Below are 118,158 nucleotides of genomic sequence, written 5' to 3' on the forward strand. Positions count from 1 at the left end.
AAGGGTGACCCTAAAGAGCTAGACTCTTTAAGGCTTAACAACTATGTAGAAGTAGTAGGCAAGTAAGAAGTTGTCAAAATGAATGTTAAATAGATTTTAAACTTGTGTAATTGAGAGGATTTAATAGAAATTTGGAAACTAAAAAGAGCTGCTGATTAGGGCGGGGAAGAAATTACTAGGGGCTGAGCATAGTGTCTCATGTCTGTAATCCTAGCACTTTGGGAGGCTGAGGCAGGTGGATGGCTTGAGCTCAGGAGTTCAAGACCAGCTTGGGCAACATGGCCAAATCCCATCTCTGCAAAAAAACACAAAAATTAGTCAGGTTTGGGGGTGCATGCCCATAATTCCAGCTATTTGGTGGGGACTGAGGCAGGAGGATCACTTGAACCTGGGAGGTAGAGGCTGCAGTGAGCCGAGATCACGCCACTGCACTCCAGCCTTATGACAAAGTGATACTCTGTCTCAAACAAAACAAAACAAGAAAACCAAACCAAAGAAAGAAATTATTATGTTAAATTTCAACAGTAATTTGAAACTTAGTTTGTCTAGTTCGGTGAAGACTGGTTTAGAGGGCTGGAAAGAACGCACGTATCTTTCTTGAGAACCTACTATGGGTCCGGTACATTATCTCATTTAATCCTCATCCAAATTTTGTAAGATGGATATTACTAGCTACAATTTATCAATGAAGACACAGACTCAGGCAAAATGTACTGCCATTGACTCAGAGATACTTAGATATGGAACTGAGGAAGCAAATCTGTCTGACTTGGTGAATCATCCACCAAGAATATAACATTGAAGTCACAGAGTTGGCTGAAATATCTAAAGGGTAACAAGGAAGGTTGTGGATATATAATTAGAAACAATTTTTTTTCAAGTTAAGAGTAACAACTAGTATGGTCAGAAAAGATTTTGACAGTGTAGGAAGTGAACTAATATAATTACATATTTCAGGTCTTCATTTAAGAACACCCTTTCTTAGGCAACCTGGCTTGAATTCTACTATAGGCAAATGACTTAATTTCTCTGAGCCTACATCCTTTCTTATGGTATGGGGATAATAATCCTCCTTGTAAGGGTTTTCTCTCTCTCTTTCTCTCTCTTTTTGAGAATGAAATGATAAGCTGAATGTGAATGTGTCTGGCACAGATTTTGTTGTGACAGGTGCTCAATCCATCTGCTGAAAGGACAAAGTATACATGAAAAGGAAGTGTACAAACCCCAAAATACCGTCTGGAAGATTTTATGAAAAGAAACTGCTTACCTCTTTTAGTTTTTTTCTGATTTGTTTTTTGTTTTCTTCAAAGTTGAATTATAGCACATATTTCTGATTAAGGTTTTCAGTTAGTTATATTTGGTACTTAAATATCTGACTGCACTATACAGTCTCACTGGAACAATAAACTTTTAAAAATTTAAAACTGTAAGGTCCAGCAACAAGACAAAGAAAGAACACAATGGAGATTCATAACACTCGCTCTCCATACCCTTTGCTATCGTTAAGTAATAATAGCCAGGTTCTGATCCGGAAACCTCATTTTTGCTTTCAGGATAATGTAAGTATATACAGATATTAGAAGCTTCACTTTGTATCACTATACATAGATATAAAGGCAGCCTCACTTCTGCACGCAAAAGAAACAATCAACAAAGTGAAGAGACAACCTACAGAATGGGAGAATGTATTTTCATAGACCTGATAAGGAGTTATATCCAAAATATACAAGGAATCCAAGCAACTCAATAGCAAGAAAATAACCTCATTAAAATATGGATAAAGGGGCCGAGCGCAGCGGCTCACATCTGTAATCCCAGCACTTTGGGAGGCTGAGGCAGGTGGATCACCGGAGGTCAGGAGTTCAAAACTAACCTGGCTAACACAGTGAAACCAAGCCTCTACTAAAAATACAAAAATTAGCCGGGCATGGTGGCATGTGCCTGTAGCCTCAGCTACTCAGGAGGCTGAGGCAAAAGAAGTGCTCGAACCTGGGATGGGGAGGTTGTAGTGAGCCACAGAACTCCAGCCTGGGCAACAGAGTGAGACTCTGTCTCAAAAAAAAAAAAAAAAAAGTAAAGGACTTCAATGGATATTTCTCAAAAAAAAGACATACACATGGCCAACAGGTATATGAAAAAATGATCAACATCACTAATAATCAGGAAAATGCAAATCAAAACCACAATGAGATAACACCTCACATGTTAGAATGACTATAGTTAATAATACTATATTGCACACTTGAAATTTGCTAAGAAAGTAGATCTTTTTTTTTTTTTTTTTTTTTTTTTTTTTTTTTTTTTTGAGACGGAGTCTCGCTCTGCCGCCCAGGCTGGAGTGCAGTGGCCGGATCTCAGCTCACTGCAAGCTCCGCCTCCCGGGTTCACGCCATTCTCCTGCCTCAGCCTCCCGAGTAGCTGGGACTACAGGCGCCGCCACCTCGCCCGGCTAGTTTTTTTTTTTTTTTGTATTTTTAAAGTAGAGACGGGGTTTCACCGTGTCAGCTCACCACACACACACAAGGTAACTGGATATTACCTTGCATATGCTAATTAGCTTGATTGTGGTAATCATCTCACAGTGTATACATACATTAAAACATCATATTTTACAGCTTAAAACTGTATATTTTTTACTTGTCGATAGTATCTCAGTAAAGCTGTTGGAGGGGGAGACAATCTCAAAAGGTTACAAGATATATCCTAAACTAAGTTTCTCCAAAGGAGGGTGTGTACATTCTAAGTGGTGTGCAAGACAACACATCGGGATGTAGGAGGAAGACATAATTCACTTTCATGTTTTTAATCTAACAAATGAAGTTACCAACAATTTATAAATGGATTGACACTAATGCTCTCACACATTCAGACATTATCACAGATGGCTGTGCACAATGCGTGGGAGATACCCTGAACAGTAAGAATTCTACAGCATACAGGAAGACAGGGCCCCTAATTTGTTCATGGGCTTGTTAACTTTAAGAATAATGTGATGCAGTATATGATTCATGTATTATATTATTAAATATTTATTATGTTATTTAGTTCTAACCAGCATAACTACCACAAATGAATAAACAGCTTAAAAACACTCTTCCCAAGAAACCACAGGTTGAATATAATACCAGTAATGGAAGCACAAACCAACAAAATAAAATAATAAGCACTGGCACTTCTACTCCTTTGCCAGCTTCATTAGGAATCAAACATTATAATTTAATCAGATCTGGTAATGTCACCCCTCCCCATTAAAAATTATCAAGATTATTTGAAAAATCAATGACATCCACTATTGCCCTTAATATATTTTTGTGTCTTGAGATATCAGCTGTTGATCATGGCACTATTATAATTAGCAAAATACTTAAAAATATATTATCTTCATCACGACCTTCTAAAATTTTTTATTTACATATTAGTATTGTAGTAGTATGTTTATGAGGGAACATTTAAACTTTTTTAACAATAAGAGTTTGCAATCAAAAAAGTCTTAGATGATTTTCCAAAACACATTTACCTTTATGGTATTCTATAGATTTGTAATTTATTAATGTAATGAAAGATTTTTACATTAATATCACAGAAATAGAAATGAGAATGATAGCTGCCAGGCAATCAGGAGAGAGGGGAATGAGGAGTTCTTGTTTAATGGAGATAGTTGTAGTTTTCAGAGAAAAAGAAAAAGAGTTATGCAGATGGATGGTGGTGGTGGCTGCACAACACTGTGAATTTAATACCACTGAACTATATACTTTAAAATGGTTAAGGTGATAAATTTTATGTTATGTGTATTTTATCACAATAAAACAATTGAGGCTGGGCGCAGTAGCTCACACCTGTAATCCCAACACTTTGGGAGACCAAGGTGGGCAGATCACGAGTTCAGGAGATCGAGACCATCCTGGTTAACACGGTGAAACCCCATCTCTACTAAAAATACAACAAATTAGCCAGCGTGGAGGTGGCCACCTGTAGTCCCAGCTACTCAGGAGGCTGAGGCAGGAGAATCACTTGAACCCGGGAGGCAGAGGTTGCAGTGAGCAGAGATTGCACCACTGCACTCCAGCCTGGGCAACAGAGCGAGACTCTGTCTCAAAAACAAAACAAAACAATTGAGCCTGGGCAACATAGGAGGACCTTTTCTCTACAAAAAATTTTAGAAGTCCAGCTACTGGGGAGGTTGGATCACTTGAACCCAGGAGGTCAAGGCTGTAGTGAGCAATCATCGTGCCACTGCATCCCAGCCTGGGTGACAGAGGGAGATTGTGTCTCAAAAAAAAAAAAAAAAGAACAAATCAGAACAACAACAAAAAAAAAACCCTACAACACTGGGAGAAAAAAACTTGTTAGAACAAAGAATTTAAAATGCAGTAAATGTTATACATTCCTAACCAAAAATGCAACTATATGACAAACTTTTTCTAAAAAGGGTAATCTACTTCCTTTCTTAACATAAATTCTTTTTTTCTCCAGTAGGTCAAAATCTTTTCCAGAAAATAAATTCCCTCTTCTCCCCTCCACCCCAATCCTGTACACCACCTTCTTCAGGCAGCAATCTCTGTACTGCCTACCATGTACAATGCTGTATTTCCTGCAAGCCAGGAAACGAAGAGAGAGGCTGAATCATAAAGTTTCTTCTTCAAGCACCTTCTTACTGAACTTACGTAGTTGCAGAGTGAGGAGGTCTTTAATATTTCAATCAAATCTTCTACTCTAATCCCTAGATCATTCTAGTTCGAGTTTTTTTTTCTCTCCAAACTTTCTAAAGTTCTTTCTTAATCAGAATCGTGCAAAATATTAAATGTAAAAAGCATGGTGATTGTCTCTTGTGTTGAGCATGTGTTAATATGAACATACCTCACAGAACTATTCCATCCCAAAGGATGATTTACAAATATGAATACTCAAATGGGCATGTAGCTCTGCAAAACCTGAAGCTTTCATTTATACAACATACTGTGACTTAGGCACAACCAGAGAGTCCATCTAACTTAATTCTTTCTCCAAACATAGTCAAAAGAGAATTTCTGGACGCATTTTTTAAAGGTCTATTTGAACTTACATAATTTTGTTTGAGTTAGTCATTACTCTTGACTCATATCCAATATGAAATTACATCTATTAAGCACAGTAAAATGCTTCAGCTCACTTGACAAGGCAAACTGGTCCACTCTTCCTTAATTTCAGGCTATATCCAAATTCTGACTGTTCAAAACAAACAAGCAGAGCAAATCCATTTCTAGACAAATCAAAATCTCTCTGTCCCTCTCTCTCTCTCTCTCTCTCTCACACACACACACACACGCGCGCGCGCGCGCGTGCAAAGCAACCTAGCAACCTAGGGGTGGGAGACTTAAGAGCTGTTTAAAATTCAATCAAGGGACTTTTCTTTCACTGAAACATTTTATGTTTAATTCATCAGCTCCTTGAGTTAAAACTATGGAATATTAAGTATAGCAATTATGAAAAAAAGACTTCAGTTCCATGTTATGTGTAGTATGCGGACTTCTAAAATGGTCCCCAAAGTTTTCACCCTGTGGTGTATACCTTGTATAATCCCCTCCTCTTGACTGTGGATGAAATCCTGTGAATATGATTGTTTACCTTACACGATACAAATGATTTTGCAGATATAATTAAGGTTGACTGAGTTAATCAACTAAAAGGGAAATTATGTCAGTGGACCTAAGATATTCACTTGAGCCCTCTAAATCTGCGTCTAAAGGTCAGTGACAGAGGAAGTTAAAGAGATTCAAATGTGAAACTCTCTTGCTGGTTTTGAAGGAGCAAACTGCCATGATGTCAAAAAGCTATGTGGTAGGGCATGGCACCAGAGTTCAAGAGTCCCCGGTTGACAGCCAGAAAACAGGGGCCTCAGCCCTAGGACCACAAGAAAGTGAATTCTGACAACAAACGGAATGAGCCTCAGATGGGACAGAAGCCTGGTCAAATTCATTGATTTCAGAGGTGTGAGACTCTGAGCAGAGAACACACTAGGGCTATGCCTGGAATTCTGAGCTACTGAACTGTGAGCAAACAAATGGGTGTTGTTTTAAGTAGTTAAAATTGTAGTCTTTTGTTATGCAGCAATTACCATACATATGTTAACATATATATGTATATATACATACACACACACACAAATTGTTTTTCACACAATCTTTTTTCACTTCCTTCTTCATCTTCACCCCTTTTCCAGAAAAAAAGTGAAAAAAGAGAAAAACTAGTGAGGAAGGCCCACGAGGTTTTCATGCTGTATATTCAGTGGATTCCAAATTGATGTAGTCTCATTCAAGGTAATCCCCTAGGTATCCAAAGAAATATTAAAGTTTCTAGTTTCTAGTTAGGTATTTTTCAACCTCTTTGGGTATATTTAATAACATACACAGTGCTTTGGGAGCCAAGGCAGGTGGATCACCTGAGGTCAGGAGTTTGAGACCAGCCTGGCCAACATGGTGAAACCCCATCTCTACTAAAAATACAAAAAATAACCAGCCATGGTGGCGGGCGCCTGTAATCCCAGTTACTCGGGAGTCTGAGGCAGGAGAATCGCTTGAACCCGGGGGGCAAAGGTTGTAGTGAGCCGAAATCCTGCCACTTCATTCCAGCCTGGGTGAAAGAGCGAGACTCTGTCTCAAAAAAAAAAAAAAGAAAAAGAAAAAGAAAAACAAAAAAACGGGCCGGGCGCAGTGGCTCATGCCTGTGATCCCAGCACTTTGTGGGGCCAAGGCGGGCGGATCACAAGGTCTGGAGATCAAGACAAGACCATCCTGGCTAACACGGTGAAACCCCGTCTCTACTAAAATACAAAAAAATTAGCCTGGCGTGGTTTCGGGCGCCTGTAGTCCCAGCTACTCGGGAGGCTGAGGCAGGAGAACGGAGTGAGCCCTGGAGGCGGAGCTTGCAGTGAGCCGAGATCGCGCCACTGCACTCCAGCCTGGGCGACAGAGCGAGGCTCCGTCTCAACAAAAACAAAAACAAAACAAAACAAAAAACCAAAAACGACAACAACAAAAAACCACAACCACACACAACGTTAGTACAGGTAAGGACATACAACGTTAGTACAGGTAGATAATTCATAAAAGTTCATATATTTAGGGATGCTGGTTAGAAGTTTAGAAGGTACTCCTCCCTCAAAATATATCCTACCCCGTTTTACTCCTCCCATACGTTCTATAATAAAATTGGAATCTGTACTAAAACTCTCAAATTATTTTTTCTTTTGGCACCTTGTAATGCTCAGGACAGCATTTCTAGTTGTTTCTAGGAGCCCTAGCAAGTTAAGTCTATTGACTAAGGGAATGTTTGCCAAACTTGATTGAGAATTACTTTTGGGGCACTTGTTAAAAAAATGCCAGGCCCCTCCCCTAATGATCAAATTTCTGGAGTGACCTGAAAATCTGTTTACAATGTCTAAATCATTCTCATTCCTACTAAGTTGAGAAATTAGGTGCTCAGTGTGAGAAACATGCTCACCCATCCAAACCCAAAGAATGGACTTAGAGGCATGAAGAACAGCTCTCCTAATCACTCCCCGCTTCTCCTGTGAACAGGATATTCGTGACAGACATCATTTCAGCCCAGGTATAAAAGCTGGGTTCCAGGAATTGGTCTGCTAAATGGTGGGGATCTTGTAGGAGTGGTTTCATTTGCTTCTTGAAATTCCTAACTTCAGTTCTTGTAAGAGGAGCGTTTACAAAGCCATTTTTTTCCCTGTCCCATGGGAACTTCCCTAAGAGTGAACATGCTAGATGCCTGCTGTGTGGAAGGGATAGGTAAGCTCTCAGTATCTCTCTTACACTGTTTTAATTCTTTTCTTTAATTTGGATAAGAATTTAAAAGAGCAGTTGGTTTGGCTTCCCCATGGTCTCCAGGTCTTTCTTCCTATAACCCTCCTGTTGCCCCTTGATCTTCCTGTCCCCTATCTTATGGAGGAGTGAGCATGATAGGGGGTCCCAGGGCTTTTCCCTGGGCAGGGGCTTTTTACCAGGCTTTCTTCTTCAAGGGGGAACATGGGGGCTAATTCCTTAATCCAGCAGAGTGCAACTTATCTAATTCACACAGAGAATTAAAGCTTGGCACACCCAATCCTCATCTGAGCCAAACTGAGGCCAAAAGACCAAAGGCTTACAAATAGGGTCTTTGGGCCAGATAAAACAGCAATAATCTGTTATGTTTTGCTTTTCCTTGTCTCTGGTACAAGGGTTGTTCCTCCAAACCTGCAACATTCTCCCCAAAGGACTATCTGGGGGAATGTCACAGGGAGTCTCTTTGGCTCCCTCTTTCCTTTGTCTCCTAGGCCTAGAATTTCTGTCTCCCATTTTCAGCCAGTCTCTGTGTCTGAGTTTTTCCCTGTGTACTCAGCCCTGCTTACTGGAGGTGTCTTGCACACTCCTGTATACTCAGCCTCCCTTACTGGAGGTTTCTTCTACACCCCGGAACCTTCAAAAAGGCCCAACCACCAAGGCAATACTCTACTCATAGTCCAATTTTCCTACCTTGGCTCATGCACAAGGTGGCCTGGTTGCCACGGTGCCTGCTTTTTTCCCTGTGTCACCTCTGCTGCCTCCTGAATAACAGTCTCAGGTATGTCTATGGCTTCTGCGGGGAGCCAGGATGCCCGGACAGAGTGGGCCACCTAAATCAAGTGGGACGTGTCTCCTCTCTTGGCCAGAATCCCACTCCATGCAGGCACAGAGATCCTGGATGGGCCCCCAGGTTGTGAGAGACATCCTCACCTGTCCAAACCCAAAGAATAGACTTAGAGGTTTGAAGAACAGCAAAAGTGAGACTTTTAATAATGGTCTTTCAAGATTGGGTGTTTGATGGGCAGGCACACCTGGGGCAGTCACAACAGATAATTTATCTCCCAGCACACAAGTCCCTCCCCCAGTTCCTCACTGGTGGAGTACTATGCGGTTACAATCTTCCCAGACATCGCCTGAGTTTCATTATCCCCATTATAAGGTTATACCCCATCCCCTTCTCCACTTAAGTTTTGATTCCCCAATAACAAAACTTTCTTCCCTTTTATGGGTTGACCCCTTCTCTACATTCTGTTCACTTATTGTGGCTTTCTAGGTGCATGAGCCATGTGGTTTGTTACATTTGCAGGCTGGCTGCCAGTATTTAGATTTATCATGCCTTGAAAAATCTCCCAGGTTCATGCCATTATCCTACCTCAGCCTCCTGAGTAGCTGGGACTATAGGCACCCGCCACCACGCCTGGCTTTTTTTTTTTTTTTTTTTTTTTGTATTTTTGGTAGAGACGGGGTTTCACTGTGTTAGCCAGGATGGTCTTGATCTCTTGACCTTGTGATCCACCCGCCTTGGCCTCCCAAAATGCTGGGATTACAGGTGTGAGCCACCACACCCGGCCAATAAATCCTTTTTAAAGAGTTTTTACCAAGATGGTATTGTGGAGAGTATGTCAATTGGTAAGCAATCTTTTTACCACATGTGCGTATTCAACCAAATTTATTTTTGAACATTCAGAACACCAGATTATCACAGATTAAAAATAAAGCACCAAAAATTACTACACATTAATACCTGAGCAGAGACTGAAGGCAAATATTCATCTATTAAACCTACACCATAATGCTGAAACATAGCTAAAAACATTCACAACACATTCTACAGAGTATAGTAAGTAGTATTTTTTTTGTGAATTACAACCACATAAATGTAATAATTTTAATTATACCATATAAAAATACACACAAAATTACACATAAATGTATTTAATATACTATACATTGTACAAAGTACTAGAGGTCATGCATGTTTAAATGGAAACATCTGCAAGGTGACAATCATTTTTTATTATATACTACAGGACAAGTTCCTCTGCGCTTGTTAAGTGTTGTTGTTATGCACTGTACTTTCTGGAGGGATGAGAAAAAAATTATCAATTTGCAAATAAATGATTACTTACTGAGTCTATCTCAGCATAACACATAGGTTGTCCTCTGTAAATTTTTTAACTATAGTATAAAAATTGATGCAGGCTGAGAACCATTTATTTTATTACATACCCTTGCCCAAACTACTTTCATGTCAATATGATCATGTTTTAAGGGAAGAGGTTTTCTTTGTATGTGTCTTTAGAGAAATCTATATTTTTGTCTGGCGAGTAGGTAGTGGAGGTAAAATGGGAAAACAATGTGTTGAGCTTACGTTCAAAACTGAAATTGAAAAATATACAACTTGTGAGTACACAGAAATGTGAGCATCTTTTATCAGAGACCATGATTATCCTGTGAATAAAATAATTTGGACTTTAATATAAATTATATCCATTATTTTAAATAAGCACAGTAAAAATGCAAGTCTACATTTTTTAAAAACTGAAGTCTGTTTTCTCTTGAAACCTTAAAAACATATAGGAAGAGAGAAGGAAAAATGAGGGGAAATAATGTTTTAAAATATACTACATGAATCTGAGTTTATTAATTATTAAAAATCATTATTGTGTAAATTTACCTTATTTGATATATACAAGCCTCAGTGATTTGAGAAAGAATGAGTGCAAGTCGAAGAATTCATGTCTTTGATAGATTATTCATTAATAAGACAAAAAATTACATTTGAAGATTAGTTTTTCCAAGTATAATACGTTCAGAACAACAGTGTCACCACCTTCTCCCAGAATATTTTTTCAGAAACCTTAGCCAAACTTAATTTTCTACATCTATGTAGTGTAAGTCTATTTTAATTCAAAATGAAAACTCTGAAAATTAAGGGAGGCCTCTAGAGCAATAGTTCTGGAAATACTAAAGGAAATACCAGTCAACTTTTATTTTAAACTTTTATTTCACCAACCTCAAAGACAAGGATTTGGGGCCAATTTGAGAGGACCACCCATAATAAAATGTACAGTTATAAAATTGCAGGGCGGCCGGGTGCGGTGGCTCAAGCCTGTAATCCCAGCACTTTGGGAGGCCGAGACGGGAGGATCATGAGGTCAGGAGATCGAGACCATCCTGGCTAACACGATGAAACCCCGTCTCTACTAAAAAATACAAAAAACTAGCCGGGCGAAGTGGCGGGCGCCCGTAGTCCCAGCTACTCGGGAGGCTGAGGCAGGAGAATGGCGTAAACCCAGGAGGCGGAGCTTGCAGTGAGCTGAGATCCGGCCACAGCACTCCAGCCTGGGTGACAGAGCGAGACTCCGTCTCAAAAAAATAAATAAATAAATAAAAATAAAATTGCAGGGCACTCTTTTATCATTTTAAGGCACACTCTGTTTTATCCCAAATGACTATAAGTTCAAGGTCACAGTGATGATATATATTCAATTTTGGTCTGGTTTCTCATGGGTATGTTGTTATATTTATAGCCAGTCATTAAGTTTAAGAAACTATAATACAATCACTTCAAAATAATATATTCAGTCATTTTTATATTTTTAAAAATGTAAATATGTAACATAATTTCCTAATTTATATACACTGTAAATCGGGAGGTTTTTTTCCACTCCACAGTGGAGAAAGGGAAGGTTATTTCTACCAGTATTCCAACAAATACATATTTGATTATGTAGAAAGCATGATTATGTTAAATACAGCATCTCCTACTTAGAATAAATTATTCAACACAATAGATGGACTAATTTCAAAGAACAATGTACACTGAATTCAGGCCTTGTACATCCTCTTTTTACTAATAACACCTATGGTCCCCATTAGAATAAACTGTCACTAAATGAAGGCCAAAGATTTTGATATTTGGCTTTCTGTCCTGCCTCCTTACTTCCAAGGTTATTCATGCAAACTGCATCAACATTACTAGGCAGAGAAATAGTTAGTAATATTAAATTATGGGGAAAACTATAATATGAGGAACTGAAATTTCCTTAGAATTTTTATGGGGAGAAATTGAAGCATTTAATGCAGATAAAAAATAGTTTCTGAGCCTATTGTATTTTCTACTTTTCTTCCATGAGTACAACATATTAATGTTAACATTTTAGTATTAATATCTTGTTTTATAATATTTTCCTTTAACACACGCATGTTAAAAGGTTGTACTACGTTAGGTTCCAGTGGACAAGTTCCCCTGTGAAACATGTGACTATGTAAAGAGACTGAATGGAAATACAAAAAAACAAAAGAAATTCCACAGTCAACTTTCAACTACATAAATGAGACACCTGTACTAAAACGGCTTGTACAACAATGTACATCACAAAATAAATCTGAAGCAAGATTACTTCAAATAATTATTTCAACTAATTGCTGAAAGATCATTACTAGGCAAACTTTTACCCAATAAAATCAGAAAACATTCAAGCAATCACACAAAATAGAAGACACTAGGCTACAAATCTTGAATATTTTCAAAGAAAAATAAGGGTATGAAATGTAAGTTTTCATGGTTTAAACATTTATTGTAAGTCGTAGATGAATCATACTGAAAAGATTATTTTTGCTTTAATCCTAATATGCTAAGAAAAGTTCATTGGCACAAATATCCAGAGGTATTTTACAGTTTCATTTACCTTTGGTGGCAAAAAGTATTTTGCTAACCATATGGATACAGTCATATAGTTTCCAATGCACAGCTTTATGCTAAAGAGAATTCAAATGTGTCTCCTTTTTTCCTAAAAAAGGGATGTAAAAAGTCCAATATGAAACAGAACAAGTGCAACATGAAATACAAAATATGCCTATCATGTAGGCTTTTGAACAGTTAATAGCTCTACGTGTTGTCTATAAACATTTTTTTACTAGTAACATCACTATTGTATAAATATTAAAAACCAAAATGACATTAAAAAATAGCATATGAACTTTACAAAAATGGCTATTTTTAGACTTCCTAAACTAAAATCAGAATTCAAATATGCAAACAAATCTACACTAACTAATCAAAACACACCAATAGATACAGTTTTTCATAAGTGTTCAAGGTTACAATGCACAGAATGAGTATAGACAGATTCTGACTCATATATCAAGTCCTACACAAAGTCTTCAGAAATTAACTGATTAATTGGTATTTCAAACACAGATGTTATTGGCAGCATAACATGCCAAACACTTTAAGAAAGTACTGTACTTTATGTAAAAGTTATCAACCATAGACAATTAAGACAGCTTAGAATATCACCTAACTTCTGAAAGACATGTTATGAATTTACACTGTTAATGGAAAAACAGCTTGATTATTCTCACAATTTCCAAATTTTATTCTGTTGTTAAAACTAAGTTATTAACAGATAATAAATTCATATAAGTTCTTCTGAACTCAATACAATTTATCAAAAAATGTGAATTCTTGAGCATTTGCAGTACACATATTTGGATTTGGATTACTGACCTGACTTTTCTTTCCTATTGTTCTTATTAAAAGTAAAGAACTCGAGTAGCTTTATAGCTTTCCTATTTCCTCAGGCTATTAAACATATTGTGAAAGAATGCATGAGTAATGTGTAAACATAAAAGTTCATTACAGAGTTTAGAACCTTAGTTAAAAAAAAAACCGGGATTAAAGTTTGGCTCCTAATCAACTTACTATGTTGTAAAAGTCCTTTCTACATTTACCTTACTAGGAAAGAAAGTTTTCTGACAGGGTGTAATTTTATAATACAAACATATTACTGCTTTCTTATCCTGGCAAATGTCATGCGCTCCAAATGGATTTTCCCCAGTAAATTTTACAAAGTATCTTGTTACCTACGATATACAAGTTCACAAATCCTACACAATGAGAAAACAAAAAGCAATCATGAAAAATAATCAACAAATGCCTAGTCATAGAAGGTCCCAACACATTTTCATTTTTCCCAAATGATTAATAATAACCAGTCCCTAAAACGTCAAATGCAGCACTGTAAAGTTTCACACTGAACCCAATGATAATGCAAGACATTATGCTAATTTGGACCCAACACCTAAAATTAAAATGTGGGCCAACTGATTTATCTGGGGGTTCAGAAATCAACAGCCCTAGTTTAATTCATAGTTGTGTGTTTCCTCTATTTCCCAGAGCTTTCAAGAACTAAACTGAAAACTGAATTTTACCACCTTTTATTTCCCTTGGCCACAAAGGGTGCTAATAAACAGCAAGATGAAATGAATGCACTATACTAGATGTGAGAAGTCTGAAGAATTAAGAAAAGTATAGGAACTAGGCCAGGTGGTCATGCCTGAAATCCCACTACTTTGGGAGGCCGAGGTGGGAGGATCACTTGAAACCAGGAGTTCGAGATCAGCTTGGGCAACAAACTGAAACTTTGTCTCTACAAAAAAATTAAAAAGTCGGGCACAGTGGCATGTACCTATAGTCTCACCTGCTCTGGGAGGCTGAGAAGGGAGGATCATATGAGCCAAGGAGTTCAAGACTGCAGTGAACTATGACCACCCATTGCACTCCAGCCTGGGTGACAGAACAAGACTTTATTTCTAAAGAAAAAACATATAGGAACTATATAATGAACAAAACAAATAATCCACCTCATGTAAGTGTGTGTGTATTGTGGAAATGTGTAGTATCACATGAGTGACAAGACAACCAACAACAAACACTTACTATGCCTATTACAGTTATTTCTTCTTTTTTCCTTACTATATAATCATGTAGATAGTAGTATAGTTCACTCAAGAAGGGGTATTCCATTATATAGATCTGAATTTGTCTAGCCAAAATATGAAAAAATAAAGATTAATCAATACATGATCAATATATATTGAAAAGACTCAAAATCAATGTTAACCAGGCACGAATGGCTTTTCTAGAGTCACCACTTTAAATATTTTCATTCTGGTGATAACCAAGAAAATAAAAAAGAGTTAGTAGAACCTGTTTAATTTCTGGCATAAAAAAGATCCAGGAAAAAAATCCTGTTAGCAATCTCTACCTATTATCAGTTCCAAATTACAATCAGTAGTAACTCCAAAGGAGACTTTAGAAATACTGAATGTACCCAGTATTATTCCCTCTACAGACTACATTTGATCTGGTTATCAACAATAGGGTCTAGGAGTTAAGCACAAAACTTACTCATAACTCAACAATTGCTAAATTAGAACGCCATAACAGTTGCTATAAAAGTTGAGCTCAGAAATTTCCTGAATTAGATAATCTATAACTGCCAATAAATAATTTCATTTTTGTTAACATTGCTAATAGGGCAGTGCTGTTTTACCAGCCAATAATATAGATTGTGTGCACGATGGAAACTGTGTAATTTAAAGGCAAAGGACTTTCCTTTTCTCAAGTGACAGAAACATCCATTTTGCTAATCTTCAAAGAGCCTACCTTCGCATCTCAGGTAGCCATTTGGGTTTAAAGTGCATCAAGACTCAATGAAGATCCTGTCAAAATGTAAGTGTACACATATGTGTCTGTATATATACATATATAATGGCTAAAGACCCAACCTACTATTGATTATAAAATATTTAATTAGAATCATTTTTGTAGTCCTTAAAATGAAATTTTTTTTGGCATAAATAAGACTTTAGGACTTGGTGATAACTACACTCCCATGAAAATATTTCACTGAGAATTACTGTTCCTAGTCTGCTGCTTTAAAAAGTAAATGTACGGCCAGGCGTGGTGGCTCACGCCTGTAATCCCAGCACTCTGGGGAGGCAGAGGCGGGCAAATCACGAGGTCAGGAGTTTGAGACCAGCCTAGCCAACATGGTGAAACTCCGTCTCTACTAAAAATACAAAAATTAGCCAGGTGTGATGGCGGGTGCCTGTAGTCCCAGCTATTCGGGAGGCTGAGGCAGGGGCATCACTTGAACCTGGGAGGCGGACGTTGCAGTTAGCTGAAATCGCGCCACTGCACTCCAGCCTGGTGACAGAGCAAGATTCCGTCTCAAAAAATACAAATGAAAAGCAAATGTACTACTCACAAATGAGAAATTTAAGCTTGTTACATTCATGAACAGTATTAACTAAACAAAGATTTAGAATACATAAACATAATATTTATGGCTATCAACAGAAGATCTAAATTGATGAATTTTCTAAAGTTCTTTCTGTATATGGAACTAAGTCCAAATTCAGAAATAGTTTAAGGACACATGTAATCTGTAACTTGAGACACACTAAAATATCAGGTGACAGAATAAAAGATGCAATGTGTATCAAAGTTGTTTACGACTATAAGTATAGTTAAACATATGGAGATGTATCCCTATTTAAATATATATATGTAGTATGCCACGGGACAAGTATATAATCTAATAAATTCTCTCTCTTTCTTCTCCAGCTGAAACATATAGCACTTCATATTTTACCCCTTCTGCTGCTTCTCTCAAACAAACAAGCACCTGTCTGCCATATCCCCACCATAAGTTTATCATTTCCCTTTAATGTTCTCAGTGTGAAAATATGAATACTGAACAACACGCTCGAAGCTAGAAAAGACAACAATGGGATCAAACAAGCTTAAAACCCTCAGAGGTGAGAGCAAGACCCTCTTCAACTGAGGCCAAAAGAGCAGGACCTGAGGAAGCACTGAGAAGAGAAGTTAGGTAACCCTCTACAGGCAGTAAGTAGAAGTAACCGTCCACAGGCAGTAACAGCTGAGAGGCTGTAATGGAATCCAGATGCAATGGCAGATAAAATGAAACTGGTGCTTGAGGACATCCCTGGGTACTAACAAGGATACATGTTCACAAGTGCAATGGTGGAATCACTGGAAATTTACATGAGAGGCTTTGTGGCATCACTAAAACTTTAGTTGAGAGGATTTGGGCATTTATAGTCTATACAGCTAGAATAACTCTATAAGCCGGGTATGGCTCAGCCTGAGTTTACGCTATCCTAAGGCAAAGAGTATACTCTTCTGCCTTGCCGATTACCTTCTTCCTACTCTTGTAGCTAAAAGTGAAGTAAATTCTGAAATGAAATAAAATGTTACTCTTTTATTTGTCAAACAGTAATCCCAGAAGTCACCTAAGCAAATCAAAATTCCACTGTTAAACCTAGTGGCTAATGTCTCCAATTTATTCAGGTGTACTGTTTATACTCATGCTATTAATGGGTTACAGTTGTCTACTGTTATTCCATTAATAGTATAATATTATACATCAAATGTGATGTTACCTTGATCATGTTGTTGTTGTTGTTGTTGTTTCCCACAGCAGAAAAAAATGGTACAAACCTAGAGTTTCCAACCACTGGAATTTGGTTATTTTCACAATCCATTATGACCTTAGGCACTTTTGGCAACCATGGTGCAATGAATTGAATCCAATGGTATAAACTAAACAACTGAACTGCTCCAATACTGGGAAGCAAATAGCTATGAGCATTTTTTCTTTACATTTAACAACAGACCACTTTAATAGTCTCCTGACGTCCACCGAGAATATATAATAAGATTCATATTTGAAAAATAGCAAGAAAAATTGTTTACGTTTGAATGTTTCCACCCGTCAATCTTGCATTGGTTACCAAGAAAACATGTCTCCTTACCATTCAAAGCTCTATTTTCATAGATGTAAGAAGACAAGATCCACTTTGTTCATGGTGGCTGCCAAAAACTAACCAAAGGCTTTCTGTGGCTATTTAACCTTTGAGAAACCAAACAGCTGTAAATTTCATCAGTTATTTAAAGACTTATTTCTTAACAGATAAACTACAGCAAATTCAAAATAACCTACTTTTGTGAAAAAAGTTTGATGAAATGAGCAGAATGCTTGCAGTGAGATTACAAACAATGCTGCATCTACTAAATCTCTAATATTAGACTTCTCGTATGGTTGATAAAACAGACTATTTGATATGCACAGGAGTCCTCAATGATAGTGATCACCATATATCCCTTCACGAATTTTTCAAAAACGATTAGTACATGGATTCCACACCACAAAACGAAACCATGCTTCAACTACTTCCCTCAAACATTACAAAACTAATTTCCTATTTTCAATATTGTAAAAATAGACTTGTCTTCTCCAAAGGATCTTGCTGTCCATACTGATGGATCTGTGTGTTCCCTCTTATCACTGGCCTTAAACGCATAAATCATCTTCGTCATTCCTTAAGTTCACTCTTACATAAAGTTGCATAATGCATGGAGTAAAAGAGGAATGAAGGCAAAGCATGGAACCCTATATAAATGTGCTGACCCAAAAGCAATCACACCAACAGCCAGAGGAAGTGGAAATTGTGAAGCAGTCTTCAACAATTTACTGTAAAGAGACAGAGAAATATAGATTATTTATGTGAAATACATTGTGAGCCAAAATTATATCAATCTTTTATACAGTTTTGGGAAAGATAAATATTCTAAGTGATTTTAAATGAATGTTTTATGTTATGAATTTACCTATTCATATTTTTTTTTTTTTTTTTTTTTTTTGAGACAGAGTCTCACTCTGTCGCCCAGGCTGGAGTGCAGTGGTGAGATCTTGGCTCACTGCAAGCTCCGCCTCCCAGGTTCACACCATTCTCCTGCCTCAGCCTCCCGAGTAGCTGGGACTACAGGCGCCTGCCACCATGCCCTGCTAATTTTTTGTATTTTTAGTAGAGACGGGGTTTCACTGTGTTAGCCAGGACGGTCTCGATCTCCTGACCTCGTGATCCACCCGCCTTGGCCTCCCAAAGTGCTGGGATTACAGGCGTGAGCCATCACGCCCGGTATACCTATTCATAATTTTTAAAAAGATCAATACAAGCCATATTTGGCTAGAAAAGAAAAATATTTCTATTTTTAAAATAGCCAGTTTTGTTTAGTCTTTCTAATTTTAAAAACAGAAAAATACTAGTTGGACTCTTATTCAGTAATTCCACTTCTAGAAATTTATCCTAACAAAAATCATCAATAATGTTCAATAAGACATAGCTACAGAAATGTTTATTTTAACCCTACTTATAAAAAAAAAACCCAAAGAGCCATCTTAAACTCCCAAAACAAGGAGTATAAAGAGAAAAATCAGAAAAGACGATTACTTTTTTACTCTGAAAATAGAGAAACTGAGAATAAGAGGGGTTAAGAAATTTAACTAAAGACAGAGCTATTAAATGGCAGAACCAGGATTTAAACTCCAGGTTGACCTGATTCTAAAATATCTGCAAATATCTGCCAGAATCAACTGAAAAGACTCCCAGAGCAAACAACAAGTGAATGAAAAATCAGGTTTTATTACAGAAAATTTGAAACTACAAAAGTAGACTAACAGTATAATGAACCCTCATGCAACCACTATTCAGCCTCAAAAATGATCAAATCATGGCCAATTTTATCTCACCAGTATCTCCAACCACTTCTCTTGTTTGCTTTTTGGGAAGCAAATCTTAAGTCATGTCTTTTTAGGATTAACTTCATAAAGAAAAAAAATACTGCATTATGTTCTATCAAGTAAAACCTATAATTAAGAAAACAAGTATAATATACTTGCATATAAACCATAATACGGTTATGGCTTTACTTTTAGGAATATTCAAATTAATTAGAAATAAAGAGTATGTTTCATATATAAACGGGGAAAAGGCCAAGACCAGATATGAGAAAAAGAAAAATTAAACTACTGTACCTTGATTTGATTGAAACAGTGTAAGTATTTCCAAGAACTGCCATAGTTGGAATAAGGATAAATGCCAAAGGTTTACATGGATCAGGATTAAGTTTAAAATAATACCTATAATATGAAAAAAAAAAAAACCCCACAAATCAACAATGACCTGATCATTTTAAATTATCAGAATCAATAGGATACATATTGTTAAAAACATTCCATAGCAATATGGATATAAGAGAGCTGTAAACAGTTCATGAAATATCTGATAAGTAATTTTTGCTCTATATCATCTTTGTAGCCAAGGTTTTAGAAAGAGAATTATGATCAGAAACTACTAAAGGAAATGAAAATAACCAGTATGAATGCACTTTCTTTTTATAAGCAGTATATGTTTAAAACGGCATAAAGTTAAAAAAAAAAATTACTTCAAATACATGAGTGCTACTCTATAACAAAAAAGATAAAATGAAGGTTCATAAAGTTATTTGTCCCTTATCTTTTTAAAAATCCAATTCATTTCTTGCATTTACTGACAGTAAAATATCTATAGCCTTTTAGAACCAAAAATTTGTGCTCCTCAAATAATTCTGACAGCAAATCTGTGAACAAACATCTGGATATTGACTAAAATAAGGAACAAAAGGAGGGTATTAAAATCTAGTAATCTTTTATTTAATTTGAACTTATTTTGGTTCTGCCAACTTAAAAAAATTCCCAGTATTTAGATAACTTGAAAATTTTATATCATTTTTGAAAACTACATTGAATAGGGGTTCAACTACTACTTGGATGAAGTGGCCTTTTATTTAGCAATTGACCAATGAATAAAAATACAATTCACCCTTTTGGGCTGATTTTTTTGAAAAGTTTATATTCCTGAAGTTTATATACACATAGTAAGGGAGAAAATGTGAATGTATTAAAAATAAATTGCTTGAACCCGGAAGGCGGAAGTTGCAGTAAACTGAGATCGCGCCATTGCACTCCAGCCTGTAAAACAGAGCGAGACTCCATCTCAAAAAATTATAAATAAATAAATAAATAAATAAATTTCAGGTAATGTATAGTTTCCTGTTCTTGAGGAATTTTCATTAACCATTAGGAATCTAGCAAGTCTCTACTTAGGGCTATTTATTGTTTGAACCACATAAACAATAATTATATAAATAAAACGCACCTAAGATTCTTTAGCCAATAAATTAGAGAAGGCATGCTGAGAAACACAATCCATGTTAATAAGTTAATCACAGTACTGTGCATGCGAAGGCTATCTTCAGCATCGTTAGCAGATAAACGAAGATGGTGTACGGAGGAGTCTTTATGATGATTGGATTTCTTTTCACTTCTTCTAGAGTGTTTGGGATTCTATAAAACAATAAAGTAAAAATATCAAGGTACTAACTAAAGTATATTACTTTATTTAGAATCATACTCATTACTTATTAGCTAAGTAAGTACATCTTTCCATTACCAAACTGACATAAAATCCTGAAATTACTTTGCTTAAAAATACTTTAAAAGTTATAAAACTTTTATTCTTTTGACTTGCTAGTTCTACTGCTGAGAATATATCCAAGTAATTTTTCAAAATAAAATTTGATAATAGAGTTGTAAAAAAAATGACATAGGTACTGACAAAGATGAACTTATAAGTCTTTTAAAATATTCATTAGGTTCACTTTACTTAAATTCAGAATACTGTATCTTTTAAGCACTATGAAATCCTAACCTTAAAAAAAATAAACTCTTATATTTCCCCATGTTCTTTCATTTTAAATTTACATAGAGTTTTGATAAATAAAACTTACCACAGGCTGGCTATTCTTAAAAGTTGTCAAGCTGGCTTGCAGATGAACAACCTAAGAAAAATAAATCGCTGTTTAATTTTACTTTTATTTTGAAACAAAACATATAAGCCTTTGGTATTAAAAATGAAAAGCACTGTAATCTGAAATTTTAAAAATGCAAACCAAAAAGTCATTTAAACATTTAAAAACATTCTTATACAAAACAACAACTACACATGCTGGCTATCATGGATTAAAAAACAAACAAAAGCAAGAAACATTAACAAAGAAAAAACGGAAACAGAAACAAAACAATACAAACTTCTGGAGTATGGTGGGGCCAAGATATACTGCTATATCTTTTATAACCTGTAAAAGCCTAAGTTTGAATGATGCTTTGTTATAGCAACTTAATGTGTCTTGTGAGTCAAAGATTTCATTACATTCAATACAGTAAAAGAATATAACACATTTTACATATTTTAAGTCTTTGAAAACCAGAACCCAATTATATACAGTGGTGAAATGTTTATAAGAACTGGAAAAAAATCTTTAAATTTAATTTATTAGGGTTACCTAAGTATTTAAGAAACCTTTGCTTAGTGGGTCAGTGGTTTGAAATACCTAATTAAAAAAATACTAAAATTATTATTTATAAATCAAAGTAGCTGTAAATAATTTTTAAAGCAGCATATAAATTTCCTTTGGAAAACTGAAAATAATATATGATATGTATGCATTTAGTTTACACTTTTAAAAATTTCATTTTTAAGGAAAAAAAGCATTATCCACTCTGATGTCAACTGTCTGTTCCTAAGAATAACATGGAGAGAATACACCTGTATCACCTCCTGGAACTTTTTTTTTTTTTTTTTTCTTTTTTTTTGCAAAGCCGTCGACTTTATCAGACGTGTTTTTCACTTCTTCAGTAAAAATATTAGCCTATTTTTATTGTCATCTTCTGATCCTTCAGCAACATTTGTAACATTTTATATTATCTTAGCATGATTAATAGCTTGATCCTACTGACATTACTTTTTGTTTCATCTCTTACCCATGTTCAAAAAGAGGTGTGAATACAAACGGCTCTAGTAAAATGTTAAAAAAAAAAAACAAAACTTAACACTTGTAAAGACCAAGAAGCAAGCAGAAACAGATTCTATCTTCTCCTTTCTCTTTCCTTTTTAACAACAAAAAAACCCCAACTTAGATCAATAATTTCCTTTTTCCAGTTAATTGTATGTAATTTAAATAACTAAGATGTTTTTAAAAATCTTTACATTCAAACCCATTATGTAACAGAAGGTTACTACAGTGGTTATGAGAATTTTTGTTAATAATGCCTATAGGACATCCTATATGTGCCTAATACAAAGCTCAATCATTTTGGCTTTACTGATTTGACATACCTTAAACACATAGTAAACATAAGAAAGAAGTATGGCTAGTGCTCCACAAGTTGTCCAACTAACTATGATCAAGACAATTGTCAAAAAGGGCAAGTCTGGTGATATCATCTTGATATCTTTAGGAAGTTCAGAGGGTCTGGAATTACAAGAACAGAGTTTAAAATACATATTAACAAATATTTATATAGTCACATATGAGAAGAAAACAATATAGTACCCTTCTGTCTCTCTTGCTTATATGCAAATATATAAGGTAAACAATAAGGTATTTTAAAAATAAAGGCAAGTGGCCCCAAATATTTGATTTTAAGTTCTGTAATGTATTGTGATAACTCCTCTACCATTTTGATATACTATAGCTGATACTTGTACTACAGGTAAAAAAATGTCACCAAAGATAATCATTAATTATACACCCCATGCCATACATCTCCAGTCTTGACAGGAGGAGAAACTATGTTCTATTTCTTAAAGCCTAGAGACCACTCAGACCCTTGGTGGTGTTACTATCAGAATCTCTATCTGAAGCTTCTCAGAAGGGTGGAGGAAGAAGCATCACACCCACTATAATCTCCTCTGTGACAGGAAATCACATGACATGTCTGGTAAGGAGGAGTGGCAATGGGCACTAGATTGATGATTTACCAGGAAAGCCTACCAGTAACTTCAGATTCAAACTGTGTCATTGGGCCCATAATAAAACTCTAGGCAATGTTTCTGGAGCTTTTATACATCTCATCTAATCTGATCCTAATATCTGGATTACAGACTCTTGCCCCCTGGTTTCACTATAGAAGTCAGCATATAAAAGCAATATCATGGGAGAAACAATCCCTCCTGGGAAAGATTCACAACCATGAAATTTAAAACTATCTGTGTAATTTGTCAAACTTTTTTACTAACTCTTGAGCACTAAGGTCAAAATCAAATGTAACATTTAACTTGTAATAAATGATTAGCTTTCACAGACACTAACTTTGAACACTAACCCATACTTTTGCTAGTTATATATTTTTCCTTAGAAAATAGTTTAGTAAAAATAATTAATTTCAGGTTCCTTATCAGAACATATATTTCTTCTTAAAGCAATAAGAAAGCTGTTAATCATTCATTCTTTACCTTTTCAAAGCTAGCCACAATGAAGAAAGAAGTCTCACAGATGCAGAAGAGAGTAGGCCACTCCAGTAGGCAGTACACGTTCCAAACAGAAAGAGAATCAAGGATATCAGGGGGAAACACATACTCTGACTAGTTAAAATGATGGCATCTAATTCTGGTAACAATAATACATCCCACAATTCTTTAAACCATTTATACCTGTGGAGAAAAGAAAATATAAAAGCAAAAAACCCAACAACTGAAATTTAAGGACTTAACATTTGAGGTGTCTGACCATTCAAGAGAGTCTCTAAAGTTCCCTGATACTTAATTTATAATTATACTGAAAAACAAATATTTAATTCTTTGTATGGAACAAGTCATTTATTTTCCAAGTGAGCCTACTGATCTTCGAAGATCTGCATTTCAGTGTAGCTTTACTACTCTCTGTTGATCCTAATAAAAAGTAATATGTTCTTTTTTTTTTTTTTTTTTTTAGAAAGCCAAGTTAGGTGTAATGATGGAAAAAAAGATCTACATATTGATGCTTAACCAAAAATCTGAAAATGTGACTAAATTAAGAATGGAATGTTAACTAGGGTAGAGAGATCTAAAATACACTTTCAAAAGTGATCAGAGAGGCACTGTTTCATCAATACCCTGTAATGATTTGCATTTGAATCTAGGATACTCACAGATCATGGACCATATACACCTATTTACAAACATTAAAGGCAGTCTAAGTTTAGACTGATATATATAAAGTGAGTAATTACTTTTGAAATGATTATACTATTAAGTAAACATTGATATACTTATTAGACCTCTGCCTAAGAGAAAAAAAATCCCATTTAATGAAACAAGTCAACTGCCATATCTGTATGAAAATTTATATTGCATTATGGAACCAAATATAATGTTACATGTAAAACACAATTAAAATCATTATCACAGATAATAAAACTTACCCCAACAGAAACTTAATGATAATTACAAAAGGATCAACTTTGTATGGTTTGGCTTCTTTATCCAACATGGTAGCATATTCTAAGCAACAACCTGGTGATTTAAAAAAAGTTACATGCAATTCATAGTAATTAAGTATGAGATATACTATATCCCACGTTCTCTATAAGAGCAACATATTTTGTGTCAGAGAAAGCAAGGGTCTTCATTACTATCACAGAGACTCTTCTTGAAAGATTAAAAATAGCTGCAATTCAATAGCTCTTACATTAGAGTACACATTCAATCATTTGTAAAAACAAATTCAGGAAGTCAAAGCTGGGATTTCATCAGCTGTATTTTCACAAAGCTCCACGAGTGATTTAAAAAATTAGCTTTATTGGACAAAATTCTGATATAATTCTTCTATTTAAAGTATATACAATTCAGTGGTTTTTAGTATATTCAGAGTTGTACATCCATCACCACAGTCTTAGAACACTTTCATTATCTACAAAAGAAAGTTTTCTTTAAACTATCACTCCCCAAATTCCCATCCCTTGGCAACCACTAATATATTTTCCTTCTCTAAAGATAGGCCTATTCTGAACACTTCATATACATGGAATCATAATATGTGGTATTTTGTGATGGGCTCCTTTCACTTAGCATTTTTCAAGATTCATCCATGTTGTAACATATACCAGTATTTCATTTAATTTCTTTTTATTCAAATTCCTTTTATTCCATTGTATGATTATATTACATTTTATTTTTCCATTCATCAATTGACAGACATTTGGGTTGTTTCTGCTTTTTGGCTGTTATGAATAATACTCCTATGAACATTTGTATATCAGTTTTTGTATGGATATATGCTTTCATTTTTCTTGGTTATATTCCTGGGAATGCAGATGCGAGTTATGTAATAACTCTATATTTAGCCATTTAAGGAACTGTCAGACTGTTTCACAGTAGCGACACTATTTTACACTCCTACCAGCAGTGTATGAGGGTTCTAGGTTTTCCACATCCTCATTAAAACTTATTATTTGTCTTTTTTTAATTACCGTCATTCTAGTGGGTATAATCCACAGGTGATTTTTGATAAGCATCCTTGGTTCAGAACTACATCTTTAATTGGCTGGATACATAATCCAATATTTAAAGCCTCTAGATTAACCAGCATCAAACATCCCCCAGATGTACATTCTATATGTTTGAGAATCAATTATCAAGTCAGTTAAAACCAAGAAAAACGAGACTTTTTTCAGACTTTCAAAACAAGATAGACATTTATACTCAAGTCTGGTTGATGTCATAGAGTCAGAATAATCTCTTTTTTTTTTTTTTTGAGAAAGAGTCTCACTCCATTACTAGGCTGGAGTGCAGTGGCATGATCTCGGCTCACCGCAACCTCTGCCTCCCGGGTTCACGCCATTCTCCTGCCTCAGCCCCCCGAGTAGCTGGGACTACAGGCGCGTACCACCACACCCGGCTAATTTTTTGTATTTTTTTTTTTTAGTAGAGAAGGGGTTTCACCGTGTTAGCCAGGATGGTCTTGATCTCCCGACCTCGTGATCCGCCCTCCTCAGCCTCCCAAAGTGCTGGGATTACAGGCATGAGCCATCGCACCTGGCCAGAATAATCTCTTAATTAAAAGGCTGGGTCTGGCGCAGATCAACTGCTTGAATATTGCTTACCTCTTCCTGGAATATAGGTTAAATCAGGTTAAAATTAACACTAAAGGCAGACTTGAAGTTGTATAAAAGTAACTGAAGGGCACTAAGTAGCTGTAGAAAGATTTGAGTGGAGGGGATTTATGGACTGCTGCTTTAATATATTCAGGCCACACTCTTTTTTCCCTGCTCCTGCCTCCCTTAATCACTGTCCAAGCCCAGTGAAACAAAGTTTTAGCCTCCTGGGAAACTGTAATAACTGCTATACTCCAGGGAAGGTTTTGTCCATTGTTCTACAGTTTCTACATCTGCTTCTCCAGATCCATTCTCCACCCCTCACTTTTTCCTGAATTCTGGGAGGCTGACTTTTATGGACTGGCTTCTAGTTAAGTTCAGGAGTTAGAGGTATCAGCAGATAGGAGGGTAGGAGAAAATAAGGTTAGTGTATGTATTTCCTCATCTTTTTCCTGCTGAGCCACAGGTTGGCAGTGGCTGTAGTGTTCCTGCAAACCAGGCTACAGCTCCAGGAATGGTGTCCACTCCTACTGCCCTCTAGGTTTGTTCCTTCTCTTGTCCTGGTACCTTGGAGTACTAGATGGCTCTGTTACTAGTTTAGCACCTTTTCATTTCTTGTTGGTTTCTCTTAATCCTGCACATACCTTTGAAATAGTCCATTAAAATCTCAATTATTCCATTCAGTATGCCTAATTGACACAGTTGATATAGCTCAAATATAATAAATGCCTACTGTGTGTTCAGTACTATCTTAGACACCAGGAATAGAATGGAGAACAAGATCAGGCTCTACATTTTAAGAAGTCTTCAGACTACAGGAAGGAAACTTCAAGTGCCAGGGTATAAAATGGAGAAAACAAGTGAGGAATTTTCTTGGGGATGTCTTAAAACTTAAGAGGATCCCAAACTCTTGCAAATTTGGGAAAGATGAATGATACATTTAAGAAATCATCTGTCTTGTTTAGCCACATGTAGGATGAAAAGGCAGCAATGAAGCATTGGCTCTTGGAAGGAAGGAGGGAAGGAGGAAAGAACAACAGACAGACGGACAGAAGGAAGGAAGGAAAAATGGAAGGAAGGGAGGAAGAGAGGGAAAGAGGAAGAGGAAAAAAGAGACGGGAGGGGAAGGAAGGGAGAAAGAAAACGAAATAAACTAGGATGACAAGGAAGGAAATTAGGGAGTGAGTGTCTCTTACTAGAAGTATACATATTATGAACTATTCCTACAGCAGCAACAGCAAAAAAAGAACAGGGATGGGGATCAGTGGGAAATAACCTGAATCTAATCACACCTATGGCTCTAATTATCAATTTATAGAAAACAGAAAAACATGTTCAACTGTACCATGGGGATGGAATCAGCAAACTCTAAACTGTAGAAAATACAAAAGTATAAAAAAAAGTTTTATTTGATAAATTATAAGGGGAGAAAAAGAGATGGAGAATAGACCCTACAGATAAAGAAACAATTCAGTTCTGACAATGAAAGTTGTTGTCAGAATCAAAATGGAGTCACTGTGTTTTTTTTCTTTTTTCTTTTCTTTTCTTTTTTTTTTTTTTTTAAATCCTGACAAATAGAGTCAGGGAAGGCTGTGAAGGGAGGGTTCTCATGCTTGTATACCTAATAGCAAAACTATCACAGAAGACTCTGCGATAACCACAACTCTTCAAAGGCCACTGCAACCTTACACACACACAAAAATACTTCTCTGAGGACATCTGCCCAGCAACTACTTGTCCAACCTCAGGCTGGCACCACCCTTGTTATGGATCCTTGTAGCCAAGGATAATTATTTCAAAACAATTATGTAATCCTCCTCATTTTTTCTTGACACTCATTGTCTTCCTTTACCTTCCTGAATATGCAAACAATTTACTATGACCTGTGGATTCCTGTTGCAATACCCTATTCCCAAATAAACATTATTTTATTTTAGAGAGCCCCCTCTCTGTTATTTAGGTTGACATGAAGCGTGTCCAGAGATAGGACCTAGAATAGGATTACTTTTGGACACAGTTTGTGATGCTCAGAACTGGTGTGCAGTACTCACTTGAGCCCCTGGAGCTCTCTGCTTCCACGGCACACCTTTTGTCAGGTCAGGACCCTCTCTCCCTCTAAAATCAAGGTAGAACCTCTTGACTTTATTCTGGATATGGTAAATGAAGGACCTTACATCTCTCCTGGGATGACAGAAGACCTTTTGTCTCTTCTGGTAAGTCTTTTCTGGTGTAAAGACAAATGTCTTTGTGGTTTGAGAACCCTAGTTTCTATGGAATTTACATTCTGTTTGTTACACATGTCTTTTCTAGGGAATTTACTTTAGGTTTTCTGTGTGCCTAATTTAACATTTTACTTGATCTGCATCCTGCAGGCTACTTTACCCCAAATTTTGGTCCACAGCCTTAATTACATATAGGGGCCCAATTTTGTCAGAAATATAATTTGAATCTAATTATCTTTCATAAACCAGTGAGTTTGTATTATTACTTTATAATTAAAATTCCAAAATGAAATCTATTAAGGCTTTTGAGTATGTCTGTATATGTTCAGGTACATTTATACATACGTACATGTATTGGCATAGTTGGCCAAAATCCCCTAAGAAATTCTATTCCGATTGGCTTCAATAAATGAATACTCATATAAATTATATACTAATTAACCCAAGTGCCTTTTAGTTCAGTGACTTAAGTAAATCTTTAATAAATAAGCTGGTTCTCATCTATTAAATACTAATAAGTGACAGTTCAAATTACTTGTTAAATTTAAGGTTACTAAGAGTTAAATTTCTAGTTAAAAATATAAATTAATTTACAATAACAATTCTAATTAATGTATATAAAATATATTAAAAATAATGTATTATTGATGAGAAAACTTATAAGAAAGGCATAAAAATGTGTTCTTTATTGAGGAAAAATAATTTTGTCTAATTTGGATGTTATTTAAAGGTTGTTTCAAAATATAGATTTAGAAAAAAATAGAAACAAGATAGAAAGGAGCCAGTAAGTAAGAGAGAGATGTGAATAAAGTTACGGGTTGAGAATGTGTTTTTGGTAAGGAAGGTTAAAAAGAAAACAGAATAGTTTTGTATAAGAACAACTTATGTGATACATTTTTGTCCTAAAGTAAAATGACTGGTTATTTAAGAAATAGGAAATATTTGGACAAGACATAAAGGCTAAGCATGTTATCAAAGGTCTAAGTAAGTCATGAAAAAAGTTGATGAAGAGTGACTTTATGAAAGAAAATTCTGCATGTGATCAAATTGGCTATAAAAGAGATTTGTGTCTTTCTAAAGATTAAGCTTTGATATTAAAGATACACTAACGCAAAACTAAAAATTTGGTCCCCTGTGTAAAAGCAGCAAGCTTTCTTGAAATATTCATTTACTCTTAGAAAATTAGAAAAGGTTTTGATTTTTAAATCTGAAATCTGTTTTCATTAACAGCCATGCTTTACACTGTCCAGAGTTTCTATTTCTGCCACATTTCCTCCTGAGATCTGCTCTTCCTCTCTCCCTTTAAGAAGGCCTCAGGTGATAACCTCTCTTTCAACCTTTTTTGTCACCTCCTGTGTAACTTTTTTCTTCAGTTCTAACTCTACTATTATGGCCTGAAGTCAAAATATTCATCTAGAAAAACAATGTTTTCCTCTTGGATAACTTGATTCTATATTATTGGCTTTTCTTGATACGTCTCAATTGTTCCATGTAATCAGGAAACTATGTCACATGCTTTTACTTTTTCTACAAGCCACTTATTCCTCTGTTCCTAATACTAGCTTTCTTGTTTATATTCCTCTATAATATGGGCTTACACTTACAACCTTAGACACATTTTTCCTGTATCTGATTAAATTCAAGTACCCGTTCATCAGGTTCGTTTAAGTTCTGGGTTATCTAAATGAGTTTCCCATAAGAAGATGAAGTCACACTGCAACAGACTTTTCTTTATCTTTTGGTAATAAAAAACCTAATACAGATAACACAGGAAATTGCACAGTACTGATGTTTTATAGGATAATTTCCTGTGTTAATCTTTATTAGTTTTTTTTTATCACTTAGGATAACTGAGCTTTAAGAAGGTTAATATTTTTATATCCATACAATTTTCTGTATTGCTTTTTACGTCTTTTATTACTTTAAATGAACTATTATTTCACAATGACCTGTGATCCTCTTTTGATCAAATGTTTTGAACCTTTTGACTTCTTCGGCAAGCTTCCCAAAGATGAAAATTTCTTTTTTTTATTGGTGGAGGAGTGCAATGGTGCAATCACGGTTCACTGTAGCCTCAACCTTCCAAGCTTAAGTGATCCTCCCTTCTCAGACTCCCAAGTGGCTGGGACCACAGGTGTATGCCACCACACCTGGCTAATTATTTTTTATTTTTTATACAGAGAGGGTTTCACCATGTTGCTCAGGATAGTCTCGAATTCCTGTGCTCAAGTGATCCACCCTCCTAGGCCTCCTAAAGTGCTCAGAGAATAGGCATGAGCCACACACACCTGGCCAAAAATTCTAAACTAAGTCTTTTTTACCTTAGCTTTCAGATTTTCTAGTTGGGCCCCTGAAAAGCCTCCAAGAATATATCTCTCATCTTGCAGCAATATTAAATGATTAGGCTTATTTGGTAAATTCTATGGAAAACATTGTCAAATGATAAGTGATACTAGATCTTCTTTTCAGTTATATTCATGTTATTGATAGGCTACAAAATTATATAAATTCATAGAAATCAAATATGTTATCAGTCATAATTTTGGTTATGTTAAATCTTCTTCAAAGTTATATTTGTATGGATATACTATTGATGTCAACATTTCTAAAAATTATGTAAAATTGATAAAAGTCTGATGGTCCTGATATAATGCTGTCAGTCATGATTCTAGTTGATATCTTAAAATGCTGCATGTTAACAGAAATAACTAAAATTTCCTTATCACTTTGGGGCTTTCATCAGATTTGAACCATGACTATGATAAGTTTCTGTCATCCACAGTTATTGTTTTCAATTCTTCTCCAAAAGCATTTGCAATCAGCTGTATTGCAATCAAGTATTTCATGAAAAAACTTTAACAAGAACTCTTGAGCTTTATTGCCGGGGCGGAGCAAGATGGCCGAATAGGCCGAATAGGAGCAGCTCCAGTCTCCAACTCCCAGCGCGAGCGACACAGAAGACCGGTGATTTCTGCATTTTCAACTGAGGTACTGGGTTCATCTCACTAGGGAGTGCCGGACAATCGGTGCTGGTCAGCTGCTGCAGCCCGATCAGCGAGAGCTGAAGCAGGGCGAGGCATCGCCTCACCTGGGAAGCGCAAGGGGGAAGGGAATCCCTTTTCCTAGCCAGGGGAACTGAGACACACAACAAGAACTCTTTCTCTCTCTCTTTTCTTTTCTTTCCTTTAAAGACAGGGTCTCACTCTGTTGCCCAGGCTGGAGTGCAGTGTTGCAACTGTAGTTCATTGCAACCTTGAACACCTGGGCTCAAGTGATCCTCCCACCTCAACCTGCTGAATAGCTAAGACTGCAGGCGTGTGCCACCATACCCAGCTAATGTATTTTTTTAAAACTTTTTTTTTCTTTTTTTTGTTTTGTAGAAACCTGGTCTCCCTATCTTGCCCAGGCTGGTCTCAAACTCCAGACTTCAAAAGTGATCTTCATATCGGCCGGGCACGGTGGATCACGCCTGTAATCCTAGCACTTTGTGAGGTGGAGGCAGGCAGATTGCCTGAGTTCAGGAGTTCGAGACCAGCACGGTGAAACCCCCGTCTCTACTAAAACACACACAAAAAATTAGCTGGGTGTGGTGGTGGGCACCTGTAGTCCCAGATACTTGGGAGGCTGAGGCAGGAGAATCACTTGAACCTGGGAGGCGGAAGTTGCAGTGAGCCTAGATCAAGCCACTGCACTCCAGCCTGGTGACAGCGAGACTCCGTCACCAAATAATAAAAAAAAAAAGGGATCCTCATATCTCAGCCTCTGAAAGCATTGGTATACAGGTATGAGCCACCACACCTGTCCAATAAGCACTCTTAAACACAGATTTCTGATAACTTTAAGATTAATTAACTAAATAAAAATTTCCAAAACCCTGATGAAAAAACTGATGGGCTCAGGAAACTGCTAATCAAAATCAAGCAGAACGAAAATTAATTACATGAGATTGACCAACTGATAGTGTTTTTATGACTTCTACTTGAAATGTTGGCTCTTCACTTAAATGTTTCATTTTCCAGATTTAAGGAAAATTTATCTCTTAAGCAGGCAATTTGGTAAAGTATACTTTTGTGAACAAAGATGGAATCATATGCTTTTTCTCTACTTGGTTCCTACAAAATTTGGAAACTATCTGAGTATTCTTATGGCCGTATGATTTTTTTTTTCCGTAAGTCCAATAAAAATCTGGCCTCTTTATAACAGGACACAACTGGAAATATTGTATTGAATGTTAGTTATATTACGAAGGCTTTATCAAAAATTTTATATTTGAGAAGATGCACAGAATATCTGACTTTAAAGGTTCCAAGCCTGATAGTGAGTAAATAAAAACTGTCAATTGCTGGCAGGCCTAGGAACCTTAAGACCTTAAAAACCTCAAGAGGTTTTTATTGTTTTGGGGTTTTTGTGTGTGTGTTTTGTTTTGTTTTGAGACCGAGTCTCCCTCTGTTGCCCAGGCTGGAGTGCAGTGGCGTGATCTCAGCTCACTGAAACTTCTGCCTCCTGGGGTCAAGCGATTCTCGTGCCTCAACATCCTGAGTGGCTGGGATTATAGGCATACAACACCATGCCTGGCTAATTTTTTTGTATTTTTAGTAGAGATGGGGTTTTTGCCATGCTGGCCAAGCTGGTCTCAAACTCCTGAGCTCAGGTGATCAACCTGCTTCAGCCTCCCTAAAGTGCTGGGATTACAGCCATAAGCCACTGTGCCCAGCCCTCAAGAAGTTTTTTAATCTGAGATTGCTATGTGATCAATACAGAGATAATAAAAATTATGTTTCTAAATAAAAGCTGTAACACACCTGTTATTAGAATGTAGCTCTGTTGATTGTTTTCAAGTTCTTGATAGACTATACTACTTGACAGACTAGACTAGATCCTGCATTCTTCTAGATTCTTCCAATCCAACTTTCTTCCATGGAATTACTGAAAATGAGAACAGCTTTGTTCTGAAAGCCCTATAAGCTGAAACTAGATGCATTTTAAGAAATAAGCCTCATGTTTGATGTATGGGCCACACAAAAAGTTCACCAAGCCACCTGATGTCATAATCAGAGTCATCTAAACTACAAACTAGGATGAGAAGTTGACACTTTCACTCTTCAGATAGCTTTTCCCAAGATGTCAGAACAAGACTTCGTATCATGACACCCTTACCCTTCTTAATGACCTTTTTTACTTGAAGAATAATGGTCATTTGATGTATTCAACTGGTTGTGTTTAAGCCTAGGTTCATGGTTCAAAACTACTATGCAAACTGATCATTTTACTTTGTATTTTCCCTTTTTAAACTTTCTATCTGTTTTTCTTCGTGTCTTCTCTGATTTATTTGAGCTGTGTTTTGTAATTCTCATTGTGGAGATCTTTTGCCTCCCTGGTTAGCTATATTCCTAGGTATTTTATTCTTTTTGTGGCAGCTGTGAATGGAATTGCCTTTCTGAAGTCCTTGCCAGAGCAATCAGGCAAGAGACAGAAATAAAGGGCATGGAAATAGGAAGAGAGGAAGTCAAACTATCTCTGTTTGCAGATGACATGATTCTCTACCTAGAAAACCCCGTAGTCTCGGCTCAAAAGCTCCTTCAGTTGATAAACGACTCCAGCAAAGTTTCAGGATATAAAATCAATGTACAAAAATCACTAGCATTCCTCTGTTAACTTGTTTAAATTTTGTAGAACTACAACTCCTAACAGCTTAATGCTGGCCCAGCACTTTGTAACAAAGTAAACTGAACTTAATAATGGACTCTAGGTAGACTTAGCCTCAGAGCCACTCCCTTCAAACCTCCCTTCAAACCTCCCTCAGTGCTCAAATGTGGCTAAAAGGTTTATGACACTGACTCCTAGTCACCAATCATTACAATGTGGGATTAGACCAGCAACCTGGGACAGGTCTATTTCAGCACCAAGGGATATCAAAATCTAACTATGGGGTAATTGATCAGTGATGCTTTTGGAGAAAGATCTTAATCAAAAGGGGAAAATGTAAAACTGGCCAGAATCAACATGGAGTCATTTGTGTTAGAAAAAAAAAAAAAGAAAAAAACAAAACCAAAACAAACCCTGATAAACAGAGCTGAGGAAGGCTAAGAAGAGAGAGTTCTCATACTTGTATGCTTGATAATAAAACTAACACAAAAGACTGCAACCTGGAACAAAGGCCATCTCAACCTTATACAAAAAAACTTTCTCTGAGGACATCTGCCCAGCAACTGCCTGCTCAACCTCAAACTGGCATCGCCCTTGTTATTCATCCCGGCAGCCAAGAATAATCATTTCAAAACAATTTTAATCCTTTTTATTTTTCCTTCAACATCCTGTCTTCCTTTACCTCCCTGAATACGCACAAGTTTACTGTAGCACACCAATGCCCTATTACAAATAAACATCATTTTCCTTTAGAGAGCCTCTCTCTATTTGTTATTTAAGTTGACAAAACTTAATGAAACTAATGACCAACTGGACTGTGTGAATATTCTTTGAAAATGCTTTAAAATTTTTTAAATAAATATTTGACTCCTGGCCAGGCATGGTGGCTCACGCCTATAATCCCAGTACTTTGGGAGGCCGAGGTGGGCAGATCATGAGGTCAGGAGATCGAGACCATCCCGGCTAACAAGGTGAAACCCTGTCTCTACTGAAAATACAAAAAGTTAGCCAGGTGTGGTGGTGGGCACCTGTAGTCCCATCTTCTTGGGAGGCTGAGGCAGGAGAATAGCGTGAACCCTGGAGACGGAGCTTGCAGTGAGCCGAGATACTGCCATTGCATGCCAGCCTGGGTGACAGAGCGAGACTCCATCTCAAAAAAAAAAAAATTGACTCCTAAACATTGAATGGGTTAATGAGGAAATTTTTAAAAAATTAAAATATTCCTTGAGACAAATAAAAATGGAAACATAATATACCAAAAGCTATGGAATACAGCAAAGAAAGTTCTAAGAGGAGAGTTCATAGCAATACATGCCTAAATCAAAAAAGTAGAAAGACTTCAAATAAAAAACCCAATGATGCATCTCAAGAAACTAGAAAAGGAAGAACAAATGAAAACCAAAATTAGTAGAAGGAATAAAATAATAAAGATCAGAGCAGAAATAAAAGATATTGAGACTGAAAAAAATACATCAGCTATGAACAAGCTTCAGGGAAAAACAAAAAGATCAACAAAATGAAAAGTTGCTTTTTTGAAAAGTTAACCAAAATCTACAAACTTTTAGCTAGACCAAGAAAAAAGAGAGAAGACTCAAATAAAATCAGAGTCAAGGAAAGAGTTATTACAACTGATAGAAAGGATCATTAGAGAATATTATAAACAAATTTAACCCCACAACTTGAAAATCTAGAAGAGATGGATAAATTCTTGGATACAACCAACCTACCAAGGTTGAATCAAGAAAAAAAAATAGAAAACCTGAACAGACCAATTACAAATAATGAGGCTGGGCATGGTGGCTCACACCTATAATCCCAGCACTTTGGGAGGCTGAGGCAGGCAGATCACCTGATGTCAGGCGTTCAAGACCAGGCTGGTCAACATGGTGAAACCCTGTCTCTACTAAAAATACAAAAATTAGCCAGGTGTGGTGGCACACACCTGTAATCCCAGCTACCTGGGAGACTGAAGCACAAGAGTCACTTGAAGCTGGGAGAAGGAGGTTGCAGTGAGCCGAGATTGCACCACTACACTCCAGTCTGGTCAATAGAGTGAGACTCCGTCAAAACAAAACAAAACAAAACAAAAAACCAAGTAATGAGATTGAAGCAGTAATAAAAAATCTCCCATCAAAAACAAGCATGGGACCTGAGGGCTACACTGCTGAAATCTATCAAACATTTAAAGAACTAATATCAATACTAGTCAATATTCCAAAAAGACACTGAAGAGAAAAAAGCAACTCCAAACTCATTCTATGAGGCCAGCATAACCCTGACATCAAAACCAGAAAATAATACAATAAAAAAAGAAAAGTACAGGCCAATATCTCTGATGAACATAAAGGCAAAAATCCTCAACAAAATACTAGCAAACCGACTTCAACAACATATTAAAAATATCATTCACCACAATAAAGTGGGATTTATCCTAGGAATGCAAGGATAGTTCAATGTATACAAATCAATCAATGTGATAAATAACACAAATGGAATCAAAAATAAGTATAAAAATAATTTCAATAGATGTCAAGAAAGCATTTGATAAAATTCAAAATTGCTTTATGATAAAAACTATTAAAAAACTGGATATAAAAGGAACATACCTCAAAACAATAAAGGCCAAATATGACAAACCCACAGCTGACATTATACAAAATGGGAAAAAAAATTGAAAGCTTTTCCTCTAAGACCTAAAAAGGACAAGAATGTCTGCTTTCACTACTTATTCAATAGAGTACTAGAAGTTCTAGCCAGAACAACTAGGCAAGAGAAAGAAAAAAAGTGCATCCAAATTGGAAAAGAAATAGTCAAGTTATCCTTGTTCACAGATGACATGATCCTAGATTTTAACAAAACCTGAAAACTCCACCAAAAATACTGTTAGAATTGGTTTTTTTGAACTCAGTAAAAGTTTCAAGATACAAAGTCAACATATAAAAATCAGTAACTTTCTATATACTAATAGAAATCTGAAAAAGAAATTAAGAGGGCTGGGCGCAGTGACTCTTGCCTGTAATCCCAGCACTCTGGGAGGCCGCAGCAGGTGGATCATTTGAAGTCAGGAGTTCAAGACCAGCCTGGCCAACATGGTGAAACCCCATCTCTACTAGAAATATAAAAAAATTAGCTGGGCGTGGTGGCACATGGCTGTAATGCCAGCTACTCAGGAGGCTGAGACAGAAGAATCACTTCAACCTGGGAGGCAGAGTTCACAGTGAGCCAAGATCATGCCATTGCACTCCTGTCTGGGCGACAGAGCGAGACTCTGTCTCAAAAAAACAAAAACAAAAACAAACAAACAAATCAAGGGCGTGATCCCATTTACAATTAAATTATATCTAGGAATAAAAGTAACTAAAGTAAAAGATCTCTACAGTGAAAAATTATAAAACACCAATGAGAGAAACTGAAGAAGACACACAAAAAAATAGAAAGTAATTCCATCTATGTTCATGGATTGAATGATTCAGCATTGTTAAACTGTCTATACTACCTCAAGCAATGTCTAGATTCAATGAAATCCCTATCAAAATACCACTTGAGAGTCTTCACTGGTATAGAAAAAACAGTCATAAAATCATATGGTACCAAATAGCCAAAAAAATCCTAAGCAAAAACAAAGAAGCTGATGGCAATCACATTACCTGACTTCAAAATATACTACAAAGATATGGCAACCAAAACAGTTTAGTACTGGCATAAAACAGTTACATAAGCCAATGGAACATAATAGAGAACCCAGAAATGAATCCACTCATTTACAGTCAACTAATTTTCACTAAAGGTAACCAAAACATACACTGGAGAAAGGACATGGTGCTGGGAAAACTGGATATTTATATGCAGAAGAAAGAAACTAGATCCCTATCTTTCATCATGTGCAAAAAATTAAATCAAAATAAAGACTTAACTTTAAAACCCAAAACGATGAAACTACCACAAGAATATATTGGAGAAATGCTTTGGGCCATTGGTCTGGGCAAAAATTTTTTGGGTAAGACCTCAAAAGCACATGCAACAAAAGCAAAATGGGATTATATCAAGCTAAAACGCTACTGCACAGCAAACGCAACAAACACCAAAGTGAAGAGATAAGCCAAAGACTGGGAAAAAATTTTGCAAACTATCCATCTGATAAAGGATTAATAACCAGAATATATAAGGAACTCAGACAACTTAACAGCAAAACAAATACTCTAATTTTAAAAGTGGCCAAAAGATCTGAACAGACATTTCTCAACAGAAGAAATATTAATGGATGGTCAGATGTGGTGGCTCATGACTGTAATCTCAGCACTTTGGGAGGCCAAGGCAGGAGGACTGCCTGAGGTCGGGAGTTCAACACCAGCCTGACCAACATGGAGAAACCCCGTCTCTACTAAAAATACAAAATTAGCCAGGCATGGTGGCCCATACCTGTAATCCCAGCTACTCGGGAGGCTGAGGCAGGAGAATCGCTTGAACCCGGGAGGTGGAGGTTGTGGTGAGCTGAGATTGAGCCATTTCACTCCAGCCTGGGCAACAAGAGCAAAACTCCATCTCAAAAAAAAAAAAAAAAAAAAAGACATACCAATGGCCAACAAATATATTTTTTAAAATGTTCAACATCACTAATCACCAGTGAAATGTACATCAAAACCACAATGAGATATTACCTCACCCTAGTTAAAATGGCTTGTTATCAAAAAGACAAAAAATAACAAGTGCTAATGATGATACGGAAAAAGGGGAATGCTAGCACACAATTGGTACAAATGTAAATTAGCATAGCCATTATGAAAAACAGACTAGAGATCCTTCAAAAAACTACAAACAGATCTGTATATGACCCAGCAATCTTACTGCTGTATATATTGTCCAAAAGAAAGGAAATCAGTATATCAAAGAGATGTCTGCATCCCCATGTTTACTGTAGCACTATTCACAACGGCCAAAATATGGAATCAACCTAAAGTCCATCAACAAATGAATGGAAAAGAAAGTGGTAATATATACACAATGGAATATTATGTAGACATAAAAGGAATGAAATTCTATCATCTGTAGCAACATGGATGTAACTGAAGGACATTATGCTAAGTGATAAGTCAGGCATAGAAAGACGAATATTATACACTGTCATTCGTATCTGGGAATTTAAAAAGTTGATCTCATGGAGCTAGAGAATAGATGGTTACCAGAGGGTGGAAAAGGTAAAGAAGAGTGGAGGGATGAAGAAAGAATGGTTAATGGGTATAAAAATACAGTTAGAAGAAATAAGGTCTACCGTTTGATAGCACTGCAACCTCTGCCTCCCGGGTTCAAGCGATTCTCCTGCCTCAGCCTCCCGAGTAGCTAGGATTATAGGTGCCCACCACCAAGCCTGGATAATTTTTTGTATTTTTAGTAAAGATGGGGTTTCACCATACTGGCCAGGGTGGTCTTGAACTCCTGACCTCAGGTGTTCCGCCCGCCTCGGCCTCCCAAAGTGCTGGGATTACCGGCATGAGCCAGCACCTGACCAAGATGACTGTAGTTAATAATTTATTTTATATTTTAAAATAGCTAGAAGATTTGGAATGTTCCCAACACAAAGAAATGGTAAATGCTTGAGTTGATGGATATCCTAATTACCCTGATTTGATCTTAACACATTATATGAGTGTGTCAAAATATCACCTGTACCCCACAAATAGGTACAATTATGTATCAATCAAATAAATTAAAAATAAAATACTTCTTAAAAAGTCATTTGAGGCCGGGTGCGGTGGCTCATGCCTGTAATCCCAGCACTTTGGGAAGCTGAGGAGGGCAGATCACAAGGTCAGGAGTTCGAGACCAGCCTGGCCAACATGGTGAAACCCCATCTCTACTAAAAATACAAAAATTAGCTGGACATGGTGGCCGGTGCCTGTAATCCCAGTTACTTGGGAGGTTGAGCCAGGAGAATCACTTGAACCTGGGAGGTGGAGGTTGCAGTGAACTGAGATCACACCATTGTACTCCAGCCTGGGCAACAAGAGTAAAACTACGTCTCAAAACAAACAAACAAACAAAAAACAAAAAAAGGCATTTGATAATATTAGGGCATTCTTGTTAATTTTTTGCTGTGTATTATGGTTAAATGTTTTGCCCCTTTTTAAGTCATAAATACTAGCAAATTATTATATGAAGATAATTATACTGCTTGATTCCTATATGTATTTTAAAAAACGACTTAGTTAATCTGGTTAGACTCAAAGTTATTTTTTCCATTAAAAATGACACTGATACAAAAATGACAAGTTAAGAGGATGTTAATAATTTGCAGGTCTTAAGACCACACATTGAAGGTCTCTGGACTAGCTTCCTCAAACTATTTGGGATTGGTAGTTGATAGTGGAAAAGTAATAAAGATGCAGAGAAGGCTCATCATAAAATCACATGCTATTTTGGAGTTTTCAAGAACAGAATAGTAGCTACTATTATGTGGCATAATTATAAAATAATAAATTAATTAAATAATAAAGTAATAAAAAGGGAGTTTTAAGAACTCTCTTAATTATGTCTACTGATTCAATATAATAGAATTATACATATAAACACATATGTGGAACTAATAGTTGTTCTACTTTAATATTCATAACAAAAGTAACTTAAAAATTAGAAGCATTCTTACCTGTTGAGAAAAGAGAATATAATTGTCCTCTATAAGTAAGAAGCATATTAGATATGACATAAGCAGGAAGAGCTCCACCATGAAATCTAACTACCTAAAAAACAAGTAAGTCAATGGGCAACTCCTGAATATTCATGTTAATGAAATAAGTGTAGTTTCACATAAAATTTAAAAGTTGCTCTTCAATTTATACCTTTCCTGACGTGGCCACAAAGATATTTCCAGTAGTAAGTATCAAAAACTCTAAGTACAATAAATGTTGAAAATACATAACAAACTAAAAATGCATCTGAATTTTTTATCGAAGGCATAATAGAACACATAATTGAGTAGCATATACTACAAAACTGTTTTCCAGGACACACTGATTATTTAACATGTTCCAGGCATGACAGTAAACACCTTATATGCATTATCTCATGTCCTTCGCCTAATATTGTTTGAGGTAGTTCTTATCCCTATTTTATAGATAAAGAAATTCAGGCATGAGAGCCCAACTAACCTGCACAATTTAGAACATAATGGGCAAGTTACTTAGCTTCCCCTCTCTATGTCTTTATCAGTAAATGGGGACAATACTAGTATGTACCTTATAGGTAGTTATGAGCATTAGACATGCATATGTGTGTAAGGCATTCAGAATATTAACTCATATATGACAAGTTATGAGAAAATGTTAATTGCTTTATTAACTTTTTATGTCCTTCACTGTGTTTGAAAATCTTATGGAACTATAAGTTTTAAAATCAGTGCCTGAGTTCATAATCATTATGTTATAGTGCCTCAAGTCATCCTATCAGCTCTCTACAAAATACATACAACAAAAAGCAGCATTCCTATACACCAGTAACAGACAAACAGAAAGCCAAATCACAAGTAAACTACCATTCACAATTGCTACAAAGAGAATAAAATACCTAGGAATACAACTTACAAGGGATGTGAAGGACCTCTTCAAGGAGAACTACAAACCACCACTCAAGGAAATAAGAGAGGACATAAATAAATGGAAAAACATTCCATGCTCATGGATAGGAAGAATCAATATTGTGAAAATGGCCATACTGCCCAAAGTAATTTATAGATTAAATGTTATCCGCATCAAGCTACCATTGTCCTTCTTCACAGAATTAGAAAAAACTACTTTGTTTCATATGGAACCAAAAAAGAGCCTGCATAACCAAGACAATCTTAAGTAAAAAGAACAACCCTGGAGGCATCACTCTACCTGACTTCAAACTATACTACAAAGCTACAGTAACCAAAACAGTATGATACTGGTACCAAAACAGATATACAGACCAAAGGAACAGAACAGAGGCCTCAGAAATAACACCACATATCTACAACCATCTGGTCTTTGACAAACCTGACAAAGACAAGCAATGGGATAAGGATTCCCTATTTAATAAATAGTGTTGGGAAAACTGGCTAGCCATATGCAGAAAACTGAAACTGGACCCTTTCCTTAAACCTTATACAAAAATTAACTCCAGATGGATTAAAGACTTAAAGTAAGACCTAAAACCATAAAAACCCTAGAAGAAAACCTAGGCAATACCATTCAGGACATAGGCATGGGCAAAGACTTCATGACTAAAACACCAAAAGTAATGGCAACAAAAGCCAAAATTGGCAAATGGGATCTAATTAAACAAAAGAGTTTCTGCACAGCAAAAGAAACTATCATCAGACTGAACAGGTAACCTACAGAATGGGAGAAAATTTTTGCAATCTATTCATCTGACAAAGGGCTAATATCCAAAATCTGCAAAGAACTTAAAGTTACAAGAAAAAAAACAAACAACCTCATCAAAAAGTGGCGAAGGATATGAACAGACACTTCACAAAAGAAGACATTTATGCGGCCAACAAACATGAAAAAAAGCTCATCATCACTGGTCAACAGAGAAATGCAAATCAAAACAACAATGAGATACTATCTCACCCCAGGTAGAATGGTGATCATTAAAAAGTCAGGAAAGAACAGATGCTGGAGACGATGTGGAGAAATAGGAATGCTTTTACACTGTTGGTGGGAGTGTAAATTAGTTCAACCATTGTGGCAGACAGTGTGGCAATTCCTCAAGGATCTAGAACTAGAAATACCATTTGACTCAGTAATCCCATTACTGGGTATATACCCAAAGGATTATAAATCATTCTACTATAAAGACACATGCACACATATGTTTACTGCGGCACTGTTCACAACAGCAAAGACTTGGAATCAACCCAAATGCCCATCAATGATAGACTGGATAAAGAAAATGTGGCACATATACACCATGGAATACTAGGCAGCCATAAAAAAAGGATGAGTTCATGTCCCTTGCAGGGATATGGATGAAGCTGGAAACCATTATTCTCAGCAAACTAACACAAGAACAGAAAACCAAACACTGTATGTTCTCACTAATAAGTGGGAGTTGAACAATGAGAACACATGGACACAGGGAGGGGAACATCACACACCAGGGCCTGTCAGGGAGTGGGCGGCTAGGGGAAGGATAGCATTAGGAGAAGTACCTAATGTAGATGACGGGTTGATGGGGGCAGTAAACCACCACAGCACGTGTATACCTATGTAACAAACCTGCACGTTCCGCACATGTACTCCAGAACTTAAAAGTATAATTTTAAAAAAAGCCTTAAGTTATTTTAATGTCACATTATTAAAAGTAAATTTACTTTAAAGCATGTTTTCCATTCCACATAATTTTTTTAGAACATGTATAGACTTCTCTGGCAACCTGAGGAAAGCTATGTAAGTACAAGCTTACTATAAAAGTTGGAGAAAATTTCAGAAAATTCAGGGTCTCCCTAAAGTTCCTCCATGGATTCCCAGGTAAAAAGAGAAGAGAAAAAAATCAGATAACGTACAGCCCATACTTGTCACTTACAGTTTACAGCTTTGCATGGAAGGTTGGGAAAGCTGAGTAAAAGGGAAAAGACCATTTTGCTACCTAATACCAAATCATACATGACATGCTGGGAAATATACTGTACTTATCGAGAGTATAAAAGGAAAGTTAAGCAACACAGCAGGCTCAGGAGTTAGACTCCTGGATTTAGATTCCAGCTTTGCCTCTCACTAGTTCTATGTCCCTGGGCAAGTTATTTTACTCCTCCATTACTTTCCCTTCCCTCTCTCTATATCCTCATCTGTAAAATGAGATAAACAGCACTTACCTCACAGGGATGTAAGGCTTAAATATGTTCACACTTGCATAAAGCATTTGGAACAGTAACTGGTACATGGTAACTGACTGGAAAATACTAGCTGTTATTGTTACCTTTAATGCCCTTCACTGTGTTTAGAATCTTGTAAGACATCCCACGCAGAGTATTCTGAATATAAAATTTATTTTAATGACAGAGGATCATTGTTATGAGTATTAAATGTTATACTGGGCTACAGATACAACTGGGTATATAAGATACTACTAAACTTACAACTATAAACTGACCTCCCTGTCTCATAGTCAAACTGTAGCCATACTTAGTATTTGGTGCAGTATTTCTTTAAATTTTGAATTACATGCCAACATTGAAAAATTAAAATATTTCGTCTAAAACTTCAGATTTCTAGTTTCTCTTAAAAGCTGAAGATCTGGCAACACTGGACTTCATTCCTGCACAGAAATGATTTACCAGTGTTTATGGAATTCTCTTGAGAAAGTAACTTTCAGTTTATGGTTTGCCCTCTTTTTCGTAAGAGCAGACTATAGAATATGTGAATATTTTCCTCTTTCCTTTTTCAGAAAAAAATTTAACTTTATGAAAAGTTATCTACTGAAGGCTGAAGTTTCTCTTATTCATTTTCTCCAACCTTCTGTGACTGAATCAGCAACATTCAAAATATGTATTTTTTTTTAAAACAAGTAAGATATACAACTTTCATTCATTCTCTTACTACCTACAAGCTACATTTTTAAACAAGCATGAAGGAAGAACATCTTATGTCTTTTCAATAATTTGAGAATTTAATTCAATTAATACAAATTCTTTTTGTTTTTAAATTTTTTATTACAGAACTAAGCTTAAGCTTCAATAATACAAATTATTTAATTGACATTTTAAAAGAATCTACATTTGATACTGTTAACACCTGTACATCCTCAGTCTTTAGAAAGATTTCCACATCAAAACCAGAATACTAGGTCTGTCCTCTTTTGGTTTATAATTATGCTTGACTCTAGTGTATCAAGCTGACTTGACTTTTCTTGTTACTAAATTGAATTATGAGACACAGGAATTATATCGATAAGAGAGTATGTTATATTCCTACTCCAAACCACTGTTTACAGTAATATGCCCTTTCACCATACTAAATATACAATAGTATGAATTTGAGAGATTTAATTGGTTCCTTAACATTTTAGAATATATACTGTAATTATCCATGATGCTATTTTCCAACTTACACAAAGATTTTAATCTTCCCTTCCTAATTTAGCACAAAATTTTTATATATTAACTTATAATTTTATAATGTTCACAAATTAATAACGTTCATAATCTAGTTCTCACCAAGTTGCTCTGAGGATTGAATGAGATAATGCATATAAAAAATGTTTCTAATTTAATTTTGTCTTGTGAGTTTTATTACAGTATTAAATGACTTAAGAGTTAAAACAAAATTCTACTATGCCTGCATTGCAAAATACAACAGATCAAAAAAAAGTGAAAGTAATAAAAGCTGTAATACAAATCTGACTGAATTTTAAAACTATGTAACTTCCCTAACTTATCAATTGTTATCTTATTTATGTCCAGGCTGCACAATTGTGCAAATTATAGCAATGCTAAGTAGTATCTATAGTTCTACTACTTTAGGCAGTATTTTTGTAATATTATTTGCTAATGAATTCAATACGTTTATCTTTAATAGAATTTATGTTTACCTTTTATAAACTAAGTATGCACAATATAAAAAGTTATTTGAAAACATTCATTTATACAGCAGAGCCTACATATTTTATTGTACTATGATTTTATAATGTAACATGAGCAACATGAAATCTTTTTTCTTTTTCTTTCTTTTTTTTTTTTTTTTTTTGAGATGGGGTCTCCCTTTGTTGCCAAGGCTAGAGTGCAGTGGCACAATCTCAGCTCACTGCAACCTCTGTCTCCCAGGTTCAAGCGAGTCTCATGCCTCAGCCTCTTGAGTAGCCAGGACTATAGGTGTGTGCCACCATGCCTGGCTAATTTTTGTCTTTTTAGTAGAGGTGGAGTTTTACCAGTTGGCCAGGCTGGTCTCGAACTCCTGACCTTAAGTGATCTGCCTGCCTTGGCCTCCCAAAGTGCTGGGATTACAGATGGGAGCCACCATGCCTGACCGTGAAGTCTTAATATGAAATTCATTTAGGCAAAAATATTAGTTTGTTTGAGAATCAGGTATCAGCTCTCATTTTTTGGATGTATCAAACATGAAAGCATCACCTTAAAGCAGGGGTGGACAACTACGGCCTGTGGGCCAAGAATAATTTTTGGATTTTATTAAAGTGGAAGAAGAATGAAAAAGAAAAAAGGAAGAAGACAGAAGCAGCTACAGCAGTGGCAGTAGCAAAAGATACTGTATGTGGTCTGCAAAAAATTATTGATTATCTGGCCCCTTATGGAAAAAGTCTACAACCCCTTCCTTAGAGTTATCTATTCATAAAGCAGTAAATAATTAACCAGCCAGGAATCTCTCTTACCTGTCCAAGTATTTGTGAAAAGGAAGTCTTAATTGTCACCTAGTTTAAAACAATTATTGAAAAAAAGGTTATTTTCCTCTAAACTCCTTTACATTTTATTAAATTGAGTACTTCTGCATTTCTCTAAGCATAATAATTGATTTTCCATAATGGTAAATCTTAAAGGCACTCAAGATCTTAAAGAATCTTCTGAACCACCATGTAAATTGTATTAAGTACAGTTTTACTGTTTAGCATACTTTCCCACATATCTAATTATTTGACAGTTGAGTAAATGCTATTATGCCCCTTTACTACCTAAAATATTTGATTAAGTAGAATATCTTATTACCACATCATGCCAGCTAAAGAAATTTAAGTCAAAATAATATTTTAAAAAGAATTTAATCCTTAATTATCTCTACCATAAATACAACTTTTTTTATAATTAGGAAGTCTATTTGATATTAGAAAGGAGATAAATTTTTTTTAGGGAAGTTTAAAATGATTACATTTTGTCAAAATATAGACTTCTTGAAAATATACAGTATTTGTAAAAACATGGACATTTTGAGAACATGCAGTATTTGCAGCCAAATTTTTATCACAATTTTTTCTATTGTTTTAATATTATAAATATGAATAGGCAAGTTAAAAACTACTATGGCCCTGAAAAACCCTTAACTGTTAGAAACAGGATGCAAGATATCAAAGCAATAATAAATTCCACGAAATCTAAATTAATTCATAATATAAGTTCAACTGAAACTTGGCTGGAGGAACAGATTCTATTAATTTGACAATATCAATCCTAGTTTACCCTTGAAAAGTTAGATCTAACAAAGTATCCAAACATTTAAGCTTGGTTTAAAGCAGTTGAGCAGAAATAAAATATTTCACATAAACCAGAGGCCTATGATGTCATAACCACTGAAATGAGTACTTTAACCACTTAAATCTGGAATCTAGGGGCTCTTCATTCATGAATCCATAAGTAAATAAAATGTTACTCTCAAGTCTATTTCCCTTAACACAAAGAGATGTATTTTGATTACAAAATAAACATAATAGGTATGAAATCACACATTTTAATGACTAGCAGAGCTTCAAATAATTAGTGAAAAGGAAAGAAGATCCTTAAGCTAACAACCAGTAGAGCTATACACCAGTAAGTATCATGTCAGTTACTGCAGTAAGCCCCTGTCAGCTGACCTCATGATGTTCTTCAATTTATAAAAGATTCTGGACTTGGGGCTTCCAAATTCAGAAGTTGAATCTACAGTCTCATTTTTTGCTTTATCTTCTATTACTTATTAAGATGTATACATTTTCAAATGGTCTAGTTATGGAGATGCTAAGGTGGTGTTAATAGGAAAAATGAAGAATATTTAAAATATTTTAAATGCCTATTTTTTGTATGTATTGGCTTCCATACCACCATGTATCTAAAGCTTATATAAAAAGAATATTTCTAGCTTATTCTATAACTAAACCTTAAAAATTAAACATACAACTTACCTCGTACCGACAGTCTGATGATGTGTACATTTTTAATAATGCCACATGGCTGTCATTTTCTGGTTGAGCAATATGGAGTTTCAGAGAAATTTCTGTGGAAGATGGAGCCCTGAAGAGATAACTTAAATTCAATTCTCAAATACAAAATGCTGGTAAAGAGCCACGGCTAAGTTAATCCCCAGCACAATACAATCGAATAATGTAGAGGAAGTTAGGTACCAGACACATAATTGTGGATGGGCACTTTTTCAATGATATCACAATTGTTTGAATGCTTCCTCTAGGACACAGGAGTAGGGAGAGGGTGGAAGGGGGCTCAGGTTCCAAGCAAGTAAAGTTTAAGTTTTCTATCATTTAATAAGAATACTATATATTAAATTATAGGAACAATGCTATATAAAGGATACATACATTTTACTGAGGCATTTTAATAATTCATGATTTAAATAAATAAACTAAGCAGAATATCTATTATTCAAAAACACCAAAGTTTAAAGTAAATTCTTTCGAATACTTACTGTGCAATGGTTAGTGAATCTTCATAAGACCAAGGAATATGAAGTTTATAGATACTGGTTATTTCTTCTGTTAAAACATTAAAAAAATGTATTATTAACAATATGTTACTCTAAACATTAAACGACTATAACACCTAACTAATTATACAATTGTTCATTTCATTTAAAAAATCAGTACAGGTTATATTACATGATAAAAAATTATGGAGAATTCCTAAATAATAACGCTTTAATTCGATTTATAATAGATATTACAGCAGACAGGCAGTACTAAGAAAGTGGAAAAATATTAAATAACTAAATCTGAATTACTACTATAAGACATAAAGATATATGGTATTTTAAAAATGTGGATATTTAAAGTGAAACAGATAAAAATGCTTTACTGTTAAGAAAGGGTCTATGTTAAATCCCCTGGAAATATAAACAACTTTTCTATTATATATTTAATTTTACTTCACATAAAAATATATGGAAGTATTATAGAAAATTCAAGTTAACACCTACTGACTCTTCAAACAACAATATTATTTTCTACACATTTTTTAGAAAACATATTTACCTTTCACTGCTGAGCACTTGCTTACCACGTTGATTTTAAAAGCTTGGTATATCTAACAGAGTTTGACCACAAAAAGAAAATAAAAAGGTTACTTGTATGTTAAAGTAAACATTAAAGTAAAATCAAATCCTTCTTGTTGGAGTCAGGATTAATTACCTGTCCAAAGTTCAGAAGCTCTATATTGTAGTATAGGCCGTTTGTATTTAACATCACTTTCCTTGAAGACAATCCTGTTGAATTCAAAGTATTGTATTACTTAGAATATCAAGGAAGTTTTTAAATATGTACTGATTATTTAATTAGCATTAAAACAATGCCAATAATTAAAAATTTGTTTACAGGTTTTCACTTCTGCATGGAGTTAACTCCTAAAAATCTAATCCCCCAGCAATAAACTCTAGACAAAACAACTTTTATGACTTCCAATCACATCTATCTGCTTTTAAATAGTCAGGTATATAATTCCAATTTCAGAAAGGTATATACTTTCTTGGTAGATCTTTCATTTTAGAAGCTTCTTATCTTCTAATGATAAGGGTGATTCAGAATTGTCATTTCTGTATTGTTCTGGGTATTTTTATACCAAAACAAAGGGTAAGGGGAGAAATAAAAATCTTCGAGTTTTCCCAAGTAACACAGATTCTTTTCATAAATGGGATGTAAAAAAATATTTAAAGGATGGGCATACCAAAATGGCACAGGAGCTAACGTAAAAAAGTTCCCAATATTCAAAGCTAGAACAACTTAAGCAAAAATATATATAATGATAGAATTGTTTTATAGCCCAATGAATAAAATAGATATCCCTGAGTCCATAGTGACATAAATAAAAATTGAATAAATAAATAAATGGGAGAGAAGGGTCTACTTTATCTTAGGAAGAATTCCACTAAATGTAGAATACCAGAGTAATATTTGCTAAGTACTAGATGAACCAATGGATGCTAAAAATAGTGGGTTATTCTAAAGAAAAACAGGACATTCATATATTCTCAAAGTATGTCACCCCAGATATTTATTAATTACAAAAGGAAAAAGCAATAACGTTATAATGGAGAAACCTAGCAGGCACCACCTTAACCAAGAAAGGAAAATTAACATAACTAGTAATTAGAGATATGAGTATCATGTATACTCAATATGATATAGTAGGTAATCCTCATTGCTTCTGTGGTATTTTGGCAAAAATACATAACCTCAATATAATCATAAGAAAGTATTAGACTGGGCGCCTTGGCTCATTCCTGTAATCCCAGCATTTTGGGAGGCCAAGGCAAACAGATTTCTGGAGTCCAGGAGTCTGAGACCAGCCTGGGCAACATGGTGAATCTCTGTCTCTACAAAAAATACAAAAAAGTTAGCTGAACATGGTGTCACATGCCTGTAGTCCTAGCTACTCAGGAGGCTGAGGTGGAAGGATTGCTTGAGCCCAGAGGCAGAGGTTGCAGTGAGCTGAGATCATGCCATTGTACTCCAGCCTGGGTGACAGAGTGAGACCTTGTTCCCTACTCCCCCCACAAAAATGAAAGTATCAGACAACTCCAAATAAGGAACATTGTACAAAATAATTGAACAGTATTCTTCAAAGGTTTCAAAGTTGTGAAAGGCAAGGAAAGATTGAGGAACTGTCACAGATTACAGGAGACTTAGGAGTCATGACAACTAAACGCAATGTGGAAACCTGCAGAAGCAGGACATCTGTGGAAAAACTGGTGAAAAACAAATAAAGCCTGTAGTTTAATTAATAGTATTGAACTAATTTCTTGGTTTAAAAGGTTGTATTGTGTTTATGTAGAAGGTCAACCTTAGGGAAATGTGGGTGAAGGATATACAGAAACTCGTTTGTAACTTTTCTGTAAATCTAAAATTATTTCAAAATAAAGTTTAAAAGAATATTTAGAGAAATCTTGAAACCTTCTTATACAAATAGCAATTTATAATTCTATATTAAAATTGTATTAAAAGGGCCAATAGGATAAATTTCACATAAGAACAGACACACAGACACATATATACACACACTCAATTACCTGCAAATGTATGTGATTATGGAAGTTCACTTCTCAGAATATGACTGCTAGCCCAATGAGAAGAAAATCACTGAACCACATTATACAGTTATTCTAAGAACTATACTTGAAATAGTCAACAACATTCGATATTACAAAGCTCTGCTTTACTGCAACTCTGTTAAAAATAAAAGCAATTCTTATGCTTTCCAAAAACAGTACTTACCAAAGGAAAAAAGATGAGTTACAGGAAGCTGTATGAATCTTGTCTCTTTTTTAAAGAATTCACAATCTACAACAAACTGAAATACAAAACACTGATTTATTTTTAAAAAGTAAAGTTAAATTTATAGTAAAATATCTTTACTTGATGTTTGAGTGGAAAATAAAAGTCTATAAATCTCAGCTTTGGAGAAAGTATCATCTATTACACTATAATTCTGCCTATACTTAGATGACAAGAATTTCTCAAGGAGAGATACTATGCTGAGAAAACTTGATACACAAGCTTAACTTAAAAGATTATTAGAGGACCATTTCTAGAACAACAGATCCATAGCAGTTTTTTTTAAATAGTTAGCTTTAGGTGTTTGCAGAAGAAGGACAGTAAAGGATGGATCAAAGTATTAAGAGCCTAGGCTAATTCAAGATTAATTAAGGATTTAAATACTATGTCTCTTAATACTTTCATAGTCAACAGGAAAATGTGATTTTGTTATATATCTTTTGAAAAATCCTGTATTTATTAAAGATAGTCTAATTCGCCTATAAAAGGCTTTTGGAGAAATACTGCCATTGATTGACATATGGCTAATGTTATTTGTGGAACAATATTTCAGGTTAAACAGTTATTACAGTAAGTGTAAAAAAGGTTTGCTATGTATGAAGCCAGAAAAAGAAATGCTTTTCAAAAAAGTAGAACTAAAATGTGACACCCGCGTCATTATAATTTTTTGTAGTGACATTTCTTTTTAAATAACATTTCTATTAGCTGCATGAGAAGCTCTGCTCTACTTATTTCTGGTAAAGGAAAAGTTTCATTAAAATAATCTCTACAATGCGATATTATTTTGATCTATAGAAGCTAAAGAAAAATTAATCTGATGCGTAACTGTAGCTGGCAAGTAGTTTGCTGTCTACAAAAGCGGAAAGCTAGTGGGGTCTATCCTAGGCTTTTCTAATAACTATACTTTGGATTTGTCTGAAGCAGTATTACTTTGTTTGCCTCTTGGGTAGATTTTTTATTGTTTTCAAAAGTGAAAAACAGACAGGGAAATTGCTACTAGATTATACCATACACTTGGGGGAATAAAAGAAAAAACTTTTAAGGGGTTTTGCTTTTATTTCTCCCTCCTTACTTATAAGGCAAAGAACACAGTCAGATATTTTCATTATAGAAAACAGCTGCTGAAAGATTATAGAAATCATTTATTGAACAGGATTATTCATTATATTTTTTACAAAGTACTTTTGGATAAGTCTATATCAGACAGGGAAGCAGTTTTTAAAAGCAATTTAATCACTTTGAACAAGTTTAAAATAATAGAATTTTTATTATTGCTTTAAAAATTTGGCTGTGCCTTTAGTTTTGCATAATGACAAAAACCCTACCCAAGAAAGAGAAAATTCAAAGGCCTGTCTCTCAAACACCCAAGGTAAGTAAATTTCTAACGGGTTTAATCATTTTGTTTTCTGTTACAAAAAAAAATGCAGATAATTCCATATTTGCATTTCTAAAAATATATTGATACAAGCTGACTAAAAAGTGTTTTACACTATTTCAATATATGTCACGTTCTGATGATGAGCTATATACATAGACATGCAAAAACTATGAAAGACTTAAGTTATAATTCTAGTGAGACAGGGTTGTATAACAGTAGAGTCTGCAGTGTTACTTTCCAAAGAGCATTAAGATGCATTACATATTTATTAGGCTGCTAAGACTGTCTATTTGCAGAAAGGCTCATTAATTTCTTGGAATAACCAGAGAGGGCCTTTTCAAGTTTGAGAAAAATATTAGATTCATTCAAAACCATCTTACCTGACAGAAAAACCCTTAAAGAGAGCTTTTAGTATTGAAGATGCTGAATTACCTCTCACTTGAGCTAAGCAAAACAGAACAATGAATCCATTATAAGGGACTTGCGAGATTTAGTCATTGAGATGACTCCCAACTACATCCCCCTTTTCCTTTCTCTATTTCTCCTAAATTTTTCTGATTATTTTGGCTACAAATCTTACCAACCTTCTCATTCAATAAACATTTTATTGAGCATTTATGCAGTAGTCACTGAAGGTTGAGGATGCAAAGTGGAATAAAACCTATCTGTTCATTACTCTTAAAGAGTTCACAATGTGGTCATGGCAACTGAGACATAAAAAATTATAATTCAATATAATAAAATTTTCAAAGAAGTTATAAACAAAGTATCAGAATAAGTAAAAGATTACTGGGGGACTCTGGAAAAGGGAAAAAGGGACACAGGTTGGATCCTGAAGAGTAAGTTTGCTGGGTGAAATAGGAAAAGGGGAGTCCAAAGTACCCTCTACCTCCATTTTCTTTCTTACCCACTAATTCTATCAAAATCACCATTCTTTTCTTTCTATTCCCACTTCCCCAGTACAGGCCGAGGATCCCTTATCCAAAATGCGTGGAAGTAGAAGTGTTTGATTTTTTCAGATTTTGGAATATTTGCCTATATATAATGAGATATCTTGGGGATGGAACCCAAGTCTAAACACGAAATTCATTTATGTTTCATATATATCTTATACACATAGTCTCAAGGTAATTTTTATATTTTTAATAACTTTGTGCATGAAACAAAATTTTGACTGTTTTGACTATATTTCACCACATGAGGTCAGGGGTAGAATTTTGCAATTTTGTTGTTAGGTTGGCACTCAAAATGCTTTAGATGGCGTGCCCTCGTTATTATAGCAGTGAGTATCCCCACCTGTCAAAAAGTTTTAGAGTTTGGATTTTTGGATTAAGGGTGCTCGGTCTGTACAAGCCCCTTAGGAGGTGTGTAGTCTGTTTCTGATCTATTCTACAGCATAAGGAGATTAATCTCCCCAAATAAATGATTTCTGATACCATTACTACTATAGTGAAAAATCTTATGGCTTCCTACTGACTTTTGAATTCTGTTAAGTCCTGAATCCTCCAATCAAGACTTTCACAATATGGCCATGAACTAATTTTCCAGACTTTTCCTCCACTACTATTCAAACCTATCGTGGCCATCCTTTCAAAATTATTATTTACTCATTCACTGGTTTTCAAATATACTTCATGCTTTGCTCTGTTGCTTTGTCTGAACAGTGCTGTTCCTTATAACTCCTGGCAATGATGTTACTATTGAGCATCTAGAATGTGACTAGGACAACTAGGGAACAGAATTTTTTATTTTATATTAACTTAAATTGAAATAACCACATGTGCTAGTGATTCCTGCATTGACAGTATGGCTCTACAATGTTCATTCTTCCTATTAAAATCCTAGCTATCCGTTAAGGCCATTTTGTTTTATTTCATTTCATTTAAAAGGTGGGGTCTCATTATGTTGACTAGGCTGCAGTACAGTGGCTTTTCATAGGCATAATCATAGCATACTACAGCCTCCACCTCCTGGGTTCAAATGATTCTCCTACTTCAACTTCCCAAGTAGCTAGGACTACAGGTACTTGCCACCATGTCCACTTGAAAGCCATTTTAAATATCATCTTATTATAATGCCATTCTTTTTATGTACTTGCTATATTCTGATTTGTGTTACGTGTATTTGGGTAGTTCTTTTTCCACTCTTCCCTCTGCTCCAGTTACATTTCTCTCCCCCTTCCCAATAGCATGTAGCTTTTTCACAGTGGCTCATACCTGAATTCCCAGAACTTTGGGAGGCCAAGGTGGGCAGATCACCTCAGGTCAAAAGTTCAAGACCATCCTGGCCAGCATAGCAAAACCCCATCTCTACTAAAACTACAAAAATTAGCTGGGCATGGTAGCACACACGGGTAGTCCCAGCTACTTGAGAGGCTGAGACAGGAGAGTCGCTTGAACCCAGGAGGTAAAGGTTATAGTGAGCCAAGATTGAGCCGCTGCACTCCAGCCTGGGTAACAGAGCAAGACTGTCTCAAAAAAACAAAAAAAACCAGGGTCATGTCTTCATTTGTGTGCCTCCTATAATTCCTTGTACATAGCGTTGTACTTAAAGGGTACCTAATAATTCATAGGTTTTACACCTATGAATAGGTGTAAAACCTATGAATTATTATTATGTGTCTAATAATTCACAGGTTTTGAAAGACTGATTGATAAACTGGAAACATTTCTCACTTGGAACAAAGAAACTTGGGTTTATTCTGCTTAGTTCAAGTTAGAGTAGATGATCCTAATAATTTAACAGTCTTAGGTGGATCATCAAACTGGCTACGGTTTTAGATAAACTCTGTGCAGAAAAACTCATTGAAAAAGAACTGTAAAATTTAGCATGTATCCCCAAAACATTCTGATAACAATCTTAACCCACTTGTTACCTTACTTCCATGAACAGATGGTACATAAACAACAAGATGAGACAAAGATGGATAGTCTTGAAGTCTTAATGTCAGAAACTAAAATAAAAAACAAACAAACTACTTTTATTTCTTAGAGATTAACGCATGTTTAAAGAAAAATAAATTACACTTATTTCTTACTCAATTAGTTATCTTAAAAAGCAGGCTTCCAATTTATGTTCAGTACTTCACAAAATGCCCATGTTCACATTTCCAGGTCAATCATCCTGTTGAAAATCAAGTTCCTAATAATTATTATGTTAAATAAGGACTGCCAAAAATATTCCTTGGATCCCTTCACATAAAACAAATGACATTTAACATTAAATTTAATTATTTTCTATTATTATTTCCAAATTTGATGTCTTTCTTTTTATAATTTGGTTGTTACATATAGTATCACAGCATCGTTTCTACATTTATTTTGGTAGTATATAACAAAAAACATTCAATAGCTAATGAATGAATAAATGCTAAATATAATGAAAGAGTTACAATTTAATCCCAAATGATTTTGATCTAGCCCAAGTAGTAAAGAGTTGCTGGCTAATGGCATATCTGCACATCATCCCCTGGAATTTATTTAGCAAATGACAAAGACAAGTATGTCTAAATAATGCACCTCACCGAATGAGTAACTATTTACTTCTCAAAATTAAGACCAGTCCTATAGTCCATATTTTGAGGAATGGATTGGTAGAAGACTGCTCCATTTAATGAAAAGCCAAGGCACCAAATACAGGTTTTTTTGTTTTCTTTTTTGTTTTAATTTAACTTTTAAGTTCAGGGGTAGATGTGCAAGTTAGTTACATAGGTAAACTTGTGTCATGGGGGTTTGTTGTACAGATTATTTCATCACCCAGGTACTAAGACTAGTTACCCACTAGTCAGTTTTCCTGATCCTCTTCCTCCTACTACTCTCCACCTTCCAATAGGCCCCAGTGTGTGCTGTTCCCCCTACATGTCCATGTGTTCTAATCATTCAGCTCCCACTTATAAGTGAGAAGATGCAGTATTTGGTTTTCTGTTCCTGCATTCATTTGCTAAGGATAATGGCCTCCAGCTTCATCCATATTCCTGCAAAGAACATGATCTTGTTATTTTTTATGGCTGCATAGTATTCCATGGTGTATATGTAATACATTTTCTTTATCCAGTCTACTATTGATGGGAATTTAGGTTGATTCCATGTCTTTGCTATTGTGAATAGCGCTGCATTGAACACACGCATACACGTGTCTTTATAATAGAATGCTTTATACTCCTTTGGGTATACACCCAGTAATGGGACTATTTCTATTTTTAGGTGTTCAAGGAATCTCCACACTGTCTTCCACAATGGTTGAACTAATTAACACTCCCACCAACAGCGTGTAAGTGTTCCTTTTTCTCTGCAACCTCGCCAGCATCAGTTATATTTTGACTTTTCAATAATAGCCATTCTGATTGGTGTGAGATGGTATCTCACTGTGGTTTTGATTTGCATTTCTCTAATAGTCAGGGATGTTGAGCTTTTTTTCCATATAATTGTTGGCTGCATGTATGTCTTCTTTTGAAAAGTGTTGGTTCATGTCCTTTGGCCACTTTTTAATGAATTGTTTTTATCTTGTAAATTTGTTTAAGTTCCTTATAGATGCTGGATATTAGATCTTTGTCAGATGCAGAGTTTGCAAAATTTTTCTCCCATTCTGTAGGTTGCCTGTTCACTCTGTTGATAGTTTCCTTTGCTGTGAAGTAACTTTTTAGTTTAATTAGATCCCATTTGTCAATTTTTGCTTTTGTTGCAATTGCTTTTGGTATCATCATCATGAAATCTTTGCCCATTCCTATGTCCAGAATGGTATTGCCTAGGTTATCTTCCAGGTTTTTTATATTTTTGGGTTTTACATTTAAGTTTTAATCCATTCTGAGTTAATTTTTGTATGTGGTGTAAAGAAGAGGTCCAGTTTCAACCTTCTGCATAAGGCTAGGCAGTTATCCCAGCACCATTTATTGAATAGGGAAACCTTTCCCCATTGCTTGTTTTCGTCAGGTTTGTCAAAGTTCAGATAGTTGTAGGTGTGTGACCTTATTTCTAGGTTATCTATCCTGTTCCATTGGTCCCTGTGTCTGTTTTTGTACCAGTACCATGCTGTTTTGGTTACTGTAGCCCTGTAGTATAATTTGAAGTCAAGTAGTGTGAAGCCTCCAGCTTTGTTCTTTTTGCTTAGGATTGGCTTGGCTATACTGGGCTCTTTTTGGGTTCCATATGAATTTTAAAATGGTTTTTTCTAGTTCTGTGAAGAATGTCAATGGTAGTTTAATAGGAAGAGCACTGAATCTATAAACTACTTTGGACAGTATGGCCATTTTAATGGTATTGATTCTTCCTATCCATGGGCATGGAATGTTTATCCATTTGTTGATGTCATCTCTGATTTATTTGAGCAGTGTTTTGTAATTCTCCTTGTAGAGATCTTTCATCTCTCTGATTAGTTGTATTCCTAGGTCTTTTATTCTTTTTTTTTTTTTTTGGCAATTGTGGATGGGACTGCATTCCTGATTTGGCTCTTGGCTTGACTGTTGCTGGTGTTAATAGGAATGTTAGTGATTTTTGCACATTGATTTTGTATCCTGATACTTTGCTGAAGTTGCTTATCAGCTTAAGGTGCTTTTGGGCTGCGACGATGGAGTTTTCTAGATATAGGATCATGTCATTTGCAAACAAAGAAAATTTGACTTCCTCTCTTCCTATTTGGATGCCCTTTATTTCTTTCTCTTGCCTGATTGCCCTGGCCAGGTCTTCCAGTGCTATGCTGAATAGGAGTGCTGAGAGAGGGCATCCTTGTCTTGTGCTGGTTTTCAAGGGGAATGCTTCCAGCTTTTGCCCATTCAGTATGATGTTGGCTGTGGGTTTGTCATTAGATGGTTCTTAGTACTTTGAGGTATGTTCCTTCAATACCTAGTCTACTGGGAGTTTTTAACATGAATGGGTGTTGAATTTTATCAAAAGCCTTTTCTGCATCTATTGAGATAATTATGTGGCTTTTGTCTTTAGTTCTGTTTATGTGATGAATCACCCAAATACAGTTTTTAATCGAGTTTTGTTCTGGAAGTATATGTGGGGTGGTAGTAGTTATATGTTCTAACAATATGTTTGCATTAAAACATTTCTAAAGACACTTAGCTTTCCCCAATCTTCTTCAGAAGCACCAATGTGGGCAAGGAGGACAGAGATGCTCAAGCTAAAGAACCATTAATGAGTAGCTGACTAGATTCATGTGGGATGTTTATCAAACATAAACTCCTGGGCTTCACCCCAACTTAGCAAAGTCCCTGTGACAGGCTCATATGTTCTAATGTAAATTAAAGACCTTAAAAGGGCCACATAAGCCACAGCTACAGGCAGCTAAGACCCACCAGACAAATGGTAGCTAATATGAAACATAAATTAATTACGAAGAACTTGGATAATCTGTGCAGCTATCCACTCTAATGGCTTTTAAGTATTTATTCTCAAGAATGGCCAAGTGTTGAATTTATACGTGCTTTGATGGAGGGCTCCATCTATTTCTTAAAAGTTCAGTACACAGAAATGCCTAACAGTGATATAATTCTCATCTGACATTACTTTTATTGAGATAGCAATATGAATAAAATTTACAAAATTTCTTTGCTTTAGTCATCCCTTCGATTTCAAAGCAAAATAATTTTGTGTGCTGTTTATAAATGGCTAATACATATTACATACAATTTTTATTTTCATTAAAATAAAAGATCTGTCCTCTTAAGCTGAGAACACATAAGACTGCGGAATGCTATAATACTTGTTTTCTAACTTCTCTCTTTCAGCATTTGCCATGAAAAGTAGGCAGCTGAAATAGCTTGTTCTCCTGCTATTCAGCCAGCTGTTTCTTACATTCAGAACAAACAACATAGGGACCTAGTGTTTGATACAGAGACTGATTAATCTTTGGATATTTAAAATAATAATATAAAAATTTTATGATTTAAGAAATACCTTTTAAAACACAGGAGCAAAGTAAATTTTATTGGGTTTTTAATAATTTATTTCTTCTTAATCTTTACATTATAGGCTGGATAGAACATCCAAATTAATCTATACAATTCATCCATGTAATAAAAAATCACCTATACCCCTCAAGCTATTGAATAAAAAAATAAGTTGAGGAAATATTTAATAACACCTTATAAATGATTGTTCAGTAAGTATATCCTAACACTTTTGTTTGTTTTGATCCTGGTTAGGACAGTATCAGTGAGAGACCTTAAAAATGTTTGAGTCAATTTATTCTCCTACCATATTTGTTTGATAAACACAAGGTCACATGAATGAATATGTACAAATAAGACTGACCAAGGTGACAAAAAAATTTGCAACCATTCCAAAGTGAAGTGTGACTTGCAATTATTTCTTCTGTCACCATTCCTCTCTGTTAGCATAAGTTTCTCATTCTCTGTATAGTATAGAGTTGACTATACATACAAATAATTATAAACATTCAGGAGCAAAAATAACTAACTTAATTGGAGCTAATTGTGAAATAACTGGAAACCACCAGATGATTTCACTTACAAGTCAATGAATGAGTCTAGGATTCATTATGAAACTATATTTTTAAAGCACAGATTTACTTGAAGACTGAAAACTATCAATCCTGATAAAACATTATCAGTTACAATAAACACAATTTGGAAATCAGAACAGACATTTTCATCACATTTTAGAATTATTTTGCTTTTCAACAACAGATTTTGAGACGATGCAAATAAGCCCTTTATAAAAGTACTTGCTGACCTACCAAAGTTGCTTAATCAAATCACAAACAACTATGAAATAAATCCCTGCTGTGACTTATCACCCTGGAGAGCACTAGATAAACTAGTTATTTGAGTGCTTGACCATGTATCGTATCTCTTTGAGATGTCCATTTCCCAACTGCAGGCCCTTCCTCCCAAAATGAATTCTAAGTATACTAACTCAGTTCATATTTTAAGACAGGCCATTAAACATATCCTCAAATTGAATGTTAGAAATCCCTCCAGTTCTTTTGGTCTGAAGCTATAACATAGAGAGATTCAGAGGACTGTTAACTTATAGTTTTTATCTCTGAAATTAAAAAAAATATATAAATGACACTAATGGTATGTTATTTCCTATCAAATGTATTTCTAGAGAAAATATTTTTTAAATGTAGGTTAGCAAATCTCAAGTTTATTTAATACCATGATAAGCTAATGAAAGAGAATATTCTAAAATGTATATAGACTCAAGTATTTTTTTCAACTGAATATTAAAATTCGGAAGCCATAATTTACCTTAATTGTTGGCAGCAGTTCAGCTTTCCATGATAAATCAACCCCTTGCTGGCTTTGAAATAAATATGAAAATATAATTAAAGGACAAATATATGGAAATATTATAAATTATAAATAAGATTCAGAGGAAAAAGAAACCATCTCTACACCTAGTAGAGATGTCTAGTGAGTCTAATCCAATATACTCTGTCCGCATAGTTCCCTTAGCAACAAAAATGTTTTTCCCAGCTAATTTCAATGTTTGCAAAAATTACTAGTATATTCATTTCCTTTACTTTTCACTTTAAAAACAATACCATAATTTCATATAGCATCAAAATTAAAATAACAATGTATGAAACTATTCTAAAAGTGTGATTTACAAGTATTGTTTACATTGAGATAAATGAACAGTGGAGGGCCATGCATTCAAAAGACTTACCACATAGAAGTGCTGTTTATGCAAGCAAAAATCCAACTATTCGTATCCTGTTGGTTAACAGCACAAAACAAAACACACTAAGTATTGTAGAAAATAATTGTACAAAACAAGCATTCATTTTCAACACTTTATTGTTATATGATAGGGTGACTAGGAGCAAATGAAATATAAATAACAGTTTATTGTTCAGAAACATATCCAAGATGTTCTCAAAGTCAAATAAATCAAGGACAGGTAAAGAAAAAAAGTCTAATGTCAACATTGATAGGTAAGCAGTTATCCTGGAGCCAAGAGTATGAGAAAGACTGCACTGACAGGTGTCTCTCTCTCTCTCCCTCTCTCTTTTTTTTTTTTTTTTTTTTTGAGATGGAGTCTTGCTCTGTCGCCCAGGCTGGAGTGCAGTGGCGCGACCTTGGCTCACTGCAACCTCCTCCTCCTGGGTTCAAGCAATCTTCCTTCCTCAGCCCCTCAAGTAGCAGAAACTACAGGTGTGTGCCACCATGCCCAGCTAAGTTTTTTGTATTTTTTGCAGAGATGGGGTCTGACCATGTTGCCCAGGCTGGTCTCAAACTCCTGAGCTCAAATAATTCACCCACCTCAGCCTCCCAAAGTGCTAGGATTGCAGGCGTGAGCCACCACACCTGGCTTCCATTCATAATAAATGCACGCTACAGCATTTTTAAACAATACCACATTTTTTAATAGTGCCTAACATAGGAGGTACTCACTAAAAAGAAACAAAAAAATCAAAATCATTATTCTGATACAGTAAATCTAGATAACATTGTAAGTTACTCTATTATCTTAGAGAATATTTGCTATAAAAAGTACCTCAAATTTTAGTATGGAAGCCAATAGAAAACAGAATTCACTTTGTAAAGTTTCTATAGAATAGCTTTGCTTAATTATATCTATTCTTTAAAGTACTAATAGAAACTTATAATTAAAGGGGTTTTGAATTCCATTCCTTCATCATGAACAGAGTAAAATGAAGGCAGAAAGACAGGGTGGGAGACCTAAACTAGAACCAAAATCACAATTTAATAGCATAGTATCTGTGATAAAAAAAATCTGATTAATACTTTTCAATCAAAACACTGTTCCAGAGAAATTATGTTTCAACTACTTAGATTTAATAATATTTCATAGCTAGGTCTACCAGTAGAATTTGAAAAATGGGCCGGGCGTGGTGGCTCACTCCTGTAATCCCAGCACTTTGGGAGGCCAAGGTGGGCGGATCACAAGGTCAGGAGATCGAGACCATGGTGAAACCCCGTTTCTACTAAAAATAGAAAAAATTAGCCGGGCGCAGGGGCGGGCGCCTGTAGTCCCAGCTACTCGGGAGGGTGAGGCAGGAGAATGGCGTGAACCCGGGAGGCGGAGCTTGCAGTGAGCCGAGATTGCGCCACTGCACTCCAGCCTGGGCGACAGAGCAAGACTCCGTCTCAAAAAAAAAAAAAAAAAAAAAGAAAAATGAACAACAGTTAGCCTCTTAAATTTACATAAAATGTCCCAATTATCTTACCAGCATAGTGCTCTGACAATAGACGTGAGTGTAGATTTTTCTATGATTTTCAAGAGGAAATGTAAAATATATCTTCTCAGATTCCTACAAAAAAAGGAAAACAATATAGCTATAATGAGCAGATTAATTTCATCATTCAAAAATCCAGATATAGCAAATGAGTTAATTATTCTAATTTTATCATTCTTGGTGTTGAGAACCAATTCTCTAGGAGTAGGAGGAGGAAGATATGGAAGGGCAAGAGAAAGATTAGATATAAACTCTGTAGTCCTCAGTTTGTCCTGGAAGTATCAGTGTGAATGTAATTTTTTTGGTTGTTTTATTGGGTTTTTCTTTTGGTCTTTTAGTTAAGATTTTATGCAGTTCTTAGCTCTGGCCACTGAAAAGGCATAGAAATGCCAACCCAATAGCCACAAGCATTTCTAGTACCAGATTATGGTTTTGAGATACCACTTCCCAAAGAAAAGGAATAATTCCTGAAAGAAATAGCTGATTCAAGGTTTGGAGCAGGAAATGTACAAAATAAGCTAAAATATCTTGTCATACTCAACAGTGAGGAAACTATTAAAGACAACTAAAGAGTATATCAAAAAGACTCAGAAACTAAACTTGAAATCGTTTCCACTGGTCAAATACAGAATGATTTTCGTATCAACAGATTGAAAGACAAATATATTTAAATGCATGAGTACATAATAATACTGGAGAAAAAAACCCTCTAATGGTCACTACTAAGAGGAAGCTTGTGAGCCAACTCACCATTCTGATAATGAGTAAATATAAAGTAAGATCCAAAGATCCATACAATTATCACTCTTTTCCCATATGATTTATTCTACTTTTGATAAATTTAGTAGATGAGCAGAAGTTTTTCTCTAAGTATACAGAATTAACTAGAATACTATTCTAGTTAAAAAATAATAAAATTAAACTTATTACAATTTTTGCATCCTCCTAAATCAATTAATAACTCCAGGCATTCCTCATCAACAGTGGCTAACATCACAAAGAGAGAGAGAGTCTAGCAAAAACAAAAGCAAAACAAAAATCTGAATATGAACAAGCAGCTAGATCCAACTACTAAATCACAGGACTACAACAGGCAAAGGAACATGCTGAATGACTACAGGAATGCAATCAGTAAAATCAAGACTGTGAAACTCCAGAGGACAAATGACTTGGTGTTTTTTTCAACAAATAAGTTTCAAGAAAAAAAAGAGAGGGTGGTGGTAAGAGAAAGTCTTCCAGATTAAAAAGGAATAAGACATTAATCAATAACAATGTATAGGCCTTGTTTGGATCCTGATGTAAACAAACTGAACATCAAAGAAAACAGCAAAAAAGATAAATTTATACAACTGATTACTGACTAGATAATCATTTAGGAATTATTATTAAATTGTGGGAAAATGGCATGCAGTTATCTTTTTTAAAGAGTTTTTAACTTTTAAAGATAAATACTAAATTATTTCTGGAAAAACATGAAAAAAAATTAATTGGTGGAATACTTACATTGTAAGCTACATAGGTCCATTTGGACACTTTTACTGGAACCCACATAGATGTCCCTTAAGGTAAAGGAAATTAATTTATTTGCCTTGTTTTGTTTTTATACTACATAGTTTCTTTCTACTTTGAATCCTGGTGAAATACTTCTCAATCACAATAAAGAAGTGGTTTTCTGAACACTGGCTATATTAAAACAGAAAATCTAGTAATATACTTTCTACATGCTCATCACCAACTAGCATTCACATCAAGTAAAGTAAAAATCTGCTTGGTGTCCTTTAACTCTAAGGCATCATCAACATAAGGAAATAAATATTTCATTTCCCAAACAAGACATATAATTAAACCGGTATAATTTGCTTTATATTTAAATAGACAAAGCAAGTTATTTTGCTTTATATTTAAAAGCAAAATTTATCTGCAAAAGATACGTTGGTAATCCAAAAGAAGAATGAAGAATAACTGATAATTGAGGAACTGATAGGAGTCAAGAATAATATGGCACTTAGTTTATGTAACTGTTAGGAGAACAGTCATTTAACTGAAATTTTTCTATTTGTCATGTTATTTTCAAGACAAAATTTTTATCAGCAACCTCTTACACATTGCTTCTTTTTCCCTTCCTAACCAAGAACTGCACCAGCATCATTATAGGGAAATTAATAATATATGTGTATATATATATAATAGGATCCTAAAACTTGAAGTATCACAGTTTCAAAGATTTTGTCGGCTATAAACAAATTTACCTAAAATTAATAACGAAATACTTTATTTAAAATTAAAATATGTTATTGTCACCAACCTGTTAAGTCAGAAATTATAGCTGGATTTTCCTCAAAATGTTTTGATGGGTGTCTTATAAAGTGGTGACTCAAAACTGACAGTTTCTTCTTGGAATTTTGAGTTATCTAGAAAGAACATTGATACATTCTGTATTACTTTGTATCTATCGTAATAGCTCAATGACACATTGCTTCAGTAATAATGACAACAGCCAACACTTATTACTCTGAGGCACTGTTCTGAGCACGGTATATGAACTCACTCAATTATCACAAAAACTCTGAGATAATGATTTTATCTGCATTTTAAATGTGAAGAAACTAAAGCACAGAGAAATTAAGAAACTTGCCCAAGTTCACACAGCTATTAAGTCTGGGCTGGGATTCACACCCAGGCATTCTGGCTCTAGAGTCCATGCTTTCATTATTACGCAATAGTGCCTCTCAAGTAACATTTAAGAATAGAACATTATAAAAATGTATAGAACCAGAAGAGAATTTTAGAGATTCTCTGGTTTGTGATTCCAATATACCAGTTTCCAAATTCAGACTACTGCCAATACCATAACAAAGAATCCACTGGTCGCTAGAGAAAATAAATGTTGTCAACTTTCCTACCATAGAAATTACTCTTTTATTCTATCCTTCTACTTGTTTTTTAAATATCCTGGCACAATAAAAAGTTGGCAACTTTAAAAAAGTTGTCATCCCTTTAAAAAAAGTGTACTGGGGTATAAAATCCATTTGATATTGACTATTATTCAACTCTCTAGTTTAATAATTGAGGCCCTGACAGGTAAGTGACTTTCTCAACAACAGAGTGAGAATGGCAAAAAAGTAACAGTGAGGATCCAGGTCTACTAAACCTTTCCAGTCCCTTTGGAAGTCACCCAGGATTTGCTTGAACATTTTAATTTGCTACTTTGTAAGACCGTGCATTCCAATTTTAACAACTCTTACCAGGAGAATGCTTTATTTACAGCAAATATCTGATTCCTTATTACACTGCTATCTTAGATTGGGAGACAGTCCTTCAAAACTTAAAAGCTTGCTATGTTCTCCATTCAAATAAAACATTTCTTCTGCAGATAAAACAACTTCAAACATATCAACCGTTTTTCACAGAACTCTTTTAGTCCCTTCACCATCCTGATTGCCTCCCCTGGATAAACTCAAGTTTGTTGATGTCCCCCTCAAAATATGATGCATGAAATAGAATACAGTTCTCTAGATATGGTATAAGTAGAGTGGAGGACAGTGGAGAACTTTTATATTAATTGATGCAAACTCTCTACCTCAAATAACTCAGTCTTATACTAAACTTGTTTGATGTTCTTAAGTGGCCACATCTGTTTGTAATCAATTAAACGTTACAGCCAGTCTATCAAAACTTCAGGCTGGGCGCAATGGCTCAGGTCTGTAATTCCAGCACTTTGGGAGGCCAAGGCAGGTGGATCACAAGGTCAGGAGATCGTGACCATCCTGGCTAACATGTAGAAACCTCATCTCTACTAAAAGAACAAAAAATTAGCTGGGCGTGGTGGTAGGTACCTGTAGTCTCAGCTATCAGGAGGCTGAGGCAGGAGAATGGCATGAACCCAGGAGGCGGAGCTTGCAGTGAGCCAAGATTGCGCCACTGCACTCCAGCCTGGGCGACATAGCAAGACTCCGTCTCAAAAAACAAAAACAAAAACAAAAAAACTTTAATTAAGACTGGATTCCACCATCCTTACTCACTCTCAAGGCATCTACTCACAAGTTTTTACTCATCTACTCACAAGTTTTTAGCTATGACTTTTATGCTAATAACCACTAGAAATTACTCTGATTCTTGCCTTATCACCATGCTTAGGACTAATTATTCTTTGCATTTTAATTTCCCTGAATATATATGTTCTGCTTTTCTCCTGGACTATATGCTTCCTGAGGGTTAGATATCATACTTTAAGTTTTTATTTTCTACTATTTAGTCCAATTACACATAGTGAGTTTTTAAAACAAAACTGTTTCATAAACAGTATTTTTGATTCTTAGCAATATGGTTATCAAAAATTTCTCATTTTCTCCTTAAAATGCATAACACATTTATACATTCAGAATTATAATTTATTACATACTAGTACTATAGTTCTTTTCTCATCTTATGAGTTAATGGCAAAACATGATTTTATTTATAGAAATTAGTTTTATGTCCAGTTTTTTTAGGAATATACCTGTCTGAGGTATCCTGTTCTTCACTAGACGGAACAAGGTTTTTCCTAAGTTTACCAAATGTCAGTTCAAGTACAAACTGGTCTAGCAACTTTAATTGATTCTATTATTTTATCTAGTTGCACTGCCTCAAGTAGGCTTAGAACTCTTACCACAGTTATGTCTTACAGCTAAAACAATGTCAACAAACCAAAAAATGTTTGTGTTCCATGACAAATGTTTGTGTTCCATGACCAAGTCACAGTGTCAACAAGTCACAGGTGAAGCTTGTTTAAATCAATAAATATACTAACTTAATACCGAATCTTGTCACTTAAAATGTGGTAAAACACAAAATGATCTGGACCTTCAGGAGACAGCTAAGTATCTATGATTCTCTCTATGAGTGGTTACACAGCTTTCTGAAGAGTTAAGGGGAAAAATCCCTATCCTTCTAAGAGAGTACACTACAGGGTAAAGGAGCTTTCCTCATTGTTAAAAATTAAGTACTGCCTGGAGACGTATTGAGAAAGAGGTCACCCATACTAGTCTCCCAAAGAATTGGAGCCTTCAGGTGAAACACTCCAAAAATATCTGGGCTGCAACGCTTTGCCATGAAAAAGACTACATAAAAACTAAGGAATTTTTTTCTCCAAAAGAAGAAGCCAGAGCCATAGTTCTCAAAATATTTCCATGGAACAAGATGACCTGAGTTAAAAGGCTATTTAAGATGAATAATGGCAATCTGTTCCCAACTTACAAAAAAAAAAAAAAAAATTAAGTTAATGGAAAGAATTCTCTGAATTTTGCTGAAATCCTGCTACCATTTATCTGCTAGCAGACAAGAAAGAGATAAAAGAGTAACATGATAACCTGTAAAGGATACTATGATTTCCATATGTTCTGCTAATTAAACAATTTGGAGAATTACTAGTTTGAAGAGTTTACACTGTGAAATTACACTTCATTACAGAGAAGGTAAAACTTATAGAAGTACATAATTTAAGTTCTGGTAAGCTTAGGTTATTCAATAAATTACATATTTCGATCTTATCAGAAAGCTAAAGTGGTATTTTTAAAAAGCATGGTTCAAAACTGTTTAACAAACTCAGGAGGCTGAGGTGGGAGAATCACTTGAGCCCAGGAATTTGAGTCCAGCCTGGGCAACATAGTAAGAACTTGTCTCTCAAAAAGAAAAAAGTCTAATAAGATAGATCATGATGTTTATAACATATTACAAAAAAATTTATAAAATAGTTTGTAAGAACTATTTCCCCTACATTTAAAAAATGAAAGAAGGGGCCGGGCGCGGTGGCTCAAGCCTGTAATCCCAGTACTTTGGGAGGCCGAGACAGGCAGATCACGAGGTCAAGAGATCGAGACCATCCTGGCTAACACGGTGAAACCCCGTATCTACTAAAAAAAGTACAAAAAACTAGCCGGGCGAGGTGGCGGGTGCCTGTAGTCCCAGCTACTCGGGAGGCTGAGGCAGGAGAATGGCGTAAACCCGGGAGGCGGAGCTTGCAGTGAGCTGAGATCCGGCCACTGCACACCAGCCTAGGCGACACAGCGAGACTCCGTCTCAAAAAAAAAAAAAAAAAAAAAAAAAAAAAAAAAAAAAAAAGAAGGCCGGGTGTAGTAGTTCACGCCTGTAATCCCAGCACTTTGGAAGGCCAAGACAGGTGGATCACCTGAGGTCAGGAGTTTGAAAACAGCCTGGCCAACATGGTGAAATCCCATCTCTATTAAAAACACTGGTGGTGCACATACTCAGTCCCAGCTCCTCTGGAGGCTGAGGTGGGGGGATCACTTGAACCTGGGAGGCAGAGGCTGCAGTGAGCCGAGATCATGCCACTGCACTCCAGCCTGTGCGACAGAGTGAGACTCCATCTTAAAAAAAAAAAAAAAGATATACGTCAAACTTTAAACAGGGGAAAGAACTGGGGCAAGATTTAAGGTTCTCTCACTTTTCATCTTCATTGCATTTTACAAATTATTTGCAGCAGTTAAAGTAGTATGAGAAAAAGAAAGATATTTCCATTTTGGAACTAATTAAAATTGATATAAGGTATATGATTCTGTTTTCATCAAAGTAAAAAAATTACATTAAATCTATCATGGCTGTAAATGATATAGCAAAGTAAAAGCTTTCACTTAAATAATTTTTAGTTTAAAAATACATACTTGTTTAGTATCAGCATCAATAAGATCAAAGAATGCTCGAACTGTAGTCAACTGCAATTGTTTACACCTAAGGAACAAAGTAAGTGTTACAAATAAAACTTTCTTAAAACATATACTTTTGATCAAAATATGCACAATTCTATTGTTTAGTGGAACATCTGAGTTTCCTTTAGTGCTCTAAACTCAAAAATTATGTAATAAATCATTCTTATTAAGCATATATCTTAAATATGACACCTATAAAAATAAAGCAAATTAAATCTTCCTGGATGTTGGCCAGAATTTTCAGGGTCCTTCTGTTTTCCCTAAATCCCCTCACCTAGCCTAGCCATAGATGTACTTACCTACCCCATCTTTATATGCCTGAAGTATGTCATTCTAGCAGATACTACTGCTTGCACAGCCAGAGAAAAGTCAAAAGAGAATCTTTAAGCTGAAACACAATGAGATAGATATATCATGGTCTGCCTATTTCTTGACCCATATGGATAAATTTAATTCCTACTTGGTTTTCCATGTGCTCCTCCATAGAATAGTCACTGCTCCATTAACCAAATCTGAATATGGTGATTGGCCAGAAGCTCACAAAGTCCTACCAAAAGTGCAGTTGATTCCACCCAACTAGGAAAAACTCAAAAACTTTGATATTTGATGTTAGCTTCATTTGAGACTAATGCTATTGGGTTTTTAGGAGATTGTTTTACATGTTGTCACAAGGACCTTGGTCAAACTGAAACAAGAACCAAGATTAGAATTCCAAGCTTCTCAATTAATATTCCTTCCATAGTCTTATTTATGGATGAAGTTTTAAGAAAGTTAACAAACCAGGCCAGGCACGGTGGTTCACCCCTGCAATCCCAGCACTTTGGGAGGCCAAGGTGAGTGGGTCGCCTGAGGTCAGGAGTTTGAGACCAGCCTGGCCAATATGGTGAAACCTCATCCCTACTAAAAATACAAAAATTAGCCGGGCGTGATGGTGCATGCCTGTAATCCCAGCTACTTGGGAGGCTGAGGCATGAGAATCACTTGAACCCGGGAGGTGAGAGGTTGCAGTGAGCTGAGATTGCACCACTGTCCTCCAGCCTGGGCAGCAGAGTGAGACTCTGTCTCCAAAAAAAAAAAAAAAAAGTTAACAAGCCAATTAAATTACTGTATTGAGGAGAAAGAGGACCATGACAAATCATCAAAATAAGTTATACAAGTATTAACTTACCACACAATGGAGAGGTGGTCTGTTGAGACCCAGGTCTTAGGCACTGCTGAACTCTAAAAGAAAAGAAAAAAATAATCAAACTTACGAAAAACACATTTGTTATTCTCTAAAAGGTCTGAAATTCTTACAAGCTAATATTTAGAAACACATAATATAGTCTCACTATATTGTGATGCCTAGACATTTTTAAATGATATTCTTATAAAAGGTGATCCAAATATATTAGAATTTTCCTCTATAAAACAGAATTCTTTCTAAATATCACTCCTGGTTAGTCAAGTTTAAATTACCTTTTAAAAATTATTAAAGCAACCACAGACCCTTTCCTAAAGTTTAATGCCTGACCTTTTTTTTTTTTTTTTTTTTTTTTGAGATGGAGTTTCGCTCTTGTTGCCCAGGCTGGAGTGCAATGGCGTGATCTCGGCTCACAGCAACCTCCGCCTCCTGGGTTCAAGCGATTCTTCTGCCTCAGCCACCGGAGTAGATGGGATTACAGGCATGCACCACCACACCCAGCTAATTTTGTATTTTTAGTAGAGACAGGGTTTCTCCATGTTGGTCAGGCTGGTCTTGAACTCCAGACCTCAGGTGATCCGCCTGCCTCGGCCTCCCAAAGTGCTGGGACTACAGGCGTGAGCCACCACACCCGGCAATGTCTGACTTTTTATTACTCTAATGAGAGACAAGTTTAAGATTCTTTAATAAATCACAGTTAATGCATAAGTTGCAAAAGACATTCTGGTAATTTTAATTTTGACTAAACTACCATTTGATAGATTCTAAGATGTTATTTCTTCATCAGTGGTGTACCTAAGAAATACCTAGGCCTAAGGAGATTTTTCAAACCAAATATGCCTGATCACAATTCCAAAACTACCAAATCTGACTTTCCCAAGTGGGGTCCAGGCTTATATATTTTGAAAAAAAAAAATCCCTAGCTGATTAGGATGTATACAACTAGTAAAAGATAGATACAAGGACAAAAGGCTTCTAAAAAATTAAGTATTTGCAGAAGGCTTCCTAACAATGGCACAGCACTCCTTTTCACACCAGATAATGATCTCTCTGTGAATAGCATCTTACACACAATAGGGGCTCATTAAGTAAATCTGATTTTATTTTTCATAGCATCTCTTTATGTACCATCAAAGAGACAAGGAGCTGCCATCACCAGAACTGTCAAAACAAAATGAAAAGAGTAGACTAACAGCATAGATGTCAGAAAATTTACAGAGGCCTAAAATGTCTCTTTAATAAATGAACTGAAAAAAAAAAGATATGTATAACTTCTAAGGAATCACTATTACCCTTGATCTATAAAGTATCTTTGGGTTCCAAGTTCTGAAGTGGGAGGAATCTACAGCTTACTTGATGAACGTGTAAGTACTTGACATATTTAGAAATTACGGCTGATAGTTTACTAAAAAAATTAGACAACCAGAGTTCACTGTTGTTCTTAAATTACATTAATGGTCAGTAGAGTAAGAACTCTTAGTAGACAGCATTTACCATTACCAATATAAAGTTGGTTTACTTTCATTCAGTTTAATTAATGCATGTGTGCTAGAGTTGAAAAGGAAAGGCAACACAAATTAAAAAATCAGTTGCTCATGATTGTTGTGTTGAAAATTGCTAAATGTCTACCAAAATCCATTCTTTTTTTCTTGCACACTTGGCTAGACTTCAGCTCTTAGCCTGTCTTGCTTTAATATGTGACCAAGGCTGGGCATGGTGGCTCACGCCTGTAATCCCAACACTTTGGGAGGCCAAGGCGGGCAGATCATTTGAGGTCAGGAGTTTGAGACCAGCCTGACTAACATGGTGAAACCCCATCTCTACTAAAAAATTTTCAAAAAATTAGCTGGCCATGGTGGCGTGTGCCTCTAATCCCAGCTACTCAGGAGGCTGAGGCAGAAGAATCACTTGAACCCTGGAGGTGGAGGTTGCAGTGAGCCGAGATTGTACCATTGCACTCCAGCCTGGGCAACAAGAGTGAAACTGCGTCTAAAAAAAAAAAAAAAAAAGGACTGAGTTTTTTCTAATCGTATGTGAGCAGGAGTGATGTGTGCCATTTGTAGGCCTGACATTTGCCTCGTGTTCTTTCTTCCTTCTTGTAGTTGAAGATAACTGCAGCAACCCTGAAAGTAAAGCATTCAACATGGAATGCCTACTCTCTGCCTGAGTTCCTGAATGGAAACTCATGGAAAACCACACCAACCTAAATATCCACCCAGGGCAGTTACGTGAGTAAAACGTCAACTTCTATTGTGCTTAAGTGTCATTACCTGTGTGGGACTATATTACAGCAGTTTAGTCAACCCTCTTGATACAATTATGGTCTCTAACTTAAAAGATTTTTCCAGTCCTAATGGATGTAAATATCATTTAACTATTCTTGAGATAATCATTGAAAAATTGTTACTTGTTAATAATTTTTTAAAGTGAATATACATGTAGATATATGAAAGACTGGAATATCTGGAGGCTAAAAAATAAATCTTAGGTTATACAATGGCCAGCTTTGATAAAGTTCCATAAGTAAAATATCTTCATCAGAGATACAAAAATCAGAGATAACAAGCTCCCTTGAAAGCAACACATTATCAAACGGATTAGAAAAAATAGGGAAATACACACACACCCATGCCTACACACACACACAAAAAGATTAAAGTTCTTTAAAAGATAAGCTTTAGGATGTCGTATCAATACAGCATCACGCTCCAGACAAGGTCCAGGAAATAAGTTACATCAAATTTCATATGACTAAATCATCTGTGTTTACAAGGAGTTGACATTTAGTCTTTTGAGGACTTCCAACAAATATCTGACCAAAATATTCAACACCAAATAGCAACATTCATACCTCTAACAATGAGGTTTGATAGATTTACTAATTTAGTTCCAAAGCTATTCTGGCTACATCCCAGTTCCTCTAGTTATATGAAAATGGTGGGTAATAGCAGAATAGCTTAATAATTTTTGTTCTATGTATGGCAAGCATTCAGTAAATAACCTATTTAATGAATGAACAGTAATCTAAAGTAGGATAACAGTAGGTGAGATAAACAAAGGAGTATCTATGAAGAGGTACAACTATGAAACAGTGACTTTCTAATGTTATCTCCTAAAAAGCAAAAGGAACAGACAGACTACATTCTATGCATTTTCTCTTCAGGAAGTAAGTTATATTTGGAGATGATGTGTATACCCAGTTAAGAAGCTAAGACCTTAACTGAAGACTTCAAGGTTAAATATACATGAAAGAAGTCCTAAGAGGAAACTTGACTCACTTTACATAGATTATGTATCCCAGTTAAAGATCAAATACTTGATGTCCTAGCAGGGAAGAATAAGTAGCAAATTAATTAATCAGGGTTCTACTTATACTATTTATACTGTCAAAGCTAATCATGCTGTTATAAAATAGGTAAACTTTCATTCAAGTTTAACATTCAGGAGTATGTGATATGTTTGATATTCCACTATGATTATATCTAGTACAACACTCAGATATAACTGGATTCCCCTTCTTTCCAGTCCACACATTCTTATATTTACAACTCTAATCAATGAACAGGCTCTTATTTTGGACAAGAAACCATTACTCCTCATAAATAAGGGTCATTTTCATCAAGTTTCTAAGATCCTGTGTACTTACTTTTTTTTGTTTGTTTTTGAGTCAGAGTCTTGTTCTGTCATCCAGGCTGAGGGGAAGTGATAAAATCACAGCTCACTATAACCTTGAACTCTTGGACTCAAGTGATTCTCCTGCCTCAACCTCCTGAGTAGCTCAGACTATAGGCACTTACCACCATGCCTAAATTAGCCTGGATAATTTTAATTTTTTTTTTTGTATTTTGTAGAGATGGGGGTCTCCCTATGTTACCTAGGCTGATCTTGAACTCCTGGCCTCAAGCAGTCCTCCTGCCTTGGCCTCACAAAGCACTAGAATTATAGGCATAAGCCATGGTTCCTGGCCATCCTTTTTACTCCCTATAGACATACGCATCCACAACTCTGCCCTCCCAACACATTCATATTCATTCATTCATTCATATTCCCTCTTTCTCTCTTTCCCTCTCTCTCTCACACACATGCATGCACATACAGCAGTGCAACACCACTAACTCAGCAGTCATTACCACGCAGCTATACATTATTTCTTCTTTCATGCTCTACTGGGTCTATTACATTACTATTTCAGTAGAATCTTAAAAAAAGATTACCACAACAGATAAGGCACTGGTATGATGGCTTAATTTTGGTAGAAAAGTCAATCCTGAACGAACTTGGTAATCCCGGAATCCTCCAGCTACAGAAAGTGTGGTTAAATTTATGTGTCGAGCATTTAGAATCCAATAGTTGTTTACAGTCGTATAAAAATCTGGTAGGGAATAAAAAAGAGACATTAAAAAATAGTAGCCATTCCCTGAAAGAATAAGATATCTATACAGTAATATTAATATTTAACTGAATTTTTGCTTAAGTCATTTCATCTATAAACAGTGTGTTATTCACATTTCCCTACTTTCAGTAAAATCAGTATCTTTACACATATTCCTACTTCCCCATTAAATAAAAGTATAAATACTAAGAGTTACTAAAGGTATCAATAAAAAAAAATCCCAAATTTTACTAGTTTTGTATCCATAAGCAAACACGTTTCTACATTCCACAAGGGTGATGCTTATTCATGAGTCACACAGTATAGCAAAAAGAGAAAATAATAATATTCTTCCAAAGGTAAGAATTTACATTATCTTACAAATTATTGTATAATTTAAAATATACATTAAATGTATACATTACAAACTGCATACATCACATATGTGCAGTATTTTATATATCAATTACCCTCAATAATGTGGTTTAAAAAAAGAGCGATAGACCCCTCCCTATGATGGCAGTGTCCCAGCTTAAAAAGCCTTAGCTTGGGAGGCCGAGGAAGGTGGATCATGAAGTCAGGAGTTTGAGACCAGCCTGGCCAATATGGTGAAACCCCATCTCTACTAAAAATACAAAAACTAGCTGGGCATGGTGGTGTGCACCTGTAATCCCAGCTACTCAGGAGGCTGAGGCAGAAGAATCACTTGAACCCGGGAGGCAGAGGTTGCAATGAGCCGAGACTGGGCAACAGAGCGAGACTCTGTCTCAAAAAAAAAAATGGCTTAGCAAATCTCTTCTGTGGCCAACCACCACCACACGAGCACTATTTAAATTCTTACAATCTATCAGGACAATACCATTGACGTTAGTCTTAGGACTATGCTACTGCGGAAAACCTCAGGTTAGGGTTCAACCCATTTATTGTAACAAGTAGTTCAAAGGGAAGAACCTGCAGACAATTTTTCACTTTGTCTATTGAAGGTGAAAAAAGCCTAGTGTCAAAGATTAAACTGAGGCTAGGGCAGGGGATTTCTCAATTCTTTTTCTGATTATCAAAACTTAATGCATTTTTATCCTGGCATTTGATCCCACTCAGGGCTTCAAACACTGGGTACAGCAAGCTGCCCCCATTAAAGATCTCAGCAGTACTTACTTAGATTACCACCTAGCAGACTGACTCTTAACATCTGGAGAGCCTGGGATGTAAGTACCAGTGGGGCACACATGCCATATGTCTAGATAGTTTAAAAAGTCAAAAATCCAGCTAATAACCTGTTAAATCAAATATATTTTTTCTGCCTATCTTGAAAAATACATCATCGAAATAACCTGCAAGGCCAGGTTCAAATTAAGAATTCTCAGACACCTCAGAGTTAGCCACTGGATGGTGGTAGCAAGGGAAGAGCAGATCTCCAGTCTCTTACTGTGCTTCTCTTCCCATCCCAATTGGATCCCGCATGACAAGGGCCTCATGTGCACATGCAAGCTCTGTCTGTACTTTCTGCAGAGCTCTGCCTTGGCTACAACTCAAGCTTAGAATTCTACATACCTGCCCTCAGGAGAACAAAGAAAATAAAGAGACCCACACAGGTCTTGGAAGCAGGCTTAGGGCACATAGACAAGAAAAGTCTGGAGGCAGCCGGGCATGGTGGTTCACACCTGTAATCCCAGTACTTTGGGAGGCCGAGGCGGGCGGATCATGAGGTTAAGAGATCGAGACCATCCTGGCCAACGTGGTGAAACCCTGTCTCTACTAAAAACACAAAAATCAGCTGGGCATGGTAGCACGTGCCTGTAGTCCCAGCTACTCGGGAGGCTAAAGCAGGAGAATCGTTTGAACCCAGGAGGTGGAGGTTGCAGTGAGCCGAGATTGCACCACTGCACTCCAGCCTGGCAACAGAGTGAGACTCTGTCTCAAAAAAAAAAAAAAAAAAAAAAAAGAAAAAGAAAAAGAAAAGTTTGGAGGCTTGGTTAGCTAGATCCCAGTGCAGAAGTAAAGACACAGCCTCCACGTGGGGAGGCTACTTAGCCTTCATACTTCTCACCCTCTGGGAAAGGGTAAGGGCAGAGCAGCAGGAGCCTCCAAAGCGCAGAGCCCAGTGCAGGGCCTCCTTCCTCCTACGGAAAGGCAGTATTTTCATCAAGTATAAGCAGGGAATCCACTTCTGAGGTCATATGGATCTCTGTCTCTCAAAACCTTAAAATTTTCATTCTAATTTTGACTTAGTAAAATAAAAAGAATAAATATAGAAGAGGAAAGACTTGCTAATCACAGGAAAGGTACAGGATTCTTGACCCTAAGAATCACTTTCAGCCTGAGCCTTATAGAGACAGAACAGTGCCACCCTCCAAAGCAATAAAACCTATTGAGGGTGCATTCCTCAAATAATTTTTAAAATATATTTAAGTCATTCTAATTTAATCTATGCAGGTCATCTACATATACCACACAGAATGCAATAATATAAAGAGTTCTCAATTACGGTGACAAGTACTATGACTTTTAGCCTTTAATTTTTTTCCTAAACCTAAGGTCATTTAAGATTTTTAGACTACAACAAATTTAAACAACTTCATTATTAAAATTAAGATGTTCTTTATTAAAAGACTTCTACAGGCAAAGTTTTAAATGTACCAACAGAAAAACTGGGCCTCATAATAATTACTGTTGCACCAGATACTTAACAGCAAATAAATTATTCTTTGGCAATGCTGTTATGTCAAGGAGGGCACTTTAGAAAAACTACTTTGGTTTGGAGTCACTGGGAAATATTTCTCACTTAACTACAAACAAAATTTTCATCAAAATTAAGATAATGCAAATTTTTATAGGTAAGAAGCTATATACATTTACTAACCAGGAAGAATTCTTTCTAAAGATTTTCTTCTACTCATATAATATTCCTATAAGCAGTGAGGATAATCTCTGACTTTTTTTAACAAAAATTTGAGAAAACAGACATTTAATTCTTATTCTGTGACATTATCACTTTTGATTAGATGATGTCAATCACAAACTCCTACATTTCATTCAAAATTCCTGCAAGATTATAGTATTATCTATGGTTTTATTTCCTATGTTAATGTACTTCAATTAACAGGCAGTACAGCATGCAAAGTTAAGAGCACAAGCCCAGAAGCAAGTTTACCAGGGTCAAATATCGGTTTCACTAGTTTCTTGACACATGACTCTGGGCAAGAACATTATCTTGGCCTTTTTCTATCCATAAACATGAGGATAATAATGGTACCTACCTCACAGGACTGCAGTGAGGATTAAGTGTGGTAATACATCACGTGAAGTCTTTAAAACCCATAACATAATAAGAGCTCAATAAATATTAGGAATTATACCTCATTATATAAAGTGTTAGCATACCTTTGTACTTAAAAACTAGACATTGCTACTATTTTACTTAAATATAAGCTTATTTTGGATAGAGTCCTAAAACAGTTAACAAAGCATAGGAAGCTTAAAGACATCTTAAGAGACAGGGTACCATCCTCAAAAATCACTAAACTGGCCAGGCATGGTGGCTTATCCCTGTAATCCCAGCACTTTGGGAGGCTGAGACAGGCAGATCACTTGAGGTCAGCAGTTCAAGACCAGTCTGGGCAATATGGCAAAAACCTGTTTCTACTAAAAATATAAAAATTAGTGGGGCTGGTGGCACACACCTGTAATCCCAGCTACTTGGAAGGTTGAAGCATGAGAATCGCTTGAACCTGGGAGGCGGAGGTTGCAGTGAGCCGAGACTGCACCACTGCACTCCATCCAGCCTGGGAGAAAGAGCAAGACCCTCCCTGTCTTTAAAAAAAAAAAAAAAACAAAAAAAACAACAAAAAAAAAAACTAAACGGAAGCCCTAGTGCCTAAGAATTATAAAACACATGTCAACCACGTTAAGATGCTATGGACAGACAAAACTTAACAGTAGCTTCAATTATAAGCCTAAGTTCAAAGATATAAAGAGACACACACTCAGAATTGGAGGTGCTGATTTGCAACCGAGTTGCTTCATACATGGATAAATCTGTAGCATATTCTAAGGGGAATAGCCCTAGAGATTTATTTATTTAATCTTAAGCAACAATGGGGAGGTCAGTTAATGTTTACCTAACAGTACTCACCTGTAATGAAACGATCTAATGGCATCACAGGAGCAACATGAGGTGTGGCTTGTGTAATAAGAAGATTTATCAGATCGTGCTTAAAATTTTTCAGTGTAAGCAATGCTCTTGCAACGAGGCCACCCATAGAATGACCAATTATTGCCACACTTTTTGGAGCAAATTCTTGACCCTATTAAAATAAATCACCATGTCATAATTAATACTTTTTTAAGTATTTAAAAAATACTAAATATTTCTCTCTGCATATGAGCAATTTTATAGGAAAAAGAAAATCAAACTATATAACCTCCCACCATAAGGTACAGAAGTACATTTTCATATAGTTTTAATTAGTGTATACATACTATTTTGTATTCTGCCAAACATTTTTAACAGGTATATCTTGGTTTTCTGGGCCAATAGGAACAGTTGGTCTAGCAAATCATGTTTATACTGGTTGTTACACTACATGTAATCTGAGGCATAATTACATTTCGTATGTACAAGATTATTAGGTTTTACAAGACATAAGAAATCAGATAATTTGTTTGAAACTGAAAATATCACCCAAAAAAGGCCAAGATGATTACAGTTGTGATAGCAATATACTACCTTATCATGTTATCTTTTATCTCATCAAATTATTTCTCTATTGTGCATTTTGGTTTAAAAATGAAGCAGCATTCCAAACATTTATTCACTGACAATTACAATATTTTATTTTTTAGATAAGTGCTTTTCAAGAAATCTTTTATTTTCAACAATCTCCTCAGTCTCATTATCAGACTTTTGCTCATCACCCCCAACACGGATCCTTCCTGTGTACCATCTCTTCTCAATGAGTAGAGTGAATCTTGTGCAGAAGAGTTAACATAGGAGGCCTGAGACTACTGTCCTTGGCATGGGCTGGATACAACGTTGGCTCTTGGCTGGAATCTGGAACCTTATATTTTTGGGGGAGATTCCCACCATTCCCTAAATGATAAGAGTGTCTAAAACGTTTGTGCAAACAACACGTTTTATGCTGAACACCTGCTGTCCTCCAGGCTGGAATTTTGGTATGTGCTAGGCAGAGGGTATCTATGTGATAAGTCCCCAGTAAAAACCCTGGGCACTGAGTCTCTAATGAGCTTCCCTTGTGTATACTATTTCAGCCATGTCATAATATGCTGGTATAGGAATTAAGTGGATCCTTGGTGATCTCCAATACAGACCTGATCTTAGCGAAAGCCATCCCCTACAACTGTGCTCTGAAACCTATCCCCTTTGACCTTCTCGAGTACATCACTCTAGGAATCCTTCTCATTTTCTTCTTGCATTATTGCTTTTCCCTATCTACTAGATCATTTTCATTAGTGTATAAATATACTGGCATTCTCTCTTAAAAATAAAAATAACTCCCTTTTAATTCTCCCTTTCCCCTCAGTGACTACTTTACATTTCTTTACAGCAAAACTCTAAAAACAAGTTGCAGGCCAGGCGCGGTGGCTCACGCCTGTAATCCAGCACTTTAGGAGGCCAAGGTAGGTGGATCACTTCAGGTCAGGAGTTCGAGACCAGCCTGGCTAACATGGCAAAACCTGGTCTCTACTAAAAATACAAAAATTAGCTGGGCGTGGTGGCACGCGCCTGTAGTCCCAGTTACTCAGGAGGCTAAGGCAGGAGAATCACTTGAGCCCAGAAGGCGGAGGTTGCAGTGAGCTGAGATCACGCCACTGTACTCCAGCCTGGTGACAGAGTGAGACCCTGTCTCAAAACAAACAAACACAAATCTCCAATTTCTCAACTTCCATACACTCTTGAATTCATTTCAATCAGACTTTCACCCCAACATGCCACCAAAACTGCTCTTGCTAAATCACCAAGGAATCCAATGGTCAATTCTTAATTCTTTTTTTTTTCTGAGACAGGGTCTCACTCTGTCACCCAGGCTGGAGCGCAGTGGCACAATTCATGGCTCACTGCCGCCCCAATCTCCTAGGCTCCGAGTAGATCCTCCTACCTCAGCCTCCCAAGTAGCTGGGACTGCAAGTGTGCACCACCACATCCAGCTAATACACTATATTTTCTTTTTTTGTAGACACAGGGTCTCACTATGTTGCTTAGGCTACAATGGTCAGTTCTTAATCCTCATCTTATTTGACCTATCAATAACATTTGACACAGTTGGTCACTTCTTCCTTCTTTGAAATATTTAAGTTAGTTTCTTTGACAACAAACTCTCCTGGTTCTCCCTTTGCCTCACTGGCTCCTCCTTTTTAGTTTGTTTCTGGTTCCTTCTCATCTCTCCTCATTTCTTAAAACTGAAGTGACTCAGGCCTCAGCCCTTAGATCACTTCTCTTTCATACCTTTGTTGAAACCATCGGTGATCTCTTCCAGTCTAGTGGCTTTAAGTGTATCTACACACTGTCAACCTCTCAGTAATTATCTCGAGACTGTACTCCTTCTCTTGAACTCTAGCCTTGAACTCCACCTGTACAGTAGCATACATGGAATGCCTAATGTGCATCTCAAACTGAATCTGTCTAAAACTAGACTCTTCATCTCCTCCATATCTGTTCCTCCTACACTCTTCCCTACCTCAGTTAATGGCAGTTCAATCTTTCCAGTTTAGCCAAAAAACTTGGGGTCATCCTTAACTCTTCTTTTCCTCTCACTTTGCCCTTCCATATCTGATCTGCCAGCAAATTGTACTACCTCAACCTTTAAGATTTACACCGATCTGACAATTTCTCATCACTTCAACTGCCACCACCTTGATTTAAACCACCACTATGTCTTGAACACACCCCACCACTTCCTCCTTAGCATGCCACTGTTTTATAGCTACTTTCCCTGTGCAGCATGGCATTCAAAGATTGAAAAACACACATTTTTAGAGCCCCTTTCTTTGTCTCACTGTCTTCTTTCTCATACTGCTTCAGCAGCCCCCAATTCCAATTCTCTGCTTTCTTTAGCTAAGTGATATCAATGTGCCCTGCTTGATCTCCTCTTACTTGCCCCATGGTCTGGAAAATGCTTTCAGGCAGAAATTCAGAGCAATCATGGAGCTCACTTCTTCTAGGGATCATAGTGCTTTGCGGCTCAATTGTCCAACATCTCAAAACAGGTGCTTCAGATATCTTGACTAGTTTTACAGTTGTTTACATATGCAGGTGGTCTACCCTAGTACCAGTTACTTAGTCATAGCTAAAGGTAGAAATATATACCAATGGTTTTTAGGTAATGCATTGCGCTCGTAATTTATATATAAAGTTTTAAAAGGGTTTTCTTCCTGAATTCACCATAAGAAATGTTTCTTATAAATTTAAACTTCAAAACCATTATGGAGGGCAAGATAACAGACTCTCACAAAAAAATGTTTGTGCCTTCTCTGCTTCAACTTCCATATAAACAAATACATTATTTAAAATATACTGAATCTCTCTTTAAAAAGGTGCTGATAGGCTGCACCACTATTGATTTGCATACTTATCTCTCACCTTATAGAGTTTGAGAATTGTTTTAATACATTCATGTACAAACTTGGTCTGCTTCTGAAGACTTCCACCATACAGAGCCACCAGTTCTTCATTGAAGTTTACACTAAAGAAGTCAAAGTGGTACTTGAAGTCAATGTCCTCTGCTTTTCTGAGTGCAATGGAGCCAATAGAACGAACTGCAGAGGAAAAGAGTGAAGTGCACAATATTAAACAATATTTACAGGTCTCATCCATTTTTTCTTCAGAATTTCTTAGTAAATAACCTTATCCTGCATCACAAATATAAACCACCTATTTCAGGATGAAATTCATTAATAGTACCAATTTAGAACAAACTAATCTAGCAACTGTATGCCTTGAATGCAGTAAGTGTGACTTAAATATTTTTAAAATTAAATAAATAAAAAGCAAACAGATCACTCACTCTCTACCTTCTTTTCCTTTGGTAGGAGCAACAATAGCTAAAAAGGCAGGATTCTTTGAAGAATAAGACATATAAATTTTGCCACACTTACTGAGGATTTTGAGAATGACAAGGTTCCTACAAGAAATATCCATTCATCACCTGGTTTAGATATTCACGCTTCATTTGTCTTTTTCTCCTACACAGGACATCCAACCCATCAGTAAGTGCTTCCATGACATAGCTTCCAAATCTATCCCCAGTTGAAATTTCTCACCATTCCCACCACTATTGTCCTAATCCAAACACCACTATCTCTTATCTGAACTACTCTAACAGTTTCTTTACTGGTCTCCCTGCTTCCACTCTTTTTGTTCTTGTTGCTGTTTTGCAAATCTTTTAAAAAAATATATTATAAATTGCCTATATTAGGTGGCACAAAAATTGTAGCATATGGTTTAGCAAACAAAATACCTGTCTGCCATTTCATTTTGTAAAAACATATACTACGGATACATTATAATCCACATATTATACAACTCACTATATAAAACTATAAAATTCAATGGTTTTTAGTATATTTGCCATCTCTGGTATATATTGTACAACGATCTCTGAAATCTAACATTAGACATTTTTTAATCACTTCAAATACAAAACTCTGTGCCTACTGGCAGTCACTCTCCATTTCTTCACTCCTTCCAACCCCTAGGCCTAGCAAGCACTGATCTACTTTCTGTTTCTATGGGTTTGCCTATTTTGGACATCTCATATAATACGTGGCCTTTTGGAACCAGCTTCTTTCACATAGCATGATATTTTCAAGGTTCATTCATGTTGTAACATGTATCAGTCCTTCATTCCTGTTTTCTATTGAATAATATTCCATTATATGAATATGTCACATTTGATTCATCTATTCATCAGCTGATGACCATTTAAATTATTTCTACCTTTTGGTTATTATATGCTGCTATGAACATTTATATACAAGTTTTTTTGTGGGTATGTTTATTTTTCTTGGGTAGATGCCTAGGAGTGGAATTTTTGGGCCACATGATAGCTCTATGTTCAATATTCTGAGGAACTCCCAAACAGTTTTCCTAAGTGGCTGCACATTCTGCATTTCCACCAACAATGTTTGAGGGTCCCAATTTCTCCACATCTTCGCCAACACTTGTTGTTATCTGTCTTTTTTTATTACAACTATCCTAGGATGTATGAAGTACTATCTCATTTTTTATTTATAGTTCTCTGATGACTTATGATGTTTTAGTATCTTTCCTGCTTCCATTCCTGCCCTTCAAAGGAAATTCTCTTCATAGTGAAGCCAGAGCAACCTGTTTTTAAAAGTAAATCACACCTACCAGATTGTTTAAAAATTTAATATCTGACAATTCTCGTGTTGTAAAGGACGTGAAGCAAAAGAAGGTAAAATATACTGCTTTTAGGAATATAAATTAGCACAATCGGTAAAGATTAAAAAGATACACATAACCTGTAACATGGAATTACACTCTTGGATATCTATCTTACAGAAGCACAGGTTTATGTGCTCCAGGAAACATATGGAGTGAAATTCATTATTTTTAATTGCCAATAAATGTAAACATTTATTCTGTCCAAAGACAGAAGGGACAAATCATGGTATAGTCTTACAACAGAATAATATAGAAAAAGGAAAATGAATGAATCACAGCTCATACAACAACTTGGATGAATGTTAAAGATAATGCTGACTGAAAGAAGCCAGACACAAAATAATACATACTGAATGACTATATTCATATGACAAAATTTAAAAACAGCCTCAAATGAATAGATTGCATTAAAACTACAAAGAAAGTTAAGGAAATTACCATGTTAACATTAGGATTGTGATTATGTCAAGAAAGAGAAAAGGGAGTTTTAACCACGAAGGGGCACGTAAGGCCTTTCCAGGTTACTAGTAATCTACTTCTTCACTAGGGTTTTGATTTCATGGGTGTTCACTTTATAATAATTTGTAACCAAATATCTATGTTCTATATGTTTCTCTGTATGTAATATTTCAAATACAAAGATTAATTTTAAAAATCAGATTATATTTTTCTTACCCAAAGCTCTCCAACAGTTTCTCATTCAAAGTCTTTTCCACAGCTTACATGATATGGCCCATGGCTACTTTTCCATTCTTATCTCTTCTTGTAACTTTTTCTAGTCACAGTAGCCTCAAATGCACAAAACACGTTCCTGCCTCAGGATCTTCCCTCAGTCGAGCCTCTCCTCAAATATCATCTCCTCACAATGGCCTTTCCTGACCACCTCATCTAAACTAGCCACTTCCTGACCCTTTTATCTTCTACCTCCTGAGTCTGTTTTTGTTTCTAGCTTTTAACATTACTGACATATTTGATGGCTGTCTTCCCAATAAGCATATAAATTTGATGAGAGAGGGACTTTGTCTTGATATGCTCTGGATCCCTGATACCTGGAATATGGCTTGGCTCATGGTAGATACGTGCAGATACGTGCTAGATGAATAAACATGTAAATAATTGCACATATTGAAACAATTCTAGTCTCATTACATAGCAATTCCAGTCCATTAAATAACAAGAAAGCAGGTTTTAGTTTAAAACGAAATTAATTCCAGATTACTTGGCTGTTATGCCAGAAATAACTACTATATCTCCAAGCCAACATCAATTTGGAATCTGTACATGTAACTTCCCTATCCTCACCTTTCTATGTTCCCCCGAGTACTTCCAAATCTCTCTCACTTAAATAACTCCAAAAGAAGAAAACTAATCTCTCTTGTTCTGCATAACATTAGCCACTGATTTATTTCCCTAATCAATGCTTAAGGTTCTGTTCTCTTTACCTTCCATTTCCAACATAAATGTATTTCCTCTGCTGATTCCCCAAGGGGTTCCCCTTTATCGTCTACTTATGCCATCCCACTCCAACTTATTCTTTGTATCCCTCTCTTAGCAAAGTGGTCTTCAATTTTTCTAAGTATTTCTCACATGTATTCTCTCTCAGAGAAAATGTCATATTTTGGTCTCTCTGTAAGCCCAACACAGTACTTCACACACAGCATGCATTTCATTTACTCTATTTGATTCACTGAGTATGGATATGATTCAAATTTTTGAGTTGAATTTTGTAGCTTTCAAAATTTACTTCCAGTAAGACTTACCTTGCTTATAACTTCCAGCATTACCAGGAAGAAAGAGAACTGGAATACCCGTCAAAGGGAGAATTTTGTGTTCTTCAGCATATGATCCCTCTCCATAAAGATACAACTCATATGCGGGATAGCGTTTTGCCAGTTTCTTTGGAAGTTCTATTTTCTACATTTAAAAAAAAATGTAGTTTCACTTCAGTCAGTTTTATTAATACAATTCAGCCTCACCATATGCAATTCTGAATTAAGGAAATTTGGAATAGTGCAATATAAAAATATTACTGATATTAAAACCACACTTCATACACAAAACAAGTTCTACTTGTAGTTTATTCATATAGAGAATCAGTCTTGAATTGTGTATATTTTGAACCATGCAGTCTTCAGGAAAACATAAAAGAGGACTACTTGAATTTCCAACCAATACAAATTACTCAAAATAGCCACTGACAATGGTATATGTCAACAAGCTACACGTTAACATAATTGGATAAGTATCAATTATACTTAGAAATGATAAAGGCTTTCCATCATCAAATCAATTCTTTTTTTCCATTTTTAACTATTTTGTAATGTTTCTCCTTTTACTCAGACCCAACTATACATTTCAGCTGTTATATTTTCAAAAGAAAGTAACTTGTTTTATGATGCAGCTTTCTGACTTCTCAATTTAATATGTTTTGGCCTACAATATGCTTAACAAATTAATCTTAACCTTATAGCCATGTCTTGGTCAAGACATGTACACTTTTCTTACCATAAACATTCCACTGAATTAGTATCTATTTCAGTTTTCATGGACCAGGTGCATGATTTGCTGGCAAACTTTAAACTACCCTACACTTCATATTATTGTATACCAATAATACAGCAGTTCACCTAACTACTGAGTCAGTAGTTCACCTACATTTTTTTTCAGCTTAGTATAAATTATCTCTTAATGTCATCCTCAAAGGTAGACATCTATAAAAGTGGTAGTAAAGTATACATACACCCTTTTGCTCCTTTTCTTTTTTTATTTTAAAGGAGAGAAACCATTAAGAATGAAGCCAATTACATTGGACAGTAATGTCTACTTATTTAGGTATACATAGATCTAGCAGTGCTGTACATGTGGTATGTGCTTGATAAAAGAATTTAACTATGGAGTGAATTTCAAAACCTGTAAATGTTGCTAATGACTACTGAAACCCCTCATTGTTCTAAAAAAAAAAAAATTCTGATCATTTGTGCACCTTCCTAAACATCCCTTTGTAAATGATCTATGCCAATAACATCACAGAAACATCTGCAGAGACTGTAAGCTTATTAAGATACTAGCAATCTTAGTTATCTCCCCAAATACTCAAAATACAGAAATACTAACCCCACTATTCGTTTTATATTTGGTATATGTACTTCAATGCAAATTAGTCCCAATACTGATTATGCACAGAATACAATCAAAAATGAAAATGACAAGATAGCTTACTTCTTTAGGTACAAATTAAACAAGAAGAAAACATAAGAGAACAAAGAAATAGTTTCTTATTTCCTCCCAATTTAGTACACCATTATTATTTTAGTACAGTAGCTAAACAGAGTTTGGACTAGTCAAAAATTAACTCAAAAGAACAGGAAACTATCAAATATATCTAAAAAGAAATATTTAATTTTCTTGAGACAGAAAAGCAAGCAAAAATATACTTGATATATTTCATAAAATACTATTATGAAAGCAATTTTATAGTGAGAAAGAGTATTTTTTAAAATATGAATGTATACAGAGTTTTTAAAAAAGTATAGAGATGGACAAAGAAGGTAGAACAAAAAAAATAAGAGAGGAAGCAAGAATGGTGGGAGTTGTAGGCAAATGGCAAAACTCAATTTCCAGATAGAGTTCAAGTTGAAAGGGAAGAGCAAAGACCCAGAAGAGGTAATTGACCACATTGACATTAAAAGTATAGGCATACAAAAAGGATGCTGATAAGAAAACAGAAGATGGTCAAGGGATTTAAAAGGAAAATACTTATAGGAGCAGAACTCCAATATAAATTTTTTTATTCTATATAGTTTATTTTAAATGAGCAACCCCTCTACCATATTAAGATTGATTACCTTTATATTTAAATATTATCTCCACAATCCTGCCTCTGCTGTCCTCCTTCCTTGACTCTGCCTTAGTGCAGGTTCTTCTCATCTCTACATAAACTCTCTCAAAAGGTAAACATTCTAATAAACTCCCGAGTACTAGAAAAATGCTGATTCAAGAAACTAAAATATCTATTTTATGATATTATTTAATTGTAAACTTAAACTGAAAAATAAAGTTTGATTTCCATAATTAACCAAAAAGAAAAAAGATTTTGATCAAGATGCATACACATAGTTTTTAAGTTCACATAGTTTTTAAATTCTCACAAACAGCTCTCAGTCAGCCCTATGCTGCTCTCCACCCCCCGTAAGAATAGCTCTAGGGGCTCCACTAGAGGAAAAAAAAAAAAAAGGCCTTAAGGACAACTGAATTTTTCAGACTTGTCTCTATCCTTGCCTTCTATAATCCATAGTTCATACTGCTAACACACACACACACACACACACACACACAGAACAAAGGCTTAAGAGACGACCTTTAAAATCTGGTTTAATTATTTTTACCTACTTTTTTTTTTTTTTTTTTTTGAGACAGGGTGCCACTCTTGTTGCCCAGGCTGCAGTTCAGTGGCACAATCTCGGTTCACTGTAGCTTCGACTTCCTGGTCTCAAGTGATCCTCAAGTGATCCTCCCACCTCAGCCTCCTGAGTAGCTGGGACTACAGGTGGCACATGCCATCACGCTTGGCTAATTTTTTTTAGCAGAGACAGGGTTTCACCATGTTATCCAGGCTGGTCTTGAACTCCTGGGCTCAAGTGATCTGCCCGCCTTGGCCTCCCAAAGTGCTAGGATTACAGGTGTGAGCCACCTCATCCTGCCCTTACCTACTTTCTTATAACTTAGATATGACATGCTTTAAAATGTATTTTTAACATGTTTTTGAATTCAAGATTCAAAAGGATATACATTGAAAAGGATCTCTCCTACCCATGGTCCTTCAGGCATCCAGTTGACCCTAGAAGGGTTATTAGTTTGTGTGTGCTTCTAGAAATATTTTACATATATACAAGCAAATGTGTTTATCAATTATTTTTTAGTTTTGACATAAATGATAATATAAATACTATTCATGCAATGTGTCCCAGTGCATTACCACCTTCACATATATTATTTATGCCTGCAACGTTCTTTCAGTACTTCATACACCCTCCATGTCCCAATTCACTTTGCATCTTCTCTAAAGCCTTTGAATACCCAAGACAAACCTGGATGCTCTCCTTTATATGAAAAGCTCTGTACATACTCTCTTATGGTGAAATTATAACACTCAGTACATTATACTGTAACTATGCACTACATGCCCATTTCCTCCATTGTATTTATCAAGACATAAAGACACAAGCTCTAATTCAGTTCTAATTCCCTTTCACCTACACCAAGTAGCTAGATAAACCTGGCAAAGACTAGTCATTCAATAAATGACTTTCTAAATAAGTAACAAAATATATGACTCATTTTATTTATTTATTTATTTATTTATTTATTTATTTGAGACAGAGTCTCACTGTTGCCCCGCCTGGAGTGCAATGGTGCAATCTTGGCTCACTGCAACCTCTGCCTCCCAGGTTCAAGCAACTCTCCAGCCTCAGCCTCCTGAGTAGCTGGGACTACAGGCACACGCCAACATTTCCTTTCAGAGAGCAACCGTTAGGTTACACATACGAAGACAGCCAAACAAATCACTGTATGAGAGAAACAACTCAGATGTTTCTTCTAAAATTCTGCAATTTGCCTAAAACCAATTGCTACCAAATAAAAGTTTTACCTTGCTGTCATAACAGGGCAAGAAGCTTTAAAGGATAAAGTATATTTTGCCTCGTAGGCTTTAGATATGGGTTCGTGAGATGTTCAATTAACTCTGAATAAGTGAATCTGGGAAAACCAGAGGTAGAAGATGAATAGAGATAACCAAACAATTTTAAATTCAAAATTCATTTTTGCAAAGAGTTTCAAATTTATGCTCCACTTTTTTAAAAAAAAATGGAGAATAAAATTGAATGTGTTTCAACTACCTTTCTATTTCTGCTGGCTAACTAAAGAAGATGCAAATGAGCAGAAAAAAAGAAGAAAGGCATCAAAAAAGAAGAAAACCCAATGACTAGGACATCTCACATCTGGGTATCAACCTGTGAACAATTAGAGAGCTGACTTATAAAATATAACTAAAGGTAAGCAATATGTAAAATATCTTTAAAACATTTTTATTCATGGAAGCCATTCGGTTCTCAACAGAATGGCCTCATTTATCCAGAAATCTCACTATGTTCAAAATGACTCATTTCTATAGGCTGGTTTTAATTGTATGTGTAAGATAACATGACCTTTTTGTTATGCAAAACAAAAAGACTAAGAATACAATATAAATATTATCATGAATTAACACAGCTTTTTACATCATGAAAACCTGCTAAAAATCAAAAACTTCTGCCACTGCAATTATTACTGTATTAGCAAATTATTAATAGAAGCATAAAACCCCCAAAAAGCAACTTAAACCAAAATAACTAAACCTAGACTACTCAACAACAACAAAAAACCCAAAGAGCTCTTTACCATTAGCTACACTAATTTTCCGTTTTTCCAGTCAATTTATGAGGCAGGAAATGCGTCTGTGAGATCCATATGCTTTGTTCCCAACACTAAGGAGAACAATTTCTACTTCTGTGAATATTAAAACAGCTTCAATAACTGTAGGAAATCTAAAAATAAATGGGAATTAGTAATGCATTGTTCCAAAATGATTTTAACCTAACTCTTCAATGCAGTACAAAACTAAAGTGACCTACATCAATCTACTGGGAATTTCCTAATTATTAAAACAAAAATAAGGAGGGAATTATAATAGCTCTATTTTCAGTTTTTTAAAATACTAAACTAAAAAGATTTGCTTAGAAATGAACAGAGAGGACAGTAACATGTCAAAATCTTCTCCAACAATAGCATCCCTACCAAATGTTTCCACTCTCTTATCATAAATGCAAAACCAAGGTAAGGATCTAAACACAGATGAAATCTAAATTCACTAGAATTTTTCCTATGGGAAAGAATGCTCCTCAGCAATTTAAACCTTAAGTGGTCTTAAGATCAAAATAATAGCAGCGTAATTAAGTAATAGGCTTCCTCCATAATGACTTGTACAAAGAAGCAATCAGGACTTGCATCCTTCACCCCCCCCCCCAAAAAAAAAATCTGCTGTGATTTTAAGAGTATACTAAAAATGCATTTTATCAATATGTGTTATAGTGCATATACATTTTATGGTAGGGAATTATTATAATACGTAGTCCATAATTAAGAGATGCACTTAGAAATAAAATAATCATTCGGAAAAAATCTCTTAGGACAGTGGTGTAATTTGTCTGCGCCTCTTTTTACAGCTAGTCATGAATGAAATTCTAGATTTCTACTATGCCGAACTAACGAAGCCATTGATTGAAAACATTCAAAATGGCATGGAAGCGGTGGGGGTGGAGAGAGAAGGGTAGGGTCTCTCTTAAACTCTGAACCCAGCGAGAAAACAAAAACAGCACCATGAAATAGATTTTGTATGCAACTATTAAGAGGCTAGGCTGCGAGAGACATGCATAAACACAGGTATGCACACACACACAGGCAAGCCCACACACGCACGGCCTCTTAACCTGCAAAATAAGGGGATCTGCAACATCTTTCCAAGAGGGAATCTGGTTTCCAATTTAATGACTCGCCAGCTTACCCATAGGCAAAACCCTGGAGTCTCTAAAAACAGCCTTGGGAACTATCTAGCCAATATACACTCTGCAGACGCTCGGTTCCTTTCTAGAAATGCGAAATCTGACGCGCGAATCACTGGGCGCGAGGGGAAGAATTTAGGTGCGTGGGAAGCAAAGGAAGGTCCTGGGGCACGGGTCAAAGCAAGAACGCGAGAGGGATGGAGCTTGGGTTTAGGGAGCAGGGTTGAGGCTGCCTCTCTGGGCATAAAGGGGGCTGGGCCCGACCAGGCAGAAGAGCTTGTGCCCAGGATTTGGGGCTGGGGAGGCGGAGGCACAGCGGAGTAACTACGAGGACGACCACGAGGATGCTCTCGGGAAATCGTCTAACAAACACCCCACCGTGAAGAAAGGACACAAAGGGTAGGTGACGGGGGCAGGAAGAGGATGCAGAGTCTCCCCGGGCGGAGAAAACAGAGGCAAGGACGGGACAGGGGGCCCGCGAGGCGCAGAGAGCCAAGGCAGGACGACCCCACAGAAGGAAAAAGGCACCAGGGGCCAGAGTCTTGGAGCGCCCGGCTGAGGAGAGCGCAGAACCTTACCTGATACTCCGGGTACTCAAACATGTAGCTCATACTGCACTTATTCTCCTCGAAGCCGAAGAAGACATCCCACAGCCCCAGGGTTGCCAGGAAGACCATGAAGACATAAAACGCCAGGTTCCAGAGATTGACTGAGTGAAGAAACATGGTGCCGCCGCCACCGCCGCCGCCCCCTCTACCTCCGCCTCCGCCGAGGGGCACCAAGCCCGGACTGAGCGAGCCAGAGGCTGTCGGACCGCCAGCCCCGGAGCCGAGCCCCAGCCGCGCGCGCGCCTGCGCTGCTGCCCGGCCTGCCCGCTCACCAGCCGCGCAGTGCGCCTGCGCGCACCAGGTCCGCGGCGCCTCTGGCCTGGCGACTACCAGAGCGGAGGGAGGAGTAGGTGTTGCCGCGGGAGCGTGGATCTGAGGGGAAAGAGGAAGAGCGAGAAAGCTGGGTGGGCTGGGTTGGAGGGTGAGGGGAAGAAAGGAAAGTGGGGAGGGAAAGGCGCGAGGAGTGGCTGGCAGGAGGGAAAGAAGAGAGAGAGAGGAGGCATCCAGAGGGGGATGGGCGGAGCGCGCCAGCCCTGGAGACAAGCAGGGGGATTGGGCAGGAGGCGGGTGTCAGATGAGTGAATTTGAGGGAGGGGGCTAGATCCCAGAGCCCAGAGGCGATTAAGGACCGTGAGCGGACCGAGAAAGGGGAGGAGGACTTAAAAGTCCAAGGGTCATCAGCTGTCACCTCGCAAACGCCTCTCCCTGCGGCAGTTTAAAAATCCTTCCCGTTCAATTTTGAAATGCCTCAGGCCTTCGCAATTTCGCTTTTCCCAACGGTAATAGAGCACTCTCACAGCTCTCTGGAGCAGCTAGCTTGAAGAGGGAACAAATGGCTTTATTTTCCCTCTTCCACCGCCTACTTGGGCCCAGTAGGTAACAGCAATTAAAAGCAGCGGCTCGTAAAAAAAAAAAAAAAAAAAGAAAAAGAAAAAGAAAAAAAACCCGCAGGCCGACGAGATTCTGCCCTCGGTATCAGATGAAAGCCTGAATCACAAAAAGCATCGTTAGTCCTTAAAAAATGTTACCAAAATATCCATTAGCACTGACGTCCCCAACAGGTATCTGCGTAATCAGTTAGATGCTGACTCGCCTTGCTTTCCAGAACCTTCACCTCTTGGGGAATGGGTTCCACGTTAACTGGAGGAAGCAATTTCGTCCAGCTTCCATTCAAACTCGCAAGTGATTTAATTCGTTTTGAAGAATTTCGGTTTTGTTTTGTTCAAAGGAGGAGGTTTTTTTAAAAAGTAGCTCGAAATCAATCACGTATAGCAGCTTCAAAACGCTAGAATGTTAGGAAAAAGACGATCACTCTTTAAAGCTGACTCAACCGTAGATGGTATGTGTGTGTGAATAGCTAACCACAGGATTCTTAGAATGGTCTTTGGCACTAACTGAATTTCATTGAACTTGGGCTGATTTTCTGGTATATTTTCCGTGCAGAGGAAGTCTGGCTGCAATACATAAAATCAAAGAATTTTGAAACCAAAAAGAAGCTTATAGTTTATCTTGTGCAACACCCTGACATTCAGATTACAAAACTTTGAAGGAGAAGTGGAGTGATCCTGAAAATCAAGATATTCTTTACCCTACACAGAAACAGTTGCAAGTCTAAACAAACACAGCTAGCTACGGAATGTGGAGTATGGATGGAGAAAGACAGAAATGGGAAAATGCAGAAGCAGTCTCCTTTTTTGTAAGGAGATAAGTCTGGAAGGACCAGGATATGTACAGGGGAGCTGTGGGTGGTACTGAGGAGGGCAGTTGTTAAGTAATATGTCGTTGAAATGTGTCATGTATGAGGTTTTTGTTTGTTTGTTTGTTTTGTTTCGAGACCGAGTCTTGCTCTCGCCCAGGCTGGAGTACAGTGGCGCGGTATCGGCTTACTGCAGCCTCCGCTTCCCGGGTTCAAGAGATCCCCGTGCTTCAGCCTCCTGAGTAGCTGGGATTATAGGTGTGCACCACCACGCCTGGCTAATTTTTTTTTTTTTTTGAGATGGAGTCTTGCTCTGTTGCCCAGGCTGGAGTGCAGTGGTGCGATCTCAGCTAACTGCAACCTCCACCTCCCGGGTTCAAGCAATTCTCGTGCCTCAGCCTCCTGAGTAGCTGGGATTACAGGCACGCACCATCATGCCCGGCTAATTTTTTATTTTTAGTAGAGACGGGATTTCACCATGTTAGCCAGGCTGGTCTCAAACTCCTGACCTCGTGATCCACCCACCTCATCCTCCCAAAGTACTGGGATTACAGGCGTGAGCCACTGTGCCTGGCTTAACTTTTTATATTTTCAGTAGAGAAGGCATTTTGCTATGTTGGCTAGGCTGGTCTCACACTTCTGTCCTCAAGTGATCCACCTGCTTCGGCTTCCCAAAGTGCTGGGATTACAGATGTGAACCACGACACCCAGCCTGAAGTTCTTTATGAGGTGGTGATTTCACTTGGGAATGTCATGTCTGTTATATTCTGTTAATAGGTATAGGATGTGTTAAATTTGTAAAATTACACCAACCCGACTGGATTGTCAAGAAGAACCCATGTTGATTGCAAGATGTTAAGAGATAAATGTGATAAAGAGGAATATATACTATAGGGTTTTGACATTGTTGACCATAAAAGAGAATGCATTTGGGGTTTGGAATGGAATTACCAGTGAGTGCAGAGGATTACAAATCATTTGGGGAAGGCTTTAAGTTATAGATAAAAAGGGGGGAATACATTGAGTCTGGGTGCTAAAGAACATCATGGGCAGAACGTCTCCTCTTTATTTCTCCCAGCATGTTATGAGCAGTATTATGACAAATAAACCCAGGGTGAATCCATACTCTCTCATCTCTATCTCAGTGCTTCTTAGAGTTAATGTGCATGTGAATCACTTGGAGATTTTGTTAAAAAGCAGATACTGGGCCAGGCACAGTAGCTCACGCTTGTAATCCCAGCACTTGGGGAGGCCGAGGTGGGCAGATCACGAGGTCAGTAGTTTGAGACCATCCTGGCCAGCATGGTGAAACCCCGTCTCTACTAAAAATACAAAGAATTAGCCAGGCATGGTGATGCACACCTATAGTCTCAGCTACTTGTGAGGTTGAGGCAGGAGAATCACTTGAATGCAAGAGGCGGAGCTTGCAGTGAGCTGAGATCCCACCACTGCACTCCAGCCTGGGCGATAGAGCGAGACCGTATCCAAAAAAAAAAAAAAAAAAAAGCAGCAGCAGCAGATTCTGATTTAATAGTTCTGGGGTGAGACCCAAAATCCTGCATTTCTGACAAACTCCCAGGTGATGCCAATGATACTGGTCAGTGGACTACACTTTGAATAGCATGGACCTGTACTGCCTGAGGACTCTGTTCTATGGAGAAATCCCTGAACTCCAAGATGACAGAGCTTCCTATTTTGGTGGCCTTCATGGGTTGTGGCAACTAGCTGCATTGACTGTTTACTCAGAAAGGAGTGGGAGAGAGAGTCAATGGATTCTTCATGTTTGTAATCTTTCTATCCTATTTTTTTACTGTCTCTTTTTCTATCCATCATTATCCACTTCTAACTTTACTTTTATATCTAACCTAACCCTGCTGAGCATCACTTCAACCACCCTCTGCCAGAGCTGTCAACTATCTTGACTTCTTGTCTTTCTACCCCACTCTACTTCCAAACTTCCAACCTTGGGACAATATAATCTGGCTCTGAGCTCTGACACTACTGTATCTGACTACTCCTAGAGAAAATGACACAGTCATTTGAATTACTCTTCAAAAATACTTGGCCAGGCACAGGGCTCATCCCTGTAATCCTAGCACTTTGGGAGGCCGAGGAGAGTGGATTGCCTGAGCTCAGGAGTTCGAGACCAGCCTGGCCGATATGGTGAAACCCCATCTCTACTAAAAATACAAAAATTAGCCAGGTGTGGTGGCGCATGCCTGTAATCCCAACTACTGGGAAGGGTGAGGCAGGAGAATTGCTTGAACCTGGGAGCAGAGGTTGCGGTGAGCCGAGATTTCACCACTTCACTCCAGCCTGGACAACAAATGGAATGAGACTCTGTCTCAAAAAATAATTGTATTTGCTTCTGGTCACCATCTTCCTCTCCTATATTTCAGATCACCACTTTTTAAGTTCCCTGCCACTTTTTAAGCTCCCTACATTTTTTCTTCCTTCTCTTTTAGTAGATTTTTAGTACAGAAATTTATCTTCATATTCCAGAGATAATTTTGATTTTCAGATGCATATTGCTTGAGCTCCTCATTCCTAAGTTCATTATCTTCACCAGTCCTAATTCAGTTAATACATCTAAAGTGTTTGGCACAATGACTGGCATATAGTAAGCATTATCATGGTACTTTGCTATCCTTAGAGGACATAAAAAGCAAATCTCTCTAGCTGTGCTTTATGTTCCCATATCCTGCTCCTTTCTTTTCAGGAAGTTAGTTCTATCACGTTAAGGTCTCTATCAATCGCTCCCTTTCTGTCCTCACTCCCCAAAGCATATAAATATGCGTGGTTTTTTTTCTTTCAAAAATCTTCCCTGTAGCTCTCACCTGTAGCTCTTTTTCTCATCACAGTCAGGATCCTAAAGATGTGATCAATACTTATGTCCAATTCCTCATCTCCCATTCATGTCTCAGCTACACTGTAATTTTTGCCCCCCTCCCACCCCCATGAAACTTTTCTTACAAAAGTAACCATTGACTTAATTACCAAATCCAGTTGACACTTTTCAGTCTTACTTGATCCTTCTACTACATTTGCCACGTCTTTCTTAAAACACTGCCCTCCTTTGTTTTCTATAGCATCATTTTTCACTGGTTTTCTACTGTTGATGTAGCCTCTGAATCTCCATCTCATGTGACTTACTTTTTTTACTTATCCCTTACATTTTATTAATCCCATGATTTTATTCCCAGTCATCATTCTACTTTCCAACATAAAATTCTTCAGTGGCCCCTCAGAGCCTGAACTGTAGTCAGGATTCTTTTGGTTGCAGGAACACAGACTAACTCCAGTTAAAACGGGGATTTTTTTTTTAGGGTAAAAAGGAACTTGGGAATCCACAATAAGCTGACAAGTCAGTACACACGCTGACTTCAGGGTTACACAGTTCTCTCGTGGCCACTCCCAACCCCAAATCTAACCAAACTTTTAGCTTGTCACTACTGATTAGAACTCCTCTTGTCAATTTAGATCCAAATCCTGCTTTGGAGGTTGGAAGGTGAGATATCTCTCATTGGTCTAGGTGATTCTTTTGAACTAGGACTTACAGAGCAAAGACTATTAAATAAAGATTTTGAGTAAATAGAACTAGAAAGGTAAATGGGAGCCAAAACTAGTAAACAGAGTAGAAAAAGGAATATGAGTTTTATACAATAGGCAAGTGGAAGCTACTGAAATGGGAAGTATTCAGAGCTGATTATTCAGGAAGATTCAGCTTACAACGATGTCCAGCTGGACTGTAAGGCATAGAGTCTCTAATTCAGATCAACAAGAACTGTGTATTTAGTCCAGGTAGGATAAAAGAAAAGGAGTTTTTGTTATTCTTCATTATAAAGAACTATAAAGAATTTTGGTTAACGAATGAAGAACAGGTCAGTCAGCTAAAATGGAAAGGCTCCCAAGATTATATCATTAAGGGAAAGAACAAGGTGCAGAGCAGTATATATGTATGTTGTCTTTTGTGTGAGAAAGAGAAATACTGGAAGGAAAATGAAAGTAAGTGTTACCTAGAGGCAGAGGAAATGAGGCGAAGGGGACAGGAGTTAAAACTTCTCTATGGATTTTTTTGTATGTGTATGTGCTATGGTTTGAATGTGCCATAAAGTGCATGTGTTAGGAGGATGGGGCTTAATAAGATGTGATTTGGGTCATGAAGGCAGGTCCTTCATGGATGGATTAATGTTACTATCAAAGGAGCGGGTTAGTTATTGTGTGAGTGGGTTATTATAAAGCAGGTTTGGCCCCTGGTACCTCTGTCTGTCTTGTGTACTCGCTTCTGCCTTCCATCTTCCACCCATAGGATGACTGTCTCCAGATGCCAGCTCTTGGACTTCCTAGCCTCCAAACTCAAATAAACCTATTCTTTATAAATTAATTACTACACAGCTGGTAATACAGCAGCAGAACACGGACTGTTACCTCCCTGTATATCTTTTGACTTTGAACGATAAAAGTACAGTAGTCAGTAGAAAATAAAATAATTTAAAAGCAATTCTATAATTGAAAATGGAAACAATAAATTTAACTATAACAAATACTTGTGATAAAACTATTGTTAGGAATGAAGATTTTCCAGTGCCAGAGAATAAAGTTGCATTAAAAATCAAAGAAAAGTTTTCAAAGTTGATACGCCCAAGTGTCTTATAGGTAGTAGGCTGAGGAATACAGACTACCTATTCAAAAGGACAATAAGAAGAAAGGAATTTTGTATGATGGGGATAATCAGAGGTAATCTCTTGGGGATAGTCATCCTCATCATACAAAAAATGTAGGACTGTAAGGGAAACATTTAGGAAACAAAATTGTATATATAGTTATTCTCAACTATACAAAATGCATAGAAAAATGTCTTCAGGGAATATGAAAAAATGTTAACACTATTTACCTCTTGGTAATGAGATTATGAATGATCATTTCAGCCTTCTTTTAATTTTTTCTCTACTTTCCAAAATTGTTTCAATACAGTTTTAATCAAAACTATTTAATCACTATTACTAATGTAATCACTATACCAAATAAATTGAAATTTGGTTCAGATATGTTTACAGTTGTGTTTGGGTTTTTGGTTTTTGTTTTTGTTTTTTTGGTGGTGGTGGTGGTGGTGGTGGTTTTTTGGGTTTTTTTTTTTTTTTTTTTTTTTTTTTTTGAGTCAGGTTCTCACTCTGTCACCTAGCCTGGAGTGTAACAACATGGCCATGGCTCACTGCAGCCTCGACTTCCTGGGCTCAGGTGATTCTCTCATCTCAGCCTCCTGAGTAGCTGGGACTATAGGCATACACCACCACACCTGGATTATTTTATTTTATTTTATTTTATTTTGTAGAGGCAGGGTTTCGCCATGTTGCCCAGGCTGGTCTCGAACTCCTGAGCTCAAGTGTTCTGCTTGCCTCAGCCTCCCAATGTGCTGGGATTATAGACTTGAGCCACTGCACCCCTCCTACAGCCATATAACATGTTATATCATATTAAAAGTTTTAAAATATATGTCATATGATACATTAAAATATCTTAAAATGTATAGATACTTACTTCATAATGTTTAACTTATTATGATTTTGTATTTAGCATTTGAGAAGAGAATTTCCTAATTTAGTGGGAGAATAGCCAGTTACATATCACTTTTGGCACCTTTCTTACATTTGGATAGTGACAAGAGAGAAAGCCTACAAATTGGTTATAGCATTTGCATTGTAATGTCCATCGCTTCTTGTATTTTATTCCTCCATGCATAGTTCATTTTCACTTTTGCTTAATTAGATCCTTTGGTAGTTCTTTCAAGAAGGGTTTATGGGTAAACTCTCCTAAAATATGTACGCCTGAAAATGTTATTATTTCACCCTTCTGTGATAATTTAGTTGCGTATAAAATTCTGGATAGATGGTTCATTTCCCTCAGTACTTTGAAGATAGTTTTCTGACATCTGTTGTTGCTGATAAAAAGTCTATTCACAGTCGGATTGCTATTTTGTGTGTGTGTGTGTGTGGAAAAACTGCCTTTCATCTCTGGCCATTCGGAAGATTTTTATTGACATTCTGTAGTTTTCAATATGATGTATGAAAAAGAGGAAATACTTAACTGTTTGGGGGAAAGGGACCCTGGAGAAGAGTTAATTATGTACACAATGTTGTAATCGGGACTCAGTGAGTACTTGTTGGAATATTGAGTGAATGAGTTTATGGATAGATAGATGGCTGCAGCTGAAAGAATTGAGAGGCTGATCTTCCACAATTCAAGGTACCGAGAGGCTTTTTGATCATTCTTCAGGTAATGTTTGCTTCTGACACTTTCTGAAAAGCGGGCAGCTTCATAGTTCACTGAAAACTGACATAAGGTGTTAAGGCCATGTTTAGCAATTCTTTTTCTTAGATACATGTTCATATGTTTTTATTTCTTATAGTGTGTATCTCATTTTTAAACAATAGATGAGTTCCTAAGAATTATATGAAATTACAATATTTTAAAATTGAAACTTCAGTGAAGATATAATGAGTATTGGATGAGGAGATATGAGTTCTAGAACTTTCAATTCTGCCAAGCAGGTATGATTTGAGGCAAGTTCCTCTATTTCTCTAGGCCTCATTTTTTTCATATGTAAAATGAAGGTATTTGACAAATGATTTCTGAAAGTTTATGACTTATATTTTAAATGAATCAAAGCTATTTAAACTTTAGTTAATGTAACCTTTCATAAAGGAAAATATCATATTAAAATCATTTGACAATCATCCCTCAACTGAAATATTTAGTAAATTCTTTAGAATATTAGTTTCTTGGAAAACCTTTTACATTTACTCATTTTATTTACTGGAGGCAAAGACTATTTTCTTAGCACAGAGTAACCACCTTCATATTACCTAGATTTTATACACAGGAAGAAGGAATCATGCAGTCTGGTATGGAAATCTAGTTGTTTTCTAAAACTAATTTCACTAAACTATGCTGATCTCAATGCCCTACCCTCACACTATAGGTTTTTAAAATAAGCTTTATTTTATTCTTTTCCTTTAAAAAAAAATCCCAAATATGTAGTAGATTGACTCTTAGAAGCTTACATTTATTCCACTCAATTGCTTTAAAGCTTTTTCTCAAACTTGTTAGTTATACCTCCTAGTGCCTTATATATAATAGGCATTCAATAAATATTTGTTTTTAACTTATTTGAAAATAAGCCAGATTCTACAGAGTACAATAATAAAACCTCACCTTTTCTTTGATGCTTCAAAGCTTAAAAAGAAAATAAGAAAATATAATGCTAGCAACTCTGTGGCTGCCAGCTCTGTTTCCAAGGAAACAGAGAGTAGATCATCAAAAACAAAATAAGAATTTTCAACCTGATTACCCTTTTTTCACTAGTTCAGTCTCCATTGCTATATAATGAAAGGCAACATAACATCAGCCTTGCAATTCAGATTTTTAATTCTGTTTATGCCGTCTCCCACTATTAAAACCAGCCAGAAAATTAATCTCTTGGATTGAATGCATGTTTGCTTGTAGGGAACTAAACTCCTTCACAAGGATGAAGACTACCTTGTGAATATAAAGCACTATGTATATGTACTGAATAATCTAATATGTATCCATCTCTAAACTGATAAATGTTTACATTATAGAATCTCAGATTTTATATTTCTTGAGAATAATATAAAAAAGTAGTGGGAATTTGTAAGTAAAGGATAAATACTTCCAAAATGAGGCCGAGCGCGGTGGCTAACACTTGTAATCCCAGCACTTTGGGAGGCTGAGGCAGGCGGATCACCTGAGGTCAGGAGTTTGAGACCAGCCTGGCCAACATGGTGAAACCCCGTCTCTACTAAAAATACAAAAATTACCTGGGCATGGTGGCAGGTACCTGTAATCCCAGCTACATGGGAGACTGAGGTAGGAGAATCACTTGAACCTAGGAGGCAGAGGTTGCAGTGAGCTGAGATTGTGCCATTACACCCTAGCCTGAATGACAAGAGCAAGACTCCGCCTCAAAAAAAAAAAAAAAAAAACCTTCTAAAATGAAATATTTTGTTTAAAGAGATAAAAAAAAAAAAAAGGAGGGGGGACTTGATGCAAAAAGGATAGAAAGGAGTCAAGGAGAAATAATTGGATTTTCATTCAAAAGAGCAAAATACCACTATAACATTGTTCTCTGTTCCACATATTTATACCTACTGTGGATAAAATTATGATCCTGAAAAACAACAGCCATAGATAACAAAATCTTAACTTAGCATTATTATATTACCTAGTAGTGTTACGTTTCATAAGGGCAATATTCTTCTATTGGAAAATTTTAGTTAAAGTCAGAGGATTTTCTTTGGGGTGAAATGCTCAAGCAAAATTTGTTTTAATGGAAATACAATTTAATTGGCTTTAGATGACATAATTTCATATAATGAATACAGAAATTCAGATAATAGCTTTAAAGGGAAAGAATGATTAATTCTTTGGAATTAATTCTTTGGAATTCTTTCTTATGTCTGTTTTATGTTTATATACCTATTTCCCCCCCCCCAAAGAATTCAAATTTTTCAAAGGCATAAGCTGTGCAAGGCTCTTGATCACTTTTTATACCTAAACTCAATGTAGCACCTTGTAATTGGAGGTACTCCATAATTATTTTTGAATGCTTTTTAAATTTAAGTGACACTTTATACTTTAATTAAAGGTTTTAGCTACATTTGGGCCTCTTGCTATGAAATACAAAATCTGTGATATTCAAATACATTTTAATTGTAAATACTAATAGCCAACATAGATTATTTACTTTAAACAACTCTTAATACATAAAGTTTTTGAAAAAGGCTAGCAGAATAAAATATTACTTTGGAAAATTAGCTTAGCTAATGTAAAGGACCTAAATGTTATAAGAGAATACCAGTAATGTGGTTATGTTAAAAGAGGATACCAACAACATATGGAAAAAGCATATACTTGAGAATGGTAAGGAAAAGATGGTGGGTTTGGGCTAAAGCACATATTCATATATTTAAGCAAAGCATGGAACTTGTTGAGACCTATGGAAATATTAGCAAAGGATCTGGAAAATATTTGTATCTATAGATAAGGAGGTTGGACTAAATCAAGAGTCAGCAAACTTTCTGTAAAGAGCCAGATAATAAATATTTTTGGCCGTGGGACCCATAAGGTTTCTGTTGCAGCTAATCACCTCTGCCATTGTGGCATGAAAGGAGCTATAGACAATAGGTAAATGAATGATTATAACTGCATTCTAATAAAATTTTATTTACAAAAACATGCTGTAGGCCAGATTTGGCCTGTTGGCCATGCTTTGCTGACCCTTGAAGTAAATGATATCTAATTCTGTGTTCTACATTCAATAGTCTACATCTGTGAATGTTAGCATTACTCAACATGGATTTTCTGATTTTCCAAACTCATTAGACATTGGTCAAGAGATGTGACTAATGGTGAAATTAGGAGACAAATTTAAGCATTAAATATAATTCAAGTTTTAGTTAAATGTGTGTCAATTTAACCAGAGTTCTGTCTATTTAGTATCACTGTGCATATATGAAATACTGTGACATTGCTTGATATAGTATTATGACTAATTTTATTAATGGATCCATTCTAAGTCACTACCTAATATATTTTTATGAAGCATATTCAAACAAATATGGATATAGAAAATCTCTCTATGGAACTTTAAGGCAACATAAATGCTATTAATTTTTAAGAATCTTAGATTTCCTCTTACAGGGATGGGAACCAAAGTAATAGTCACTGAAATGTTAGGATGTTTATAGAACAGTATCACAAAACTAAACTTGCACAAAATTCTACTTTTACCATTCTTACCATATGAGTATATCATCTACAAAATTATTAATATATTTCTTCCCTGGTCCTAATGCTAGGTCACTGAGGAAAAAGATATTACTTTTTAGAACCTTTCTGTGAGAAACATGGTTAGTCAAGGGTTTCTATTATACTTGAGGGACGACACGAATGCCTATTTAAGACACAATCTCAGTAAAAATGAGATAATGATGGAAGCAAATTGATACTCGTAAGAAGGATTGTTGTGGGTATCTTGTTTTCATTGATTAGTTAGCTTTTTAATGCCAAATTACTTTTGACTTAGTAAGAAGCAGAGGGAGTTTTCAAGGAATTCAAACTCTAAAATAAATTCCTTCTAACTGATAGCATAATGTAAGGAGGCCTGGTTCAGTTTTTACCTCTGACTCACTATTTTTATTATTTGGGAAGTTATTTAATTTTTCCGAGCCTCAGTTTTCTCATCTGCAAGATGGGAAGAATAATTCTATCTTAGGGGTTGTTGAAGAGATTACAGATATCTCTGTGAAGTGCCTGATACGTAAGGGGCACTCAAAAAGCTATTATTACTATGAGCTTTATAGCACTTACCTATTTATAGAAAAGCTAGTACTTGCCCCAGTAAAGACCTTCCTGCTACCAAAACAGAAAGAAAAAAGAAAACGGACAGTTCATTGAACACATGGATTTCTATCTTTCTATTAAAGAGACTAGCATGGTGCATTGCCCAAAACTGACATTCAGAAATATTGATTTAATGAAAGAAGGTAGAAAGTCTTTAAGGAGAGATGAGTACACATTATATACAGACCGCTGAAAGACAGTGAAAGTTTCTCTTAGGGGTTAGGGAATCCCTCCAAGGAAAACACATTCCAATGAAGGGACAGAGTTTCTGCGGACAGTTGATTGTGAACCTGTTATACCTATGCCCTAAGGCAGCTGTCCAACACATTTCAGTTTGGCGGCTCTTCCTGAACTGTATGACTATTTTCTCTCTGCTACTGCAAGGCCTGCTGCAAAACCTACTGCTGCTGTTGTGCACTTCAGAGCTTCTTTTCTGGGCAGTTGGCTGCTGCTAAAGCTTTGCTTCAAAGCCCCTGAGAAATGAAACACATGGGAAGATTCCAGGCTCACATTGCCAGGTGCTACAGAGACTGACTACATTCTGATGTGGGTACACAGAAGGGTTCCTAGCTCTGCTGTTCTCAAACCCTCAGATCAATGAGTCATATTATATAGGCTCCAAGAACTCCCCTCTGGCAGGTTTTGCATGACTAATAACCATTTAGATCTTTAAAGAGACACAGCCAGAGGAAGTCTATCTGGGAAGAATTAGCCTGATTTTCAATGTATTTTTTCCCCTGTGTCTTGTGGGTGGGTTACACGGACATGAACTTTAGGCAGACAGGTATGTGCAGACACCCATGTCTGCTCAGTCTAGCCCAGCATTTCATACCCTGGTGCTTCTGACTTACCCTGATGGTTACCTAGATGGAGGGTCCTTCCTTAGCACCTTCTTTCTCATACTGATGCTGAGATGGGTTCCTTCAAGCAATTAATGAAAATAATACAAAAATATGGGCCAGAAAAGGGTCAGATTCTGAGGACCTCACAGGATGCCAAAGTTTAGTTAACAACAGCACAGTGAAGAACAGAAAATGGTCAGGAACCAAGTCAACAATCAGAGACACCAATTCTGAACAGAAGAGAAGGATAGATCCAAAGTCTGAGAAACAAAATGAAGATGATTGCTGGTAGGTTATGCCAGAGAGACAAGAACAAAAGAACTGAAAATGTGCTTGTAATTAAATTAGCTATAGGGCATTCCACAGAGGTCAGGTGCCAGCATCTCTTAAGGCTCCAGGTATGATTCTGTGGCCCTGCCTGTTACCCATTCTCATCCATATCTACCTCATCATCCTAAAAATAGGGAGTACTCATGAGTTAACAGTGCTAATATGTTGTATAAAAGTGGGTGACAGCCCTCAAACAGATATTTGTACATCCATGTTCATAGCAGCATTATTCACAATAGCCAAAGGTAGAAATAACCCAAGTGTCCATGGATAGATGAATGGATAAACAAAATGTGGTTTTTTTAGGGGTTAGGGAATCCCTCCAAGGGAAGTATGTACACACACATACATAACCGCCCCCCCACCACACACACACACAATGGAATATTATTCAACCTTACAAAAGAAAGAAATTCGTACACATGCTGCAGTATGGATGAACCTTAAGGACATTATACCAAGTGAAATAAGGCATCATGAAGAGACAAATACTGCATAATTCCACTCATATGAGGTACTTAGAGTAGTCATATTCATAGACACAGTAAGTAGAATAATGGTTGCCAAGGGTAGGGGTGGTAGGGGGAGAGTTATTGTTTAATGGGTACGGAGTTTCAGCTTTACAAAATGAAAGTAGTTGTGGAGATGGATGGTGGTGACAGTTGTACAACAATGAATATGTCACTGAACTGTACACCAAAAAATGGTTAAAATGGTAAATTTTATGTTGTATATTTTACTACAATATTTTAAGTGGATGATGGCCTTGGAAGATTATCATTTTTCATAGCAGTGGGTAACTGGTGTTAATTATACATGAATCCCATCCTCAAAGCTTTTTCAGTTTAGCGAGAAATCCAGTGATTCTTGCTCTCCAGAAACAGAAAGTATGAAAGACATTTTCATGAATTTCTAGGATTGCTTTCAAGTGGAAGTGCCTTCTTTTTGACACTACCAAGAAGCCAATGCTTTTTTGCCAAACTGATCGTTTTCTGAAAAGTAAGTAGTAGCCCATCTTACTATGAGAGAGAGCAGGATGGGAAAAGGGAGTAGATTAAGACAGTGTGTCATACAGAGAACAGTGTGTTCAGGAAAAATCCAGAAATAGAAAGAGAAAAAAAAAAAAGGAGGAAATGAAGAGAACAAGGAATGAAAAGCAGAGAGCAATATAAAATCAGAGGCAAAAGAAGAAAATGTAGCAATAGCTCTTTGCTGATCTGTGTGAGCCCTCAGCGGCAAGTAGGACTGTGAAACTTTACGGTACAGTCATCTGTCAGCCAAAGAGCTCAATGGAGAAGGCATTATGGAACAAAACAGGACTAGAGAGAAAAACTGAGGCGTGATCCTCAGCCACTTCTGACCTGTGAGCTGTCATACCCCTCTGTAGAAGAAAGAAGGCCTAAACAACAACCACATACGCTCTCTAGAATCGCACTCCTTAAATTTTTGCATGCATCAGAATCACCTGGAGGACTTACTAAAATAGAAATTAGTATGCTCATACCTAGAGAGTCTTCTTTAGTAGGCCTTGGGTGGATGGGAACTGAACATTTGCATTTCTAGAAAGTTTCCAGTTGATCCTGATGCTAGTGGTTTGGGGACCACACTATGAGAACCATAGGTCTAGACTTACAGAGATACAGGATTTAGTGATTGGATGTTTAAGTTTTCTGTTTTTGTTTTTGTTTTTTCCCAAATGCTTAAAAAGGAGGCCAAGGGGGGAGGGGGGAGGGGGGAGGGATAGCATTAGGAGATATACCTAATGTAAATGCCAAGTTAATGGGTGCAGCACACCAACATGGCACATGTATACATATGTAACAAACCAGCACATTGTGCACATGTTCCCTAGAACATAAAGTATAATAATAAAAAAAAGAGGCCGAAATCTAAGAACTGAAGGAATAGACTATACTGAAAATATTTAAATATTTAAATCCAGGTGGATTTTGTCTACCAGTTGTCTCTTAATGCAGTGATTAAAGGTATGAACTCTAGAGTCAGACAGAAGGGGGCAACATCACTTTGGAGCAGTATGCCTTTGGGCAAGTTACTTAACCTTTCCATACCCTATTTTCTTCATCTATAAAAATAGAATAATGTAATACCAACCCAATGGGGTAGTTGGGAAGAATAAATGATTGATGCATATACAAGGAGTAGTACCATGGCACATGGTATATGTAGCAAGCATTTCTTTTTGATAACCCAGCCTCCACCTCTACTACTTTTGTACCAGCCCTAATTAACTGTACTACCGTGTACAGCCTTTTGAAATTTGAATCTTAGGAACAAAGCCAAGATAATAACTTGCCATTCTGATCCTCCCAATTTACCATGGAAACCACTTCATCCTGTGACAGGTGATTTATAAGCAAAAGTAAAGGGATATATATTGCCTTTATGGAAATGTTTAATCCTTGAATATTCTCTCCAGTGGTTACTAGAGAGGTAGAAAGATAGCTCCAGAGGTTTCCTGAGTGAATTAATTAGCTTACAATTGTAATATTATTCAATATCTTGTTTTCATAGCATTGCATAAGAAGTATTACAAAGGAAGCAAAGAGTTTCCTTTAATTTATGATTAAAAAGCTGAGGCTAGCTGATAAGATGGAATGCAATTTTTTATTATTTGAAAACTCAATGAAGATAATTTGGGAAAAGAAGAATATTCATTTCAATAAAACCGAAATACATGACCAGTTTCAGTCCTGTTCTGTCAGAGGATGTACCTATACTCATTGAGAAATGATTGAGTTCATCATTTCCCCTAAATAGATACAAAGGGAATGCTCTGGATCATGTCCTCAAGGCTAATCTGTATGCTGTAACCTCTTAGGAGAATGCAAACCTTGGCCCTCTGTACACCCTGCACTCATCCCTTAACCTCTAAGAAGACAAGCTCTGACATAGTTCCATTACAGAAGTGCACCCCCCAGGGACCCAAAGGCACAAATGGGCTCTGCACCCTTAAGGTTGGAGTTTTTGTTTTTTAAATGATTCCATTTTTGGTTGTGCCTTTTGAGTAGCTTCATGTAGCAGACACCTTTAGATGCTACCCATCATCCTCTCCTTCTTTCCTTGTGTACTGAACTTTCTCATCCACATAGCGATGTGCTTTGTAAGAGGCTAGTCCCAGTTTCAGTTCTGTGAATGGAGGGTGGCGGTAGTATTTCATATCTTCAATTGGCATGTGACAAGGACTTATGACACAATTCTGGCCATGATTGAAAAGAGGGGATGTCTAATGGGAACATATGGGTAACCTTTCCTCACTCTTAAAAGGGGCACATAAGAAGGAGGTGGCCTCTTTTTCTGTTGCATATGTTTATGTATGAATGTCAACTAGTTGCATGTCTCTTATAAGGTACAGCTATCTTCGCAACTAGGAAGAGAATGAAGGACATTTATTTAGGTTATAAAAATCCTAAGACCTCAATGATGTCATTGAGCTGCTGAATTCAGTGACCATAGCTAGAAGTGCCTTCTCTCAGGACTCTGTTAAGTGAGGTAACAAAATTTCCCTATTGTATGACATTTTAAGTTAAATTTTCCATTACTTGCAGACAACATTATTCTAACAGTCATATCTGTATTATACCAATCCTTTGACTAGATAAAGTATTCAGAATTACAAAGAGATATGACAAATGTTTTGAGGGTGATGAATAACTTTATTATGCTGATTGTGGTGATGGTATCATGGGTGTTTACATATGCTACAACTTATCAAATTATATGCTTCATGTATAGTTTATTGTCTATCAAGTATACAGTATCTCAAAGATGACTTTCTCTAACTACAATGCAATTAAATTATAAATTAATAATAAAAATTAGGAAAATTCCATTTGGAAATTTAAAAACATTTCTAGAAATTCATGAGTCAAATTAAAAAATAAGTTTAGCAATTCTTTATAATTGAACAATGAAAACTGTGTATAACAAAGCTTATTAGCACTGCTAAAGTGTTACTGAGAAGTAAACTTATTGTCTTAAATGCTAACACAAGAAAATGAGAGCTTGATATTATTAATCCAGGTTAGAAAAAGAGAATTTAATAATGAGGAAATGGAACAAAATAAAGAACAGAAATTATGAAATTGAAAACATACATTTAACAGCAAAAGCTGATTCCTTGAAATAACTAATTAGACAAACCTGAAATAACAAACAAACAAAAAAAGACAGAATATATAAAACAACAATTTTCAAGACACTGGATATCAGCAGACAAAGGACAGTAATCCCTGTGAGTTGGAAAATAAATGAAGAGAGTATTGCCCCAGTATTGCCCCAACTCATTATCTTTAGAGTTTCCAGGCTGTAGTACAGGGAGGAGGTAGAGCCCAGAAATTTCCTTGAGTTGCTAAGAAGTTGCTTTTCCCCATGAATACAGAGCTGAGAGTTCGGTGAGACCAAAGCACCTGGAGTTTGCATGACAGAATACAGAACTGAGAGAGATGCACAGAGAGCCTAAGACATCTGCACGTGAGTGTGAGGAAACTGCCTGAGGCCAGAGAGGGGAATATCTGAAGGCATTAAGGGAAACAGCACCTGAGGTTCACAGAGGGCCAAGAATAGTGCCTGCTCCCACCAGCCAGTGTGGAAAACTCTTATAATTCATTGAGTACGCTGAAGGGATTACAGAGGAACATGAAAAAACTTCTGGGGGTGATGGATGTGTTCAGTATCTTGATTATAGTGATAGTTTCATGGGTGAATATACATATGCATATGCCAAAACTTTTCATATTGTATACTTTAAATATGTGCAGCTTATTGTCTGCCAACTATATCTTTAAAAAGCTGTTGGCCGGGCGTGGTGGCTCACACCTGTAATCCCAGCACTTTGGGAGGCCGAGGCAGGCAGAGCATGAGGTCAGGAGTTTGAGACCAGCCTGACCAACATGATGAAACCCCGCATCTAGTAAAAATATAAACATTAGCCAGGTGTGGTGGTGTGTGCCTATAATCCCAGCTACTCAGGAAGCTGAGGCAGGAGAATCGCCTGAACTTGGGAGGTAGAGGTTGCAGTGAGCCAAGATTGTACCACTGTACTCCAGCCTGGGCGACAGAGTGAGACTCCATCTCAAAAAAATAAAAAATAAATAATTAAAAAATAAAGGTGTTAATTTTGTTCTATTATTATACTTTAGGTTCTAGGGTACATGTGCACAACGTTCACGTTTGTTACATAGGTATAAATGAGCCATGTTGGTTTACTGCACCCATCAACTCATCATTTACATATTTACATTAGGTATTTCTCCTAATGCTGTCCCTTCCCCAGACCCCACCCCATGACAGGCCCAGGTGTGTGATGTTCCCTGCCCTGTGTCCAAGTGTTCTCATTGTTCAATTCCCACCTATGAGTGAGAACCTGTGGTGTTTGGTTTTCTGTCCTTGTGATAGTTTGCTAAGAATGATGGTTTCCAGCTTCGTCCATGTCCCTGCAAAGGACATGAACTTATCCGTTTTTATGGCTGCATAGTATTCCATGGTGTATATGTGCCACATTTTCTTAATCCAATCTATCACTGATGGACATTTGGGCTGGTTCCAAGTCTTTGCTATTGTGAATAGTGCCACAATAAACATATGTGTGCATGTGTCTTTATAGTACCATGATTTATAATCCTTTGGGTATATACCCAGTAATGGGTCAAATGGTATTACTAGTTCTAGATCCCTGAGGAATTGCCACACTGTCTTCCACAATGGTTGAACTAATTTACACTCTTACCAAAGCATTCCTATTTTTAAAGCAGTTACAACTAAAAAAAAAAAAAAAAATTAAAAAGAAAAATAGACTCTAGAACATGAATTTACAGTGCATAATATTCCTTCAAATACTTATTAGTTTATATGAACAACTTTATACAATAAATTTGAAAACCTGTGAAATAGATTAATTCCTAGAAAAATTTAATTTACAAAATAGACTTAGGAAGAATGAGGCAGGCCAAATTGTCCTATATCTAATAAAGAAATTAAGGCAGAATTTTAAAACCATTCTAAAAGAAAAAGAAAAGAAAATGTCAGGCACATTTTAGCAAATTTTCAAGTGGAATAAATTTTAAAATGCTATATAAAAAGCTAGGAATAAATTCACATGTACAATACTCACTATAAACATAAAACACACTAAACTCAACAATTAAGAGAAAAAAAAGACAACCATAGTGGCAGAGTAACACAATTACCTCAATTGATAGATAAAGCTGACAAAATATCAATAAAGACAAAGATAACTTAAACAGTATAGTTTCAATTCTTACACAAATATTTCCAGAGAAGGGAAAAAAAGGCTCCTTGGTTCATTTTATGAGGTTAAAATACCTTGATACAAAATTTAGTACAAAAGAGGAAAAGGTACAGATCAATCTCAATCATAAATATAAAAGCAAAAATCCCAAACAACAATAACAAGCCTATCAATGTATAAAAAGATACTTCATGACTGGTTAGGTTTTTTTCCCAGAAATATGAGTGATTTAACATTAAAAATGTGCAAATGTTTTTAAGATGTTAAGAAGTATTTAAAAACATACTACATTAACAGATTAGAGGGAGAAACTATGTGATTATCTCAACATATGCAGAAATTTTTAAATAAAACTTAACATCCTATTCAGAAAAACTCTTAGCAAACTGTGACTATAAGGAACTTGCTTAATCTGATAAAACTACTACTACTACTACAAAAAAAAAAAAAAAAAGCTACAGGAGATTATACATTTAATGGCAAAATGTTGAAAGTATCCCTTTTAAGATGAGGGATAAAATAAGGATATTCATTATCATGACTTTATATTCTCTATTTTATGACAAGGACATTCACTCTCAAGACTATCCAACATTAAACTGGAGATCCTTGCCAGTGTATTAAGATAAGAAAAAGAACTAAAAGGCATAAGAATCAAAAAGGAAAAAAACAAAACTGTCATTTACAGATAATACAATTTCCTATGTGGAAAACCTCAAAAGATCTCCAGATAAACTGTTGGACTTCATGAACTTTATAAGGTTGCTGGATTCAAAAATCAATATATAAAAAATGAATTATGTTTTAAAATAACAAAAACATATTAGAAAAAAATAATTTTGAAAGTATTATTTATAACAGCAACAAGGTAGGGTACCTAGGAATAAATCTGGAAAACAAAAGTGTAAGTCCTCATAGGAAAATTTTAAATTTTGTTGAAAGACCTTAAAGAAAATCTCAATAAAAATGGTATGATAAGCTATGATGCTCATAGATAAAAAGACTTAATGTCACAGAAGTGAAAACACAAGTGGAATACAAATATATTTTAAAGTACTCAATGTTTTTAGTAGTCAGAGAAATGTAACATAAAATCACAATGAAACGCCATTAAACCTCTACCATATTAACAGAAATTAAGAACTCAGACAATACCAAATGTTGGAAATGATGTGTAACAGTGCAAACTGTCATATAGTTCCAGTGGGAATGTAAATTGGTACAGTGGTTTGGTAGTACATAAAAAAGTTGAACATGTACAGACCGTAACCCAGTATTTCCACTCCATAGAATGGAAGCTCTTGTACATGTACTCAGGAGACATTGTACAAGGATGTTCATAGTAACATTGTAACTACAAAAAAAAAAAAAAAAGAAAACAGAAGCAACCTAAATGTCCATCAACAGTAGAATGGCTACATAAAGAATAGTATATTTATACACTGTACCATGGTGAAAATGAATGAACTACTCTTAAATGTACCACCATGGAGAAATCTGAAGAACAATCTTGAGAAGAAAAGAAAAGAGAAAGCAAGTTAAATAATAATATAAATAATTTATGTAAAATATAAAAAACAGGCAAAACTAAATGACATATCGTTTAGTGATACATACATAGGCTAATATTATGATGAAAAATAAGAGAACAAGGAACACAAAATTCTGTTTGGGGTCACACCTGTGAGGGCGGAAGGGGTGTGGGTATATAAGGGGTTTCTAAGGCACTGTTTATGCTTTATTTTATAAGCTGAATGGGTGTTCATTTTATTCTTTTTTTTTTTTTTTTTTTTTTTTGACACAGGGTCCTGCTCTGTTGCCCAGGTGGTACAATCACAGCTCACTGCAGCCTTGACGTCCCAGGCTCAAGCAATCCTTCCACCTTAGCCTCCAAGTAGCTGGGACTACAGGCACATGCCACCACATCCAGCTAATTTTTAAAATGTTTTTTAGAGGCAGGGTCTCATTATGTTACCCAGGCTGGTCTTAAACTCAGGTTCAAGCAATCCTCCAGCCTCAGACTCCTAAAATCCTTGGATTACAGGCATGAGCCACCACACCTGGCCTCGTTTTATCCTTTACACTACTCATTTACATTGTATGTTCTCTTCTGTAGATATGAAATATTTCACAACAAAATCTTTTCAAAGCAAAAAAACAACAGCAATTGTTAATTATTGAGATACTTTAGCTGATATGATTGAGATAAGAGTTCAATTCTAGAAAAGAATTCACTCCCCAATGAATTGGGTGGTCCCATGGCTCTTTATTTCTGAATAATTAAAATCTTTGGATTTTTTGAACCTGTGATGAGGGCTTGGGTGCAGGTAGTGAACTTTTGGGCTGATTACAGGCAGCAGGATTGTGAGACAATAAAGCAGACTGATAGAGGGAAGGAGAAGAGTCAATAAATTATGTATTATTTGGGTCATCTCTGTAGACAGTAGGGGCTCAATTCCACCAAAACCTCTGAGAAGCACAAAGAATGTCTCCTAAATTCGTGTTGAAGAACAGGAGACTGTGCACTGACTGACTTTAACCCTCACTGGTTGAGAGTTGCTCCCAGGGGTATTAACTCACTGTCACTTCTGGGCTGTGTTTGTACTTGGACTAAGTACAAGGCTTCCAAACAAACCTAGAGGCAGAAAAGGCATTGTGCATACAATGGTAGAGGAAGTAGATCCTACCACCACAGCTGCAGCTGCAACCAGAGGTAGGCCAAGGGTGCACCAAAGGATCCGCCACAACCAGCATGACAGATCCAGGCATCACATCTGCAAAGCATACTCACAATGCACAGGTTGCTTGTTTTACATCTCAAAATTGCTAAGAGAGTAAATTTCAAATGTCTCACCACAAAATGTTAAATATTTGAGGTGATGGATATGTTAACTAGGTTGATTTAATTATTTCACTTTGTATTAATAAATCATAACATCACTTTGGACCTCATAATTTTAAGAATGATTTGTGCAAATTCACCCTCTTAGAGATAAAAGTGGCAATGAAAAACTGTTTAATTATTCATCAGAACTATCAGAACTTATTTTTCCCACTCATCTTTTTCTTTTTTGACACCGAGTTTCGCTCTTGTCTCCCAGGCTGGAGTGCAATGGCACGATCTTGCCTCACTGCAACCTCCACCTCCCGGGTTCAAGCAATTCTCCTGCCTCAGCCTCCCCAGTAGCTGGAATTACAGGTGTGTGTCACCACGCCCACCTAATTTTCATATTTTTAGTAGAGATGGGGTTTCACCATGTTGGCCAGGCTGGTCTCGAACTCCAGACCTCAGGTGATCCGCCCACCTCGGCCTCCCAAAGTGCTGCAATTACAGGCATGAGCCACCGCACCCGGCCTCCCATTCATTTTTTAAGATGCTGCTCAGGTTCTACATCTTCCAGAAACCTTCTCTGGCTCCTCCCGGCTAGATTAGATGTCACACTTCAATGCCTCCATAACTCTTTGCGCACGCACTTCTTTGCCACTGTACTCATCTGATTACATTTTAACTTGCAATATATTTATCTATCTCTTCCACCAGACTGTTTTAGTCATCTTGGAATGCTATGTTCTCATTTGGCACAAGAAGTTAACTAAATGTTTGTTAAATGGATGAATGAAGGCGTAGTGAGTGAACAACTGATTATGGAAATAAGAATGTAACACGAACCAGGAAATAGTAGGAGGAGACAAAAATAGGGAGAAACGAAGGAATAAAGCACAGGAAATTCAGTCTGAAATTAGATTTCCTCATTTTAATATATTTTTCTGAATTACCAATATGCTTTCAATGCATCTTACTTGAATTTTTTTTTCCTATTTTTTTTCAGAGCACCACTGAAGAAAGGCATAGCAGATGATATCCACTGGGGCGAATACACAATACCTCCATTTTTCCTTGAGGTTTGAAGAGATAGGCATGAGGTAAGACAGATGGAGATCAACATATCATTTTGATTATTTGTAAAGCAGCTATTGGAAAATGCCACTTATGTCTGGGAACAATACTACACCCCAGAATTAGACTGGCATTCTCACTCAGGCGTGGACCACTGCTGGCGGTCTGGGTGAGGTCTGGTCCTGTAACACTGACTTAGAGACAGGGGTGCTTCCTGTGGGCAGCTGGTACCAACAAGGGGAGAGGAGGAAGCATGGGGCTCCCAAATTCAGCAGGTAGGTCACTCCCTTCCCTAGGGTAGTGTGTGTGGATGCAGAGGGGTCAGGAGAGTTATACTAACTGATGTCCCTTCACACAGAAGAAAACCCCAGAAGTAGGGAATAAATATTCCTGTGAAAGATAGTCATTTTATGATTAAGACAAAACAAGTTACTCCCACCATGATGTACTTATTTTTACAGGAAGAGGAAGCCAGCATGTAGAGTAATTTTTACAGTAAGCAGGTTCAAGTTCAACAGTAGGAGAAAGAGGCCAGAAGTTAAAGAAACGATATATGTTCACTTCACACTAGAGAAATTATCTAAATATATAATTTAACAGTTACTTTTAACATTTTTTAAATAAACCTTTTTGGAGGAATAATTATCACATGGTACAAATTTCAAAAGGTATAAAGTGTAAACAGTGAAAAAGTCTCTCTTCTATCCTGACAATTACTTTCAAAAGTTATTTTTGTAATTATATATTATCAGAGATATGTTTTATTTCATTTGCCTTTTCCTCTTGATTTGATGAGTTCAAGGTCCTCAATTTACAAATGAATTTTTGGAGCATAATCTGCTTGCAAGTCATCTGGAATTCAGATTGCATGGCGAATTTCTGTTTCAGGTTTCTTAAGGTAGTTCACTAACAGCACCCCTAGGCATTGGAGGACACAGCACTCATGGGTCTCACAGCTCTAGCTTTGTCCTGAAGTACTAGGCTATTGTGCACGTGAGTGTCTTTAACTTACAGAGACAATCTATTAAAAAGTTGAAAATCTGTTTAATTACATACAATGGTACCTTCTCTACCTCTTGGTTGCAATTGATACAACTTGAAAAGGAAATATTTTTCACAGTCATTTTTTGCTTCAAAGAAGTATGAATATTTCTTTTATAGTATGATTCAAAACTAATTCACCATCATGATAGATGGCAAATATTTTGGCTAGGAAAACCAGAGTAGGGATATTTTACAGACTGTTACCGCAGAAACTGAGACAGCCACCCGTCAAGTAATTAAGCCAAGCATTTTCTTTTCTCACTCACTCAATATATTGACCAGATACGTTAGGGCAAGGAGTATGCTTGGAGAAGAGTCAGACAGTCTTGAGGGATGAAGCAGACGTGGAAATGAGCAAGGTTCATGGAGTGATACAAAGAAGGAAGCAGTAAATTCTACCCAGAGCTGGGGATGAGGCTTGGAGAGAGGAGGGCACTCAGGAGGCCTCAGTGAGTGTGACTCTTGAAAGGAGACTGCCTTCAATAGCTCCTACAAAAAGCATAGGCACAGAGCAATGAAACAACCTGCTGTGCCACGGAACTGCAACTAGATCGGGCTTTTCTGGCATAAGGAATGTGGGGTGGGGTGTGGCAAGAGGTGACGGTCTGGAGGCTTCTGACCTTCCAGGATTCATGTGAATGCTTTATATCTTAGCCCATTCATCACAATCCTCTGGAAAACAAAACAAAAAAATTATTATTCTTTCTTCTATTACTAATTAGT

The 118,158-nt window shown here is 36.3% G+C and overlaps 2 protein-coding genes across 3 annotated transcripts; one reads left to right on the forward strand and one right to left on the reverse strand.

Moving 5' to 3' along the window:
- Positions 1 to 9,463: 9,463 nt before the first annotated feature.
- LOC105468162 (post-GPI attachment to proteins inositol deacylase 1) lies at positions 9,464 to 93,139 on the reverse strand. Its single transcript, XM_011718207.3, has 27 exons — positions 92,906 to 93,139; positions 86,493 to 86,646; positions 82,909 to 83,084; positions 79,444 to 79,615; positions 75,154 to 75,311; positions 70,925 to 70,977; positions 69,712 to 69,778; positions 65,358 to 65,463; positions 64,556 to 64,611; positions 63,044 to 63,127; positions 61,519 to 61,565; positions 61,098 to 61,149; positions 55,758 to 55,835; positions 51,445 to 51,520; positions 49,366 to 49,439; positions 49,210 to 49,261; positions 48,648 to 48,714; positions 48,130 to 48,238; positions 46,633 to 46,671; positions 40,931 to 41,024; positions 24,752 to 24,842; positions 23,805 to 24,002; positions 22,686 to 22,821; positions 21,298 to 21,348; positions 20,667 to 20,854; positions 19,505 to 19,609; positions 9,464 to 18,160 (listed from the first exon to the last, which is right to left on the reverse strand). The coding sequence occupies exons 1-27, from the start codon at positions 93,050 to 93,052 to the stop codon at positions 18,022 to 18,024; spliced, it is 2,769 nt and encodes a 922-aa protein (XP_011716509.1). The 5' UTR covers positions 93,053 to 93,139; the 3' UTR covers positions 9,464 to 18,021.
- On the forward strand, positions 92,999 to 116,971 carry LOC139357177 (WASH complex subunit 1-like). Of its 2 annotated transcripts, XR_011609941.1 has the most exons (4): positions 92,999 to 93,339; positions 110,625 to 110,716; positions 116,324 to 116,417; positions 116,853 to 116,971. XR_011609941.1 is itself a non-coding variant. In XM_071073122.1 (2 exons), the coding sequence occupies exon 1, from the start codon at positions 93,051 to 93,053 to the stop codon at positions 93,309 to 93,311; it is 261 nt and encodes an 86-aa protein (XP_070929223.1). In that variant the 5' UTR covers positions 92,999 to 93,050; the 3' UTR covers positions 93,312 to 93,339; positions 110,625 to 110,834. The 2 variants fall into 2 exon arrangements, 1 of the variants encoding a protein (XP_070929223.1); XM_071073122.1 differs by lacking the exons at positions 116,324 to 116,417; positions 116,853 to 116,971 and having other exon boundaries at positions 110,625 to 110,834.
- The last annotated feature ends 1,187 nt before the right edge of the window (positions 116,972 to 118,158 follow it).

The sequence above is a fragment of the Macaca nemestrina genome, chromosome 11 (genome assembly GCF_043159975.1).
Source record: "Macaca nemestrina isolate mMacNem1 chromosome 11, mMacNem.hap1, whole genome shotgun sequence".
In the NCBI taxonomy this organism is placed as follows: Eukaryota; Metazoa; Chordata; class Mammalia; order Primates; family Cercopithecidae; genus Macaca; species Macaca nemestrina.

Excerpts from the sequence above, each read along its gene's own strand:
- LOC105468162 (XM_011718207.3), bottom strand. The coding sequence starts at position 93,052 with ATGTTTCTTCACTCAGTCAATCTCTGGAACCTGGCGTTTTATGTCTTC. Across the intron at positions 61,150-61,518 it reads ATAAACAGCACTTCTATGTG|CCAGCAAGGGGTTGATTTAT; the intron begins GTAAGTCTTTTG and ends TTTATTTCAAAG. Across the intron at positions 19,610-20,666 it reads TATTGGCTAAAGAATCTTAG|GTATTATTTTAAACTTAATC; the intron begins GTGCGTTTTATT and ends TTCATATTATAG.
- LOC139357177 (XM_071073122.1), top strand. The coding sequence starts at position 93,051 with ATGGTGCCGCCGCCACCGCCGCCGCCCCCTCTACCTCCGCCTCCGCCG.